Genomic DNA, 126,271 nt, shown 5'->3' with positions numbered 1-126,271 from the left:
AAGCCAGCTTTCATAGAAAGGCTGCTGTTGAAGCGATATGTAAAGAACAAAGAGACACTTTATTTAACAAATCTATACAATGTATAACTCTTACTGGCTGACTAAATAAGTAATCATTTATTGAGAACTAAAGAATTTATATTTCCAAATAAGAAAAATTGAGTCTTCTAGGACTTTACTTTTTAATGCTAGTTAATTTTTGGTTTTGATGCTGAATCTAAGTACTAGTATATGAATCAAAGGTCAGGTAGAAAGAGCAGGATAGGAAATAAACAGTATTCACATTATGCCTCACTGCTATGAATTATTCCTATCCTCACACTGCTCTTCTCCCCCTGGACTGCAGGTCAGCAGGACAGACAGGGTAGACAAGAGACGAGCTACCCAGCCTTCCTATCCCAACCATTTCATTTTTTTTTCTTCAGTTTAAGTCTGCTGTGAGGAAAGGATAGGAGGACACCTCTTAATTTCTTTGTCAAATGTCCCTTTTTCCCATGTCTACCTTGTGAGTCTTAACCCTCTGAATCCTTACATCTGTTAACCAGTTCTTATTGAAGTGCACAGCATTGTTTCAACAGATGTTACCCAGTGTTACTATGGGCCAAGACTTCCCTCTAGCAACTTAGATCTTACTGAATGAGAGGATGGCATAAATATGAAGGCCTGGCTCCTGCAAAGGTTAGATATTGTTCTCAGTGTCTAAATCGAAACAATTCATTTCTCATAGAAATGCTCCTGTGCATCATGGTCATTTCTGTCAGGTACCTCTCTGCCTGGAATGCCCTGTGCTTTTCACTTGATGGCCTCATCAGTATTCAGCTTGCTCATGTTTTCCTGAAAGTCATGTCTGTCAAGACCCATCGACCCATCTCTGCCTGCCGTTGTTTCTGGCACCGATAGCATTGTACTATTTTTTATTATATGTCTCTTCCACCAAACTTAATTCCCTGAAAGCAGAGATTCCTTTTTTCTTTGCATATCCAGCCCTCAAAACAGTGACTGGCATACAACAGCAGATGCTCAATGCGTGCTTGTTGAAAGAATGTAGTATTCTTTAAAGTCCATTTTGAGCTGACCAAGAAAAGTAAACGTGTGAATTGAAATTAGGGACAGCTGTGTAGAGCACAAAAACCAAATAACTTTAAAGCAGATTGTTTTTCTGTCATGTAAATGAGCATAAGTCAGTCCACAGTTGGCATTCCACCGCCAGCTCCCATCTTTCTTCATACTGAACAAGTAGTGTTCTTTCACCTTACGGTCCAGGATGGCTATCAGAGCTCTAGACAAATCCATAATCAAGACCCAGAGAAAGAGGAAGAGAAGAAGGACAGACTCCTTGCAACTGAGTCCTGGAAGTCCTATTCCGCAATATCTATATCTCTGGCATCCCTGCGGGGACAGAGTCTAGAAATGTAGTCCTTTACCCGCCACACGGCCATCCAGATCAAGCCTGTGCTTTGCCAATAAGGAAAAAGGAAAATAGGGACACTGAGTAGGCAGCTAGCTGTCTCTGTCCCAGTAAACAGTGTTTGGGAAAATGCCTCTGAATGCCAAATGATCAACTTGTAAAATAATTTGTATTAGTACATTGTTAACATTCCATGGATTATTAATTTGCAAAGAATTAGAATACAATAAAATAAATACTTTTCACTGACTACAATTTTCATGATTCAGAAGTTATTTCAGGATCCCGCAATATTCAGTTACCAGGAATATCTGTTCATCTGCATTTTTAATAACATTTATTGGCATGTAGTATGTATCAGGCAGCATTTTACGTGAATTCACTGATTTTATCCCCTTTTTGCAGATAATGAAAATTGCCTAAGGTCACACAACCAGTATCAAGGGGCTGGGATTCAGACAAGTGTCTGGCTCAAACTTAACCTGTAATCCACTTTATTGGTGTACCAGTGACGTTCTGCTTAATTTGTGAAGGTAATTTTTAACCAACTTTAGAAAAAAGCTGCCTAGACATTGAATAAAGTGTGTGTGTGTGTGTGTGTGTGTGTGTGTGTGTCTGTGTGTCTGTGTGTCTGTGTGTGTGTGTATCTTCAAGAATAAATGAGATGGTTACACAACTCAATGTACTAAAACCTACTGACTTGTACACTTTAAATGGGTAAATGTTTATAATATGTGAATATAGCACAAAAGCAGTGTTTTTAAAAAGGAGTGGAGTCAAATACCTCAACCTCACCAAGTATTATGAGATGTTGGATAAGTCAATGCACATGAAATTCCTCCTAAGAAAAAGAAATAAAGATGACTGATTTTATGGTTTTTTAATTTGCAATGATAGTGTATAAGCATTACCTAGTGCAATCCCAAGCACACAGAAAGTGATCAATAAAGGATCGATTTTTTAACGTCAAATTCTTAAACTAATTCTTTAGTTTTTTTCCCACCTATCATCCCTGAGGCACTTGCTCAGTGTAAGCCAATCTAAGATAAGACAACTTGGCCGAGTATCTTGCGGATTTTGCTAAAGCATTAATTCGTCAATTTGCTTACCAGTTTTAAAATCTCTGGTCCTCACATCTTTCAAGCTGTTGAAAAATGGACCATTGTATTTTTCTTCTTTTCTAAAGTATCAGTGACACTCCTTTGAAACAAAGTGGGGCCATCTTTGTCCCTGTTATCCCTTCTACAAAGTAGATGCCCTTTTCCAAGCATTTTCTTTCTATAATTCCCAAAAGCCTGCAGCACTGAGCATTCAGTAATACCTCAAATATTTATTTAGCACCTACTATGTGTCAGACACTGTGCTAGGCCCTGGAAATAACACTACTACATCTTTGCCTTCAGAGAGTTCACAATCCAGTAGTCTGTGAACAAATTTCTAAAATGGCATGTAAAGCATTCTTTGCAAGATTAACAGCCACTCAACATTCTTTGAAAGTAAATAAATAGCCCTAACCGGTTTGGCTCAGTGGATAGAGCGTTAGCCTGCGGACTGAAAGGTCCCAGGTTTAATTCCGGCCAAGGGCATGTACCTTGGTTGCAGGCACATCCCTGGTGGGGGGTGTGCAGGAGGCAGCTGATTGATGTTCCTCTCTCATCGATGTTTCTAACTCTCTATCCCTCTCCCTTCCTCTCTGTAAAAAAATCAATAAAATATATTTTTTAAAAAAATAAGAAAGTAAATAAATATAATAAGGTGCCATTTACTGAGTGTGTTCTGTGTTATGGGCTCTATACCAGACACTTGACAATAATCTTATTACCTCATGTTAATTTAGGAAAACCGGGGGGGGGGGGTAGGGGGGGAGACGGACACTAACCCACATGCTAACTAACATCTCAATTAGGCCATGGCTGGAGTGAATGAGAATCGTGCAATTTCATAGTTAGAGCACATAATCTGTCACCATGTTATGCTCTGGGTTTGATTTGACTGCCCTGACTAGACACTTGTTGGCCTTACCTCGCTCTTGCACATGCAACTTTCAAGAACAGACAAGAGATCCCAAATAAGAAAAGATCCATAAATTTTTCTTACTTAAATACTGGTTTTAAAACAAATAGAAATAATAGAACTGCAGGCAATATCAAAAGGCCATTTGTCTTTAGGTACAGTTATACCCAAAGCATCTAAGATGTTAAGTACTTTATGGAATTCTGTGGTTGTAAATCTCAAGTAGCTGCTGTCACAGTACGGTAAAAAAGTGACATAACTTCAAGAATGACATAATCATCCCTACATGACCTGATTTCCCAGTTTAAACTGCCCTATCTCCATGCAGATTCAGACCCATTGCACTGAGATTCTTAACAGTCATGTGAACATTCTCACTTTTACTTCCTGTTAAATATAGGTCCTCCATTGGCTCCACCCAGTCATTCCTGAAGCTAGTAAAGAGGCATGTTAGGTCTCCTGCTGGGGCAAAGCAGGGCAGTAGTAACGGAATAAATGGGAAGAACACCATGGCTAGCGCATCATTGAGAGCCCTGCTGAAAGTCCTTCCAGAATAGTTTCAAGGTGTGTTGGTAGGAAAGAATAAAACTCTTATAATCAGGTACATAAGTACATGTACATGTACGTCACACCAAAGGTTAATTACACAAGTAATTTGTTTATTGACAAGTAGTCAATTTAGAATTGTAAATTGTGTTAAAATTGTATAAGTGGTAAGTAGCCAAATTAGAGTTATTGTTAAGTACAGCTTTTTCTTTCTTTTTTTTTTTTTTTTAAATATATTTTATTGATTTTTTACAGAGAGGAAGGGAGAGAGATAGAGAGCTAGAAACATCGATCAGCTGCCTCCTGCACATCTCCCACTGGGGATGTGCCCGCAACCCAGGTACACGCCCCTGACCGGAATCGAACCTGGGACCTCTCAGTCCACAGACCGACGCTCTATCCACTGAGCCAAACCGGTCCCGGCTACAGCTTTTTCATTTATGTATTTTGCTAACATTTCACTTTATTTCTTCGAAAAAAATTAGATGTTACATGAACTTTAATATTACTCTAGCTTTGGCAGAGATGTTTAATGGATTAAAGCAGTGGTTCTTAACCTTCCTAATGCTGCCGCCCTTTAATACAGTTCCTCATGTTGTGGTGACCCCCAACCATAAAATCATTTTCATTGCTACTTCATAACTGTAATTTTGCTACTATTATGAATCGTAATGTAAATATCTGATATGCAGGATGTATTTTCATGGTTACAAATTGAACATAATTAAAGCATAGTGATTAATCACAAAAACAATATGTAATTATATATGTGTTTTCCGATGGTCTTAGGCGACCCCTGTGAAAGAGTTGTTTGACCCCTAAAAGGGCCGGGACCCACAGGTTGAGAACTGCTGGATTAAAGCATTTAGCTTTTTACCCCAGAGAGCAGTATTTCTTCTTTCTCTTCCTAATTAGATAATCTGCTCCTACCCATTACCAGGCCACTAAATTTCAAATTCTCCATACACCTGAGCAGGCTGCTACATATCTGGCCATCTTAATTTTAGTCTTGATTTATGGGAGCTGAATTACATTCCCAACTCTTCCTGGAGCTCTAGGTGAATTTTATTGCAAAAGCAATGGGGAGAAAGTTGCCATCATATATCTCTCTTGCCCGGGCAGAACTTTTAGATACACGAGGGGCTCTATATCCCACTGCTCCATGCCTTATATGCTGGATTTATAACACTGTGAAGCCCAGCTCTAGGGTTACATACGGGCATATCAGAGATGAGATGGGGAATTTGATTTTGCAATAATGATTACTTGTTGCTGGAGCCCACATTCCTGCAGGCTCTGCCTTTATTCCCCATACTGGTGGTGAATAAAATTCATTCCAACTGCTACCTAATCTAGTGAAACTCATCTTTCACTTCTGAGGTGGGGGCGGGGGGAAAGACAGGAAGTCAGGAGATTTTGAGATGTTGGCAATTTTTGCTATTGTGTCTCAAGGATTTCTGTTCCTATTAGCACTGTTCTTTTAGGAATGTTTTAATCTTTTAAATTTTCATTTCTTTGTGGGGAGAATAAAAGCTCTGCATTTTTCCAGCTTGGTGAGTTGATTTGATGGCTTATTCGTGCTGTCGCTTCCGCTTCAAAGAGGCTGGGCCCCTAGGGCTAGCCAATTGTATTATGGATTCTGCAGATTTGGCTTTCCGCTCCTGCTGGGTGTCATCTGTCCTCACAGTCTTGCAGTGGATAATTTTTGTCCTCTCTAATATCATCTGAGAAATTTGTGCCTGGCAGGCCTGTCCGTCCAAGTTAAGCTTGAAATAAAGTAGCCACACAACTAATTGGACAAGACATAGCTCTAAACAATAAGGCCACAGGCTTGCTCTGACCAGTACCACAAACTTAAAGCCATTTGATTACAAATTCCAATGTTTTATTGGTGCAGTCCATGAACTAGCCTCTTCGGGTAATATAAGTTATTCTTCCTCCACTGCCCCATTTTCCTGACCTGCAAAATACACACAAACACACACACCTTCATCTCCTTATTTTAATGGGCCTTAGAGGTTTTTAACCCTCTGGTTGGCTTCACCAGCCTTGCAGTTCCTGCCTGTTTTCAGCATTTGACTCAAGCCCTATTGCTTGGATGAAAGAACTCTAGAGTTAACTGTCATTGTCAGAAATTTGGGGAGTAGGTAACGAATGTAGCAGAATGCAGCACTTCTCAGACGTTAGCATGCATGGTAATCTCCCGGAGCTTCTCAAAACACAGATTGCTGGGCCCAGTTTGAGTTTCTGATTCGAGAGATCTGGTGCAGAGACCATACCATGGGAACTGCTGTACTGCATCTGTCTGAATCTTCAGTGCCATTCATCAAAGAACTCATGTTTTTGTCTTTTTGCACAGTTGAGTCAAATTTTCTGAAGGAATGATCAGTGTAGTGAAACACTCTGCATTCTATTGGTTGGTCCTGTCACGGAGCACAGTTTGTCTCCATGGTAGCTCTCTCAGTAAGACACCACATGTTCTCCAAGTGACGGAGCTGTACCTGAAGCATCTCCAGGAGGGCCTGCAGAATTCAGTGCAGGAAGGTTTCACACAGGACTTGAAAGTTGCTTTGGCCTAGAAAATCACTGATGAGCTGCACAGCCTCCACTTCACACCAAAAAACCTCTCCAGCCTAGAGTGCCAGATGCATTTCCAAAACTTCATGGGATTAATATGGAGTAATATTGACTATTTTACCCCCAAAGACCTTCTAATCTTCCCCCTCCTTTCGCTTTCATCAGTTTCTTCCATTTATAATTTTTAACCCACTTCAAAAATATGTTACAAAAAAGGATAAACGGTAATACAGAAAATGTTCTAGAAAAAATCTCATGAAATGCATTTAATAAAAATAAATAAATTTAGGAGTCCCCTCCCTCAATTATGCTTATCCTTGATGGGCTTATACTATAATGAATTCAAATTTAGTTTTCAATATGCATTAATTGAATACTCATTTTTATTTTTATTTTCTAATTTTCATAAGATTCAATAGAGAATTAGCAAATTATTTAACCCTGAAGTCAGAACTTCTACTAAATTCACATTATTTCCATGACTTAGGTGTCTTAATTCTCACAACTATAATAATTGAAAAAAAATCCCTTTACAATTTTATGGTTTATAGGGTCTGGTATTGAGAATCTCAGTAAAATGATGTTGTATAGAGTGCTATGAAGATGAGAACAGCTAATCTTAAAACCATAGAAGTACTTAGTGTGTGATTACATTTATGTAATATTTTTGAAATGACAATATTTTGGAAATAGAGGATACAAAATAGGTTGCTAGGGGTTGGGAGGGGGCAGAGAGGAAGGTAGGTGTGGTTACACAAAGGCACCATGGGGGAATCCTTGAAACTGTTCAATATCTTGACTGTGATGATGAACACATAAACCTACACGTGTGATTACATTGTTCAGCACTAAACACAAGTAAAACCGAAAATCTGAATAAGATTGGTAGATTGTATCAATATCCTGGTTGTGATACCGACATTTGCAAATTGTTACAATTGGAGGGAAACTAGGCAAAATGTACAAGAAATCTCTGTACACAACTGTGTGATCTCAAAGTTTTATTTAAAAAATGCAAAAAAGTCTCATTAATCCAGAAACAATAAGAGATAACATACAAGACCTTTTTAGCCTCGGAAACCAAGGAGACACTCAGAGCTGCCCCCACCCCAGCCGAGGTGCAGGCAGAATAGTGCTGCCAAAGTGGCTCTTCTCTGACTCTCCTCCCTATCTGAGCTACAGTTGAAAGATTTCTGGGAAGGGAGGGAATAAAATAGAGGCATACTGTACACTGGACCTGATCATCCCAGAAAACAACACAACCCAATAATGTACAGAGCAATGCAAACGGCTAAAACATGTATCTACAGGCTATCAGCAACAGAATTGCAGAAAAGTAATTGTGTAGTGAGTGATTTCATATTATCCCCTCCGGTGGACTGTACACTTCACCAGGAAGTAGAAGCATGAGCAGTCATGCTCACAATTATATCTCAGCCCCTAGCACTGCATTTGACACATAGAAAATGCTCAATATATGTTCACTGTGTTTGGATGAAAAAATGAAAAGCCCATATGGCTTGTTCTATAGTATGGCTTCTCTTTTCCCTCCCTACAAATCTCCTTCATTTTCTCCTCACGCATCACCTACACTTAAACACATACACAGGGATCAAGGCTGGGCAGTCCTTTAACCTGTCTGTGCCTCCGCCCTGCTCACCTGTGAGACAAGGATAACAATAATCACTGCTTCAGAGGACTGCCATAAGAATTTTAAAAATTAAAAATTCAGCACTTACACCGAAACCGGTTTGGCTCAGTGGATAGAGCATCGGCTTGCAGACTGAAGGGTCCCAGGTTCGATTCCGGTCAAGGGCGTGTACCTGGGTTGTGGGCACATCCCCAGTGGGAGATGTGCAGGAGGCAGCTGATCAATGTTCCTCTCTCATCGATGTTTCTAACTATCTCTCTCCCTTCCTCTCTGTAAAAAATCAATAAAATATATATATATATATAAAAAAATTCAGCACTTACAACAGTATTTGGCAGATTGTAAGTGCCATGTTGGTGTTTGTTCAACTGCCACATAATTCTGACACAGATTAAGAGTTAGCTCAGACCTGGCAGGTGAAGGGCACCATCCTCCACAAGCTCTGGGGTTCCCATGCCACCTGTGCTACCGACACACTATACAAATTTGGGGGGTTCCCACTCCCCCTTGGATTCAATTAGTCACTAGGTTGACTCATTGAACCCAGGAAAGCGATGTACTTAGGATTACAGATTTATTGTAAAGGATACAAATCAGGACCAAATAACTAGATGCACCGGGCGAGGTCTGGGAGGGCCCCAAACATGAAGCTTCTTTGTTCTCAGTACTCCTTACCTGGCAGCATATCAATACATGAGTACCAACCAGGAAGCTTACTGCAGCTTCAGTGTCCAGGAGGTTTTTATCAGGGTTTCAGTACACAGACATGGATGACTGAATCATTGGCTCCAGCCTCCCTCTCTTTCCTACTTGGGAAATTTCAAGGCTTTAGAGGTTATCTCCCAGGAGCCAGGGACAAAGATCAGCCAAATTCTTTACTATACAACATACGGAAATTTTAGTAAATTGAATAGGCAGGAGGGAGGACAAAATAAAAAAAGCATTTCAGGAAGGGAGGTGTCTGAAAATAAAGAGGCAGAAATAAGTGTGGTATAGTCATGGTACAGTAGAAAGACCTGTTAGGTGATTAGCTTTGCTATGTTGGAATGTGCCAGCCTTGAAGTTGAAAGACCATGGGTCTGCTATTCGATAACTATGGTGCCATCTTGTGGGAGTAGAGGGATCATTGTAAACCAGCTTAAATCCTTTCTCTGAGAGGGGGACATAATTTAAATAGGTATACACACAACTTAGTGGATTGAAACAACAAAACTATATTATCTCTCACAATACTGTGGGTTGATGGGGCAGTTTTCTGGCTTCATTGCAATTCATGTGTCTGCATCAGCTGGCTGATGGCTGGACGGAAACTCCAAAGAGGCCTCTTTCACACATGCAGTGAGTGCCTGGGTGCTGACAGCTAGGGTGCCTACAGAATGTTTCTCTACAGGCGATGTCTCAACTTCTAGTGCTTCTCTACACGATGGCCTCGCTACAGCAGGACAGTCTGGACTCCCTGACAAGAGAGCAAAAGCAGAAACTGCCAGTTGTGTTAGGCACACCACTTTTTCCACCATGTTCTTTTGGTCATAGCAAGTCACATGACCAGTCCAAATTCAAGGGGAGGGGGAGCAAATTCCATATCCTGATGGGAGGAGCAGCATGTTGCATGTGTGTACAGGGAGGGAAGGAATCATCACAGCTGTCTTCAGAGACTCTGCCATATTCTCTGATTCCCAGCTTACTCATCTGAAAATGTGTATTTTATTATCTACTTCAACTAGATTAATGAGATGAAAACACATGATATATAAGTGACAGCATTTTGTAAATTTTAAAGTGCTAAACAAGTACAATATATTATAGTGGTGGGTGGTAAAGGCAGATTGGAAGAACGAGAGCAGATTATAAAAGGAGATAGATTGTAATAACATTTATTGAGCATTTACTATATGTCAGGCATTGTACTAAGTGTCTTACAGGTATCTTCTTTAAATCACCACAACAAAACTTAAAAGATGGATATTTCATTTTATTTTACAGGAAAGGGATTGCAAGTGAGTGGCAGAGCCAAAATTGGAACCCAATTCTGTTTGGTTCCAAAGTCTTAACTACTGTACCCAGAGTTCTTCGATCACTTTTATCTAATCAATCTGCAATTGGGTTAAGGGAAGGTAGCAGCTACCCCGAAATACTGAAACAAATTTTTTGGAGGCAGAACCCATAATCTGCATTTTTAACAGCTGGTTAATGTGGGAGAAACATTCAACCTCACTGTATATAGTAAGCCTTCTAAGGTTTTTCACTAGTTCAAAGATACTGAGAAGACCAGCTTAGAGGAAATGTAAGATTGCAGGTGCAGAAGAAAACGAATTAGAAAAGTGCCTGGCTATTGGGAGAATAATTATGTTTTCTAGAGGTTGATGCTAAAGCTGGGAAATGAAAGTAAGGCTAGAAAAGTTAAAAGTCAGACCCAACAACTTGCAAATAACCAAATTTACATTTATTTGTTAATTCATCAATTTTTTTTACCTTTTTGCCTTTGGGCTTGTTATTTCCTGTGCTAGAAAACCCCAAGTTCCTTCACCCCACCCAACTTGGCTAACATTTATTCCTTTTGGGTCTGATGAAAGTTATGTGCCTTCTCTGGGAAGTTCTTTCTGGCCATCTCCCACCCCCAGGCGTTCCACATGTGTGCTGTGCCTTCCTCCATCCTATCAGTTAGGCCCTAAATATTGGTTTCTGTGCCTTCTTCAGCACTAAACAGGAGAACCTTGTGTAGGAAGGGGGAGGCAGGGGGGAGAAAAGGAGAGATTACTAGTAAGAGATGGGTCTTAGAAAGAGCCACTGCAAAGTTGCACCGTGTTTGTACTTTGAACAGGCTGAAGACCTGGCAGCGGTTCTCAACCTGTGGGTCGAGACCCCTTTGGGGGTCGAACAACCCTTTCACAGGGGTCGCCTAAGACCATCGGAAAACACATATATAATTACATATTGTTTTTGTGATTAATCACTATGCTTTAATTATGTTCAATTTGTAACCATGAAAATACATCCTGCATATCAGATATTTACATTACGATCCATAACAGTAGCAAAATTGCAGTTATGAAGTAGCAACGAAAATAACTTTATGGTTGGGGGTCACCACAACATGAGGAACTGTATTAAAGGGCCGCGGCATTAGGAAGGTTGAGAACCACTGCTTTATAGTTTACCAAACAGCAGCAGTTTGATACAGGGCAGCCCCATAGATGTCTCTTCATGACCAGGACAGTTAAAAGCAGCCTGGAAAACCCGTCCCTCCAATAATTACATGCATTTTAACTTAGCCCATATAACAGCTGGTTGAAATTTTGTAAATACAAGAACAGATTTCTTGTTTTCTTCACATGGGCTCGAATGAGCCTGATAAGTGATCCGAGCAAATTAAGGCACCTTCCCATCCGGGCAGCACCTGCCCCAAGCTAGCATGGCGGCATCGGCTTCTTCCCGGTCACACCCCCAGTTACCCGATGGGCCTTAGTGGAGCCAGGGCTGGTAGACTGCGCGGCCCGACGCGCTTTGATGACGGCGCACCCGCGCCTGGGAAGCGGGCCGAGCGAGTCTGCGCAGGCGCAGCGCGACCGCGGTGGGCGGAGCCGGCGGAATGAGTGGCGGCGGGCCGGAGGCCGCTGTCGGTGGTGAGGCCCCTGCGGCGGGCGGCAACAAGAAGAAGGACTCACTGGGCACCGCGGGCTCGCCGGCGCACCTCATTATCAAGGGTACGGAGTGCAAGGGACATCGCCCTGGTGGGAGCCAGGGCGGCCTCGCCTCCCAGGCGGCGTCCTCGGCCCCGGGGTGGCGAGGCGAGCAGGGTCGTGGCCGCGCTCCCTAGTTCTCTGCTCCCGGCGCCTCCTAGGAACGACCCGCCCAATCTCTCTTACTTCCTCCAGGGAAAAAGCCTAGACGTGGGCCTCCTCTCCTGTCCCCAAGGGGCCTCCGTGGGCGCGGCCACCTGGGATGCGGAACACGGAGTGGGAGTGGGCCGGGCTGCGCCTCCGGCGGCCGGACCTGAGGTCGTGGCTTCACCCACCCTGGCTCTGCGCCTGGTCAGGCTGGAGTCAGTGAGGTCACAGCTGAAAGCGTCTTCAAGCTCCAGACACGTGCACAGAGGTCCGTTCTGTCCCGGGTGCTTCGAGCTGGAGCTTACAGCCTAGTAACATGGATTCTCACAGACCCCGAATTTACTTAGGGTCCAGAGCTCGCCACCCTGTTTCCTGCAACAAGGTCTTTGCCAGTTTCTTTCTTTTTTTTAATTAAATCTTTATTGTTCAGATTATTACAGTTGTTCCTCTTTTTCCCCCCATAGCTCCCCTACACCCGGTTCCCACCCCACCCTCTGCCCTTACCCCCCCACACCCATCCATAGTTGTATGATTTTTATCCAGTCTCTTCCCCCACCTCCCACACCTCTTTCCCACCAAGAATTGTCAGTCCACTCCCTTTCTATGTCCCTGATTCTAATTATATTCTGTTCATCAGATTTTTTATTCACTTGATTTTTAGATTCACTTGTTGATAGATATGTACTTGTTCATAATTTGTATCTTTACCTTTTTCTTCTTCTTCCTCTTCTTAAAGGATACCTTTCAGAATTTCATATTATACTGGTTTGGTGGTGATGAACTCCTTTAGCTTTTTCTTATCTGTGAAGCTCTTTATCTGACCTTCAATTCTGAATGATAGCTTTTCTGGATAAAGTAATCTTGGTTGTAGGTTCTTGCTATTCATCACTTTGAATATTTCTTGCCACTCCCTTCTGGCCTGCATGGTTTCTGTTGAGAGATTTCTGACAGCCATATGGGTACTCCCTTGTAGGTAACTGACTTTCTTTCTCTTGCTGCTTTTAGGATTCTCTCTTTGTCTTTTGCTCTTGGCATTTTAATTATGATGTGTCTTGGTGTGGTCCTCTTTGGATTCCTTTTGTTTGGGGTTCTCTGCACTTCCTGGACTTGTAAGTCTATTTCTTTCACCAGGTAGGGGAAGTTTTCTGTCATTATTTCTTCAAATAGGTTTTCAATATCTTGCTCTCTTCTTCTGGCACCCCTATAATTCGGATGTTGGTACGCTTGAAGTTGTCCCAGAGGCTCCTTACACTATCTTCATATTTTTGGATTCTTTTTTCTTTTTTGTTTTTCTGGTTGGGTGTTTTTTGCTTCTTTTTATTTCAAATCTTTGATTTGATTCTTGCGATCCTCTAGTCTGCTATTGGAACTCTGTATAATATTCTTTATTTCAGTCAGTGTATATGCTTAATTTCTAGTTGGTCCTTTTTCATATCCTCGAGGGTCTCACTAAATTTATTGGCGGTCTCACTAAATTTATCAGCGGTTTCTAGAAAATTCCTGAAAAACCTTATAAGTGTGGTTTTGAACTCTATATCCTGTAGTTTGTTTTCCTCCATTTCTGTCATTTGTGACCTGTTTCTTTGTCTCTGCATTTTTTATGCTTCCCTGTGTTGATAGAGTGGCTTTCTGTGTTAGGTGTCCTATAGGGCCCAGTGGCTCAGCCTCCCCAATTACCTGAGGTGGACACTCTTGGTGCACCCCTTTGTGGGCTCTGTGCACAGTGTTGTTGTAGTTAAGCCTTGATTGTTGTAGGTATCACTGGGAGGAATCGACCTCCAGGCCAATTGTCTGTGAGAATCAGCTGTGTCTACAGTGGGAGAACTTTGTGCTGGAGACACCCTTATGAGGCAAGACTTGCTTCAGTGGGGCTTTAGTGCTCACTGAGTCTGCCCCCTGAGTGTGTCCTTTATGGATCCGAGAAGCTGCAATCTGGATGGTCCCCCTCTGACCACTGGGTATATTGGCTCTTGGATCTAAGGAGGTGCTAATTTAGCCTCTGCTTGAAGCTACCCAGCAGGAGCCACGGAGAGATCTACAGATTCCTCTTCTTTGGGGTTTGCAGGTGCCTAGATGAGGCCCAGCTGTGAAGCAGTGCAAGCTGCTGTCAGGCCTTGGGCCTTCTTTTGGAAGTTCTGGGTCTCTCTGACCCAGCTGCAGTTTGTTAGGTAATTTGCAGATTGCAAAGGGCCAGGCCTTTCATATGCAAAAGCTTGGGTGGAACTGGAGTTCAGAGCAGTCGGGAGCTTGAGACTCCCTCCCGATTGAAAAAGACAGCTGCGTCCTCAGTTGCCAGCATTTTCCACGTGCGCTTCTGTACCTCTGCACTTTACATCCGCACCTCCTCCTCAGTGTGCTTTTCTCTTTCCTTCTAGTTGTAGAATTTCCACTCAGCCAGCCTTCCCGTGGTTCCGGATGATGTCCGTTTTGTCTCTTAGTTGTATTTTTGAAGTGGTTGTGCGAGGCAGCCATTTCCCGTGTTTACCTATGCCGCCATCTTGGTTTCTCAGTTGTCTTCTTCAGTTTCTTATCGCCGGTCTGTCTTAACCCCCTCCACCCCGTCAGCCCCACCATGTTGCAGTGTGGAAGAAGCCCTGGTAGGACTCCCGAGCCCTTCAGTACCACCCGTGGCAGGCCCCTCGGATGCTGCCTGTTTTTTAACCTTAGGTGTTAGGATTGGAGAGCTGGGGAGTGGGGCACAGGTGTTCGGGCTACATTATAATTGTTTATAGGTGTAATCTTAGTGAACTACCACTTCATTTTTTTTTCGTTGTAGTCAAATACCTCGTAACAAGTTTTATCTTAACCATCTAAGTGTACAGTTCAGTGGTGTTAGTACATTCACATTGTGCAACTGTCACTGCCATCCATCTCCATAACATATCTTCCCAAAGTCTGTACTCATTCAACACCCACTCCCCGCGGCTTCTAGCAGCCACCATTCTATTCTGTCTCTGAGGACTACTCAAAGTACTTTATATAAATGTAATCAGACAGTGTTTGTCATTTTGTGATTGGCTTATTTGACTTAACCATCCTCAAGGTTCATCCATACATACTGTAGCATGTGTCGGAATTTCCTTTTTAAAGCTAAGTAATATTCTGTTGTATGTATGTATGTATATATACACCCCACGTTTTGTGAATCCATTTATCCGTGGGTGGACACCTATGGCTTCCACCTTTTGGTTATTGTGAATATGGGTATGCACATTATGTTTGAGTCCCTGCTTTCAAATTTTTTGAGTATATACCCAACACTGGAATTGCTGGGCCAAAGATAATTCTGTTTTTTAATTTTTGAGCAATCACCATATTGTTTTCCATAGAGGTTGTGTGATAGTACAGTCTCACTAACTGCACAAGCATTCCAGTTTCTTCACATCCTCACCCAGACTTGGCATTTTCTGTTTCCCTGCTGGACCCTCCTAATGGGTATGAGGTAGTATCTTGTAGTTCTCGTTTTCATTTCCCTAATAAATAGTGATGTTCATCATCTTTTTATGTGCTTAGTGGCTATTTGTATAGCTTCTTTGGAGAAATGTCCATTTGAGTCCTTTGCCCATTTTTCTATAAAATAATTTGGGGTTTTTGTTGTTTTAGTTGTAGGGGTTCTTTATTCTGGATATTAACCCCTTTTCAGATACATGATTTGCATATATTTTCTCCTATTCCATGGGTTACCTTTTCACTCTGTTGATTGCATCCTTTGTACAGAACTTTTTAATTTTAATTTACTTAAAAAAAAAAAAAGATAATTCAAGGGAAGTTTTTCAAGTTAATCCAAAATTGAGTTGCAATTGAAAATATGTCTGAACAGCCTGGGCTTTTTCAGTGGATCCATTCATTCTAAATAATCTATTTTTAGTTCATCTTATTTGAAGACTATCAATTGTGAACAGGTATTTGTTTAATTTTATTGCTAGAGTCTAGTGAAAGGGAAACATATAAATAAATGATTTCGATACTTATGCCTTGGGTCTTTGAGGGTTTCTGGCCCATGGGTGGGTGTTAGGGGTGGGGACTGGGAGACAGGAGCGTCTTCCTGGAGGATGGAGTGTCTGATCTGCATCTTGAGGAATAAAGTATTGGCAGTTAACAAAAAGGGCAAGGTATTTTGGACTTTTGAACACCATGAGCAAAGGCATGCGGGCCTATAGCAGCAGGAGTGTCTGGGAAATGAGGTGGAGTTTCATGGAAATCAGACCATAGAAGACTTTTTCTTCAATGGCAGGAAACTATCCAATAAGTATGAGAATCATGTGATTAGATTTGTATTTTAAGTAAAGCACTTGGGCAGATAGTAGTTGTTCCTCATCTTGTGGATTGCATATTTGTGAGTTTGCCTGTTTGGTAAGATAAATTCATAACTCCAAAATCAATGTTGGTGGTGCTTTCATAGTCATTCCCACATAGGCAGAGTAGAGAAAAAAATTTAGCTGCCCTACGTGCACATTCATAGCTGAGTTTGAACAACACACCACTGCTTTTTGTTTCAGCTCTCTTACAATAAACAAATGTCCTTTTTGCTCTCTATTTAGTGCCATGTTTTTCACTTATGTAATGTTTGTTGTTGGTTTTGCTGTTTAAAGTGGTTTCCAAGTATAGTGCTGAAGTGGCCCTAAACACAAGAAGGCTGTGATGTGCCTTAGAGAGACAATACATGTATTGGAGAAGTTTCTTTCAGGTATGAGCTGCAGTGCTGTTTGCTGTGAGTTCTGTGTTAATCAGCCATCCAGACAAAAAGAAGAAAATTCATCAATCTGTATGTGAGGCCACTTCAGAAAGTGCCAAGGTAACATTTATGGTGTTGTGATGAAGCAATGGAAAAACAGCTAAATTTGTGGGTTTATGACCCATAGAGAAAGTGTAGTGGACAGCACTGTGTAAAGTTGAAAGCCAAAGAAATCTATAGTTCAGTTACCGAGGATCAGGAAATGTTAAACCCTTCTGGGCTAGTGCTGGCTGGCATTCTCAGAGGTGGTACAGTGTGAAAAAATGTTAGACTTGCCGATGAAGCAGGTTCTGCAGGTCAAGAGGCTGTAGAACTTTAAAAATACCTGCTAAGAGTTATACAGGAAAAAGTGTTATTGGAAGAGCAGATCTTCAACACTGAGGCTGGTGTGTTTTACAAGGATCTTGTTAAATGACACTGATAGCATTTTGGTTAACAAAAATATGACAAGAGTTTTGTAGCAACCTAATCTCATATTTCTTTTAAGAGCAATAGTTCAGTATTCTATAGTTCAGTGTTCATGGCAACCTTACAAACATAACTACTGCAAATAATGAGAATTGACGCTGTATGGAGTGAGTTATAGAGAGGTGCGACCAACTGTTGATGTAGTCCAAGTGAGACAAGGAGGGATGGAAAAGGGGATGATTTGATAAGTTGTGAGGAAGAATAACATATAAATGTTGACACCAAAGGTATAAATAGGAAAAATTGCAATGCAGTAAATTGTTCCTTAGGATATACAAAGCTTCACATATTACATTGAAGGCCTCCAAATTTAAGACCAGAGTAAAAAACTTATTTAAAAGAGATCTGCAATTTACTACATTCCTCCTTGTTCCATAATTCCATAGCATATTGATCTTCCATTAAAGTGATTATCCTAACCTATGTGTGAAGGTATATTTGTCTAACTCCCACAGTAGAGTATGAACTTTTGGAGAACGGAAGATGGTATCTTTTATCTTGTATATCAAGAAACAAAAGGATGCTTCCCATGTAGCTGTGTGGAAATCTGTAGCTTATATTTGTTTACATTATTTATAGAGACTTTACGTATTTGTAATCCTTGGGACTCCAACAAACTCTGAATTATTATAATGCGCTTGTTTGATTATCCTATCTAATAAAAGAGAAACATGGTAATTAGCCATATGTCCGCTACCCTTCCCATTGGCTAATCAAGGCGATATGCAAATTAACTGCCAGCCAAGATGGCGGCCGGCAGCCAGGCAGCTTGAAGCGAAAATGAGGCTTGCTTGCTTCAGTGATGGAGGACTCCAACATTCCCCGCCTGCCTTGCCGGCCTCTGAGCTCGCAGTTTGAAACATTGTTACAAATATAGAAGCTAAACAAAACCCCAGAAACCTGCTTTCAGCCAGCCGGGATCTCAGAGCTGGAGTTGATACAGTGTTTCGATTATAGAACCCAAACAAACCAGATACCTGCTTTCAGCAGCAGAGGCCTCAGAGCTGGAACCAGAGCTAACGCTGGCCCAGAATAAAAAAAAGAAAAAGAAAAAGAGGAGCAGTTGGGAGCTTCAGTCACCAGCCAGACTGAAAACAGCCCTCAGCCCCTCACTCAGACTGGCCAGGCACCCCAGTGGGGACCCCCACCCTGAAGAGTGTGTGACCAGCTGCAAACAGCCATCATCCCCATCATCCCCTCATCCACGCTGGCCAGGCACCCCAGTGGGGACCCCCACCCTGATCCAGGACACCCTTCAGGGCAAGCCAGCCGGCCCCCACCCGTGCACCAGGCCTCTATCCTATATAGTAAAAGGGTAATATGCCTCCCAGCACCGGGATCAGCGGAGCTGCGAGGCCTCCCGGAATGGGGATCGGTGTGACAGGGGGAAGCGCCCAAACCCCCTGATCTCATGCGGCTGTGTGTGTGACGGGGCGGGGCCACCACCCCCTATCCACCCTGCTCTCTTCGTGACAGGGGAAGGCGCCCCAACCCCCTAATCGGCCCTGCTCTGTGTGTGACAGGGTGCGGCGCCCCAACCACCCCCCCCCCCCCCACGGCCCTGCTGTGTGTGACGGGGTAGAGCCATAACCTCCCCATCAGCCCTGCCCTGAGTGTGACAGTGGCAGCGCCCCAACCCCCTGATCAGCCCTGCTCTGTGGGTGATAGAGGAAGGCGCCCCCACCCCCCACCCCCACGGGCCCTGCTCTCTGTGTGATGGGGTAGAGCCATAACCCCCCAATCGGCCCTACCCTGAGTGTGACAGTGGCAGCGCCCCAACCCCCTGATCGGCCCTGCTCTGTGTGTGACAGGGAGCGGTGCCCCAAATCCCCTATTGGCCCTACTCTGTGAGTGACAGGGGGGAGCTCCTTAACCCCCTGATCGGCCCTACTCTGTGTGTGACGGGGGAGCTCCCCAACCCCCTGATTGACCCTTCTCTGCGTGACAGGGTACGGAGCCCCAACCCCTCTGATGGTCCCTGTTCTGTGCGTGACAGGGGGCAGCACCCCAACCCCCAGATCGACCCTGCTCTGTGTGTGACAGGGGGTGGCGCTTCAACCCCCTGATAGGCCCTGTTCTGTGCGTGACAGGGTGCGGAGCCCCAACCCCCCTGATGGGCCCTTCTCTGTGTGTGACGGGGTGGCGCCTCAACCCCCTGATCTGCCCTGCTCTGTGCGTGACAGGGTACGGAGCCCCAACCCCCCTGATTGGCCCTGCGCTGTGCGTGACAGGGTGTGGAGCCCCAACCCCCCTGATGGGCCCTGCTCTGTGCATGACAGGGTACGGAGCACCAACCCCCCTAATGGGCCCTGCTCTGTGCGTGACAGGGTACGGGGCCCCAACCCCCCTGATGGGCCCTGCTCTGTGTGTGACAGGGTAAGAGGCCCCAACTCCCCAATCGGCCCTGCTCTGAGCCCGACCAGGGTCTGCACCTAGGGATTGGGCCTGCCCTCTGCCACCCGGGAGCTGGCCTAAGCCAGCAGGTCGTTATCTCCCGAGAGGTCCCAGACTGCGAGAGGGCACAGGCCGGGCTGAGGGGCCCCCTCTCTCCCCCGAGTGCACAAATTTTTGTGCACCGGGCCTCTAGTTCTATATAATAAAAGCCTAATATGCTGTGTCTAATCATCCGTTCAACCAATCAAAGTGTAATATGCTAATGATATGCTAAGGCCGCTCAACTGCTTGCTATGACATGCACCTGACCACCAGGGGGCAGACAGTTGACCAGTCGCTGTGACATGCACTGACCACCAGGTGGCAGACTCTACAACTGGTAGGTTAGCTTGCTGCTGGGGTCCGGCCGATCTGGACTGAGCAAGATGGGCCCGACATGCCCTGGAGCCCTCCCGCGTTCCCTACCCAGCTGGCCAACCTCCCAGGCCCCGATTGTGCACTGGTGGGGTCCCTCGGCCTCGCCTGCGCCCTCTCACATTCTGGGACCCCTTGGGGAATGTCAGAGAGCCTTTCAGCCTGATCCCGCTCAATGCAGGAGCTGTCCCCTGGTGGTCAGTGTGCTCCCACAGGGTGAGCGCTGCTCAGCCAGAAGCCAGGCCCACGGCTGGCAAGCGCAGTGGAGGTGGTGGGAGCCTCCCGCCTCCGTGGCAGTGCTGAGATGTCTTACTGCTGGCTTAGGCCCGTTCCCTGTGGGGAGTGGACCTAAACCTTCAGTCAGACATCCCCCAAGGGCTCCCGGATTGCGAGAGAGCGCAGGCGGGCCTGAGGGCCCCCCACCCCAAGGGCACGAATTTCGTGGACCGGGCCTCTAGTAATGTTATAGCAAAACTAGTTAGTGGCTTAATTTCTACAGTAATGTGTGTTTCAGAATCTTCTCCCTCTGCACCCCCTCCCCCCCTCCAAATCTTTACTATCTTAAATTCGTGGTTTTAGAAGTGATCACTACATCCAAACAATTGAATCATCTCTCTAAAGGTTAACTAAATTCCCATTATATCAGGCCACAGAAATAGATGTCCCAAAATCAACAAAGCTTAATGACTTCTTAGTCACATAGAAAAATACATGTTAATTCATTTATGCACTCTGGACATGTAAATAATTTGGTCTCGAAGATGCTTGCTGGAGGAGAGAGAGGATTTTAGTAAGTGATATGATGGAAATACATGCACTGTACTTTGGGAACATACAATAGGGACATTCCTTGAGACCTAAAGGAAGCTAGATAGAATTAATGAAAATTTTAAAGAAGTTCGATGTCTGAGCAGTTTTGGGGAATGGTTCCAGGTGATGACAATAGTATGAACTGTGGCAAGGATGCATGAGGCAGCATGGTGTATTTGGAAAACTGCAGGTAGTTCAGAATTGCTGACAGGTGAGGAGATGAAGCTGGAGCCAGACCATGGAGGCCCTTATGTGGCTTCTAAGGAGCTTGGAATCTTGTCTCTTACCTGGACACTGGTGGTTATTTGAGATGTGAATAAGTTCAATTGTCAAATAAGATCCATAAACTTCTGCATAGCATAGTCCTCACTTGGGCATTCACAATTCATGTCTGTATGCTATAGACTCCCAGAAGACTGAAGGTAAAGGAATCTGCCTAACTTGATTTTCTCTGTTTCCCAAACTTAACTAAGTAGAATTTTTAAAAAAATTAATTCCTAGTATCTTCCCAGAGAACTGTTTTAGGTAATGAACCATTGAATGATCTGCAAAAGTAGTTCTTTTATTTATATATTTTTACTTAGCATACTTCCCACAATGTATCCCAATAAAACTCATTAAAATAGAGATTTGAATTTACCCTGTTGCATATCTGCAAAAATAAGAAACTTGAGGAACAGATGATACCAATGAGTGAATATGAATGGCACATGTTCTTATTTGGAGATTTAACTCCTCCAGGAATTTTGAGGTTTACTCCTTAAACTATGTAGTTGTTACTAAGTAGAATGAATAGAATGACTCACCCAAAACAGTTAAAATTCAGAACTTTTTTCTTTAATTATATCTTTTTCAGACCCATTAAAAAGTTCAGAGACTTATAATGAACACTAACCCACCATCTTAATAAGTAAACACTAAAAGACCACTGTGTGGGATGAATAGAGCACAGAGGTTTTTTTAGAGCATGAAACTATTCTATATACCACAATGTTGAATACATGTCATTATACATTTTTCAACAACAAGAGTGAATCCTAATGTAAACTATTTACTTTGAGTGATAATAATGTGTCAGTGTAGGTTAATTGATTGTAACAAATGTACCACTGTGGTTCAGGTATGTTGATAGAAGGGGGATTGTGGGTATGTGGGGACGAGAGGTATAATGGAACTCTGTGATTTCTGCTTAATTTTGCTACGAGCCCAAAACTGCTATAAAAAAAAAATTAAGTTTATTCATTAAATTTTTAAAAAGGGGGACCACTGTGTATCTTGCTCAAATCGCATTCTTCTCCCTCTAAAGGTAACCACTGCCTTGAACTTGGTATTTATTCTTCTCATACATTTCTTTGTAGTTTTATTTCTTCTGTATATATCCCAAAAGGAAGTATCATTTTGCATATTTTTAAAGTTTATATAAATAGCTTTATCCTACTGACCTTTTTTGTGTACATTATATTTGTAGAATTTATCCATGTTCATAAATGTAACTCTAGTGTATTCATTCATTTTCTTTTTTTTTTAAATAAAATTAAATCTTTATTGTTCAGATTATTACATTAGTTACTCTTTTTTCCCACCATAACTCCCCTCACCCAGTTCCCACCCCACCCTCCGCCCTCACTCCCCACCTACTGTCCTCATCCATAGGTGCATGATTATTGTCCAGTCTCTTCCCACACCCCCCACACCCCTTTCCCCCCCAAGAATAGTCAGACCATTCCCTTTCTATGTCCCTGATTCTATTATAATCACCAGTTTATACTGTTCATCAGATTATTTATTCACTTGATTTTTAGATTCACTTGTTGATAGATGTGTATTTGTTGTTCATAATTTGTATCTTTACCTTTTTCTTATTCATCTTCTTAAAGGATACCTTTCAGCATTTCATGTAATACTGGTTTTGTGGTGATGAACTCCTTTAGCTTTTCCTTATCTGTGAAGCTCTTTATCTGACCTTCACTTCTGAATGATAGCTTTGCTGGATAAAGTAATCTTGGTTGTAGGATCTTGCTATTCATCACTTTGAATATTTCTTGCCACTCGCTTCTGGCCTGCATAGTTTCTGTTGAGAACTCAGCTGACAATCTTATGGGTACTCCCTTGTAGGTAGCTGACTCTTTCTCTTGCTGCTTTTAGGATACTCTCTTTGTCTTTTGCTCTTGGCATTTTAATTATGATGTGTCTTGGTGTGGTCCTCTTTGGATTCCTTTTGTTTGGGGTTCTCTGCACTTCCTGGACTTGTAAGTCTATTTCTTTCACCAGGTAGGGGACGTTTTCTGTCATTATTTCTTCAAATAGGTTTTCAATATCTTGCTCTCTTCTTCTGGCACCCCTATAATTCGGATGTTGGTACGCTTGAAGCTGTCCCAGAGGCTCCTTACATAATCTTCGTATTTTTGGATTCTTTTTTCATTTTGCTTTTCCGGTTGGGTGTTTTTTTTGCTTCTTCGTATTTCAAATCTCTGACTTGATTCTTGCAATCCTCTGGTCTGCTGTTGGGAGTCTGTATAATATTCTTTATTTCAGTCAGTGTATGCTTAATTTCTAGTTGGTTCTTTATCACATCATCGAGGGTCTCATTAGATTTCTTGAGGATCTCAGTACATTTATTGGCGGTTTCTAGAAAATTCTTGAAAAACCTAAAAAGTGTGGTTTTGAACTCTATATCAGATAGTTTGCTTTCCTCCATTTCTGTCATTTGTGTCCTATTTCTTTGTCTTGGCATTTTTTATGCTTCGCTGAGTCGATAGAGTGGCTTTCTGTGCTAAGTGTCCCAATTACCTGAGGTAGACACTCTTGGTACACCCCCTTGTGGGCTTTGTGCACAGTCTTGGTGTAGTTAAGCCTTGATTGTTGTAGATAAAACTGGGAGGATTTGACCTCCAGGACAATTGGCTGTGAGAATCAGCTGTAAAGCAATGCAAGTTGCCCTGGGGCCTTGGGTCAGCTGCAGTTTGTTGTTATTTTCAGATTACAAAGGGCTGGGCCTTTCATATGCAAAATCCTCCTCCGTGCATGGCTTGGGCAGGGCAGGGTCCCAGGGGATCAACAGGGTGGGCTGAGTGAGCCAGCAGTATGGCTGCTCTCAGTCCTGCCTTCAGAGGTCCTGGCAATCGCCGAGAGTGCCTCCGAGAGAAAGCTGCCCTCGAGTTCCGACTGATGCCAGACCGTCCCGTTTCTCTCGTATGAGTCTGGGTCCCCAGAGACTCGCCCGGAACTGGAGCTCAGCGCCTGAGACTCCCTCCCGGTTGAAAAAGACAATCGTGTCCTCAGCCGCCAGCCCTCTCTGCATGCACCTCCGCACCTTTCTATTTACTTCAGCACCGCACCTCCTCTGAGTCTCGGTATGCTTTTCTCTTTCCTTCTAGTTGTAGAAATTCCACTCAGCCAGCCTTCCTGTGGTTCTGGATTATATCCGTTCCATCTTTTAGTTGTATTTTTGAAGTGGTTGTGCGAGGCAGCAATCTCCGGTGTTTACCTATGCCGCCATCTTGGTTCTCCTCATTTTCTGATGTATAGTATTTTGTCATGAGTATGGTTAGGTTGTTCCCTTTTTTCTTTTGACATCGCACTCATTTCTAAGAGTCTCTTTCATTTGGGTAAGCGTTTTTCTAGAGCACATAGGTAGGCATGAAATTGCTAGGTATACATGTCTTCAGCTTTATTAGATACTGCCAAATTGCTCTCAAAAGTACTTGTGTCAATTTACTGGCCGTGGATAAGATTTCCTCTTAATACATTGTCTAAACTAGATTTTAACCTTCATATATTTATGGGAAATAGAAAGAGTAAAAACAAGCTAGAGATTGTGCCACTTAACATGGATTAACCTTGGATTTTATTTTGTCTTTATAGATCTTGGAGAAATTCATTCAAGGCTATTAGATCACAGACCAGTTATTCAGGGTGAAACCCGTTATTTTGTGAAAGAATTTGAAGTGAGTATTTAAAATTTATTTTGTAAAAATACTGCCCTAATTATTAGTGATTTTCATATATGGAAGGGACATCCTCTAGTTTTAAAATTTCTGATTTCTGTTCATGGTTCATAAAATCTACAAAGTTTTAATAGTAATAGTAAAAACTCTAAGAGTTATTACTATTAATGTAAGGAGCACAAGAGTAGGTGGTAGGTGAGTTGGGCTCAAGTTCTGTGACCTACTCTGGCATATTTAATGTCTGTTGATCTCAGTTTTTTTCATCTATGCAGTGAGATATAGTGAAAAAAAAAGGTTTTAAAGACTGATTGGTCTAGATTTTCCAGGCCCGTTTTTCATATTTTTTTTCTCAGTTGGGGCATCAGCACCCACCCAAAGCACTCAAGTTAAGACATGAGAATTATCCTTAGCTATTCTCTCACCTTTAGGTCCTGTATTTAGTGAACACATCTTCTGGATGCTACCTCATAAATTTCTAACCCTTCTGACTTGTGTGCCTGCTTTATCAACCCAGTAAAATCCAATCTTTACCCTCTTGCCAGAGTGCTCTGACATAACCCTTTTATAACGTTTGTCATCTATAGGATAAAGTCAGGCATTATTCTGTGACCTGTTCCCTACTTTTCTGGCTTAACCATCTGCCACCCCACCTTGTGTGCTATGTTCCAGCAGTACTAATACATCAACCTGCCATCCTATTTCATATTACTACTAGGGTCCCGGTGCACAAAATTCGTGCAGGGGAGGAGGCAAGTCCCTCAGCCCAGTCTGTGCCCTCTCCAATCTGGGGCCCCTCCCCTCTCACAATTCAGGCTCCCAACAACTTGCCTGCCTGCTTGCCTGATTGCCCCTTACTGCTTCTGCCTGCCAGCCTGATCACCCCCTAACCACTCCCCTGCCAGCCTGATCGACGCCTAACTGCTCCCCTGCTGGCCCGATTGCCCCTCACTGCTCTCCCCTGCCGGCCCGATTGCCTCTAACTGCCCTCCCCTGCTGGCCTGGTCACCCCTAACTGCCCTCCCCGGCAGGCCTGATCACTCCCAACTGCCCTCCCCTGCCAGCCTGATTGCCCCTAACTGTCCTCCCATGCAGGCCTGGTTGTCCCCACCTGCCCTCCCCTGCAGGCCTTGTTCTCCCCAACTGCCCTCCCCTGCAGGCCTGGTCCCTCCCAACTGCCCTCCCCTACCAGCCATCTTGTATGTTGGAGTAATGGTCAATTTGCATATTACCTCTTTATTAGATAGGATTGGTTTGTACATATATAATTGGTTCATTGTGCATTAAATTAACATCTCAAGCTACTTTTAAATAGATGGTAAATAGTGTTACACAAACAATTTTGTGATTCTGGGTAAGTTGAGGTTTATTTTCAAATGAGACTCCAACCAAGCAGGAAGTCTAAACCTGCTAAAGGAGAAAACCTTTTCATAAACCATTTATCACTACAAAAAGCCTGTGGTACAGAGCAATAACAATTGAGAGACAGCCCTGCAGCATTAGATACCATTTCTGAGTTCAATAGACTCTATTACTCAAAATCTGCATATATCTACCTCAAAGAGTTGTTGTGAAGATTAAAGAGGTGTGTATGTGCAAGCACGCACATGTCTGTATGTGTGTGTTTTGGAATACTGTCCGGTATCTAGGCATAGCTGTTAGCTATCTTCATCATTATTGTTGTAGGATAACAATAATGTGGAAAACTCAGAAAATTACCCAGAAATTATTACCTTATCATCCTATCTAATAAAGAGGTAATATGCAAATTGACCATCACTCCAACACAAGATGGCCACCCCCATGTGGTCAAAGATGGCCAGCAGGGGAGGGCAGTTGGGGGGAACCAGCCCTGCAGGGGAGGGCAGTTGGGGGCGACCAGGCCTGCAGGGGAGGGCAGTTAGGGGCAATCGGGCTGGCAGGGGAGCAGTTAGGCGTCGATCAGGCTGGCAGGGGAGTAACTAGGGGGTGATCAGGCTGGCAGGCAGAAGCGGTTAGGGGCAATCAGGCCTGGATTGTGAGAGGGATCTCAGATTGGAGAGGGTGCAGGCTGGGCTGAGGGCCACCCTGCCCCCTCCATGCACAAATTTTGTTCAGTGGGCCTCTAGTAATATATAAAAATTATTACCAATTCTGTAGTGAGATTAAATAAGAATAAAGTAGTGAGAGTAAAGCATGCGTGTGTTCTCTACTCAGTCTCTCAAAGTTGTGATCAAGGTGTTGGCCAGACTTTGTTCTTATTTGGTGTTCTGGGTTCTCTTCCTAATTCACATGATTGTGGCAGGACTCACTTCTCTGCTATGGTGGAATGAGGTTTCCCTGCTTGCTCTCAGCCAGGGGCCCCTCTGAGCTACTAGAAGCCACTCACATTCCTTGCCACTTGGCCCCTTCCATCTTCAAAGCTGTCAATGGAATCTTCATCACATGGAATCCCTATTGTGCTTGCCAAGAGGAGTCCAGTCCCTATTAAAGACTCGCCTGATTTAAGTCAGGCCCATTGAGGATAACTTCCCAAGTCAACTGATTGGGACCTAAAATATATCTGCAGAGTATCTTCAACGCAGCACCTAGACTAGGTTTTGTGTGCATAACTGAGAGAAGGTGTGTGTACACTAGGGGTGGGGCCAGAGGGGCCATCTTAGAATTCTGCCTACCATAAACTCTCATAAATACGTGATAGTTTTCTTGTTATCTACTTGCTTATTACCTGTCTGCCTTCATTAGAGTATAGGCACGATGAGAATAAGGACCTATTGCTTTTATTTTCTGTTGTATTCAAAATGCCTAAAATAATGCCTGCTGCGTTGTAGATGCTGAATATGATTCAAAAGAACAGGTAGCAGAACTTGGACTAAAACTTGGTTTTCAACATTCAGCCTTTTTTTGGCAGTATGGTTAAATACTAAATAGTTATTTAAAAAATTTTAGGTATACCTCTAAAGATATACTTTATATGTATATTTTTAATATTTTTTGTTGATTTTAGAGAGAGGAAGGGAGAGAGAAAGAAATATCTATTTGTTGTTCCACTTATTTATGCATTCATTGGTTGCTTCTTGTATGTGCCCTGACTGATGATCAAACCTGAAACCTTAGTCTATTGGTAACTGGCTGAACTATCCAGCCAGAGAGATCTACTTTATACTAAAAGAAGCATAGAGTTTTGGCATAATGGTGAATTCTCTAATTCAGTTCCATCACTGGCTGAATTATCCCTAGACTACAGGTGTCATACTTTAAATAATATAGATGTTTTCTATGAAATGAGTCTTGGATGGAGACGAAAGAAGTATTACATTTATGCTGCTGAGTATGCTGTATTCAGGAGCTCACTTCCTGTTGAAGCCAATACCTCTTTTAACTAGGATGGAACATAGTTGCCAGGAGCATGTCTGAAAGGAGAGGAATTATAGTCGGTCCTCTGTATCCGTGGGTTCTGCATCTGCATATTGAAAGTATTCAGGAAAAAAGTTAAGTTGTTGGTGTGTATTATATAGTTAGGCCTATGATGGTTGTGTCTGTATTGAATATGTACAGACTTTTTTTCTTGTCATTATTCCCTAAACAATGCAGTATAACAACTATTTATAAAGCACTTACATTGTGTTATGTATTTATTATAAGTAATCCAGAGATGGTATAAAGTGTCTGGGAGGATGTCCTTAGGTTATTAGGTTATATGCAAATACTATGCCATTTCATGGAAGGGACTTGAACGTTCTTGGATTTTGGTATCTGCAGGGGTTCCTGGAACCAGTCCTTCACTATACCAAGGAACAGCTGTATCTACACTCTGCATTGTTAAGCCCTCTAAGATCTTTTTGGAGAAGAAGCTGTGTTAAAGAGTAGAAAAAACATGGGCCTTGGAGCTTAACATAGCTAAGATGTGGAAACAGCCCAAGTGCTCATCAGTAGATGAGTAGATAAAAAGCTGTGGTACATGTACACCATAGAATACTTTGTAGCTATTAAAAAGATGGATCTCTTACACTTTGAAACAGCATAGGGAGACCTGGAGAATTTTATGCTAAGCAAGATAATCCAGTCAGAGAAAGAAAGTATCACATGATCTCTCATTCATGTGGAATCTAATGAACAAAACAAACCAATCAACAAAATAGATCCAGAGACATAGAAGCATAGAACAGACTGATGAATCTCAGAGGGAAGGTGGGTAGGGAGAGATTAACCAAAGAACTTATATGTATACTAGAGGCCCGGTGCACAAAAATTTGTGCATTCGGGGGGGGGAGGGGGGGTCCCTCAGCCTGGCCTGTGCCCTCTCGTAGTCTGGGACCCCTCGGGAGATAACGACCTGCTGACTTAGGCTTGCTACCGGGTGGCAGAGGGCAGGCCCAATCCCTAGGTGCAGCCCCTGGTCGGGCTCAGAGCAGGGCCGATTGGGGAGTTGGGGTGCCACCCCCTGTCATGCACAGGGCAGGGCGGATTGGGAGGTTGCGATGCCACCCTCAGTCACGCTCAGGGTAGGGCCGATTGGGGGTTGGGGCACCGCCCCCTGTCACACTCAAGGCAGGGTCGATGGGCAGGTTGCGGCGTCACCCCCTGTCACGCACAGAGCAGGGCCAATCGGGGTTGGGGCTCCGTACCCTGTCACGCGCAGAGCATGGCCCGTCAGGGGGGTTGGGGCTGCATACCCTGTCAAGCACAGAGCAGGGCCCATCAGGGGGTTGAGGAGCTCCCCCCTGTCACTCACAGAGTAGGGCCGATAGGGGATTTGGGGCACCGCCCCGTCACACACAGAGCAGGGTGGATCAGGGGGTGAGGGCGCTGCCCTCTATCACCCACAGAGCAGGGCCGATCAGGGGATTGGGGCGCCGCCACTATCACACTCAGGGCAGGGCTGATGGGGAGGTTATGGCTCTACCCCATCACACACAGAGCAGGGCCAGTGGGGTGGGGGTTGGGGTGCCACCTTCTATCAACCACAGAGCAGGGCCGATCAGGGGGTTGGGGCACCACCATTCTCACACTCAGGGCAGGGCCGATGGGGAGGTTATGGCTCTACCCCGTCACACACAGAGCAGGGCCGATCAGGGGGTTGGGGCGCTGCCCTCTGTCACACACAGAGCGGGGCCAATCAGGGGGTTGGGGCGCCGCACCCTGTCACACACAGAGCCACAGGGCAATCATGGGGTTGGGGAGCTCCCCCTATCAAGCACAGAGCAGGGCTGATCAGGGGTTTGGGGCGCCTTCTCCTGTCACGAACAGAGCAGGGCGGATAGGGAGGTTGTGGCCCCGTCCCCTGTCACACACAGCCGCAGGGTGATTAGGGGGTTTGGGCGCTTCCCCCTGTCACACTGATCCCGGTGCCGGGAGGCCTCTTGGCTCCGCTGATCCTGGTGCTGGGAGGCATATTAGCCTTTTACTATATAGGATAGAGGCCTGGTGCACGGGTTGGGGCTTGCTGGTTTTTCCTGAACGGTGTCCTGGATCAGGGTGGGGGTCCCCACTGGGGTGCCTGGCCCGTCTGGGTGAGGGGCTCAGGGCTGTTTTCAGGCTGGCGAGTGACTGAAGCTCCCAACCGCTCCTTTTTTTCTTTTTTCTTTTTTTATTCTGGGCCAGCTTTAGCTTTGAGTCTTGGCTCCAGCTCTTAGGCCTCCGCTGCTGAAAGAAGGTTTCTGGCCTTTGCTTACAATGTTGCGATCCTGCTGGCTGAAGCCTGGGGGACTAAAGCAGGTTTCTGGGGTTTTGTTTAGCTTCTATATTTGTTACATAGTTGCTTAGAGTTGCAGCTCAGAGGCCTGCAGCGGCAGGCGGGGAACGTTGGAGACCTCCGTCACTGAAGCAAGCAAGTCTCATTTTAGTTTCAAGCTTCCTGGCTGCTGGCCGCCATCTTGGCTGGCAGTTAATTTGCATATTGCCCTGATTAGCCAATGGGAAGGGTAGCAGTCGTACGCTAATTACCATGTTTCTCTTTCATTAGATAGGAGGATATGCATAACCCATGGGCACAGACAATGGTGTAGTTAAGTCTGGGGAGGAGGGTGTAGATGTGAGGTGGAGGGGTCAATGGGGAAAGAAAAGGGGACATATGTAATACTTCAACAATAAAGATAATTTTTTTTAAAGAGTAGAAAAAAACATGGGCTTTGGAGCTTGACATATCTGAGTCCAAGTCCTGGCACTCTTCTTACTAGTTACGATTAGTTGCTTTACTGAGGCTTAGTTTCCTTATTTAAAAAATGGGAACAATAATGTATACTGCAGAAATTTTGTGAGGATTAAATGGAACATTATTTTAAAAAATTACTGGTATATAGGTATAAGACAAATGTTGGTAACTTATTAAGAGAAAATGGTAGCACGTACAATCAAATAAACATGTATTCAGAATTTATAATAATTTTTATGAATTTGAGTTCAATGTTTGATGTCTTAGGGAAAATAGGGATTTGCTAAGCAAGTGACATAAGCATTACCTGAGGAATTTGTTTACTAAAAAATAAAATTTCACCCTGGGTGTGATAGATACAAGGCTATAGAAATGTTTTAAAGCCCTTATTTTGTGTGAGACAGAATGTCAGAAACTAATACTATATTGGAAAATAAGACAGACACAGACCCATCCTTCATGAAGCAAGGCATTCTTTTTCTCTTTTTAAAATATTTTTATTGAATTTTAGAGAGAAGAAGGGAGAAGGAGAAAGAGAAACATTGACATGAGAGCAAAACATCAATCAGCTGCCTCCTTCATACACCCTACACCAGGGATTGAGCCTGCAACCCAGGCATGTGCCTTGACTGAGGAATCAAACCAGCAACCTTTCAGTGCATGCATGGGTCGACACCCAACCAACTGAGCCATACTGGTTAGGGAGCAAGGCATTCATATATTGTCCTTGAAGAATGGTCTCTGGAGGGCTCAAAAATATTTTGTCAGCTAAGTTTGAGCCATTATCTTCAACTAAATATATTTTCTTTTCTTGAAATGTATCTGATCCAATCTTTTCACCCAGTGACCTCCCCCGTTGGTCTTCCTGAGGTTTAGTGTAGCATGGAAACTTTACATATCAGGCTCTGCTACCTTTATTTATATTATATTCCTAACACTTTCCTTAAATTAGTAAAGAAAAGCTAAAAACACTGTAAAGACTTCAAAGTTAAAAAGATATCTACATTGTTTATAGTTCTCTTCTATCTTGGTTCAGACAATAACATCCTCTAATTAGTCCATGTGGTCTTCACCAGATTGCATGGCTGGTCAGAGAGGAATGGTGAAGCAGAGCTAGTTGTCAGTACTTCCTAGAAGTTTTATCTGCTTTTTTACCATTTAAATGTAGTTCACGTTAAGAAAAACTGCCTAGTACTTAAAACTGAAGTTGTTTATAGTTTATATAATTTTAAAAAGGTAATGCACATGGCAACAATCATCTTTTTCTTTATAAAATTTTATTTCTAAAAGAAGGGAATAAGTGCCACATGGTGGCAGCATTACTTAAATTATTGAAGTTCTAATGTAATATTTTATGCTTTCTTTTTGTGTTTGCTAGTATTTCTGAGCAATTGACTCTTTCTCCCAACTTTATACAAATCTTTTCTTCCCTTGATTCCAGTGAGTATTTTGAACAGAGATCCCAGTGGGGCCCTCTCAGTGAGCATTAGTTTGATAGTGTCTGTGGGTAGAGACATTCTCTTCTGCACCTTTGTCTTTCTAGCCACAAGGAGCGGTCATGGCCTCTCTCACATAGAACAGGGGAGATCCATTTAGTCAATACTTATGAATTGCTTGCTATGGGGTGTGTAGTCCTGTACAAGTTTCTTATTTTTAGCAAACTTTATTCTTTGAATGTTTTATTGAATAGTTATTGAATACCTAGGTATATCGGTAAGGGATGTATTTAGTTAACAGTAACAGGCACCTGAAAAATAGTAGCTTTAACAAGTGCTTATTTTTCTCTCACACTACCCAGAGCCTAGGCCAGCCGTGGGCAAACTACTGCCCGCGGGCCGGATCCGGCCCCTTTGAAATGAATAAAACTATTGAAAAAAAAGACCGTACCCTTTTATGTAATGATGTTTACTTTGAATTTATATTAGTTCACACAACCACTCCATCCATGCTTTTGTTCTGGCCCTCCGGTCCAGTTTAAGAACCCATTGTGGCCCTCGAGTCAAAAAGTTTGCCCACCCCTGGCCTAGGCTGTTATGGTGGCTCTATGATGTCAGCTCTCTTCCTGATTTTTTTCCTTCTATCTCCCTGAGGTGTTGCTCTTATGCTTATGTTTACAAGATGGCTGTAGAGCTCCAACCCTCACATCTGCATTTCATGTAGCAAAAAGAAAGGCAGGTGGGAAACATCTAGCAGTCTCTGTTATAGGTACATTTGCCACTCCAAATAATATTCAATGTTGCTAGAAAGAAAGGAGAGGAGAATGGACCCAGGACTATCTGTCACACTAGATATGTAAAAATAAGAAACAGTCTCTACCTGTAGAAGTTTACAATCTAGAAGGACATATAAACAAAGAGACTTGATGGTGGAAGTATGATGATAAAATAGGCACAAAGTACTTGAGATCACCAAGGAGGAAACAACTCCCAAGAGAGCTGGGTGGGAATTTTTCATAAAGGGGGTTATGTTTGAGCTGAGAAAGAAAAACAGATACTATCCCGATAGGAAAAAAATGGATGATTAAAATTAGAGGCAAAAATATTTTCAAATAAGTATAGTTATTATAGGAGTTGGGAGGGATTGTGTTGATGCTTTTGAATATGGGTTGAATTGATCAAGAGAAAATCCCTTAAAAGGCAGGACAGACTAGAATTTCACTTGACATCCTAACCTCTCATATTTAGTTAGATTATTAGAGTAACTGTCATATTATGAAATATCAGTATGAAGTCTGTCCCATATACCATGTAATATATATGTATACAATATGGTTTTGAATCTTGAAGATTAACCCATTTTGTAATTGAAAGAAAATTTAAAATTATTTCTCATTTCCTCTCTAATATTATCAAATTAAATTGTTAATATATATATTATAGTAACTGTACTAATCTATATATATAAAGGCCTAAGCGACCAAATGACCAAACGGTCACTATGAAGTGCACTGACCACCAGGGGGCAGTCAACTTGGACAGATGAAAAGAGAAATAGGCGATTAAGTCTATGAAAGATTGCAAGCAGGTGGGGCTGAGCTACAGTTCGCATTGGGAGGCTGGGTCATCAGCCCAAATTCTGCCGCTCACCAGGCACCGCTGTAGAGGTGCGGCACCCCTGACCCTTGTCAACCCCTCCGGCCATGTCCTCCCCAGGCAGCCGGGACTGAGGGATGGAGGGAGGGGAAAAAAAAGACCACAAACTCCGTCCTTAGCACCTGCCTCCTCCTACCAGACCAAAGCCACCCCAGGACTTGCAGGAGGGTGCACAAAGTAGGCGGTCTCGCCGTGCAGCTACCATGACTCCCCAGTCCGCCCTGGGAGCCCCTCAGGCACTCACCCCACTTTTCCGAGCCTCAGTCTGCACACCAAGTGAGGCCGTGGGAGCTCTGCCCTAGGGACTCACTTCTCCATAGCTGGGTGTGGCAGACCAGGAGCCGCGAGGGGCAGTGGTGGAAGATGGAGGCAGATGCTCAGCTGACTGGGATGAGTGGGGCTGGGATGAGCAGGAGTGGCTCCTCCCTGGCCACCTGTCACTTCTCTCACTACTACATCCCTTGGGGGATGTTGGATGCCCATTTCAGCTCGATCCCCGCAGGCCACACCAAGGGACCCCACCAGTGCACGAATCCATACGCCATGCCTCTAGTTTTATTAATAACTAGAGGCCTAGTGCATGAAATTTGTGCACTTGGTGGGGGGGAGGGGGTTCCCCTCAGCCCGGCCTGCGCCCTCTCACAGCCTGGGAGCCCTCGGGGGATGCCTTAGTGCTGCCGTTGGGGTGGGAGGGGGCTCCAGGGTGCTCAGTCCCGATCGGCCAGACCCCAGCAGCAAGCTAACTTACCATTTGGAGCGTCTGCCCCCTGGTGGTCAGTGCACGTCATAGCAATTGGTCAACCATTGACTGCCCCCTGGTGGTCAGTGCACATCATAGTGAGCAGTTGAGTGGCCTTAGCATATCATTAGCACATTACACTTTGATTGCTTGAACAGACGACCGGACACTTAGCATATTAGGCTTTTATTGTATAGGATTATAAACATTTTAAAGTGCTTAGTTGCCAGGCACTGTTTGAAGCATTATGTGAGCACTTGCTATTACTTTCAACCTAAGAAAAATAAACTGTATATGAAAAATTTCAGGGTATTTTACATTGGAAACCAGATGCTGAGCTTTGTTTTGAGAATTTTTGCCCCAGAAGTAAAATGAATATATAAATAAGATGATGTTATAGTTTTCCTTTTGTAATAGGTGTCAGTAGTATCAGTATAAAAAAGCACCTACCAGATGGTAAGTTTAAGGGCAGAGACTATTTCTGACACCCTGTTTCATGTAACATTATCATTGGGTCTATTTGTTGTATCATTTAATTATTATCATTAACAGGCTATTAGAGAGGTGAGACTACAAATTCACTTGCTACAATGTGTGACTGCCAAGTTGCCTGCTACCAGAAATAACTCTTTCAATAACTCTTTAAATAAAGTGGTTCTTAACTTTAGGAAGTCATGGACTCCTTGGAGAATTTTCCCTCCAAGAAAAATAGAGGACATGTACATTCAATTTGAGTGCAATTTCAAGGAGGTTCTAGAACCCCAACCCCAACCGTGGACCCCAGGATAAGACTTATACTCTGAATGGAGCTGAAGAGTTCCCCTCTCTGCTCATTGATACCTTTCTATTTGAATTGAGATACCATTCTTTTGTATAAACAAAATCATGAGAACAAAAATGCCAGCTTTTCTAAACACTAGAACAAATAGACCACATAAAGATTATATATATCATGTGTGTGTTTATGAATGACTCATAAAGTGAGATAAGAAAATTCTGTTATTCTTTTTAGGAAGGAAAGTATAAAAATATACATATGTACACATATATGTGTATATACATTTTATATATGCATGTGTGTATATATACACATATATATGTTGATGGATGTGTGTGGATGTATATCCTTATACTTAAAACAATGGTGGAATAAAAAAATTTAAAGAATTACCTAAAGAGAGAGTGATAGAGGGAATAGGATGTAAAGGATAGTGATAGAAGCTAGACTTTTTTGAAGAGAGAGAGAATTTTGGAGCCATGTAAATATTTTACATAATTAAAAGAAAGTTAAATTTTAATGAGTAATTCTCTCCATATCAACTAAAAAATGTAAAAAAGCAAACCTTTGTTTGTAGATTTTGGTATTGCCATGCAGAGAGAAATTATCCTAAGTAACTTTAAAACACAGTAATTTGATTACATTCCTAGAGTAATCTCCCTTCACAACAACAACAAAAATAACCCCAAAACAAAAAAACTGTTTTCAGTAATCATTTTGTTGATGCTAGTATTAGTATTATTTGTTTAAATTGGTAATAAAGCAAATGAGTAATTATATTGGTGACTTGAGAACTGGAAAGAGATGAGGCAGAGGAAGGTAATTAAAAACCCTGTAGTCCTGAATTTAAGTTTGACTAATGAGTGAGAACTTAAAAAGTTTCCTTTCTTTTTAAAAAATAGTTCTCTCCTAGCCTTGTCCACTGAAAGTTTTAGAAATAATGACCAAGCCAGTAGAGTGAACACCACTAGTGCTCAGTCTCCAAATACTATTTGTAAATACTATTGGTATTTAGAGACCTACTGATTCCAAGTCTGAGTCAGGAAATGTACAGATGAGCCTGGAGCATCAGGCCATACCAGAAGTAAAGAAACTACTAAAAAACATTCAAGTTTTGTCTAAAGCAGGGGTGGGGCACGTCCAGCCCATGGGCTGCATAAGGCCCATGAAATCATTTGGTCCAGCCCTGCCAAGGCACTAGGGGTGAGTTAATTAAATGTTTGATCAAATATAGCAGGCTAATTTTTAAGTTGATAATTTTGTATGGCCCGCAAATGATGTTATAAATATCCAAATAGCCTTTGGCAGAAAAAAGGTTCTCTACCCCTGGTCTAAAGCATTCCAGAACCAACTTGAATAGGCTCCCACTGGACAAAGGACAATTTAACCACCAATAAGGAGAAATACTGTAATGGATGAAAAAATTCATTTTAAAATTTTTGAGTTACAGGAATATGTAAAAACAAACAAAAACCTTTAGAGCATACTAGGGAACCAAATAATTGTTTTAGGGAAATGATCAGGTGTTTTATTTTGCCTTTCATATAATGAGTAATTTTCAGAGTAGCCAAATAGTCGGTGAGGGGAAATTTTTCATTTTGGAGGTATTCCTGCTGATAAATGAAGACAAAATGCTAGCAATGTTCTCTCGAAAGTACACAACCAACCTCTGAAATGTTCTTTATAAACAAAATATAAAACCCTGAATCTGATCAAGCCTCTAGTTCTAACTACTAATTTACAGGAAAGAGAAGAGACAAAGGAACATGTTCAATTATACCATGGGGATTCATTCAGCAGAAAAACAGACTGTGGGAAACTGCAGAATAAATGACTCACTTTTTTCCCCAACAAATTGCAAAGGGTAAAAAAGTGATGGAGGTCAAATCTATAGATTAAAAAAGATTTAAGAAACATATTAACCAATTGCAATGTAAGAATCTTCAATTTTGTTTTAAACTGGAGGATAAAAAGAACATTTATGGGTTAATTGAGGGAGCGCTACCTTGATTTGTGTGTTTTTTAAAAAATATATTTTTATTGTTTTCACATAGAAAGGGAGGGAGAGAGAAACACCAATGGTGAGAGAATCATTGATCAGTTGCTTCCTGCACATCCCCTACTGGGGATTGAGCCCCCAACCCCGGGCATATGCCCTGACTGAGAATCAAACATGACCTCCTGATTCATAGGTCAATGCTCAACCACTGAGCCATGCCGGCTGGGCACTACCTTGATTTTTAATAATATTAAAGATTTGTTGAGTGTGAGAGAGGTAGTCTTATTGTATTTGTTTTTTAAGAGGAGTTTTTGTCTTTTAAAGGTAGATGTTGACATATTTATAGTTGAAATGATACATTGTCCGGGATCTGCTTCAAAAGAATACAGGATTGAGTAGGGAGATGTATGGAATGCTATAGAAGGAACAAACGCAGCCATGAGTTGAGAATTTTTGAAGCTTGTTGATAGGAATATGAGGATTCATTGTTTTATTTTCCCAACTTTTGTATAAGTTTTAAATTTTTTACTATGGGAAAATTAAGAGTAAAAATCTGACCACAGCTCCTCCATAATAATGACTTAAAACAAAAACCCGGTAACATAACTTAACTTTTTATTTCCTTATGATCAAGTTTATCACCTTTCTTTTTTTAAATAAATGTTTATTTTGTATTGATTTTAGATTTAGAGTAAAATTGTTAAGATAGTACAGAGCGTTCTTGTTTACCCTTTCCTCATTTTCTCTCTATTAATGTCTTATATTACCATGCTACATTGGTAAAACCTAAGAAACCGACATTGGTACGTTACTACTAACTAAACACCAGACTGGATTTCACCAGTTTTTCCATTACAGTCCTCTTTCTGTCCAGGATCTAATCCAGGGCACCACATTAGCATTTAATTGTCCTGTCTCTCTAGTCTTCTTTGGTTTGTGACAGTCACTTAGTCTTTCTTGTTTTTCATAATCTTGATAGTCTTGAGTACTGGCCAGTATCCTGTAAAATGTCCCCCAATCTAGGTTTGTCTGATTGGTTTTTTTTTTAAGATTAGATTAGGGTTGTGAATTTTGGGAAGAGTACCACAGAAGTAAATAGCTCTTGTTATCACATTGCATCAGGGGATGCTATCACCATGACATCACTAATGATATCAACTGTCATTATTTCCACTGTCAAGTTACTGTTTTTCTCTTTCCCTGCTCTATTCTTTAGAAGCAAGTCACTAAGTCTAGCCCACCCTCAAGTGGGGGATATTAAGACCCTCCCCACTTCCCACAGTGCAGTGACTCACTAGAACTCAAGGACATAGCATATGGTTGTTGTGGGGGCTCAGTGTTATGGCAAAGGAATACAGAGCAAAGTCATCAAAGTGAACAAGTGCACGGGGAGGAGTCTGGGTGAAACTACGCAGAAGCTTCCAAGAGTCCTAGGGTTCACACGATATGTTATTCATTCCTTAGCAGTGAGCTGTGACAACACGTGTGGAATGTTATCCATCAGGAAAACTTGCTTTAGCCTAGGAGTCCAGGGTTTTTACTGGGGACTGGCAGGTAGGCAATCTCTGCCTAGTGTGTATCAAATTCCAGACTCACGGAAGGAAAGTGGTGTCTTATCATTTATAGAAAGTTTTATACCAGTGAAAGGAACTATTTACTGGTCAAGTTCCCAGCCCACAGCCAAAGGCCAATCTTGCAAGCAGGCCTTTCTAAGGATAGTAATCTTAGGCCTTCAGTGTTAGCTCTTTTCTGCACAGGGAAGTATCCTCATATTACCTTTACTTCATACTTTTACTTGAGAAAAATGGAACCAGGTAAAAAATAGTATAAATAAGATGGTAAGAATGAAAAAAAATTTAAAATCAAATCAAGGGCATCTAATATATTTTTTTGCTGTACAGAATGAAATATGTCACAGTTTAGGCCTCATTTTTTGTTCTTTATTTCTCATGCCCATTAAAAAATATATATATTTATTTCGGAGAGGGAGAAAAAGATAGAAACTTCAATGATGAGAGAGAATCATTAATCAGCTGCCTCCTGAACAACCCACACTGGGGATCAAGCCCACAACTCAGGCATATGCCCTGACCTGGAACCAAACCGTGACCTCCTGGTTCATTGGTCAATGCTCAACCACTGAGCCATGCCGGCCGGGCTCTCTTGTCCATTTTAAAATATTGCTATAAAAATTATTACTCATATTGCAACTTTTCAACTTTTGAAGCATTTCATAATAATAAAAAAATGTCTCCAGATTGTGTGTCATCTCATTTATTGCCAAGTAATTAGAAGAAGGCCTTGTAAATTTTAGTAATAAGTAATAACGTAACAACCAAAACCTGGGTGGAAATCCCAGAAAGTAATTACTAAGATTTAAACACAATATGTACTAGTCACTTATTTTCTTTTGATAGGAAAAACGTGGTCTTCGAGAAATGCGAGTTCTTGAGAATTTGAAGAATATGATCCTTGAAACAAATGAACATACTCTTCCCAAATGTAGAGAAACAATGCAAGACAACTTAAACCAAGTTCTCCAGAGATGTAAGCCAGCTATTTTCTTATGTTGCTTTATTTCACATGAGATCTATGCCAAAATGTATCTTTTTGGGTATTTGGTGGGAGTTAGAGAGGATAGAGATAGATGGCCTGTCTCAGAGGAAGTGCTTATCTAGTGACTAATGTGTATTGCCATTGATGTTGAGAGCCTTAATCTCCAAAGTGAGATGTGTGTGTCTGCAGTGCACAAGATTATTTATCCTTTTAGAATGTGAGAAAATTGAAACATTTTTTACCTTAAAAAATTTATCCATTAGAAAAAGGTTGATAACCAAGATTTAGGATCTGAAATAAAATGTTTTCAAATAGGATATTAGTGTGTTTTTTAACTTAAAAAAATAATCCTGTTATAATATTAGTATTTTATTATTTTCATTAAGCAAAATATTTTACTTTGAAGACATAGTTAATCAAAACGAATATTTATTAAACATGTCAAATCATAGCATAAAAGGAGTTTTATTAATAATTGATTTTAAAATTAGAAGTATATCAGAAATACAAGGCTGCTCCTTGCATCTATATTGACACTATTCAGCTTGTCCAAGGATAATGCTGGTAAATAATGATGGATTACTGAAGTGTCAAATAAAATGTCTTTCAGGCCCTAACCGGTTTGGCTCAGTGGATAGAGCGTCGGCCTGCGGACTCAAGGGTCCCAGGTTCGATTCCGGTCAAATGCATGTACCTTGGTTGCAGGCACATCCCCAGTAGGGAGTGTGCAGGAGGCAGTTGATCGATGCTTCTCTCTCATCGATGTTCCTAACTCTCTATCCCTCTCCCTTCCTCTCTGTAAAAAATCAATAAAATATATTATAAAATAAAATGTCTTTCAGGCAGGGAGGAGGGAGAGAAAACTGGTCAGTGACAGAAAGCAGCTAAGAGACCTTGGCTAGTAATTGAGTTAAGTCTTTATGTGCAAGTCCAAGTTAGTCTTGTGTACTCTGATGTTAAAAGGAGATTGGAGAGGAAAAATCCCCTAAGGTCACGTTTGGTTTCTTTGAGGGGAGCAACAAGAAATCTAAAATTAACCTCAGACTTTTGCATTTTACTACAAACTTGTCCTTGTTTGTTCACACTGTCACTTCCTTAACCTTGACAAACATTCTAGACATTATGCTAAAAATAAAACTAAAATTATTATTAATAAGAATGCTTATGTATGCATTTGAACTCTGCCTGTAACTTGCCTTTTCTACATTTTGAGAATATAAAAATAAATTAGGTAAAACTTGGTAAAAATCTATAAACAGTTATTTGGCTTGCTTCATTCTTGGGCTAAAGTTATTTCTGATGTGAGGACTGGCCTCTTAAAAGTAGAGTCTTCAGCCCAGTTGGTGTGGCTCAGTGGTTGAGCATCGACCTATGAACCAGGAGTCACGGTTCAATTCCCGGTTAGTAGCGGGCCTGCCGGAGGCAGCCAGTCAGTGATTCTCATCATTGACGTTTTTATCTTTCTCTCCCTCTCCCTTCCTCTCTGAAATGTGTGTGTGTATGTATGTATGTGTATATATATATATATATATATATATATATATATTTTAAAGTAGAGTCTTCACAGTGCATAAAAAAAGTATTATCCAAAATTTAAATGTATTCTCCTAAAAGGAAGAATTAAAACACAAAATGCAAAGTTAATAATTAAGGTTTTGACATATACAGACTTCTTTGGGTCTCATTGTTAGCTTTAGAAACAAGTCAATGATTTTTGGAACTCAGTAGGCTCCAATATAAGTATTTTCATGTAGTAATCATCCTGAACAGCACAGGTATAATGGAGATAATTACCTGCTTTTTAAGCTGATGTAGTTTAAAAATTCACCTGGGCCCAGCTGTTGTTCTTGGGGAATTTCATGTTTAAAAACTTGACATTTTAAGTCATAGTGCTGGCTTATTTATTTTCACTACTAACTGATCAGAGAGTTGTGCAAGATCATGCAAGTGAATTTATTATATATGGAATATATTCTGATCTAAGTTATACTTTACAAGACTAGTGATGAGTTGAGTTTTGTTCTGTGCCTGTTAGAACTGCCACATTAGTCTTTTCTATGCATGTTTGAGAGCTGTTCTGGCAGTGCCATCAGCTGCATCTCAGAACTATACTGGTGTGGATCGTGGTCTAACATAATGCACAAAACTAAATAGCTGTGCAACAATAAAGTGGGGACATCTTGAATTATTTGAATGAGACCTGTTACAGAATCTGCAGCTCATAATTGTTTCTGCTTTTGGCTGTGTAGCGCCACCTATCTTGCAAAGTGTGTTTGTGTGAGCAGAGCCTTTAAAACTAACACTCTCCTGTGGATTCTTAACACCATGAAAATAAACAAGAACTCTAGGACAGGAGAGAAACCAAGATGGCAGCATAGGTAAACACAGGAAATTGCTGCCTCGCACAGCCACTTCAAAAATACAACTAAAAGACAAAATGGACATCATCCAGAACCAAGGAAGGCTGGCTGAGTGGAAATTCTACAACTAGAAGGAAAGAGAAAAGCACACTGAGACTCAGAGGAGGTGCGGAGGCGCACATGGAAAGGGCTGGCAATTGAGGACAGGGTTGTCTTTTTCAATCGGGAGGGAGACACACGCTCCCGCTCTGAACTCCAGTTCCGGGCTAGTCTCTGGGGACCCAGACTCATACAGGGAGAAGCTGGACTGTCTGGCATTGGGCGGAACTCGAGGGCGGCTTTCTCTCAGAGGTGCTTGCGGCGCTTACCGCGGGACACTGAGACCTGGGGCCTCCTGGGGCAGGACTGAGGATCAGCCATGTCTGTTTGCTCCACCCTGTTGATTCCCTGGGACCCTGCCCCACCCAAGCTGTGCACAGAGGCTTTTGCATATGGATGACCTGGCCCTTTGCAATCTAAGATTACCTAACAAACTGCAGCTGGGTCAGAGAGACCCAGAACATCCAAAAGAAGGCCCTGGGGCCCCACAGCAGCTTGCATTGCTTCACAGCTGGGCCTCGTCTGGGCACCTCCAAATCCCAAACAAAGAAGAGGAATCTGCGGATCTCTCCGTGGCTCCTGCTGGGTAGCCTCAGGCAGGCAGAGGCTAAATTAGCACCTCCTTAGAGATCCAAGAGCCAGTGTACCCAGTGGTCAGAGTGGGACCATCCAGATTACAACTCCTCAGATCCATAAGGGACACACTCAGGGGGCAGACTCAGTGAGCACCAAAGCCCCACTGAAGCAAGTCTTGCCCCAGAAGGGTGTCTCCAGCACAGAAGTTCTCCGACCATAGACACAGCTGATTCTCACAGCCAATTGGCCTGGAGGTCGATTCCTCCCGGTGATACCAACTACAATCAACGCTTAACTACGGCAAGACCGTGCACGCAGCCCACGAGGGGCCCACCAAGAGTGTCCACCTCCGGTAATTGGGGAGGCTGAGCTACTGGGCCCTATAGGACACCTAGCACAGAAAGCCACCCTATCGACACAGCAGCCAAAATGCGGAGACAAAGAGACAGGTCACAAATGACAGAAATGGAGGAGGGCAAGCTTCTGGATATATAGAGTTCAAAACCACGGTTGTAAGGTTTTTCAAGAGTTTTCTAGAAACCGCTGATAAATTTAGTGAAACCCTCAATAAATCTAGTGAGACCCTCGAGGATATGAAAAAGGACCAAATAGAAATTAAGCATACACTGACTGAAGTAGAGAATGTTATGCAGAGATCCAACAGCAGACTAGAGGATCACAAGAATCAACTCAAAGTTTGAAATACCAAGAAGTAAAAAACACCCAACCAGAAAAGCAAAAAGAAAAAAAGAATCCAAGAATATGAGGATAGTGTAAGGAGCCTCTGGGAAAACTTCAAGCGAACCAACATCCAAATTACAGGGGTGCCAGGAGAAGAGAGAGAGCAAGATATTGAAAACCTATTTGAAGAAATAATGACAGAAAACTTCCCCTACTGGTGAAAGAAATAGACTTACAAGTCCAGGAAGCGCAGAGAACCCCAAACAAAAGGAATCCAAAGAGGACCACACCAAGACACATCATAATTAAAATGCCAAGAGCAAAAGACGAAGAGAGAGTCTTAAAAGCAACAAGATAAAAACAGTTAGTTGCCTACAAGGGAGTACCCATAAGATTGTCAGCTGATTTCTCAACAGAAACTATGCAGGCCAGAAGGGAGTGGCAAGAAGTATTCAAAGTGATAAATAGCAAGATCCTACAACCAAGATTACTTTACCCAGCAAAGCTATCATTCAGAATTGAAGGTCAGTTAAAGAGCCTCACAGATAAGAAAAAGCTAAAGGACTTCATCACCACCAAACCAGTATTACATAAAATGCTGAAAGGTATCCTTTAAGAAGAGGAAGAAGAACAAAAAGGTAAAGATACAAATTATGAACAAGTACATATCTATCAACAAGTGAATCTAAAACTCAAGTGAATAAAAAATCTGATGAACAGAATAAACTGGTGAATATAATAGAATCAGGGGCATAGAAAGGGAGTGGACTGACCATTCTCAGGGGGAAAGGGGTGTGGGGGGTTCAGGAAGAGACTGGACAAAAATCGTACACCTATGGATGAGGACAGTGGGGGAGGTAAGGGCAAAGGGTGGGGTGGGAACTGGGTGGAGGGGAGCTATGGGGGGAAAAAAGAGGAACAACTGTAATCTGAACAATCAAGATTTAATTTTAAAAAAGAAGAACTCCAGGACAGCAATTTTCAACCTTTTTCATCTTAGAGCACACATAAACCAATTACTAAAATTCTGTGGCACACCAAAAAATATATTTGACAAAAGAAATAGGTATAATTTTGATTCATTCACACCAGACAGCTGGGAATAATTTGGTGATCTAAGGGAAAAGAGGTCAGTATCCCTGACTAGTCAGGTATTGCATGTTTTAAAAATTCTTGCAGCACTCCAGTTGAAAATTGCTCCTCTAAGAAGATACGTAAAAACAACCCATAAAGTAACTTGTCATCAAGATGCAGCCTTTACTATTTTCTCATCCTGAACATACTAGTAGTGTCTGTGTTTGACTCATTAATTATTTAATACAATTCACCAAGTTTGTTATCTAGAATTCTTGTCCTTGATTTTAGAGAGTAAGGACAGAAAGCCTCTAGGTTATTCCTGATTCAACTTAACTAATACAGCCATAGTAAAATAAACTTTCTCTCTCTTCCTGCCTCTCTCTCTTTTTAAGAGCAGTGACTGTTTTTGTATTATTTAAACAAAAGATAAATGTAAAGCACTAAGAAAAAGAAGTTAAGAAATTAGGGAGGAGAAGGAAAAAGAAATAAATCACCTTAATAACTACATAAGGATAACCATTGCTTTTTAACTTTGAAGAACATCATTCCAGACAACTTTGTGTATATCCAAATGGAAGGATGGATAGCGGGATGACTGCTGAATGAACAGATGGGCAAATGTAAGGGGGGTGGGGTGGGGGGAGAGACCTGATAAGAATGGATCATATAACTTTTAAAAATACATTTTTTATTGTTTACACAAGTGTAGATGTCCCTCATTTTCACCCCCCTTGCCCACCTCCATCCAGTCCCCACCACCACCACCACCCCCGTCTTCACCACACTATTGTCTTTTTAAATTAAAGTATTAATTTTAAATTTTATTTGAATTTAACAGAACAAAAACTTAAAGCTGAAATAAATACATTAAAATATGTGTTTCTTTACTATTAAAGGTAGTAGTTGCTAAAAGATCATTCAAAGAAAAGTAATAAAAGACATTCTGAAGTTAGTATCATTATTTCTGCATTAGTTAATGCCTTGAGACGTGGAGGGGTTAAGACTTAACCTTTTCTCTTGCATCTCTTCCCCAACCTCTCACTTGTGAATTTTAGCTTTGGTAGGGTTTATAGTATTTGTTTCTGTTCTGCACTTATAATGCTGCCAATTGCTTATTTAGTTGTACACTATTCAACTTCTTTCTGTTTCTGGTTTGTTTATTAGATCTATAATGATGTTGTTATAGTTCTCAGTTTGTTTCCTTAGCTTTACAGTCACATTTTCATTTCATGCTGTATGTTTGATCGCTTTTAATAGATTCAGTTGAGGTGGGTTTTGTTCGTTTGTTTGTTTTTTGTATTACAAAGTACCAGTGGAGAATTTTATTAGGTTTTCTTTCAGAATTGGATACTTTGTCTTATCTGCCTCTCACATATTATGTTCCTTCTCCCTCCCCCACCCATATCTCTTTCTCTATAAATGATAAATGAAAGCGTATCAGAGTTCTAAGAGTTTTGTCTACTCATTTTCTTTCTCTGACTTTTGGGGGAGGAATAGTTATGGTGAGGTTAGGAGTCTCAGTTCTTTATTAGAATCTGTGTTCCTATTCTTGGCCATCACTTTTCAAAGTTTATAGTATGCAATTATAATATTTCCTTTTTCAGTAAAGGATGGAGATTTTTCCCCCTCTTACTCTTTTATAGTTTTTTATGTATTTTATGAGGTATTTAAGGGGCTAACCTTGTCTGTTTTTGCAGCACTCTGCCTCTTTACCTAGAAATCATTAAGAACTCATGATTTAAAATACTTTTATAGCACTTTATTAGTTAGAATTTTTACCTGTAGTTTCTTCATAAACTATCATAACTCTGTAAAATAAGTATTAATTATCCTCCCTACTTTATAGAAACTGAAATTTATAGTGGTTTAATATCCATGGTTCTCCAATAATAATCAGAGGAATTACCGTGCAGACCTAGTTCTGCTCCAAAGCTCAAGTTCTTTCAACTTCAGAATATTGCTTTTGTGCATCTTTGAGAAGGTAATAGGCAAAGTCCACCTTTTCTTCTGAGACATCACTTTCTCTTGGATTTTCTCCTACAACACAGGCGCCTCCTTCCATTCTACTTTGTTAGTTCACACCTTTTTCTTGACTTTTAACATTGTTGAGTCCTAAGGCTTGGGTCTGGGATATCTTTTCTGTCTCTACTACCTTGCTTGGTGGTCTCATGTAGAATCACAGTTTTAAATATTATCTGTGTGCCATTCATCAATTCTACATTCATATTTTAACCCTAGGCTCCTCTCTGGATTGCTAGACTTTTTACATCCAACTTCTTAGTCTACTTAGATGTCTAATAAGCATCTCAGTATAACATATCCAGAACCAGACTTGAATTCTTTCCTCAGTTCTGCTTTTACCTCATTTTATACCATTTCATGAATGACATTACCATTCCCTAGATGCTCAGGCTGAAAAATCTGAACTCCTATCTTTCTCTCCCTTCTTCATCTCTTTCTCTGGAGTGCTCTCTTTCCCCCACTTCATCTCCTTCACCTCCCTCCTTCCCTCCTTTACTTGTCCCTTCTCTCTTCCCCTTCCCTCCCTTCTCCTCCCTTTCTCTTCTCTTCCTTTTTTCCTCTCCATCTCCACTCCTTCCCTCTCTCCCTCTGTTCTTTTCTCTTCCCCTTTTTCATTCTTTCCTTCTTTCTCCCCTCATGTATATTTAATTAACAAATCCTTCTGGCTCAGTGACTCTTATTTTCTACCTCCCCCCCACCCCGCCCCCCCACCACCACTTGCTTTGTTCTAGCTACTCTGGCTACCTTATTCTTCCTCTAATGTGCCAAGCACACTCCCACCTCAGGGCCTTTGCACTTGCTACTCCCTCTGTAATACTCTTTTCTCAGATTTCTGTACATTCTCATTTCCTATTTGTCTCTGCTCAGATGTCAACAGTGAGACCTAACACAGCCACTCTAACATTCGTCTCCCCTCACTTTGGCATTCTCTGGCCTCCCTACCTTGCTTTGTTTTTCTCCATCATTTCCTGATATGCTAACTATTTATCTATATGCTCTGTCTCCCCAACTAAAATAAGTTTCATGAGCTCAGGGACTCTGTTCTCTGCAGTATCCCTGGCACCTAGAATAGCAGTGGCTGGCACATTGTAGCCACTAATTATTTATTTATTGAAATAAATGAATGAATGAGAATTCAGCCAACATCTGCTCCTAATACCAAACCAAAATTATTTTCTTATGTATGTATTTGAGGTTTACACATACCTACCATGACAGGATGAATTTGTTTCTTTTATGTGAAGACAGTTGGGATATTAACTACTATGTGCAGCACAGTTACTGTATGTTATACTAATTTCCTTGAATAAACTTTCAGTTGAGAGAAAATAATTTGATAAATTATTGACTTTTTAAAGTCAGTATAGTTTCCTAAAACACTGAGACAACAGGGGCAACTGCTTCCTATTGATCAGTAAGTCCTGTGGAAGTAATAGGAAGGTTTGGATAAATGGACCTTTTCCTCTTTGAGTCTCTAATTGTGAAGAAAGGGAATGTTTGCTGTAGTCAGGTGACTTTCCTAGACTTTAGAAAAGCAGATTTTATTATACTCAGAAAGTAAACCATTTTTTTTATTGTGTGGCTAAAGAATTAAAAAGTAAATTACTTCAAAGGAATTTTCTAGAAATACGTATTTTGTCTAAGCACCAAGACAATCCTGGTAAGGAACAAAAGTATGACTTTGTCAGATCTGTTCTAATTAAATTTTAAAGGATATAATAAATGACAAAATAAATGTCATAGTCCTATAACTCTTGTCAGATTAAACCAAGAAAGACCTGAAAATAATGAAACAAAGACCACAAAATGGATATTTTTAAGCCTTCCTTCCATCACCCTCCTCCAAAAAAGTAAAAAAATAAAAAACCAGGAAATTATAAAAACCACTGCTCAGGAAAGATGATGTAATATTAATACTACTATAGCACAGAAAGAAGGCAGATCTAATCAGCACCTATTTTGGTTTGTTTTCATCTTTTCTGTTAGAACAAACAATGAATGATAGGGAACCTAATTTTCAGTACTAAAATACTGTCTTTGATATAACTATAAAGCAAATGGTTACTGATGAAAACCTGACGTTTAAAAGCAGAATCCTCCTCTTAACCATATTTTCACAGGGTGGGTCCTAAAATTCTTCTGAAAGAGAATCACAGTCCCCGCCCTGTTGTGGAACTTGTGACCTAGTTGGGGCCAGATTGAGGTGAGATAGGAAGGCATAATTGTAAAACAGCTAGGTGAACCTCTCTTTAAGCAAATGCAAGCTAAACTGGTAGGGTGTTACATACCAAATAAGGGGACATTCTTATAGGGAAAGGATTAATCCGGGGGGATTTTATGAAGGCAGTAAACCTTGAACTGAGCTTTTGAAACAAGTAAAACATTTCAATTATAGGAAAGGAATAAGGAAAGCACTTTCAGTAGGGATAGTATAGTAAATAGAATAATAGTTCTAATAATAGAACAGTAGCATTTCTTGACTGCTTACATCTGTCAGTATTACACATGCCATTACTTCTACACATGCCTTATAGAGACAAATGAAAATATTTACTTGGGTAAGAAGTAAATAACAGCAGTCAGAAGTATTTTAAATAGAATATTATGTACTGATTTATTACTCTGCTTACTATGTGTGAAGAACTATGCTAAGTGACTTTTATTAGTATTTAAATATGTGCTATCTTATTTAATTCTTGTATCAATTCTGAAGTCCTCTTTGTTGTTTTACAAATGGAGAACTAAGATGCTACAAAATTAGCAACAGTAGCAATAACAGCACCTGGCAATAAATATTTGGCAAATGAATGAAAGAATAAGTAAACAAACATGCCAAAGATCAGTGAGACAACTAATAAGTGCTCACCTCTAGATTTAACAAAGTCTGGAGGAGAAACCAAAATTGCAGCATAGGTAAACACCGGAGTTTGCTGCCTCGAACAACCACTTCAAAAATACAACTAAAAGACGGAACGGACATCATCCAGATCCACAGGAAGGCTGACTGCGTGGAAGTTCTACAACTAGGAGGAAAGAGAAAAGCATACCGAGACTCAGAGGAGGTGCGGTGTGGAAGTAAAATACTAAGGTGCGGAGGTGCATGCGGAGCGGGCTGGCAGCTGAGGGCGCGGTTGTCTTTTTCAATTGGGAGGGAGTCTCAGGCTCTGAGCTCCAGTTCTGGGCGAGTCTCTGGGGACCCAGACTAAAACAGGAGAAACGGGACAGTCTGGCATCGGTCGGAACTCGAGGGCAGCTTTCTCCGAGGTACTTGCAGCAATTGCTGGGACACTGAGAAACAGAGCCTCTGAGGGCAAGACTGAGAGCAGCCATAATTGCTAACCCTGCCCTGTTGATCCCGTGGGACCCGCCCCACCCAAGCCCTGCAGGGAGACTTTTGCTGGATAGCCTCAGGCAAAGGCTCGATTAACACCTCCCTAGAGATCCAGGAGCCAGGAAGCCCAGAGGTCAGAGTGGGACCATCCAGTTTGCAGCTCCGTGGAACCATAATAGACACACTCAGGGGGCAGACTCAGTGAGCACCAAAGCCCCATCGAAGCAAGTCTAGCCCCAGAGGGGTGTCTCCAGCACAGAAGTTCTCCCACTGCAGACACAGCTGATTCTCACAGCCAATTGGCCTGGAGGTCAATTCCTCACAGTGATAACTACAACAATCAAGGTTTAATTACAATAAGACTGTGCACAAAGCCCACAAGGGGATGCACCAAGAGTGTCTACCTCAGGTAATTGGAACACTTAGCACAGAAAGGCACTCTATCTACACAGCGAAGCATAAAAAATGCCGAGACAAAGAAACAGGACACAAATGACAGAATAGGAGGAAAGCAAACTGCTGGATATAGCGTTCAAAACCACACTTTTAAGGTCTTTAAAGAACAGTCTAGAAGCCGCCGATAAATTTAATAAGGCCCTCAAAAAGACTGGTGAGACCACTGATAAATGTAGTGAGATCCTCAAGAAATCTAATGAGACCCTCGATGTTGTGATAAAGGACCAACTAGAAATTAAGCATACACTGACTGAAATAAAGAACATTATACAGCAGCCCAGAGGATCACAAGAATCAAGTCAAAGATTTGAAATACGAAGAAGCAAAAAACACCCAACCGGAAAAGCAAAATAAAAAAAGAATCCAAAAATATGAAGATAGTGTAAGGAGCCTCTGGGACAGCTTCAAGCGTACCAACATCCGAATTATAGAGGTGCCAGAAGAAGAGAGAGAGCAAGATATTGAAAACCTATTTGAAGAAATAATGACAGAAAACTTCCCCTACCTGGTGAAAGAAATAGACTTACAAGTCCAGGAAGCGCAGAGAGCCCCAAACAAAAGGAATCCAAAGAGGACCACACCAAGACACATCATAATTAAAATGCCAAGAGCAAAAGACAAAGAGAGAATCTTAAAAGCAGCAAGAGAAAGAAAATCAGTTACCTACAAGGGAGTACCCATACGACTGTCAGCTGATTTCTCAACAGAAACTTTGCAGGCCAGAAGGGAGTGGCAAGAAATATTCAAAGTGATGAATACCAGGAACCTACAACCAAGATTACTTTATCCAGCAAAGCTATCATTCAGAAGTGAAGGCCAGATAAAGAGCTTTACAGATAAGAAAAAGCTAAAGGAGTTCATCACCACCAAACCATTATTATATGAAATGCTGAAAGGTATCCTTTAAGAAGAGGAAGAAGAAGAAAAAGGTAAAGATACAAATTATGAGCAATAAATACACATCTATCAACAAGTGAATCTAAAAATCAAGTGAATAAATAATCTGATGAACAGTATGAACTGGTGATGGTAATAGAATCAGGGACATAGAAAAGGAATGGACTGACTATTCTTGGGTGGGGGAAAGGGGTGTGGGGTGAGGGAAGAGATTGGACAATAATCGTGCACCTATGGATGAGGACAGTAGGTGGGGAGTGAGGGCGGAGGGTGGGGTGGGAACTGGGTGGAGAGGAGTTGTGGGAAAAAAGAGGAACAACTGTAATAATCTGAACAATAAAGATTTCATTAAAAAAGAAATAAAGTCAAAAGCAAGGAAAAAAAACAAACAAAACAAAGTCTGACTCTTAGCCTGCACACTAAACAGTGAAGTAAGTGATGACATTTATCTATGTAAATACAATGGATCCAGTAAATGAAAAGGTTTAAATAACTGATGGATTAAAACCAGCTTCATTGATGAAATTATAAGAGGAATGGAGTATTGAGGATAAGAGTCAAGCCTTAGAGTCAGAGATCTGATTTTAATCCTACTTTTTGTATTTATCTTTTATATAATAAAAACCCAGTGGTCGTAAAGCTGTAACAACCAAAGACTAGTCACCAGGAGGCCTCGCTGCGCACAGGTGGGCGGGGCTGCGTGTGCAGCAAGGTGTGCGCGGGTGGATGGGGACTTGACTCTGGGTCCTGCCCCACGCTAGGACTGGGGGGGGGGGGGGGGCCGGTTCCCGGGTCTCGCACGATTTTACGTGCTGGGTCACTAGTTAGTCATATTACCTCCTTGAGTGACATCTACCTCTTTACCCCTGTTTTTTACAAATGCCAGTACTCTGTAAAGTGTGACTGTGATTCTCTTCTAAATAGAAAAGTGGGATTAAAAGGAATAATACATGGAAAGTACAGGTCTTGGCACCATAGTACTAATAAATAACTATAGTAATTATTACTAACAGTTTTGGTCCATTAGAAAGGAAAACAACTCAATGAAAACAATCTGGAGAAGTTTGAATGTGGCAGTGGCAGCCAGGATGAATTTGAAGACGAGAGCAGAGGCAAGAAGAATAGTAGAAAGTTGTTGAAGCATTCCAGTAATGTCTGCAAGAGAGCAGTAGTGTGCAAGAGACAAAGGGAGAGGGGCCTAGTGATTGGGAAAGACACTGTAAAGGCACAATCAAAATGTAATGCAAAGTTTATATCTTTTTAGACAATTCTAAGGTTATTGTTGACAATTTGTCATTGGAATTAGTACTTAAATGCCTTTGGCTTGCAACTCAAAGCTCAAGAATGATGGTAGTTCTGATTATGACATACTGAATATATTGGTAGAACTTCTTTTTTTGCTACCCCACCACAACCAAAATAGTATCGTGGTTTTTTGTTGTTGTTGTTGCTGTTTTTTGCATAGTTTTTTGAGATCTAAAACATTCCACATATTTGTTTTCCCAGGTCATTCTTTCATTGATCAAGGGCTGCTAATTGAAAACCCATTCTCTGTTTTATTTCAGTGCAAGCAGCTACTGACTCAGTCTGTAGACTCCAACAGAGGGAGCAGGAACGAAAAAAGGTAAAAGTGGATCATTTGGGTATTGGAGCCTCTAACTTCAGGGCTTTTATTATAATCATATTATTAGCTTTTGATAAAAAGAAGTTATCTGAATTTGGTTTTTTATGCAATGATTTTAAAAGATTTTAAAATGGCTAATTCGTTCATGATGTTTTGAAGAGGTATGGGCACATGATTGCACCATCCATATTTTTATAGTTTAAATTACAGACCTTGACCTTTTTTTTCCACCTTTTCAACATTTCCATCTTTTCCTTGAAAGTGGTATTTGTCTTATGGAGGAGAGAGAATAGGACTTTTACATGGAATAAAAAATACTTACCAGATTGGAAATATAAATCTTCCTTTGCGCCTGAAGCATTGAGTATAGAATGTATATTTCTTCTAGAAAAGGAAGCATTCATGCCTGTGGATGGGTTATTTAGTGAATAGTCATAAGTGCATGTGAATCACTTGCTGGGTAGTGCTTTGCTTATTTTAATTATATCTTAACTAAATTCAGATGTGGAAAAATAGCTTAAGGATTTAAGGTCCTGTTATAATTTGGTGTTTTCACATATAATTTTCATGAATTACTTATATAGCTTATTTATTGCTTTAAACCAATAAAGATACACTTATTAAGAAATGTTGAAAATGCTAAGTCATTCTGAAATACACACCTTTTTGCATGTGCATGTATCAACGAGTGTTACTATCTCCATTTCTCTGGAAGGTGTTGTGGTTCAGATTTGGCATTGTATAAAAATATAATGGAATGAACCTTGCCCCAGTTTGAATTTCTTCACCCTCTGCTCAACTTTAAATATTGATATAAAGTTTAAATATTGAACAGTTTGATGAATCAAGCCTACTGAAAGAACTTGACATTCAAGCCAGGGGGGAAGGCTGCCCAAGAAGAGTAGGATTGTTTCTAGCAGGCCAGGTCAGGAAACAGGCCATTGCGGAGCACCTTGATAAAAGGGCAAGGCAAAGCCATAGGCAGGAAAGTCTGGGTTGGGTGGAGTGTTTGCACTGTGTCTAGAGAGCACTGTAGAGGCAGGAACAGGGGCTTCAATGGGCTTTCCCTGGCTGGACAGATTTTTTTTTTAATCCTCTACTTTGCTAGGAGAAAAATTTTAGTTTGTTAAGTTTGAAGCAGTTTGTATACTCAGGAGGTAAAAGTCTAGGGGTCCCAAACCACTAGTCTATAATAATAAAAGCATAATATGCTAATTAGACCAGACATCCTTCCTGACAGCCTTCCAGATGAAGCCAGGGCTGGGAGGGGAGCCCGGGTCCTGGGTGCCTGCCGGTGGCTGGAGAAAAGCCCGGGTCCCGAGTGCCAGAGGAAAGCCAGTGCCAGCAGCCAAGGAAGAAAGGCCTACTCTTGCATGCATTTTGTGCATCGAGCCTCTAGTACTAATATAATGTAGGATAAAGTAAAAGCTGTGGTCCAGTCACAAGGAACTTTGTAGGATCTGGCAAAAAAGTAATTTATTAGGAGGATGCTAGCATTCGTTTCAACCTTGCTCAATGAGTTGGACTTCAATTGACAGGATATGGGACGAAAAATATGAGAGGGTGACGGATATCATGTGAGAAAAAAACAAAAGATGTTAGAATTCAGTAGTTTGTGGAGCTGGGAATGTGGACTATCTAAAGCATGGTGAGGAACTTTTTTTCTGCCAAGTGCCATTTGGGTATTTATAACATCATTTGCAGGCCATACAAAGTTATCAACTTAAAAATTAGCCTGCTTGCCCTAGTTGGTTTGGCTCAGTGGAGAGCGCGTCGGCCTGCAGACTGAAAGGTCCCCAGTTCAATTCCTGTCAAGGGCACATGCCCAGTTTGCAGGCTCGATCCCCAGTGGAGGATGTGCTGGAGGCAGCAGATCAATGATTCTCTTTCATCATTGACGTTTCTCTCCGTCAGGTTTCTCTCTGAAATTAATACAAATATATTTTTTTAAAATTAGCCTATTATATTTGGTCAAACGTTGAATTAACTCAAACCAAATGCCTTGGCAGGGCCAGACGAAATGATTTTGCAGGTCTCATATGGCCTGTGGGCCAGACATTCCCCACCCTGATCTAACGGGTTATATCTGAGGATGATTGTGGAGAACCTTGATTGCTATATTAAACAAATTGTTAGTGAAGGCACCAGGAGCATTTCTGTGTTTGAGAAGCAAAAAGACTTTTTCTGTAAGAACACTGGCTATTCCTGGCTGTAACATGTGCAATTCTCTTGGCTTTCACAATGAAAATTAAAAAGGGTGCCCTATGTATGTTGAACATGTTGCTGTGTGATTTAAGCAGATTTATGTGAATATGCTCTCACACATTATTGGTCTTTCGAAGACATCGTCAGAGTAGTTATGATTCTGATAAAATGGCAATTCTTTTCATCCTTGAGCAGAACTAACCTAAAATTAAATTGTAATTGGAATGGTTCTTCTTGGCACTTTGAACTTTTTTCACATTTGGTGTATTAACTATATGTAAGTAAGAAAATGACCAGATTTGGTAAAAAAAAAAGTACAGTGTCTTCTATTTCTAGCTGTTTTCTTTATTAGCTAGCTGTATGTTCTTGGACAATGCCTTGAGCTTCAAGCTCTTCATCTGCAAAATAAATACCTATTTTACTTAACCTTATGGATTAATATTTTACTTACCTGATAGATTGTATTACGTGGTTTGTGTGAAATGGTTTTGCAAATTGTATATCACTTTTCATATGTAAGGTGGCACATCTTCCCTGCCAGTTCAATCATTTGTTTAAGGTGCAGGCAGTCACTTTGTGCATAAGAGCTCTGTTGTGGTTTATTAGAGTTGGCAAAGCCCTTGAAAATCCTGCCCATTCATGATTTTCTGAATTAAAAGATGCTGTCCCTGGTTGTTTTTTCTTAAAGTAGCCTCAAGAAATAATAAAGCCCTTAGAATATTTTAGTCATAATTTTATTTCTATAGGTATTATGTTAGAGAACGTTAATGAACTGTCTATAGAGTACACATTAAAGTTACTATTTTAGAATGTACTGAAATGTTGTGTTTCACTAAGGACTGAAATGGAGTGAAACCTACTTGCATAATCAGCCACCCTGAGTATTTTCTTTTCTCAAAATAATGTAATAAAATTAACCAGCTATAAGTCACACAAAGATGTGCTTTTCCTAGAAGAATAAAAATTCTTTATACCAGTGGTTCTCAACCTTCCTAATGCCATGACCCTTTAATACAGTTCCTCATGTTGTGGTGACCCCCAACCATAAAATTATTTTCGTTGCTACTTCATAATTGTAATTTTGCTACTGTTATGAATCGTAATGTAAATATCTGATATGCAGGATGTGTTTTCATTGTTGCAAATTGAACATAATTAAAGCATAGTGATTAATCACAAAAACAATATGTAATTATATATGTGTTTTCCGATGGTCTTAGGCGACCCCTGTGAAAGGGTCGTTCGACCCCCAAAAGGGTCTCGACCCACAGGTTGAGAATCGCTGCTTTTATACTCTTCCAAGGCAATGAACCTTTAGTCTTTATTTCTTTTTCAGAGTTTATGTAGTTAGCAATAGATTTGAAATACGTATCTTTAAGAATTTTTTTTTCTGTCATCTGGCTTTTGCCAAAACTTTGACGTGGCAAAGGTTTCACACTACAAATATATAGAAGACATAGAGGTAAAGTTTAATTTCTCATCTAGCAAATATGTACAAAGCAAAATTGACGTCTAGCTGCATTTTGCAATCTAATGTTAATTGTTGTCCTTAGTTATACTGTTGGCTACATTTTGTGTATTTGAATGGCTCTCAGAACAAAGAAAGATGGGAGTAGTAATGGAATAAAATGGACTCTTTCCATTAATCATTAATTCTTTTATGTTAAGACAATTTGTGGAATTCTGTGGGAAGTAAATTATGATAAACGTCATTCATCCAAATCACATTTCCCACAATTGATATCTAAAAGTACATTCATAAGAACAATAAATGTCTTGAAAACGACTCACTAATACAAAGTTGTATTTTGGATGCTAGCAATAAGAGTAGTGCAATGAAAATACAAGTAGCATAAAAATAAAAGAAAATACAAGTAGCTTATAAAATTCACTGGCTCTTAAAAATATGCCATCAAGGGAAGTGAGCTTGTTAATATGTGCGAATAGTTTAAACTTGGTTTCCATACACAAATATCAACTTTTGAAGCCACATTCAACCAAACTAGAGATAGTAATGAAGTAAACATGAATCCTTTGATTCATCTTGTCCACAAATATTTATTAGATTTAGTTATATCCCAGTATGATTTTTATGAGATCAGTGAGATAACATAGATTATACATTGTTCTTGATAGAGTGTGAAAATGCAGAGTTAATAGATCAATAGGTAATATTCTATTTAAAATCATTACTGACAGTTGTTATTCTGACACTTCTTATCAAAGTAAATACTTTTTCATTTGTTTGTGTCGGGCATATGTACAATTAATGGCATATGTATTACTGACAGAAGTTCCATAGGGCCTTTTAGACTGAGTTTTCTCTGCGACCAGGGTTTCTCAACCTCTGCACTATTGACATTTTGGACCAGATAATTCTTTGGGGGGTGGGAGGGGCTGGCCTGTGCTTTGTAGGATGTTTGCAGCATCCTTGGCCTCTACCCCTTATATGCCAGGAGCACCTTCCCCTAACCTATACTATGACAACCAAAAATCTGGGAGACAGAAGCATCAAAATCCATTCCCAGTTGAGAACCACTGACTTAGACTAAAGCATGCAGAAATATATTATGTGTCCTAGAGTTCATTTCTAGACCTGGTCCTGGAATGGTTTGGCTTCAAGATTGGCTTCTCTTTAAATTTATGTCTAATGGGATATATGTAAGACAGTTTATTATTACTATTTTTCACTTTGTTGTAGAAAGAGACAAAACCATTAAAGCTAATTACTCCTAGTATACAGTTGTAGCTCATTAACAAATTTTCTCTTCAATTTTTTTATTTTGGCATTTTCTAAATGTATCTTCAGAAAATTAGTTGTGTCCATTTTATAAAGAATGTAGTTGGTTTCATTTAAAAGAATCCTCTGAAACCTGATTTGAATTTTTTTATTGTGATAAAATATACCTAACATAAAATTTACCGGTTTAAGCACTTTTAAGTATGCAGTTCAGTAGCATAAAATACATTCGCATTGTTCTGCAGCCATCACCACCATCCATCTCCAGAACTTTTTCATCTTTCCCAGCTGAGACTCTGTACCCATTAAACACTAATGCCCCATTCTCCCCTTCTCACCCCTGGTAACCACCATTCCACTTTCTGTTTCCAAAATTTGACTACTCTAGGTTTCTTTCTAAATGGAATCATGTAGCATTTATCTTTTTGTGATTGGCTTCTGTTATAGTGTCTTCATAGTTCATCTGTGTTGTAGCATGTATCTGAATTTCATTCCTTTTTAAATGTCAGGGCCAGCCTGACAGGGTTGAGCCGGGCTGAGGCAGGGAGGTGGGAATTGAGAAAAGAAAGAAAGACAGGAAAGCGGGGTCGGGAGGACCCCAGTTCTCTTGATGAACTGAAGCGAGTTTATTAGCTATACAATCCTATTTATACACAACACACTGAATAGGAGGTCTGTCAAGAGGAATGTATTCTTTGTCCCTCTTAATCTCTAAGGGAGAGACACAGCAGAAGGACAAGTTCTCAGTACAGCATATCTCAGTAAATAGTTACAGACTTCCTGGTAAGCTATGGAAAGGCTGTTCTCATTCTACAAATGTTGCTCTCATTCTACTGATAATCGCCATCCAAACAAGTCTGGGAAAACTGTGTGGGTAAGGGTCCCACCCTTGCTAGCCCCTTCAGGTGCAAGGACCTTGCCAGCTTACATCTGGCCCCCAACATTTAAAGATGATTATATTTTGTGTATCCGTTCATCTATCAATGGATACTGGGTTGCTTCTACCTTTTGACTATTGTGAATAATACTACTATTAATTTGGGTAAACAGATATTTGTTCAAATTCCTCCTTTTCATTCTTTTGGATCTATACCCGGAAGTGGACTTACTGTATCATATGGTATTTCTATTTTTAATTTTCTGAGGAACCACAGAAGTTGCACCATTTTTATCGCCCCACCAGCGCAGTGTGCAAAGCATTCCATTTTCTCCACATCCGTGTTATTTTCTGGTGGTTTTTTTTTCATAGTAGCCATTTTTTTAAAAATATATTTTATTGATTTTTTACAGAGAGGAAGGGAGAGGGATAGAGAGTTAGAAACATCAATGAGAGAGAAACATCCATCAGCTGCCTCCTGCACATCTCCTACTGGGGATATGCCCGCAACCCAGGTACATGCCCTTGACCGGAATCGAACCTGGGACCTTTCAGTCCGCAGGCCGACGCTCTATCCACTGAGCCAAACCGGTTTCGGCTCATAGTAGCCATTCTAATGGCTATCTCATTGTGGTTTTGGTTTGCATTTCCCTAATGATTAGTGATGTTGAACATCTTAAGCTTTTTGGACATTTGTATATCTTCTTTGTAGAAATGTCCATTGAGATTTTGATGAGAATTGTATTAAATCTTTATATGCCAAGACCATTCAATAGCGAAAGGACAATCTTTTCAACAAATAGTGCTGGGAAAACTGTATGTTCACATGCAAAAAAAAATGATACTGGACCCTTACCTTGTATCATATACAAAAGTTATTTCAAAATGGAACAAAGATCTAAATGTAAGGCCTAAAACTATAAAATTCTTAGAAGAAAACAGGGAAACCTCATGACATTGGATTTGGCAATGATTCCTTGCCTGTGACACCAAAAGCACAGGCAACAAAAGTAAAAATAAATTTTTGTTTTTACTTCACCAAAATTAAAAACGTTTGTGCCTTAAATGATATTATGAACAGAGTGAAAAGGCAATTCCCCAGAATATGAGAAATATTTGCAAATCATGTATTTAATAATGAGTTAATATTCAAAAAATATTTTTAAAAACTATATAGTTCAATCACAACAACAACAATAAAACAGTTTGATAAAAAATGGACAAAGGGCTTTTCCATTGGTCTAAATGTCTATCTTTATGCTAGTCCCACACTGATTACAGTAGCTTTGCAGTATGTTTTGAAATTAGGAAATATGTTGTTTTTTTGGTTTTGTTTTGTTTTTATTATTAGTTAAGGTATTACAAATGTGTCCTCATCCCCCCCATTAACCCTTAACCTCCCCCTCCCCCCCCCCCCCCCCCCCCCGCCCCGCACACTCATGCTCCCATCTCCCTGTTGCCCATGTCCATTGGTTTGGCTTATATACATGTATACAAGTCCTTCGGTTGATCTCTTCCCCTTACCCCCGCCCTCCCCTACTCATTTGTGGATTATAGAGAACAATATGGACTGATGAAAAGGGACAGACCCAAAGACTGAGAAACAGCGATCAGGCTATCAATCCCCAGAAGGAAAGTAGGGGAAATATGTTTTTTAATGTAGGTTTTATTATTTAGATTTGATGAAGCCAACAGATTGGAGATGATTGCCATCTCCAATAAAGATAATTTGGTACTCATAGTTCTCAAAAGGAGGGGGCATGCTATGTACACAGGACCATGTAGGAAGGCACTAGGGTTTGTCAGGCAGAGTGAAAGAGGGAAAACACGGGCAAGAGCTTTTATTGTGGTTTCCAAAGGAAGTTACATATGAAGCAGGGTAATCAGGCTTGTCTAGTTCGAATAATTTTATCAAGCTCTGGGGCATAAGAGCATAGTTGTCTGGTACCTGGCCCAGGGTAGGTAGGTAGTGGCCCAGAATGTGCGAGTACAATAAAGAAGGTAGTTAGGGTATGGGCTTTGTATTGGTTGGCTTGCATATAAAAGGTATTCTCACAGGGTGGTTGTTTACTATCTCTAGGAATAAGTTAGCTCTGGAAGGGACAGTCTCTCCAGGGTCAGCAAGGCCCCAGATGTAAAAACATCATGAACACATGGTTAACATAGTATGAGACATCAATTTTGCTCTTCTTTTTCAAGAATTGTTTTTGTTTTGACTATTTGGTGTCACTTCATATACATTTTGGGATGGATTTTTCTTTTTCTGTAAAAAACATCATTGGGATTTTAATAAGGATTTTATCAAATCTGTAGATCACTTTGGATAGTATTGACATCTTAACAAAATAAAATTTTCCAGTCCATGAGCATGAGATGCCTTTCCATTGATTTATATCTTTAATTTCTTTCAACAAAGTTTTGTAGTTTTTGGCATACAGGTCTTTTGCCTCCTTGATTAAATTTATTCTAAGTATTTTATTCTTTTTCAATGCTATTGTAAATGGAATGGTTTTCTTAATTTTTTTTTTATTCTTTGTTAGGGTATAGAGATGCAACTAACTTTGCATGTTGATTTTGTATTCTGTAGATTTGCTCAATTTGTTTAGTATTTCTAGCAGTTTTTTGTGGAATCTTACAATTTTTGACATATAATTCATGTTGTTTGTGAATACAGATAATTTTACTTCTTCCTTTCCATTTTGGATGCCTTTTATTTTCTTGCATAATAGCTCTGGTTAGGACTTCAAATACTATGTTGAATAGAAGTTGAAAAAGCAGAATACTTGTCTTATTCCTAATATTGGAGGGAAAGCTTTCAGTTTTTCACAATCAGATATGATAGCTGTGAGTTTTTCACATATTGCCTTTATTATGTTGAGATAGTTTCCTACTATTACTGGTTTTTAAGTTGTTTTTATCATGTCAGGGTGTTGAATTTTGTCAAATGTGTTTTCAGTATCAACTGAGATGATTGTTTTTTTTCTTCATTCTGTTGTTGTAGTGTATTTTGTCAGTTGATTCTCATGTGTTGAACCATCCTTGCATTCCAGGAACAAATCCTACTTGATTATAGCATCTGATCCTTTTGATATACTGTTGAATTTAGTTTGCTAGTTTTTTGTTGAGGTATATGTTGTATCAGTTAGTATTAGCACAGTGCTGGCCTCATAGAATGAGTTAAACCTTCCATCCTCTTTAATTTTTTTTGGAATAGTTTGAAAAGGATTTGTGTTAATTCTTGAAATGTTTGGTAGAATTCACTAATAAAGTCATCTGCTCCTTGTGTGACTTTGATTTTTAATACCACATGATTTTTTATGATCACTTGCTAGAAGAAACAAAGAAAAATGAGACCAAAGTTAGTTGTACTTTTATTTTTAACTAAAAAATATATGTATCTTAAGTGATTCACATTGTGTTTTTTAAAATCTCTTAATTATTTTTGATATTGGAATGTGAAATACATATTTGTTTTTGCCAATCCTCATGACTCATTATGTTTGGTTTGAACAGCATTATATAGCAAAAAAGAACAGAAAACTAGATTTTTACTATTGATTCTACCCCTTTCTCACTGTGTGACCTTGGAAAGAGATCCATCAGAACAGTGTACCTATCATATTTGACATTAGAATAGATCATCTTTAAACCCCTCCCCGACAAAATTATTTGTAATACATAATAATCCTGATGTTAAAGAATAATGATAAGAAAAAAATGCAGATAGTATTTTTTAACTTAATGTACATAATTATACCATTAAAAAAGTAAACAATTTAAAAAGTGCTATAACAGCAAAAGGAAAAAGTAAGAGAGTGATCATTTTATTTTATTTTTTTATATAGTTTATTGATTTTTTATAGAGAGGAAGGGAGAGAGATAGAGAGTTAGAAACATCGATGAGAGAGAAACATCGATCAGCTGCCTCCTGCACACTCCCCACTGGGGATGTGCCCGCAACCCAGGTACATGCCCTTGACCGGAATCGAACCTGGGACCTTTCAGTCCGCAAGCCGACGCTCTATCCACTGAGCCAAACCGGTTTCGGCTGAGAGTGATCATTTTAAGTACATTAATATCGTTTTTGAAAAAAGGAGGAAAAACATATCTACCTACATATTGGTCTGTTAACAGTAATGGTAATAATATTATAGTTTGCATTTGATTCTTAACTTATGCAAATTTATTAATGACTTCATCAAATTTGACCTTTGAATATTCAACTTAAAATAGTATATCAGATTTATCAATCTGTTTTGACTCATAGTTTATTGAAAGTACTTTTATTATACATTTCAAAAAGTTTTTCAAATGAAGTCTAGAAGAGATTTATAAAAATCACATTTTACAATAAATTCAGAAATTGCAATGCTGTCTTTGTTTCTTTGAAAACTATTCTAATGGCTCCTGATATTTCCGCATTATAAAAATTGTAAATACAAATAAAAACATACAAATTTACGTACAAAAAATGGTATGGTAATGTAGAATGATAGATTTGAAACTAATTCGGGTTTTATTTCAGCAGTTGCTCTGCCATCATTGGTTAAATGCAAGAATATTTAATTACCCAGAGGTTGGAGAAGCTGAACATCCAGAGAAAACTGAAATGATTCTTAGCTACTGGGAATTTACATTTGAAATGAACAGCTGATTTCAACTTTGTCCAGGACTGGCTATTTAAAGTGGGAGTCCTCTAAATTAACTCCAGTGTAGAATACAATGTTTATTAAAGATTAACTATAAAAATCTGTTAATTTGTAACATATATTGTTAAAATTCAACAACCTCAGCAATTGTTTAGGACTTAGACCAAAGGAAGATTTTTTTATTATTATTACTTAAAGTATTACAAAGAGTACTACATGTGTCTCCTTTTCCCCCTCCTTGACAATCCCCCCCCCCCCGTGTCTTATGTCCATTGGTTATGCTTATATGCATGCATACAAGTCCTTCGGTTGATCTCTTACCCCTCCCTCCTGCCCCCCAACCCTCCCCAGCCTTCCGGCTGTAGTTTGACAGTCTGTTCGAGGCTGCTCTGCCTCTGTATCAATTTTTGCTCATCAGTTTATAATGGTCTTTATTTTTCTTTCATTAACTGGCTTATTTCACTTAGCATAATGCTCTCCAGTTCCATCCATGCTGTTGCGAATGGTATGAATTCCTTCCTTTTTACAGCAGCATAGTATTCCAATGTGTAGATGTACCACAATTTTCTAATCCATTCATCTGCTAATGGGCACTTAGGCTGTCTCCAGATCTTCGCTATGGTAAATTGTGCTGCTATGAACATAGGTATGGATATATCCTTTCTGATTGGTGTTTCTAGTTTTTTGGGATATATTCCTACAAGTGGGATCACTGGGTCAAATGAGAGTTCCATTTTTAACTTTTTTTGAAAAAATATATTTTATTGATTTTTTTTTTACAGAGAGGAAGGGAGAGGGATAGAGAGTTAGAGACATCAATCAGCTGCCTCCTGCACACTCCCTACTGAGGATGTGCCTGCAACCAAGGTTTTGACCAGAATCGAACCTGGGACCCTTCAGTCTGCAGGCTGGCGCTCTATCCACTGAGCCAAATCGGTTAGGGCCATTTTTAACTTTTTGAGGAAACTCCATACTGTCTTCCATAGTGGCTGCACCAGTCTGCATTCCCACGAGCAGTACACGAGTGTTCCCTTTTCTCTGCATTCTCTCCAGCACTTGTCGTTTGTTGATTTGTTGATAGCCATTCTGACAGGTGTGAGATGATACCTCATTGTTGTTTTGATTTGCATCTCTCGGATGATTAGTGACTTTGAGCATGTTTTCATGTCTTTTGGCTTTCTGAATGTCCTCTTTTGAAAAGTGTCTATTTAGGTCCTTTGCCCATTTTTTGATTGGATTGTTTATCTTCCTTTTGTTAATATGTATGAGTTCCCTATAAATGTTGGCGATTAACCAAAGCAAGATTTTTGGTTTAGGAGTATTTTAGTAGTGACATTATTCAGTATTGCCATGCCTGGTGGTAATAAAAGATGGTCTTTCAGCTCTTTGTGTCATTGATTTAAATTCTGTACAGACATTGCACCCCCTGATTGCTTGTACCCAGGGAAGAGCTCACCCACCCTCCTGCTGTTGGTCTGCCACTAGTACCGATTATATCATTACTGAAAAAAAAGGAAGCTGCAAACCGTCATATGTAATGTGACTTCATTTTGTTGTTAAAAAATATATGGTTGTATAAATATAGGTAAAAATCTTCTGAATACCCATCAAACTATTAATAATACTAGGAAAAAAAGATAATACTTGGAAAAGATTTGGTGTGTATGTGTTGGGGAAGAGGAACTATCACTTTCTATAAGACTTAATGTGAATCTGTTTGAATGGCAACATAGCAAAATAGTATACAGTGGAATCATCAAAGGGGATTGAAGTGAATATGGGAATGAAAGAGGAAACTTATTTGAGCTACTTCTATTGTTCGAATTACTATAAGAAAGTATTACTAAAATTAAATCACTACAGTTAAAGAACAAAAAAACTTAAATTGGAGAGGATAAAAAGTAGTGTGACATGCCTTCCAGATTCTTTGCTTGTGATTTTATTTTAATTTATTGATTATTTGGGGCAGGGCAGGGGGGAGGAGAGGGAGAGAGAAAGAACATCGATGTGAGAGTGGAATGTCTATTAGGCTTACCTCCTACACACCCACTACTGGGGATTGAGCCTGCAACCCAGGCATGTGCCCTGACCTGGAATCAAACCAGCAACCTTTGGTGCATAGGACAACATCCAACCAACTGAATCACACCGGCCAGGGTACTTGTGATTTTGCATAATAATAATATTGATCTTTTATTAAGCACCACAGGCACTGAGCTAGGAACTTGACATGTATTACCTCTGATTTTTACAAATATTATTTATGAATAATATTTTAAAGTTAAAGAAACTTTTTAACTTGCTCAGCATCATACAACTGGTAATAAGTGAACCAGAATTTGAAGTAAGGTTTATTGCCTCCCAGATCTTCATCTTTCTCTGTTGAGCTGCCTGAGGGGAAGTGGAACCAGGTCCAAATCACAGCGTCAGCTGAGCCAGTTATGGTGTTTTGATTAAAAATAAAATAATAAATTTTTAAATAACATCTGAGCTTGGATGTTAATGTTCTCTGTATTTATTAAAAATTAATTTACAGCTAAAACGAGATACCATTTTGAGGAAGTTTATTTGCCGTTGTCTTTTCTTTTTAGTCTATTGGCTTTCTCATTTAATAGTGCAAAAGTTCTATGAAAATAATTTATTTTATGTATATTTTGGACAATTACAATCCATGAGGCTAAAAAGTTAAAAAGTAATGTTTTGGATTTTGCTTAACCTGCTTCCCAACTATATTGGATCTGTAAAACCCTCCTTAACCTTCTCTCCTCACTACTGTAATACCTATTAAATTCCAAAAGTCTATGGAACATATTTTAGGCTAATGTTTCACTATAACTCAAACTTCAGACCCTCACCCTCTTTTTACTTGAGAAGCCTCTGTGCTGAGGAACTTCACATAGGATTGGCAGAAAAAGCTCTTGCAATAGCCTTTTTTATTTTATTTTATTTATTTACTTACTTATTATTTTTTTAAAATATATTTTATTGATTTTTTACAGAGAGAAAGGGAGAGGGATAAAGAGTTAGAAACATCGATAAGAGAGAAACATCGACCAGCTGCCTCCTGCACACCCCCCACTGGGGATGTGCCTACAACCAAGGCTCATGCCCTTGACTGGAATCGAACCTGGGACCTTTCAGTCCGCAGGCCGATGCTCTATCCACTGAGCCAAACCGGTTAGGGCACAATAGCCTTTTTTATTTGGTCCTGTGAAAGAGACTTTAGCTACCTATGTAGAACTTCCTCTGGAAAGATCTGATTTACATTTTGTGATAGAAAAGGCATAGGTGTTAGAAAGACTTAAGTGAGACTCTGCAACTTCATAGCTGAGTGACCATAGAGAAGTAAATTAGTGTCCTTAAGCCTTTATTTCTTCGTCTGTAAAATGAGAATAATGTTACTGTGTAAGAGAGGTTTATAGAAGTAGATAAGATACACAAAACAGCTAACAGAAATATGCATTTCATAAATACTTAGAACGTGATGGCTTATCCAGCTCTTCCTCCTGCTTCTCATCATGTCCCAGATAAGAGAGAAAGTAAGGCAGCAAGGACTTTATGGGCCGCGTGAAAACCTGGTTTGCTCTTTTCCTATAGCTCTCTCCCAGCAGCTGAGCTGCCAGTACATAAGCACACCAGGTGCCTAGTGTGCTGGGATTAGTAATGGCTTTAGGTGTTTTGTAGGTTTCTATGGTTTATATCATCATATTTTGATTGTTTGTTGAATAGGACTTAGCTTGTCTCAAAACTTAACTTCTAAAGTTGCATGTAGAATATTTGAGGCAGAGATATAAAGTTATTTTTCATTGTTGTACATATTCAAAGATAATAATTAAAATTATACTAAATTCATGCCTTTTTTACTTATACATTGTTTCATCTCTATTGTTGTGGTCCTCAAAAGCAAAAATTTTATCCTCATATAGAAATATTAAGGAGCATCTCCAAATATTTGACAGCTATGCTTTTGGAGTTTGCTTGCTTTAAGGAATGGAACTGAACCAGAAGAGATTTCTTGAGTGACTAACAATGCATAATTATTTTTAATGCATTTAAAGAACTATTTTGTGTAAGATATACATTTTAATTTCTTATAATAATCATTTCTGGCATATATTCTTTAAGCTTGATTTAAAAGTTATATGCAGTTAAATGGTATTTGAGGAGAAATAGAGGTATGAAAATTTACTTGAATTGTATTTGATTTTGTCATTTAACAATATTAGACATTTTTGAAATTTCGACAATGTGGATACCCATGTTCAGTCATAGTAAGTTTCTAATATGTTGTGTTCTTGTTGGACATTAAAACTATAATGCAGTTTTATCATTGTGATTTTCAAGCTGTGATTGCTATAGTAACCAAATATCAAGAGTTAAAGTTATGTTTGTCTCTTCTGCATAGAAAAATAATTGTCTGAAAAATGTCACATGACTTTCAAATTTTCTTTTCTCAGATTTATAATGACCATTTAATAGCTAGTGAAAACCAGCATATAATCCAGTGGGAAGATTTCATGAAAGAACAACACAACAAACAGGCTGAAGTGGACGAAGAGCACAGAAAAGCTGTGGAGAGGCTTAAAGAACAATATGCTGAAATGAAGAAGGACCTAGGAAAATTTTCAACCTTTTGAGAACTTGAACCACGACAGTGTGAAAGCATTGACTTGCCCCAAAGAACTAACTATTCTCATCAAACCATTTAGCCTCTGCTTCAAGCTTAGCAATATAGTGACACTCATATCAGGAGAAAGAAACTTCTACTGGAGTACTGATTAAATGTTTAGTGGAAAAAGAGTGCTATATCTTTACTGTTTAAGTGCCTATGTATAATTATTTGGGCAAGAGTAGGAAGAAAAATTGGATAAATTTACTTTTCGTTAATCAGAATTGGTCTTCTTGTTACTGATTATCTCAGAGAACTGTAAGTATAGACCTCTTAGAAAAATAATTTCATTCTTATACGGGGTTAATATTAGCTTATTATTGTGGCTTAGAAAGCAGATATAATAGTTGCCTGCTTTAGCCTCCTTGGCTATTGGAAGAATGTGTAGAGTGTTATTCCATCAGTAATGTAGACAAAAACAATGGTCCTTGGAACATAGATCACCTTTATGAGAGGTGAGAGTAAAACACTCTCTACTGTAGCAAAGGTGGCCCTGTTGGTCATTGAACTGCTGAAAGGTTACAGAGTCTGCAGTGCAGCATAATGCCATGTGTTTCACTGATGACAAGACACACTTATTAAGTTTTGTGGCCTTCCAGCACTTCATACTTTCAGCTTTTAAAACATGCTTAGAAGGAAAAGCTTACCAAAAATATAGTTTGACTTTTAGCCTTTCCAAGAACCATAATCTTGCCCATAGTATTTACCTCATTTTTGTGTCTCTTTTGCTGTGGGTGAGCTTTGTAAGACAAATAATCTCTAAAATGTTTCAACTGTGTAATGAGTAATCAGCAAAATCTGCAAGGAGTTCCTCTGGAATCATACAATTATTCTGGCTCTGAATATGCCAGAAGTAATTGCCCATATGGCAAATAATCCATGTTAAATGTAAATCCTTTTTAGCGTTTAGCGTCTGTTCTCATAAGCAGGTGTACTATGATGAAACATGTACCAACTCAGTCATCACTGTGAGCTTTAAAAATCTGCATTTAACAGTGTAATTGAGGAACTAAGTTATTTTTTATTTGCCGTAAACAAAGCAAAATTAAATGCAATATTTTAAGCCCTAACCGGTTTGGCTCAGTGGATAGAGCGTCGTCCTGCGGACTCGAAGATCCTAGTTTCGATTCCGGTCAAGGGCATGTACCTTGGTTGCAGGCACATTCCCAGTAGGGAGTGTGCAGGAGGCAGCTGATCAATGTTTCTCTCTCATCGATGTTTCTAACTCTCTATCCCTCTCCCTTCCTCGCTGTAAAAAATCAATAAAAATATATTTAAAAAAATAATAACATGCAGTATTTCAAGAGGTTTATAGCAAATGAATTTGAGGTATGGATAAATCTTTCAAATGTTTTTTATTGCTCTTCAATAAAGAAAGGCACTGAAAGAACATATCCAACTCTCTCATGTATCTCAGTCTTATTAGAGCAGAAAGTGACAATGCTCGCTTGTGTAAATTTATGGCGTACTGTCAAAGCTGCATTCTTGGCTGCATGTTGAAAATGTGATTAAAGTTAATAGAGGAGATGAAATAAGTATTTGAGATTTCTTTCAATAACACTGAACTTCTGCCAACTTTCTCTGTCCGCTACTGTAGGCTTGACAGGTTCATCAATCATCCTCTGGTACCTGGACTCAAAAGGGCTCTTGCTGACACAGAGGCATGTTGGAATTTTCTTAATTCTCTTTCAGTGGATGGAAAAAAACACATACTTTCAAAAATATCCCACACATGAAAAGCAAGGGGAGCCTTAAATGAAAATTCCCTTTGTACTATAGGCAGTTTTTGGAATGCTATTAATTGCCAATGCACCATTGAATAGACTCTATAACCAAGAAATCAGGACTGTGTGAGCAGGAATGTATTCTTAACTGTGGTTACTCAACTGGTGCAACAAGGATTTCTGATAGTATTTGTCCATCTCATAGGAATAATAAGTACTTTACCATATGAGTTTGTATATACTATATAAGGATCTAAGGGACTTCTTAAACCAAAATGAAATAATTGGCTTTTTGACCTTTAAACATTTAATATACCAACTTCTCTCTTTAGCTATTCAGTATAACTTCTAAAAGAGATGGTTGGTTTGCCTCCCTTTTAATACTCTAGTAGTGAGCACTTTCATTTATATTTCTCAATCTACAAATCACTTTTTATATGTATTATACATGTATATTAGCTTTAATATGGTAATTACATAATTTACAACATTTTTGCTGTTTATGACATTGAGCAGAGATAAGGGGTTCTGTGTAGCTCACACGATGATTTTCTTTTGAATAATGCTTAAGTCCTATAGAAATATTTTGTTTTTTAAGTTCTAAGTGTTTTCTGTTTTTTATAATGATTCTTTTTTGACTTCCATATGTGCTACTTTTGTTTCGTTTCCTAACTTATAGATTTTTAAATTCTATTCTCACTATTGATATCTGCTTTAATTGGATTGTGGTCAGAGATGGGTCCATATAAAGTTGATATGACAAAATTTGTTATTTTCCTTATGACCTAAATTTGATCAGTTTTTGTAAATGTTTTCTTAGTGCTTGAAAGTCTAAATATTTCCCAGCTGTTGGGTGTCTGTTAGATCAAACTTCCTAATTGTGTTTTTCAAATTGTCTTCATTTCACTGTTGCTTTTCCTTCTATTTGATCACTCAGATTCTAAGATGTGTTGAAATTTTTTTTTTTTCTTCCTGTAATTTTGTTTTTGTTTTATATATTTTGAAGCTTTGTTATTAGGAACATACAAGTTTAGAATTATCTTCCAAGTTTAGAATTGAGTTTTGTATTCATAGTCATGACCTCTATTCCTAATAATGTTTTTATTTCATTCTACATTGCTTTAAAATCTATGCTTTAACAAATATATAGGCCATACCAGCTGGTTAATATTTGTATGATATGTATTTCTTTATCCTTCTGTTGGACCTTTCTGTTATGTTTTAGATGTGCCTCTTAAAAACTGTGACTTTTCTTTCTTTTTATCTGATTATCCTTTACCTGGAGAGTTTGATCAATCTATATTTATTGAACTTACTACTATATTAGGGTTTACTTATATCATCTTATTATAATTTTGTTACACTTTTTCTGTTATCTTACTGCCCTTGTGGGTTGTTTCGGGGTTTTTTGCCTTCTTTCAGATTAAGTTGTATGTTTTTTTTCCATTTATTTTTCCTCTACTATTTTAGAAGGTAAAAAAAACCTCAATTTTTATCTTTTAGTGCTTACCAATTTAATTTGCATAGTTAGCATAAAATCTTTATTTTTCTTTCTAAACATAAGAGACTTTTGAACAAAGTCTGATTTTCCCCCGCAACTTAAAATTAGCATCTAGAATTTATTTTATCTCAGTTTAACTCCAAAAATAATTATGCAGTCAGTATTTATTTAGATTTACCTACAAGTTTACCATTTCATTATCCCTGAAAATTAGCTAGGTGGGTTGACAGTCATTTGTTCTCAGTATTTGAAATTATCCTGTTCAGATTCATTGAGCTTTTTGAATCTACAAATTTGTATCTTTCATAAATTCCAAAAATTCTCAACTTTTTTAAAAAAATATATATTTTATTGATTTTTTTATAGAGAGGAAGGGAGAGGGATAAAGAGTCAGAAACATCGATGAGAGAGAAACATCTATCAGCTGCCTCATCCAAGGTACATGCCCTTGACCGGAATTGAACCCAGGACCCTTCTTCAGTCCGCAGGCCAGTGCTCTATCCACTGAGCCAAACAGGTTAGGGCTCAACTTTTATCTCTTTGAATATTGTACTTCCTTCATTCTGTCTATTCTCTCCTTTCAGGTATCAAATTAGACTTAGGTTTTACTGCCTCACTCTGTTCTCCTTATCTCTGATTCATATTTTCTATCTATGTCTCTGTGTGAAATTTTGACCATCCCTGTAAATTCTGGATAGTTTCTTTAACTCTGTTGCTCACTTCACTCATTCTTTCTTCTCACTGTTTCTAATCTACTTAACCTATAATTTATGTTTCTACAGAGAAGATTTCTCTTTCTAGAACCACCGGTTTGTTTCTTGTGACACTGCTAACCCTGGGCCACTTCAAAGTCAATGTTCACCTTGGATTCCCGCCTTTCCCTCCCCTGTTCTTCAGCACATGCACTCTCACACACACTTAGAAGTAGTGTGAATTTCATCCTTAAACATAGTGTTGGGCCGTGAATGGCATTCCTAGAGGAGACTGTTTCCCCCTTCCCAGCTCTCCTTCAAGGAAAGAAGAGAAAATTTGGATGGTTTCCTAGTTCACTCACTGAAAGTGGTTCCCTATGGAGATCCCCCAATCCTGTTGCTCATCCACCTCAGTCCCTGTTATGAACTGAATTCTGTCCCTCAAAATGTATATGTCAGAACACTAACCCCCAATGTGACTACATTTGGAGATAGGGCCTTTAAGGGGGTAATTAAGGTTAAATGAGGTAATAAGGGTGGGGCCCTAATCTGTTAGCACTGGTGTCCTTATAAGAAGAGGAAGAGACAACAGAGTGCACTCTACACACTCGGGAAAGGTCGTATGACACAGCAAAAAGGTGGCCATCTGCAAACCAGGAAGAGAGACCTCACCAGAAATGGAATTTTCTGACACCTTGATTGTTGGACTTCTTTCCTCCAGAACTATGAGAAAATAAATATTTGTTTATGCTATGCTCTCTGTGATATTTTACTGTGGCAGACAGAGGAGACTAATACTGCCCCAGACCATGATTCTTGTCCCTGATACAGGCATAGCTCCTTAAGACGGGTCCTTCTGGCTGCAAGGAGGCAGAGATGCCTTTAGGACAATTACAAGTTCCAGAGCTAAATTACCCTATAGAATTTCACTTTTTCCTTATCTTTATTTGGTTTTAAATTTTACTCTAGCTTTTTTTGGTATTCAGCAGCTAGTGAGATTTCTCTGTATAGAAATGGCATGTTAGACAAGTATATGTTGATTTTATTATATTAATATTTCCCCCAAGAATATGACCATATTGTAGTATAAAAGATGGTAGCTTTTCTTTCAAATATTGTGCTAGATATTTTCTATTTGGTGGTTTCTTATTGCTACCTGTGAACTAATTTGATTGTTTCTATATCTTCTGTGGATCCTTTCTTTTTACTACTTGTGAGCTAATGAAAGCAAATAAGATTGCCCAAGCTCTAGCCAGTTTGGTTCAGTGTTTGAACTGTCGGCCGATCGACTGAAGGATCCTGTGTTCAATTCCGGTCAAGGGCACATACCTCGGTTGCAGGCTCAGATCCCTGCCCTGGTCAGGGCGTGTACAGGAGGCAACCAATGGATGTGTCACCTCAGTGTTTCTCGCTCTCTGTCACTCCCCCTCCTTTCCACTCTAAAAAAAATCAATGGAAAAAATATATTTGTGTAAGGATTAACAACAACAAAAACCGTTGTGACTGGTGTGGCTCAGTGGTTGAATACTGACCCATGAACCAGGAGGTCACAGTTCAATTCCTGGTCAGGGCACATGCCTGGTTTGCGAGCTCAATCCCCAGTAGAGGTTGTGCAAGAGACAGTGAATTAATGATTCTTATCATTAATGTTTCTGTCCCTCTCCCTTTCTCTCTCTGAAATCAATTAAAAAACATTTTTTTAAAAGAAAGTAAGTAAGATTACTGTAGTCTTCTAAACCTGTATAACTCTTATCTGAATACTTTATTTTGGTTTCCTTTTGTTTTCTTCTTTTTAGAATATTATTGTGATTTATGAAAATGCCCAGATCTTTATTTTGGATGTGTAGGTAGAAGTAGTAGGTATTAAACCCAAAGTACATGAAAATATGGAGGAATCACAAATGCCTCCCAGCCTCATCGGGAATTCTCTACTTTGCTCCTTTAACACATAAACTATCTATCTGAACACTTCCTTTTACTTTTAAACAGTTTTCTAATATACAGGGTGGAGCAAAATTAGGTTTACAGTTATAAGTACAACATGGAGTTTATTTTTGTATTGTCTTAATTATCTATATGAATAACTGTAAGTCTACTTTTGCCACACCCTGTGTATGTGTTTTAATACATTGGACTCTGGTTGGCATTGCAAATTAAAAGGCAGAGGGTTTTATTGCTTTGGAATTTAGCATAATGACTGCTTTTTCTTAAATTATACCCTAGGGGCTCTTTTTTGCCATGTGAAACTGTAAGTCTTTATCTCAGGAAAAAAAAATAGCAGAAAAATATTTTAAACATTAATTCAGCCAAAATATTTGAAGTTACCAATATAGAAAATATATTTTCTAATATATTATTCTTAATATTCCCAAAAGGTTTTATAATTATTTCATTCATTTTTAACTCCAATAAATGTGAATCTTAATATTATATTGACTAGTGGTCATAAAGTAAAAAGAGGATCAAAATCAGTTATCTCACTTGCACCCTGATCTTGCTATTTTCATTTTTTAATTTTAATTGCAGAAAATAGTACCTTTTTGTGCCTTGCCTGCCAATATTAGCAAAGCAATATTTTCTCTGATATACTTATATTTTGTTCTATAAACAAGAAAAAAATAATGTAGATTTTCAAATGTGATACATTCCACAGAGCAGTCCTATATAATAAAAGCCTAATATGCAAATTGTCCCCTCGGGTGGTTCGACCGAGATTTCAACCAGGAGACCAGGAATTCCACTGGGAGTTTGACCGCTTGCTATGATGTGTGCTGACCACCAGGGGGCGGTGAGGACCATGGTGGGCATGGGTGACATGGTCCTGGCAGTAGAGGCACTGCCAAGCTCCATCCAGTGGGCCCTGACAAGAGCGGGACCATGGCAGGATGGTGGAGCAGGTGAGCGGGCAGCACCAGGCCAAGGTGGGTGCCATCGGGGGCCTGATCGCCCCGCAGACGGCGACCAGCAGTGGCGGTGGGGTGTGGGGCTGCCATCTGGCTTGATTGATCACTCTGCAGGCAGGATGGTGGAGCAAGTGAGGGGGTGGCACCAGGCCAAGGCGGGATGCCAGGCAGGGCTGCGAGGCTGGGGGTGTGAGCTGGAGCCGGATCTCCGCAGGCCACCCTGAGGGACTCCACCCGTGCACAAATTTATGCCCCAGTCCTCTAGTAAATAAATAAATACACTAACATTTGATCCTCACAAAAATTCAAGATTCAAATAATCTCTGAATAGTCAAAATCAATTTAAGGTAAGTACACACAGTACTTCTGTTTGCATAACACAGCTTACAGTTTATAGTATACTTGTAAGAGCTTTATATATAACTAGAGGCCAGGTGCACAAAAATTTGTGCACTAGGGGGGGTGGAGGGGGTTCCTCAGCCCAGCCTGTGACCTCTCGCAGTCTGGGACCCCTTGGGAGATAATGACCTGCTGGCTTAGGCCTGCTCCCGGGTGGCAGAGGGCAGGCCCAATCCCTAGGTGCAGCCCCTGGTTGGGCTCAGAGCAGGGCTGATTGGGGAGTTGGGGTGCCGCCCCCTGTCATGCACAGAGCAGGGCGGATTGGGAGGTTGCGATGCCACCCTCAGTCACGCTCAGGGTAGGGCCGATTGGGGGGTTGGGGCACCGCCCCCTGTCACACTCAAGGCAGGGTCGATGGGGAAGTTGCAGCGCCACCCCCTGTCACACACACAGCAGGGCCAATCAGGGGGTTGGGGCGCTGCCCCCTGTCACTCACAGAGGAGGACCCATCAAGGGGGTTGGGGATCCGTACCCTGTCACGTACAGAGCAGGGTCGATCAGGGGGTTGAGGAGCTCCCCCCTGTCACTCACAGAGTAGGGCCTATAGGGGATTTGGGGCACCGCCCCCTGTCACACAAAGAGCAGGGCAGATCAGGGGGTTGGGGCGCCGCACCCTGTCACACTCAGGGCAGGGCCGATGGGGAGGCTATGGCTCTACCCCCGTCACACACAGAGCAGGGCCCGTGTGTGTGTGTGGGGAGGGGATGGGGCACCACACCCTGTCACACACAGAGCAGGGCCGATCAGGGGGTTGGGGTGCTGCACCCTGTCACACACAGAGCCGCAGGGCGATCAGGGGATTGGGGAGCTCCCCCTATCAGGCACAGAGCAGGGCTGATCAGGGGTTTGGGGCGCCTTCCCCTGTCACGAACAGAGCAGGGCGGATAGGGAGGTTGTGGCCCCACCCCCTGTCACACACAGAGCCGTAGGGCGATCAGGGGGTTTGATGCTGCCCCCTGTTACTCTGATCCCGGTGCCGGGAGGCCTCGCGGCTCCGCTGATCCCGGTGCTGGGAGGCATATTACCCTTTTACTATATAGGATAGAGGCCTGGTGCACTGGTGGGGCCTGGCTGGTTTGCCCTGAAGGGTGCCCTGGATCAGGGTGGGGGTCCCCACTGGGGTGCCTGGCCAGTCTGGGTGAGGGGCTGAGGGCTGTTTTCAGGCTGGTGAGTGACTGAAGCTCCCAACCGCTCCTTTTTTTTCTTTTTTTCTTTTTTATTCTGGACCAGCTTTAGTTCTGAGGCTTGGCTCCAGCTCTTAGGCCTCCGCTGCTGAAAGCAGGTGTCTGGTTTGTTTGGGTTCTATAATCGAAACACTGTTTCAACTCCAGCTCTGAGATCCCGGCTGGCTGAAAGCAGGTTTCTGGGGTTTTGTTTAGCTTCTATATTTGTAACAATGTTTCAAACTGCAAGCTCAGAGGCCGGCAGCGGCAGGCGAGGAATGTTGGAGTCCTCTGTCACTGAAGCAAGCAAGCCTCCTATTCGCTTCAAGCTGCCTGGCTGCCAGCCACCATCTTGGCTGGCAGTTAATTTGCATATTGCCCTGATTGGCCAATGGGAAGGGTAGCGGACATATGGCTAATTACCATGTTTCTTTTTTATTAGATAGGACTAGAGACCTGGTGCACAAAATTTGTGCACTTGGGAGGGGGGTTTCCCAGCCTGGCCAGTGCCCTCTCACAGTGCAGGAGCCCCATGATCGATCTCCCCAAAGAGGTAAGCCCCGTCCACCCATCCGGGGCTCCTTGATGGATTGCCCCAAAGAGGTAGGCCTGAGCCGGGGGTCTTGCCCCCAGCGTCACCGTGCGGAGCCACCGGGACCTGCCTCCGCGCCGCGCACACAGCATCAAGTGTCCGTCCACCTGCGCATGCCCACTGCGCACGCAGCCTCCTGGTGATGGCTTGTTATGGCGTGAGGGCGTGAGGGCATCACGGCGTGAGGGCATGACTACCACATAGGCTTTTATTAGTATAGATTTAATCTTATTTTATCCTTAAAACCAAGATGTGCTCACTTTATTCTTTTAGAGAAAGAGTACAATGGTAGAAATACATGGACTTTAGTGTTCTGCTTACTTAATGTTGGGTCAGTAACAAAATATTAGATAAATAGAGTAAATGATACTTTTATGTTTTAAAAAAATTCCATCAATGATACCATGAAAATCTATGGTATAGATCAGTGATGGCGAACCTTTTGAGCTTGGTGTGTCAGCATTTTGAAAAACCCTAACTTAACTCTGGTGCCGTGTCACATACAGAAATTTTTTTATATTTGCAACCATAGTAAAACAAAGACTTATATTTTTGATAAAATTATTTTATATATTTAAATGCCATTTAACAAAGAAAAATCACCCAAAAAATTGAGTTCGTGTGTCACCTCTGACACTCATGTCATAGGCTCGCCATCACTGGTATAGGTGTATCCCCAAATTTTTCTTTGCAATTATATAGGGTTGTTGTTGTTTTTTTAATAAAGAATGCTTCATGTACTATAAACAGTAAGTCAATATGTGAAATTTCAGTCTTATTAAATATTATGAATTATTAAAGGTATCTACTGCTGTTTCACAATTTACTAGGTGGTCAGGCTGTGCCACAGGATAGAGACCAGTGCGGATCAATTTGAATATTACCCTTTTATTATATGGAATAATGAAAGGATAATATGTTAATTAGACCAGACATTCTTCCAGACAAAGCTGCAGTGGGCAAGGGCCGAGTCAGAGGTAGCAGAGGCCCCTGGCCGTGGCGGAGGCAGGCAGGGGCCAGGGCCAAGGCCCTTGCACAAATTTCATGCATTGGGCTTCTAGTAGTTAATAATACTGTATTGTGTACATGAATTTTGTTAAGACAGTAGATCTTAAAAGTCTTCATCACAAAAAACATATAACTGTGAGGTGATTGCTGCTAACTTATTGTGTGATCATTTCACTATATACACATATATCAAACCATCATGCTATACAACTGAAACTAATATACTGTTTATGTCAATTATATCTCAATAAAATGGGGAGAAAAAAGTCAGTGTATGAGGTCAGCTAGATTATGTTTAAGTTTCTCTATTACTACCTAGCTCATTCTTGACTTATATGGAATTACCCATATTGCTAAAATTACAATTCTTCTTTTTGAAAATGTTTTTGAAAATTTAATACAGTGCATTCCCTTAAAATAGTTATTTGTAAAGAATTTTAAAAGAAAACCACAAGATAAACCATTTTTTTTAAAAAAACTTCATGTACTCTGAAATCTTAAGCAGCTTTTTTGGAAATTATATTTTAGGGGAAAAAATCATAAAATTACATTGAGATCATTGTCACCAAAAAATGTTTTATGTGATCAGTTGTGTATTAAATTTGTTTTAAAATTAATTATACATCAAATAAATAATTTATTAAAGTATTTTAAAAATATTAAAGCATAAATATTTAATTTTACTAAGAAAAACTTTTGACACTAAATCTGTTCTTCACTTGGAATCTAAAATGTATAGTTAAAAACCAGCAGGTGTCACTGTGATAACAGATTTTTTTTTCCCCTCTAAGCAGTTCTGTATAGATGGCTACATAGCATCTATGAACAAAGATGTATTAAGAGACAACGAACTTAAGTTGTATCACTGAACAAAAATACCAAAATGTAGGAAAGCATATATAGTATGCCTAGAGGATTAAGAGTACTTAAGAGAATTGTATTTTTTCTTAAATTTCTTCATATCTCAAAGTTTTATTAACAGTAAAAGTACAGTAAAATCCCCCTGCTGATGTTTTGGACTTTATATTGAAGTAGAGAATAGTGTACAATTCACGGGTTACAACAATGTAACCAAAATTAAATTAAGAAACAGCATTTTCAGTAAATTTTAAAATGGATTTTTAAAAACTTTTGATCCTTTCCTTCAAATTAAGGCAGAGTTATAATTTATAAATTAACCTTTAGAGACAAAAATATGGTAACTTGTAGAAAATAATAATAGGAATTAAAGAGCTAGTTGTCAGAGTATTTTTTCCCTGCCTGGTATGGAAGCCAAAGTAAAACTTAATAAAACGTTCATACATTGGAACATTATGCTGTCTCTGGATTCTATTCTGAGAGAAACAATAGCACTCCACCTTAAAGAAATTTTTAATTGAGTTGTGTACATACAATAATAAAATAGAAAAACCAAGATTATGATATTAAATAAGATACTAAAAGCCATGATATACAAAGCAAGCAGATTATGATTAAGTGAATTCCAGTAGGAACTATCTTTGAATTATAATCAAAGATTATAATAAAAATAAAACTTTAATTGAGTAGGGTTTAGAACAGTGATGGCAAACCTTTTGAGCTTGGTGTGTTAGCATTTTGAAAAACCCTAACTTCACTCTGGTGCCGTGTCACATACAGAAATTTTTTGATATTTGCAACCATAATAAAACAAAGACTTATATTTTGATATTTATTTTATATATTTAAATGCCATTTAACAAAGAAAAATCAACTAAAAAAGTTTGCGTGTCACCTCTGACACGCGTGTCGTAGGTACGCCATCCCTGGTTTAGAGAATGAAAAAGAATGGCAAAATACCTGATTTAGTTTAGTTAAATAAGCATTTAAAAATTTTTATTGATTGATTTTAGAGAGAAAGAAACATCAATATTTATTATTCCACCCATCCATGCACTCATTGGTTAGTTTTTGTATGTGCCCTGACGGGCTTGAACCCGCAACATCGGTGTATTGGGGTGACAGTCTAACCAACTGAGCTGCCCAGCCAGGGGTTCAGTTTAGTTCAATAAGCATTTATGGGGGGCCTGTGTTCCATCCACTTTACTAGTATATTCCTGGACAGATACTAGGGATCCTAACAAACACAGATGGGAATACTGGGAAATTCAAATGCTAATAGACTTCTTTGATGTTGAAAATAGAGGTAGATAAGACTGGAAATTGTAACATGCATTGGTTTGAGAGTCAGAAGTCCTGGGTTTTAGTCATGCTTCTGTCGCTAAGTATTTTTTCCCTTGTGTGTGGATTATGTGTGCCCTCCTGTTGTAGTTCAGCCTTGACTTCTCTTGGCGTGTTCATGGGTGAGGTTGGCCCTCAGCCTGGTTGACTATGAAGATCTCCCCCCAACCACAGTTTAAGAGCTGCTGTATGGGGGTTGACCCCAGGACAGGTACCTGCTGAGATCTCCCTTTGTGTTGTGTCACCTGTGGAGCTAGCTAATTGGGTGGTACTCTGGTGGTCTGAAGACAGCCTCCAGATGTGTTGGTTCTATGACTTTGGGGAGGGAATCTGGTGCAGGTCAATGTCAGATGCTGCCTATGACTGGCCCTAGGCTACCTATTAGAAGCCACAAAGGGATCCACAGTTAGTAGCTGCCTCTGCTGGGCATCAGTGTGCGTGGGAGGGGCCAAGTTCTGAACCGTGGCCAGCTGCCATCAGTACTGAGTCTGAAGCAGGTCAGCAGAAGGTCCAAGGTATGCTGAGATCTGCCGCTGCCAGGGCAGACCCTCTTCCTTCCTCGGGTTAAACCAGAGCTGTTCTGAAAACACACCTATTATTGCCCATATACAAGAAGTTGTGCAGATATTTCATTAGCAAAGAAGGTTTTTTTCTTGGAGTCGCAGGGCATTGCAGTCTGCTAATTGCAGTTATGGTGGGTCACACAGGAGTCCTGAGAGCAAAAAGAAGTAAGTTCCAGCCCTGGCCGGGTAGCTCAGTTAGTCGGAGCATCGTCTTGATATGTCAAGGTTGCAAGTTTGATCCCTAGTCAACAAATCTCTCTCTCCCTTTCTCTCTCTCTCTCTCTAAAATTAATAAATAAATAATTGTATAAAAGGGAAAAAAGGAAGTTCCTTTTTAGATGGGAAAAGGAAGTGTATGGGATGGGCTGTTACATCCATAGAGCTATGTTTTCAACAGAGTTCTTTCTATAGGGCTTTCTGATGACATACCACATGCTCCTCCCATGGCCCTCCTGATTCTTGTCTTGGTTAAAGTATCATACATGTTGACAGTACTAAATCTTGCTTGACTTAAGATTCTCATTTCAAATGCAAGTAATTTTATCTATCATAGCCTTTGACCTGGTCGACAGTGATTCATTGTTTCAAAGACTTTACACATATTGTCTCATTACATCTTCACAACAATTCTATGAAGTTGATATCATTATCATCTCCATTTTGCAGTGAAAAACCTGTGACACACAGAGGCTGAACAACTCTCCAAAATCACACAGAATGTGGCACAGCAGAAGAGTCCAGCAGAACTTGACTCCAAAGCCAAATTTCTAACCAGCCCCATAAACTGGTCTAGTTTCCATCTGGTATGAAAACAGGTCTGGAGAGGTAGAGCAAGGGCCGGCTGGTGTGCCTCCGTGGTTGAGCATAGACCTATGAACCAGGAAGTCACGGTTTGATTCCCGGTCAGGGCACATGTCTGGGTTGTGGGCTCAATCCCCAGTAGGGCCGTGCAGGAGGCAGCCAATTGATGATTCTCTCTCATCATTGATGTTTCTGTAGAGTAGAGGAAGAGGGAGGAGTTTGGGCTTTTCCTTTGAAAACCTTGGGGCCAGTGCATCTGAGTGCCCAGCAGCTACCACTGTGTGCTGTAACAGACTGCCTGTTCCTGTCACTAAATTTACACAGGAACTTAAACACATCACTTAGACAATTTTCTCAGCATTTCCAGCTTTAATAAGTTGTCATTTTTCTGTAGGTAATGAATCTATTAGAGTAAGTGGCATGATGGAAATGATCCAGGAAGGTTACTCTATAGATCCAGCTGTGTGATTGATAGAGGAAATCACTACCCTACACATGGATTTCTTAGAATGTGGCTGAAAATAGCAATTCCTAGTCTAGACAGAATAGGGATAGAGATGAAGCTCTTACTTTGGAATTTAAGATAGTGGAAATTTTTTAACATCCATATATAGATATGTCTATGTACTGTTTACATTATGACAAATACTAGCACAGCTGCAGATTTAGGTAATTGGCTCTATTGTGTTTATTTATATATATGATATACATAAATATTCATAACTGTTATCCCAAGTGACTGAATTTTTTTTCTTTTGAGAACACTAAGCACTATAAACTAGGAAAATAAAAAAGATGTTAGATATCAAAAATGTATCTTTGTCTAGATAAATTTTTTTTATATAATTTGAAAATACTATGGGGTTTTATTAAGCAGCTACCCTTATATAAGGATTTCCCATTGCCTTTCCCAGAAGACTAAATTGTTCAAGAATAAAGAATGTGTTTTATGCTGTTTTATATCCCATGCTTAGAACATGTGCTATGTATCTAAAAAGGAAAGTGCTCTCCCTGTTGTAAGGCTGGTCCTGAGTTTAACTGAGGAAGATTTGAATTGTCCTTGCTGTTTACAGTTGTTTTATAGTGATTGAGTATGCAGGTAAATACTAGATGAAGGTGTTTAATTATTTTTAGTCTAAAGCATTAGGTTCGTCTATCACCAGCTAATTTATGATATTTGCTTGTTGTCTCGGGAAAACTTTTAAGGTAAACTATATATGGTGAAAGTAGAAACTTGAAATCTTATCTCTTTGGACAAAAAAACACAGTTATTCCCAGTCAACACACTTTTTTTGTTGTTCTTACACATGTAGGTTATATGGTTAGAACTTGCAGTGAATCTCCGGATAAGAACAGTGTTGTACATAGTGATCAGGCTCTTGGCCTGCAAAGATGGGATGGCCCAGCATAGGAACAGTAGTGTGTAATGCTCTAAGCTAGTAATCAGCCACTGTATTTAATGGTTTTTTTTTTTTTTTTTTTGAGGTGTGTGCCCACAGTTTAAGCTGTGGGACCTGGACTGTATGTACCCTTCCTGATGACGCTCCAGCAGTGTGTGGCCGGGTAGGAACAGGGGTCACAGAGTCGCTTAGTTCGGAAGGGAAGAGGCTTCTAGTTTAGGCTGAATCCTCTGTCCCCAGGCTACTTCCTTCCTTCCTGTTGTTACATCAACTGTCTCAAAGCGAAGTTCTCCATCTCACTTCCAAATGAAGTCTCGCTTCTCTCTTCTCTGGTGCTGAGGAGATGAGTGAGTTATGCACTCTAAACCAGATCATCTAGTTATACTAGTATTTTATTTTGTGGCTATTTCTATGATGTAACCCCTAAATCTTCAGTGAAACCTTGTTCAAATGCTCCAACCTGATCTCAGCTGTGTGGCGGGAATTAAGGAAGGAGCTGTTTATGTATTTCCATTTTTGCACAAGGATGAAAAGATAAAAATGTAGAGATTGTGCAAGACCATTAACTTATTCTACAAATGTGTTAAAACTGCCACCGAAACCCAAGATGCCCACCCAGGCTCCACATTTACCTGTTAGCTACTGCTCAGTTTACCCGCTCACGTTGATAGCCCAATGCCTGGAAGAGCTACAGATACTTGCTGCTGTCTCCACTCACCTTCCCTTGTATCTCCCTTGAGCCCTTTCCTCCACTGACAGCCCCCTGTTCAGTCACCAGCAGCCTCCACGGAGCCGAATCCATGACTGATCCTGAGTTCATGTTGGTCTGTCTCAGCAGCTGACACGGTGGAGTACTCCCTCCTTCTAGAAGTAGTTTCTTCATGTGACTTTCTGATTGGATATTCCTGATTTGCCTTTTACCTCCCTGGGTTTTCCTCTTCTTTCCAGCCTCTCATTTTGATGTGCTTCGGGGTCAGACCTCCAGTTTAGCCTCTTTCCTGCAGCCAGTCCCTGACGTTAACTGTCAGCTCCCCAGTCTGCACATTCAGCCCTGACTTTCCCCTCTCACTCTCCATTGTTTGATTAGCATCTCCACTTAGATAGGTTTAAAAAGGTAACTTCAGTGTCGAAACAGAACTCTTGATGCCCCTCCCAAACCTGCCCCTGCCTCAGGCTTCCCCACCTCAGCGTACAGCACTGCTACTAATTCAGCTGCTTGGGTCACATTCTAGGCACCCTGCTCATCTTCTGTCGCACCCACATCCAGCCCAGCAGTTGGCCAAGTGGATGCTGCCTTCCTAATATATCCTGAATCGAATCACTGCTTCAGCTTGTCTAATTACTGCTTCTTAACCAGTCTCCTTGCTTTCATTCTTGACATGACCCTGATCCACTTTCCATGCAGCAGCCATGTCTCTTTCAGAAAATATGCATCAGCGCATGTCATTCACCTGCTTAGAGCCCTCTAACGACCCCTCTCCCACTCAGTAAAATCCGTACTCCCTGGCATGGCCTGGGAGGTCCGTCTATGTCACATTTTACCTCCCACCCCTGTGGACCTTGCTTAGATTCATTAAGCTGATCTTCAACATATCCAGGCCCATTCCTACCCAGAGCCTCTGACGGACATGCTCCTCCCCCAGCTCCTCCAAGGACTCCGCCATCACTTTCTTTAGCTCTCAGTTCAGATGTCCCCTCGGAGAGTCCTTCCCTGACCTCTCAGTCTAAACAGCACTCTCGCATTTGTATCTAATGGTTCCCCAACTAGAATGTAAACTCCATGAGGGAAGGAACCTAGTCTGTCTTATCCATTCTGTATTCCTAATGCCTAGTATGTGAGAGTTATTGATTGACTGGATGGATGGAGGGACAAATGGATGGACAGATGGGTAGATGGGTAGATGTGCTATAGTCTAGCACTCTTTTCATCTGGATTTTGTCACATCTGACTTTTTGAAATTGTAATATGAAAAATTGAGGTATTTCTAAATAGCTATATTCTACATTTGGTAGTGGATTTTTAAAAGCATTTAAATCCTGGCTGGTATTACTCAGTGGTTAGAGTGGTGGCCCACATACAAAAGAGTTGCAGTTTGATTCCCAGGCAAGGGCACACACCAGGGTTATAGGTTTGATCACACTCTCACATCAGTCTCTCTCTCTCTCTCTCTCTCTCTCTCTCTCTCCCCCCCTCTTTTTCCCCCTTCCTTCCACTCTCTAAAAATCAATGGAAAAAAATATCCTCTCGTGAGGATTAACAAAAAAATAAAAATAAAATAAAAAGCATTTAAAGATAATACATCCTTAAATGTTTGAATGACAGTGCTAGGCATAGATATTCCATGGAAATGGTTTCCTCTTAATTAAAGTACTAGAGGCCCGGTGCATGACATTCTTGCACTCAGGGTGGACCCTCAGCCCGGCTTGTGCCCTCTCACAATCCGGGAGCCCTCAGGGGATGTCTGACTGATGGCTTAGGCCCGCTCCCTGCAGGCCTAAGCCATCAGTCGGACATCCTTAGTGCTGCCACCGAGGCGGGAGAGGCTCCCACCACCTCCGCTGTGCTCGCCAGCCGTGAGCCTGGCTCAGGGCTTCTGGCTAAGCAGCGCTCCCCTTGTGGGAGTGCACTGACCACCAGGGGCCAGCCCCTGCATTGAGTGTCTGCTCCCTGGTGGTCAGTGTGCATCATAGCAACCGGTCATTCCGCCGTTCGGTCGATTTGCATATTACCCTTTTATTATATAGGATCATATAGTAACAGCATACTCTCCAGGGAAAAATAAAACCTCCCTAAAGCAGCAACTATAGAAAATTAATTTTAAATCATGATAGAGACTCTATCATGATTTAAAAAAAAAATTTGGAACATTTCATTATATAGACAGACTATTCAAATAATAATCTATATTTATAAAAGCCCAGCAACCATTATGATGGAATAACTGGAACAACTGGTCGCTATGATGCACACTGACCACCAGGGAGCAGATGCTCAATGCAGGCACTGCCCCCTGGTGGTCAGTGCACTCCCACAGTGGGAATGCCATTCAGCCAGAAGCTGAGCTCATGGCTGGTGAGCGCAGCGGTGGTGGTGGGAGCCTCTCCTGCCTCCACAGCAGCACTAAAGAGCAGCGAGCCAAGCAGTAAGGAGCGAGCAGGTGGGCAGTACGGAGTGAGCAGGTGGGTGGTTAGGAGTGAGCAGGAGGGGTCCCAGATTGTGAGAGGGCGCATGCCAGGCTGAGGGACGCTCCCCTCCCCACGCCCCCCCCCCTCCAGTGCACAAATTTTGTGTACTGGGCCTATAGTCTCTAATAAGAAGAGATGTGACCACTGTATGCTCCTGGATTGTGAGAGGGCGCAAGCCAGGCTGAGGGTCCACCCTGAGTGCAAGAATGTCATGCACCGGGCCTCTAGTACTTAAATTAAGAGGAAACCATTTCCATGGAATATCTATGCCTAGCACTGTCATTCAAACATTTAAGGATGTATTATCTTTAAATGCTTTTTATTTTATTTTTATTTTTTTGTTAATCCTCACAAGGGGATATTTTTCCCATTGATTTTTAGAGAGAGTGGAAGGAAGGGGGAAAAAGAGGAGGGGAGAGGGAGAGAGAGAGAGAGAGAGAGAGAGAGAGAGAGAGAGAGAGAGAGAGAGAAAGAGAGAGGGAGAGAGAGAGAGAGACTGATGTGAGAGTGTGATCAAACCTATAACCCAGGTGTGTGCCCTTGCTTGGGAATCAAACTGCAACTCTTTTGTATGTGGGCCACCACTCTAACCACTGAATAATACCATCCAGGATTTAAATGCTTTTAAAAATCCACTACCAAATGTAGAGGAGTTCAAATTCCACCTCTTGTGCCAGTAAACTAGGTGACTATGGGCAAGTTACTTACCTCTCTGTGCCTCAGCTTCCTCATCTGTAAAACAAAGGTGGTAAAAGTAACAAAACATACCTTATAAGTTTGTTTTGAGGATTAAATGAGTTACCTTATATAATATTTTAAAACATAGCCTGATATATGCGCTATACTTAATGTTTGCTTTTATGAGAATTTTATCACCATCATCATTGATTCTAGGTGCCCATTTGGGAATTCACTCTTTATAAGCCATCCGTAAAAGGTTGACAGGTCATGACCATAAGTAGTTTAAACTTCTTGAAATGAAGTCCAAAGTGGTTCCCCTTGGAGCACGTAGGTGGGTTAGACTGCTTTCTATGGTCTTAAAATACACATTAAAGCCAAGGAAGCACTAGTTTTGTAAATCCTTAGCTGGCACACCCATCCAGCTGGTACCACAAATGATGTCACGGTTCAGGAAGATCAGCTAATATATTCCATGGAACCAAAGGCACTTCTCAGGATAGAATGTGTCTTACTTCTAGTTCCCAGGCTGGCCTTTGATTCAGACCCAAATTGGAGGAAAATCTAGCCTCGCAAATAGGTCTCTGCTGAACCCAACTTGATAATTTACCAAAGTTATTTATTACCACATTTAGTAATTTGGGTGAAATTTCTCATTTTTCAAAACATGTTTTCCTTACACCCTTTTGAAAGAATGTTATTGGTATGTGGGTTGGTTGTCTGGAGCCAGCCTCTTATCTAGAGACCAGATGCAAAAGTCTGAGTTCAGCGAAGTGGCTTAGACTGCGTGCTTCTGTTTTGTTTTGTTTAATAAGCATGCACGAGTCTCGTTAAAACACAGTGCTACCCCCATCCAGGAACAATGCTGCACATATCATTTCCTGAAATAATGGAGTTGGAAGGCAATTATCTACTCACAAAACAGGCTGAAACAACAGTTCCTGATATTCTTCTCAAATACTTTAACTTCCCAAGGAATCCGGAAAAAATAATTCCATGAGACAGTGTTGTGAATGAAGGTATGACATTTCAGTTTCCTTCGCTGGAATCCAGGAACCAGCAGTCATGAATTAATTACTGCCCACTCGTGTTCCTGAGAGGCTCTGGCCCGGGGGTTGTTTGTCTGCTTAGGGAACACCGTCCTGCCTTCTAGCCTCTTGTGACACGATGCCTGGCGTTCCTTTGTGTGCACTTCTGGGAACCATTCCAGAGATTACCTGCAGCTCTGGAACTATGCTTATTTGTGGCCTTGTTTTCCATTTACTCCTAAAGAGAACTTGGGACTTCTGCTTCAGACTTTGCAGATAAGAAATGTACGTTCATTCTAGAAAAAAACGAATACCTATTTCACCAAAACATGTTTTCAAGTAGGAAAGAAAGAGCGAGCTGTTTTGTGGGTTGGGAGGGATTCCTAATAAGAGCTGTCTGCTCTGTGATCGTGAACAATCTGGACATTGCCAAGATGGCTTACTGATGTTCATGGCAAGAAATAGCAATTAGGAAGATTTCTAATGCCTTCTGGAATTCTCATCTGGAGGAAAGCTGGCACAAAGGATTCTTATATCAGGGATGCATACACAGGCTTTCTTTTTCATGTGCTGAGAAAAAATTGGGGATAGTCATCTGGATATTGAGTCTATACAATGCCAATTATAAAGCTATTTAGAAACTTCCAGAAGACTGCTTATCTCGAATTTCATCTTATTACTTGACTTTGTGTTGACATATCGTCTCTATGAAGTAGAAGGTATAATACATGGTGTTTAAGTGTCACAGGAGTGACATTTAGCAGAATGAGGAGAAACTTGAGGCACTGTAACATTACTTAGGGAGGTTGTATAAGCTGTCTGCAGAATTTTTTCACAGAAAGACACTTTTCCATCTGGCTTGGTTGGGTATTCATAAATCTTTCCCCTGTCTGACAGCTTTAGTGTCTTTTCATTCTGTAACATCACAATCAAATTGCTTGGCATTTTCTCTAATGAAATATATGACTTTTAGAAGTGTACTTGAAATTTCCATTTAAAATTGTCTATTTCTGATAGCTAAGATTTGGAAACAGCCTTAGTGCCCATCAGCAGATGAGTGGATTAAAAAACTGTGGTACATCTACACAATGGAATACTACGCTGCTATAAAAAAGAACTTTTACCATTTGCAACAACATGGATGGAACTAGAGAGCATTATACTAAGTGAAATAAGCCAGCCGGAGAAAGATAAATATCACATGATCTCACTCATATGTGGTATATAATGACCAACATAATTTGATGAACAAGAATAGATCAATCTAGAGACAATTAGTGGGGTGGCAGGGAGGGATTAGAGAGCAACCAAAGGACTGTATGCATGCATATTAGCATAATCAATGGACATAGACACTGGGGCGGTGGGGGCTTGCCCAGGGTGGGAATGCCTGAGGGGGGGGGGGGTCAATTGGGGAAAAAGGAGACATATGTAAAACTTTAGACAATAAAAATAATAACAATTTAAAAAATTGTCTATTTCTGGTTGTTAGAATTGACCAATTCTTTGGAAATAGTGGGAAAAGCTATATTGAGGTTTTCTTCTTCAAGTTGTCTTTCCATTTAGCCTGACCCTTACTTAGCTGAGCAGTGTGGTTGGCACCCTTCATCTGGCGCCTAATGACCACATGTCCACATCAAAGAATTTCTTACCACATGACACTGTCTCCCTTTGACTCCCACTGACTTTTTAAGTCTATACATTCAGAATGTATAGTTGGGAATGATCAATTTGTTTCATTAAAAAGATATCTCTTCTTGGACTTTTGGCTAAGATTATGTGTGAAAGGATAACAGGTAAAATTAACAACATTTAAAGAAGAGTCCCTGTCAAAAGCTAAAAGTCAAAATAGGGCTTGTGCCCCTACAATTAATGGACAGGAAGTAGGCCAGCCAGTTCTGGGGTGAGGTCTTTCGGGATGGAAGAGGGCCACACCTAAGGCCCTGGCTCTTTATTCCTCCTGGGGAGCCTGCTGCCTGGGGCTCAGTGGTCTTAGGGCTACTTTAAGAACTTAGAATGAACTGGAACCTTACATCAGCTGTCATTACATGTTGGCTCTAGTTTGTATCAGTGGAATCATTTTTGGCTTCTTATCTTGGCTTGCTCCCAGGATCGGCTTAATGCAATAGTTAGCCAGTTCTATAAATTCCAGTTACCTTAATAGTCTTTATGACTCCCTCAGGGGGAAATCATCTGCTCTGAGTAATCGACACATGTGTGAAGCACTTAGATCGTAATGGCTGCCATTGATATTTAAGGATGGGTACTATTATCGTTCTCTAGTATCAACATTATTTCCTTGGTAATGTAGCAGTTCAGTAAGACTTCTACCTTTTTAAACACCAAGAGTTTGTTAGCCTTCAACAACGAGGTGCATCACAAGCACGAGGTACCTAAACATGCTAAGCACATAAAGTAGGAAAGTTCAAGTTTGTTCCTCATTTTCAATTCGTTGTTACCCGGGCTGGATACATGATACATCATGAATCTGTATTTACCTTAATACCTGTTTATGAGCATTTTAAAATACAGTATGAAATTTTTTCTAAAGCAAGATCTATCCTAGACTGCACCCAGGGGGCTACATCGTTAATCCAGTCAGCATTTATCTGATTCTTATGATGTAAATGAGAGGGATGTAAATGAGGTATAATGTGTGGATACTGCCTGTGAGAACCTTTAGTCAGTGGTTCTCAACCTTCCTAATGCCGTGACCCTTTAATACAGTTCCTCATGTTGTGGTGACCCCCAACCATAAAATTACTTTTGTTGCTACTTCATAACTGTAATTTTGCTACTGTTATGAATCGTAATGTAAATATCTGATATGCAGGATGTATTTTCATTGTTACAAATTGAACATAATTAAAGCATAGTGATTAATCACAAAAACAATATGTAATTATATATGTGTTTTCTGATGGTCTTAGGCGACCCCTGTGAAAGGGTCGTTTGACCCCCAAAGGGGTCGCGACCCACAGGTTGAGAACCCCTGCTTTAGGTGAAGAAGCAAAGGCTAATTTAAATGACATAGTAAACAATCTAACACTAAAGTTCAGAACCCTAGGATTGCACAGGAGGAGAAATCACGGAGGCTGAAACAGTTTATTCCCTCTCCCAGGAGGCTTCATGGAAGAGGCAGGTGGGAGAGATGAGTGGAATGTAATGGGACAGGAAAGAGGCAGAAACATTTATGGAGCCTCTTTTGAATGCCATACTCTCTGACAGTAGCTCCACGTGCATAGTCTCATTAATCCTGCAGAACAGACATTTGCATCCCGGTTTAAATATGAGAATAAGAAGGATTGGGGACATTAAGTAGCTTGCTCAGGTTTGTACAACTAGCCAGTTGCTATTAAGTAGTTAAGACTACTGACTCTGAATTCCAGGCCGTTTTGGATTTGAATCCCATCTCCTGTGCTGACTGGTGTGATTCATTTCTTTGTGATTCAGTTTTTTCACATGTAAACTGGGGGAAATCATAACAGCTACCTCATAGGTGTAGTGTGATGAAGAAACTACTTACTGAGACAAAGAACCTAACATTCTTTCTGATATACTGTAGCTATTCAATAAATGTATATATAATATGTGTGTGTGTGCACAGAAATTGAGAGAGAGAATTTGACTGAGATTCACACCTACATTTTGTCTGACTCCAAAATTTATACTTTTTTTTTTGCTTGTATTACCCTGCAGAGAGTGCAGGTAGAAAATTCCAGACAGAATTAAGAACAAACATTTTGTCTGTTAAAGAAAGGTAAAGCCTTCTTCGTGCTGAAGTAGGGTTGGGTTGGTGAAGTAATGAAAAAGTGATTGGATAAAATCAGAGGGAAGTCAATTATTTGGGGCCTTAGCAGCCAGGCAGAGGACTTGAGACTAGATGCCATAGGGGCCCGGAGAGCCAGCTGGTTTGTGGAGGGGCGGAGGGGGGGGGCGGGTGTTGGGAAGATGAAAGTGCTGCCCTAAGCATGTATGGGATAAGGGTGGGGTGTGGGAAGCCAGCTTGGGAAGCTGCCAGTGAAGAGTGAGGTAATGTCCTGCACTGGGGGGAATAATGAAGAGTCAAAGAAAGGACACATGGGGGGAGGCTGGTACTGGCGGCTCCACCTCCTGGGGGGTCAGAGCTGCCTTAGCTGCTCGCAGACCCTGCCCGTGACTGATGCCCCAGTGCCCTGGTTTCTCCACTGTAGGCCTTAAACTACAATTCAGGTGACACTGGTTAGCAAAATTATACAGGTTTCAGGTGCACAATTCTACAACACATCATCTGTACACTGTATTGTGTGTTCACCAACCCGAGACAAGTCTCCATCACCGTTTATACCCCCAAACCTTCTCCACCTCTTGCCACCCTCTCCCCTCGGCTATCGCCACACTGTTGTCCGTGTCCGTGAGATTTTCTCTTTTTACAGTAAACTTTAACTAAAAATGATTATGTCTTCATGAAAAGAAGAACTTAATAATGTTTTATTCTAGATAAATCGCAAAATAAAATGAGTGGGAAAATATAGTGAACCAGAGAGTCTCTTACAGCGTAATATTTTGGCTTAAGCAAGCCTCACATACTTTTTATTTTATTTTATTTTATTTTATTTTATTTTATTTTATTTTATTTTATTTTATTTTATTTTATTTTATTTTATTTTATTTTATTTTAATGGTGTGGGGTGGGGTGGTGGTGGTGGTGGCAGAAGCCTCACATACTTTTTAAATGCCTACCTGTAATTTACTAAAGACAGGAAATTGACTACTCTAAAGACTTGACATTTCTGATTGTATATCCCATTTTCTAACACAGTAATACCCCACCTTCTTTGCAATGTAGACTGCTGGTTATATATACAGATTGTTCTTATATTCAACCAGTCACTGGAATAAAGGAATTGTAATAACAATAGTAATAGTTATATCAAGTTAGGAAAGAGTATATCATAATTAAGAATATGGGATGTGAGGGCGATCTGGCTGCGACATCTGTCACCCCATTGATCGCCAGGGTTGATTCGGCTGATCTGGCTGGCTAGGCGGGTGTCCCCCTCCTCCCTCACCGATCCATGTGCGTCCCTCCCGAAGCTGCGCGCTCGGTCGAAGAGGACGACCTTCCCCCCCCCCCGAGGAGAGGACCGGTCTTCGGTCAAGGGTATACGAGTAGCTGCGCTCCCCTGCTAGAACCTCCAAACAAGCTCTCAAGAATATGGAATTGGAACCAAATTTGGTAGTACCCACAAACCTCGAGTGGTTCCAGTTGGTTTGTTCATGTAACTCATATTGTTTTTTTCATCTTGTTTGTTTTGCTCTGTTAGGTGTTAGGGGTTGAGTCCTGACCTTACTCCTCACTAGCTAAATAAACTTAGCATTTTACTTTAACTTCTCTAACTCTCAGCTTTCTCATTTGGTTGCCACAAGGGCTAGACTGGATAATATTTGTATCATACAGTATTGGTACATTTAAAATGATCAGGCTTGGCTGGTGTGGCTCAGTAATTAAGTATTGTCCTATGAACCAGGAGGTCACAGTTCAATTCCCGGTCAGGGCATATGCCCGGGTTCGGGCCCGGTCCCCAGTGTGGGGGGGTTTAGGAGACAACTGATCAATGATTCTCTCTCATCATTGGTATTTCTATCTCTCGCTCCCTTTCCCTTCTGCTCTGTAAAATAAAAATTAAAAATATTTTAAAAAAATACTCAGTAAATATTAGTACTTAAAGTTGTATCATACATTATCCTATATAATAAAGTGGTGACATACAAATTGACCATCATGCCCTCACACAAGATGGCCACCCCCATGTGGTCAAAGATGGCCACCACAAGATGGCCAGCAGGGGAGGGCAGTTGGGGGCAACCAGGCCCACAGGGGAGGACAGTTGTGGGGGGACCACACCTGCAGGGGAGAGCAGTTAGGGGCAACCAGGCCCGCAAGGGAGGACAGTTGGGGACCACACCTGCAGAGGAGGGCAGTTAGGGGCGACCAGGCTGGCAGGGGAGCTGTTAGGCATTGATCAGGCTGGCAGGCAGAAGCAATTAGGGGCGATCAGGCAGGCAGACAGGCAGGCGAGCGGTTAGGAGCCAGCAGTCCCAGATTGGAGAGGGTGCAGGCTGGGCTGAGGAACACCCCCCAGTGCACAAATTTCATGGACCGGGCCTCTAGTAGTTTATAAAAAATAAACTTGCTCACATATTTATTTCATTTGAACCTGTCAGTTCTGTGAAGTAGGCAGGAAAGGTGTTCTCATCTGACTTTAAAAGTTGAAAGAGGTGGTAAGTAACAACCAAAGTTAACAAATGACAAATCAAGGACTCAAAGTCTGGTGCTCTTTCCTTGAGATTTTTCAGCTGCACATATTAAAACCAAGACGGTGGTAAGGAGCTCTGGCTTTTGTGAATTTGAGAGCAGGTCCCTGATGGCAGTGTTTCTTAGTGCCAGCCCAGACATGATAACACAGTTTTCCAGTCTGTGTTATTCAGATTGTCAGGCTAGATGGGGAAATGAGAAATGAGGGCCCGTTCAGTGAGTTTTAATAGAGTTAAATTTATTCAACTTAAAGGACTGCCTTTTACTCTAAGGTTATAGTTTTCTTACTCTTTGGTGTTAACATATTCTTATGAAATGACGACAGAACAGTTATTTTTTTGTTGTTAACACCCTTAGTTGATGTAATAGAACTTTGACAAATCACAACTCTAGTGTGATTTCATTATTTTATGTATTAAAGTTTAAGTTTACAGTGTTATTTAGTTTATCTCTTTAAAGCCGTAAAACCAGGCCCTTGGATTTTTGCACAATTTTGGTTTTATCTCTATTTTTTACTATCCAGGTCACTGATTTTTAGGTCTTGGCAGAAGTCACCGCCATTTTGAGAATCTGATAACTATGGATTCCTCTCACTATCTCAAACCCCCAGAAAGCACATACACAAACAATGATTGCTACAAGTTGAGTAATTCACAAACTGGACGGCACCTAAAGACCTCAGGTGGTTCTGTTGGCAGCAGCAAGAACATCCCCAGGTGTGTTCGACTGGCGGGCTCAGACCACAACCTCAGTACCTGAGTTCTGACTAGGAGAGAATTCAGAGCCAAGACTCAAACTCTTTAGAAAGTCACAGAGGTAGAAGTAATTTGTAAAAGAAATGGGCTTAGAAAACAAGTTACAGAGGCAAAGGAAGGGCCGTTGGAGCTTAGAAGTGAGAAAGGTCAAGGTGAAGTGCCTGGCAGGAAGGAGGGAAGGAGGGGAAAGGCCCAGCGTGCTTCCTGGGGGAGAGTGCGCTGGGTCCTCCTCCCTCCTAAGGGTGGTTAGGGTGGAAATCTTAGGGGAGGTCCCGGGGGAGGATCTCAATAGAATATTCATCCGCTTTCTAGGGGTGTCCTTTCAGGGTCTAGGTCTCCACTGATTGATTGTTGGCACCAGGGCAGGGGGTCATTATTCAGTGCAACTGGTCTTAAGGTCAGCTGTGGTGTCGATTCTCTGGTTTGCTGGGCCTGGAGCTGAAATGCAACTGAGACCTAGATGTTATCTCTAGGGAGGAAAGGTCAGGGGATCCAAACCAAGAGATCAGTGATAAGCTAGGGGAGAAAAGGTCACCCTGGGGATGAGGTCCCGCCCTACAATTGTCCATTGCTGAGCATCTGGGGCTTTTCACCCTGGTGATCTTCTATTCCCGGCCAGTTGACCTTGCTCTGCCTACCACAGTTCTAGTTGTTTGTTCATGTAACCCATTTTGTTTGTTTTTTTCATCTTGTTTTGCTCTGTTAGGTATTGGGGCTTATCCAGGGGAGATTGGTTTTACAGGAGACTATGTGGAAGGGCCAGTGTCAGAACCCAATGTTTGTTTGGAGGGTCCTACACCTTGTCAGGCTTTTCAGCTAAAACTAGCATTTGATGGACGATTGTAAAATATTTTTAGAATACGTTATCTTGGCAAGGGATGGAGAATGAGGACTCATACAATTGGTGGTGAAAGTATAAATTGATGTAACTTTTTCAGAGGGCAACTGGAAATATCTATCAACATTTAAAATGCACATACTTGTATGTTGAGACATGTATACAGATATCTTTGTTGGAGCTTTTCATATATGGGCAAACTACTAGAATCACATAAATATCTATCAATATGGAACTGATTAAATAAATTATGGTATAGTCAAGATGGGATACTATGAAGCCATGAGAAAGGATGGAGTGGCACTATTTATGACCAAATGGAATGATCTCCAAGACAGATCATTATGTGGAAATTCATTTGTAAAGGAGGCAGTGCACACAAACGTGGGCGTGGGTACTTCTGGAGCACACACCAGCAGCTGGTAGTAATGGCTGGCTCGGAGGTAGGGACTGGGGAGACAAGGGTATGCAGTAGGAGAGATACTTACTTTTTCTATTTATTATGATGCCTAAATAATTTTAATCAGGTCCTTGTACTACGTGTTTGATTTCTTTAAAAGCTAGTTTAAAAAAAAAGAATTTATTATAAAAATTACTATGCAATATGAGAAAAAGAGGTTAGATGGCAGTTAGATTAAACTGCCTAACTGAAAGGGGATGATACAAAATGAACAGACTTTTCTTTTTGCCTGTTCCCTAATGTGAGAACAAGGGGCACCTGATGGAGTTAAGAACTGGTAAGTGAATAAATCAAAGGAAATAGTTTTTCACACAGTATGTGGCCAGTCTAAGGAATTTACCGCCACAGGCAGTCCTAGAGTCAAATATTGTGGCTGGAATTTTTTTCTTTTTTGGAAGTCTGGTCACTTATGCCCAGTCATAACATTTGTAGTTACGCAAGAAAAGATAAGGATAATCAAATCTGATGTACAGGATGTAAGCTGATCATTGCAAAGGAAGGAATTTCTGCCCAACTCCTTTCTTTTTTGGCTTCTTCCAATGCCTCAGAATAACATTACACAATGAGCTAGGTCCGCTTTGAAGCATGGACAGTACTTCCTCTGAATCATTAGGTATTATTCATGGCCCAGGGAAGAATTCCAGAGCTGCCTGGGCAGCAAAGCTCTTACATCTTTTTTTGCACCCAGAGTGATGGCCCCTTCAGTTCCAACTTAAGCATTTTGGCAGGTCGGCCCTCCTGCTGAGGCACCACTCCCGCCATTACCAGGAAAGAACAGGTTCAAAGGGAAATAATGGGTTTCAGTTCTTCCCCCGTGGAGCCTGTGATCTTGTATAAGCAACAAACCCTAGATGATTGAGGGAGGGACTGACTAGATATTCAGGAAACAATTCATACTTTTTTCTCTCTCCTTCTTTGGCTCCAACTAGTAATGAATCCCTCCACTAGGGGGTAGACTGAAGACATAAGCCAGTGCTTACCCATCTCATTGAGCCCCATGTACAGGCTTAACATTATTTATTTTTTAAAATATATTTTATTGATTTTTTACAGAAAGGAGGGGAGAGGGATAGAGAGTTAGAAACATCGATGAGAGAGAAACATCGATCAGCTGCCTGCACGCCCCCCACTGGGGATGTGCAGCAACCAAGGTACATGCCCTTGACCGGAATCGAACCTGGGACCCTTGAGTCCGCAGGCTGACGCTCTATCCGCTGAGCCAAACCAGGGCCAGGCTTAACACTATTATTGGTCATGTTTACCCACATGAGAAATACCTCACTCATGCTCTTCTTATGTTTAAAGATCAAGAGTAGAATGTATCAAATTGAACTGGATTCGAGCAAGTAAATGAGCATAGAATAGTATACTATGTCACTATGAGCAAGGTAAGTCACACTAAACAAAATCCACTGAGAAATGACTCCATTCTGCCCTTCCTGTGGGATCAGATCAAGGCAACCTTAGTGTCCAGCCACAGGAATGAGAGCACCCTCCATTAAAGGGATTTCTCCCACATTATGGAATCCAGTAGCAGGCAGCTGGGTTTGTTAAAGGTGCAGGACAAATGTGCTTCCCTTTTTCAGTGTTTTGCTTTGTAGGGCCTTTTCTATCAGCCAGCAGCTGGACGGCATGCAGAAAGCACAGTGACCCAGGCCATTCTGGTGCCAGACACAGGGACGTGCAGCTAGCGTTCCCCACAGACAGGATTCAAAACAGTGGGTCCTCCAAACTCTCTAAGGAAGGAGAAAGTTTGTTTCTATCATTGTTATTTGGCTGAATTACATGCTAGAAAGTTCCAGCTGAACTTTTGAAAAACATCCCTCATTACATTTCTTACAAGGTTATGTGCCACCTAACAACCAGGATACGTTCTGAGAAATTCATCATTAGGTGATTTCTTCGTTGCGTGAACATCATGGAGTGCGCTTGCACACACTGAGATGGAACAACCCACTGCACACCGAGGCTACATGGTATAGCCTATTGCCCTGTAGGAGAAGACAGGTAAGTTTTCCTCTGCCCTCTGGGTTGTTGGCTGAAACATCCTTGTAATAAATGACAGACTAACACCAGAGAAACAGACCAAATAACATATTGACCTCCTGTATACCAGGAAAACTGAGTAACTTGTTAAAATGACAGAAGCCACCATCTTAAATACCATCTTCAGCTGAAAAACAGATGACATGGGGGTGGGGACAATCAGTTGTGAGAGGCTGCCAGAAAAGAAAAGGCACACTATAACAAAGGTTCATTTGTTGCGCAGGTTTAAATCCTTGTCTTCTGCTTTGATGAGTTCCTAGAGATAAGGTCATCCGCTTCTTCCTGGTAGAGTGAGAGACTCCCTTACAAAGGAGATTCCCTGACAAGCATAAGTGTCTTTTACAAGGGTAATCTTGATTTTCAGAGCTTCTCCTGTGTCTTCTGTTTCTTAAAATTAACCAGACTCAAATAATCCTCATACCACATAGACAAATTTTATTCCCTACAGCTCCTAGACAGGAGACCTGTAGAGCATGTTACTATATTGAATACTGTAGGCAATTATAACACAATGGTATTTATGTGATGCATTGTACTACCATGTCATGAGGACTATGGCATCACTAGGCAATAGGAATTTTTTAGCTCCATTATAATCTTAGGGATCACTGTCTCATATGTGGTCCTTTGTTGATTGAAATGCCATTATATGGCACATGAATATTATTCCTTTTGTTGCTATAGAAACCCACTGGCACCGTGTGCAATCTCAACTTCCAACACTGTTAGGGGACCCATTCCATGTCCAGTGTTGTCCAGTAGAACTTTCTGTGGTGATGGAAAAGTTCTGTATCTGTGCTGCCCGATAGGGTAGCCACATGTGACCATGGAGCACTTAGAATGCAGATGGTGCAACTGAGGAACTGAATGTACAATAGGATTTGATTTTAATTCACTATAAACAACAATGCCATCTGAGCTTTAGCATTTCCTTTGTCCTCAGCCCATTTTGACATTAGCATCCCAGCAAATATACAGAAGTGATGTAGCCATTTTCTCCCTTCCTAGGCAGAGCACTAGCTTTATGTTTTCTCATTGAGATTTGAAAGCAAGGCCCTAGCCAGGTAGCTCAGTTGGTTAGAGCACCATCCAGATATGCCAAGATTGTGGGTTCAATCCCCAGTCAGGGCACATACAAGAATCAACCAATGAGTACATGAATGAGTGGAACAACAAATCGATGTTCCTATCTGTCTGTCTCTCTCTCTTAAAAATCAATGAATTTAAAGATTTAAAAGCAATAAGATATCACTTTGCTGTTTCCAAATAGTTTTAGGAAAAATAGTAAGTCTTGTCACCATGCAAAGGCTATAGTTTTCACTCATATCCTGACATGAGGCCTGCACTCATACCTAATACCTGAATGGCAACCTCAACAAAAACAATCGTGAAGCCTCTTTTGCTAAATGGAATAACCTTGAGTAAAAATCTGAAAATCTAATGCTTGCATAGCCAAGATCAACATGGGGTACTGGGAAATTCCATCAGTATGCCAAGCAACTTCTTGGCAGCAGGGACCATATCTTTTATCTGTTTTCTTAGTTCCTAGCATAAATGTTGATAAGTGCTTCTGAAATGAGTGACTTAGTATGTGAATGGACAAATTAATATGGCTCAGAAGCGATGCTAACAACATAGCAAAGAAGTCTATTAAAGCACTGAGTATGTATCTTTATTAGCAGGTGTGTTATAGAAACACACAATACAAGTAATAATGTTTTGGACTTTTGGAACAACTAATATAAAGACTGCAAACTCATCTACAACTAGACAAAGAACTCTAAAGAATAAAAGGTATCCTACATTTATAAAATCTATGAGTCCAGAAAAAAAATTTCCACTTTCCACAGAATTTTTACTTCTACTTGACTTTATTTTTTTACAATGGCCTTCACCTCTTCCTGGCATTCCCTTTCATCTTGACCTGCTTTTTACCACTGCACCGACAGACATGGCTGCCTCCCTCCCATTACTCCTGCCCGATTTTTCCATTACTGTGGTCAGGTGTGTGAAGTTACTTTGTCAACTAAATCACAGGGTCATTCCTTTTGCAGATAGAACAAGAGCCTGACTTTTCTGCTTTCACAGGATAACCTCAACTTTCCCTCGTCCCTGTCTGCTTTCTTCCTCGTTCTCATCCAGAGAGGTCATCAGTTTCTCCCCTGGTCAGCCCATCTCTGCCTTCAAGCCTTTGCTTTCAAGTTGTACCTGATATCCTATCATCTCAAGTGCTCCAGCCTCATTTCCTTCTTTCTTATTTTATTTTTTAAATGAATTAAAAAAATATTTTAATTGATTTTAGAGAGCAGGGAAAGGAGAGAGAAAGAGAGAGAGAGAGAGAGAGAGAGAGAGAGAGAGAGAGAGAGAGAGAGAGAGAGAACATCAGTGTAAAAGAGAAACATCAATCGGCTGCTTCCTGCACACACCTACTGGGGATCCAGCCCAAAACCCAGGCCTGTCCCCTGACTGGGAATTGAACCAGCAACATTTTGGTGCATTGGATGACACTCATCCAACTGAGCCACACCAGCCAGGGACAGCTTTATTTTCTTCTTAGGAACAAAACATACTTGAAATCCTAACTCATGTACAAGCTTTCTCAATCAACAAAATCAGTGTGTTAAGGAAGAAAACTCAGAGCTCTAGGAAGTATGATAACTGATTTAAAATGTACTTGTGCCACTAGCTGGCTACATGATGTTGGGTAAGTTACTCACCCTGCCTAGGGTCACTACTACCTCTGTAAAATGAAGAGATGACCCAAGTGATCCCTCCACATACTAAAATCTGTGGGGTTAGGTGCACCATTTGCTTCCTACTTCCTGTCAGAGCCCACAATAATGATATGCTCTCTATCAATTAATACTGCAAATATATTCTGTAATGAATTAGAAATAATTGTGTACTTAATTTATATGAAATGTATGATCTCCACTGCTATACTCTCAGCATATTACCATGAATGTATGTGTATTTAATTTGTGATGGTAATTAAACTTTTGTGGGCAGATTTGCTTCTGTTAATGGCAGACTTAGTCAATTCAGATCAACCCTCCTCAGAGAACAATTTTTTTAATTGGTTGAATACATGAGGCGCTAACAGGTTAGTGAATAATTATAGTGCCAAGAGCTGGGAAAATAAAGAATTACAGAGAAGGAAGCATTTGGGCACTTTTCATTAGAAAGTGGTAGCTGAGAGACTGAAAGCTGAGCAGAGCGTTTGACAAGCTCATAGGCATAGGGCACCAGAAACTGAGCTTGGGGTGAGGTACTCAGGCTGGCGTACCTCAACAACATGGATCTGAAAGGCTACCACAGGAGTAAGAGTGGACAGAAATAGACCATCCTTCACATACATTGTAATTCATCCGTGAATTGACTCAGTCTCCGCTTGGATGAAGGTCACTGAGATTGCTAGTGTCCCTGGATGTCTGTACAGAGCAAACATATATTCCACTTTGGAGGATTATAGCATCATCCTAGGCCTTAACTCTCTGCAGATTTTTTTTATACAATGTCTATAACTCAATCTAATATAATCATGCCCAGGGAGTTAAGATAATGTGATTAATTCCTAAGAGAAACAATAACAGAATGGACTCTCTGGGGATCTAGATAATAGCATTATTTTACACAGACTTTAAAATAATTGATTAGTATAGTATTTAAAGAAATAAGATAGGGTTTATAGCACATTAGATACAGCTGAAGCAAGAACTAGTGAAGTGAAAGAAAAATCTTAAAATAATATCCAGAATAAAGCATGGAAAAATAAAGGTTTAGAACATACAGAGGAGAGCAGGGAATATCATAAAAAATATAACATGTGAGTCTGAAATCCTGGAAGGAAAGGAAAAAGAAAAGAAGACAGAGGAAATATATGAAGAGATAATGGCTGAGCATTTTTCAAAACTAATAAAAGACATGCCCAGCCAGTGTTGCTCAGTGGTTGAGCATCGACCTGTGAACCAGGAAGTCGTACATGCCCAGGTTCAGGCTCAATCCCCAGTAGGGGGTGGGCGTACAGGAGGCAGCTGATGGATGATTCTCATCATTTTTTCTGTCTTTCCCTCTTCCTTCCTCTCTGAAATCAATACAAATATATATTTTTTTAAATTGATAAAAGACATAAAGCCATAGATTGCAAAATCATAAACCTCAGGTTAGATAAATATAAAGAAAAATTATAGTACAATTTTACTGAAAAATGAAGAGAAAGAGAAAAATCTTTATAGCAACCCAAAGGAGGAGCTGATTATCCTCAAAGGATCTACAATAAGACTAATAACTAACTTCTTTACAGAAATAAAAGACAGAAGAATTACCCCGTGTCAGTGTGGCTCAGTTGGTTGGAGCATTTGTCCTGTTTTGTTTTGTGTTTTTTTTTTAAAGAAGAATAAAATCTCCAACTTTGGAATTCCATGCCCAACAAAAGGAAATAAGACATTTTCAAATGAACAACTTAGAGAATTCATCACAAACAGACCCCAAATAAAGGAAACACCAAATTTTTACTGACCCTCTTGATCCCTTCTAGGTTTCAAGCCCACAACCCGGGCATGTGGCCTTACCGGGCATGTGCCTTGACCAGAAATGCTCAACCACCGAGCCACACTGGCTGGGAAATGTTCTCTCTCTTTTCTTTTTTTCACAACGAGTGTTTTTCAAGCAAAAGAAAATGATTCCAATTCCATAGAGATGGAGGAAGAAATGAAGAGCAAAGAAATGGAGTAAATAAATGTGTAAATGAATAAATGTTCTTTATAAAGTGATATTAATGCTATTATTTTGGGGAGTTAAAAACACATAGAAAGATTTTTGAACATCTCAACAACCAAGAAGGGTATAAATGAAATTATTCCAAGGTCTCTTGAATTTAAAGCAAAGGTATTAATGATAATAGCTTTTGAAAATCAGCACTACATGTTGTAATCCCTGCTGCTAAAAGAATAGTGAAAGAATTAGAAACTTCCAGATTAACGGGAAAAAAGTATTTTAAAATATTGAGTCAATTCCCAAGAAGGCAAAAAAGAAAGGGGTGAGTCCCTACATTTGGCCCACACTAACGGGGAGGGAATTACACCAGGGCATAAATACCCTTGACAGAACCTTGGGGGCCCCTTAGAGGCTGCCTACCACAGTGATTAATCTTTCACAATCTCTCCCAAGATAATTACAAGAAGGAGCACATCACAATGTGTTTTAGGGATCAGCATAAATTTGACACCAAATTCTGACAAGGATGTTACTAGAAAGAAAATTGTAAGCGAGGTCTTCATGAGCACAGATACAAAAACTAAATAAAATATTAACAAATCGCATGTAGCAATATAGTAAGAGAATAATACATCACAACTAAGTGGGTTACCCCAGCAATTCAAGGTTAGATTAACATTTGAATGTCATTACTGTAACAGGATAAAGATTCCAGAAATAGACCCATGTTTATTTATACAATTGATTACTGAACAGGGTTATATAGACAATTGATCACAGAGCAGTGGGAAAAGGACAGTGGTTCTGGGTGAGTTGAATATCAATATGAAAAAATAGAAGTTGGCCTCTACCCCCATACCATGAAAAAAATTAATTCTAGGTGGACGCAGATTCAAATGTGAAAGGTAAAACGACAAAGCCTCTAGAACAGTGGTTCTCAACCTGTGGGTCTCAACCCCTTTGGGGGTCGAACAACCCTTTCACAGGGGTCGCCTAAGACCATCGGAAAACACATATAATTACATATTGTTTTTGTGATTAATCACTATGCTTTAATTATGTTTAATTTGTAGCAATGAAATTGGGGGTCACCACAACATGAGGAACTGTATTAAAGGGTCGCAGCATTAGGAAGGTTGAGAACCACTGCTCTAGAAAATAACTTCAGAGCATATCTTTGCACAGAGAAAGATTTCTCACACAGGACACTAAAAGCTTTGACCACAAATGACAAAATTAACATCTTGATCTTCTTTAAAATTTGGAATTGTTGCCCTAGCCCAGTAGTCGGCAAACTGCGGCTCCTTGAGTGTGGCTCTTCCACAAAATACCATGTGCGGGCACGCACGTACAGTGCGATTGAAACTTCGTGGCCACACTCAAGGGGTCAAAGGGCCGCATGTGGCTCTCGAGCCGCAGTTTGTCGACCACTGCCCTAGCTAGTTTGGCTCAGTGGGTAGAGTGTCAGCCTGCAGACTGAAAGGTCCCAGGTTCGATTCTGGTCAAGGGCATGTACCTCCGTTGCAGGCTCGATCCCTGGCCCTGGTCAGGGTACGTGTGGGAGACAACCAATTGATGTGTCTCTCACATCGATGTTTCTCTCACTCTCTCTCTCTAAAAGTCAATGGGAAAATATCTTTGGATGAGGATTAACTAGAAAAAAATTTGGAAATTAAGAAAGTGGAAAGGTAAGCCACAGAATGGGAGAATGTGCTTATAACATCTATAACAGTGGTTCTCAACCTTCCTAATGCTGTGACCCTTTAATACAGTTCCTCATGTTGTGGTGACCCCCAATTTCATTGTTACAAATTGAACATAATTAAAGCATAGTGATTAATCACAAAAACAATATGTAATTATATATGTGTTTTCCGATGATCTTAGGCAACCCTCAAAGGGGTTGCGACCCACAGGTTGAGAACTGCTGATCTATAACAAAAGATTTATAGCTAAACAAATTATTAAGAAAAGCCATAAAGCCCAACAGAAAACTTGGGCAACCAATTTGACTAGTCAGTTCATAAAAGAGAATATTCACTTGTCCAGTAAATATATGAAAAGGTGCTCAATCACATTAGTCATGAGGAAATGCAGATTAAACCACAATGCAATGCTATGATACACACACCAGAATGGCTGCAATTTTAAAGATTGACAATACCAAGTGTTGGTCAGATGTGAAGCAATGGAAATTTATATAGTGTGAGTGGGAATATAAACTGGCACATTTTGGGAAAAGTTGGGCATTATCTACAAAAGCTGAACATGATTTTTCAAAGACCTAGTGAGCCTACTCCCAGCAGAAATGTGTGCCCATGTGTACCATGAGACATATACAAGACTATTTATAAGAGCCCCAAATTGGAAAGAACCATATCCATCAGCAGCCAGAATGGATAAATTGTGGTATGTCCATATACTGGAATATTTTACAGACCCCTCTCCCCAGTGAACTAACTCAGCTACATACAATAATATGGATGAATCTCACAAATATAATGTTGAGCAAAACAAGCTAGATAAAAATAATTATATATTCTATGTGATTCCACTTATATAATGTTCAAAACAGTAAAACTAATATCTGGTGGTGATAGAAGTCAAAATAGTGGTTATTTTTGAAGTGATTGGGAGAAGACTTAAGGTGGGATTTCTAGGGTGTTAGTTATTTTCTAATTCTTGACCCCTGATATTTATCCTATATAATAAAACCCTAATATGCAAATAGACTGAACGGTGGAACGACCGGTCGCTATGACACACACTGACCACCAGGGGGCAGATGCTCAATTCAGGAGCTGCCCCCAGCCCACAGGTCCCAGCCAAGGTGGGTGCCAGTGGGGGGCCCCCCCAATTGCCCCACCGGTCACCCCACACATTGGCCCTGATTGCCGGTCAGGCCTAGGGACCCTACCCATGCACGAATTCCGTGCACCAGGCCTCTAGTATAGGAATATTCTCCCTGGATGATTCATTGGGTTGTACACTTTTTTTGAAAGATAAAGATTATGTGTATTTAAATGAGGACTTTATCATGTACTGAACTCTAGGCTAAAGACTAGAAATAGAAAGGTGAATTGGAGATAGTGCCTGGCTTCCAGGAATTTGGAGTCTAACTGTTGACAATGACTTATAGACAAATTGCTGTAACACAGTAATCTGCTAAGTGCCATCAAGGATCAATATACAGAATAAGATTAGGACCAGTTTTGCCTCATAAGATTAGGATTGATTTCTCTTAAAGAGTCAATATGCAAATTAGGTCTTAAAGTATAACTGGCCTTTGACAAACGAGGAAGATGGTTTGGGTTCTAGGTAGAAAGTGCATGAACATGAGGGAAGTTTAAAAGTACAGATATGTTCACTCAGCCACTAAAAAGATAAGAAAAAAAACAATCCTTACTCAATAGTGTTGCATTAACGCTGAAGCTGATGACAAAGCGGCCCCAGGCATGAGTGAAAATAGAATCGAGGGAGAAATTTTACTTGTTAATCTTCAGCTCCATGCTTGGATCTTAGATATTCTTTAGAGTGCACTTCTTTTATATATCTGGTAGTAGCCAAGCACCAATAGAGTATATGTTGATATTAAACCTTGTGCCTGTCTTTAGGGCTGTCCGCGCCTGCTGTCCAGATGCTCATGCTTCCCAGCGCGCAGCACAAACACACATCTCCATGGTTTCCTCTCTGCTCACACCACCACTGCTCACCCACGTGCAAACCGGCACGTACCCTACCAGTTCTCCAGTGGACAAGCAACTCCACTGAACTGACATTTCAGAGAACCCCTAGGTCCCCTGCTGTGGCCTCTGCTGTGCACGGGACACAGGCCTGTCTCTGTTGATGCGTCGTCTCATGTGCATGTCGTCGTCCCCTTTGCCTACCACAGTGGCTGACACCCCATGAGTGCTGAACAAATGCTTGTTGAAACCACATTAAATAAAACCCAGGTGGTAAGTGGCCCCAGTAGAGCAGCTGTGGATCAAGAGAGCTTATCTTCAGCCCGTTAGGGTGTGGACTGCCCAGGGGACCATTCATCATCCAAGTGAAGACACTTGGAACATGAAAAAGGTGTTATTAGCACATGTGCCAGGGCAAACCCAGGTCTTCTGGAGGAAGCTTGGAAATATGGCCACTCTCGTATAACTCTGTCAACACAGGATTATTGCAAGTTGCCCCTGAGTTACCTAAGCAGTCCCATCCCTCCTGTGATCCCAATCCCATGTGACCTGGGAGTGTCTGGTATACATAGCACCACTCTGAGAGGGAGGAGCTTCCGGATGAGAGCAGGCTTCCACCCCCCATTTCCTCAAGAATCCCCATGTGATATAGCAGTATTCATGGCTGAGCTCTCATGTGGGCCCTCCGGTTCCTGTGCAATCACCCAAGCCTGGTGTCTGGCCAGGTGTGACCCATGCAGATGTGAGGGTCACTAGGTTCCTGTGGCCAGCATTTAGTTTTCAGCATTCTGCTGTTTGCAGGGATACACGTGTGGGAGGTACAGCACGCTCTCACTCTCCCTGTGCTTCTGCCTCAGATACACAACCTCCCAGCACAAGGTTTCCATGCTGCTCCTCTGACTAAGGGGAAAGCTCACCATTTGTGTCTCACGGCAGGCACTTCCAGGCCCCAGCCAGGAGGGGTTCCCTGATGGCCCGGAGATAAGTTCAGGAGACAAATGTCTTGGTAGACTGGAGACTTCCTACAATATGGAGTCTGACAAAGGGGGAGATGAATGACAAAGATATAAATTTGCAATTAAAGAAAACAGTACCCCCAGCACCAAAAAATACTTTCCATGCTATGTAAGTAATACGTAAACATTGCAGCTGATTACCACTTGATAAACTATTAACTTCCCCCTTCTTTGATAGGAAGGCTGTGCAGTGAGATAAAGCAGGGGCGCGCTACGGAGGACAAACATCTCGGCATCCAACAAACCGCAAATTGTTTCTTTTTTGTTTTGTTTTCAAGACTGGTTGCTATTTCCTCCGTGACTCCTGTTTATTAACGCGTTGACTCATCTAGAGTCCAGCGCCCTGTTTGCACACCAGAGAGATGGACTTGCACATCTGCCAAGTGGAGTCCGAGGGGGAGATAACAGCCAGCGACAACAATGGTCTTCCTCAGTCTGTCGGCCAAAAACTCTTGGCAGAGTGGGCTGAGCATAACTTATCATCACTGCCCCGAAAGATCTGAGGTTCTGGAAGCAGAGTGGGTGTTTGCCAGACAGAGATAACGGGCAGGATGCGACGGAGAGCCAGACGCGCACTCTGGAAGTCAGGGCTACACCTGGCAGGCGCTGAAAAGGAAAATGGGATGAAGCAGCCAATTAGCACATGGTTTCCTGGTTGCCCAGTCCTTGCTGTCAACACAAGCAAATGTTCTTAAGTGAGAGGAGTGAGTTTGTCCTGGGTCGTGTAAAGAATACTTAATGGCCGAAACCGGTTTGGCTCAGTGGATAGAGCGTCGGCTTGCGGACTGAAAGGTCCCAGGTTCGATTCCGGTCAAGGGCATGTACCTGGGTTGCGGGCATATCCCCAGTGGGAGATGTGCAGGAGGCAGCTGATCGATGTTTCTCTCTCATCGATGTTTCTAACTCTCTATCTCTCTCTCCCTTCCTCTCTGTAAAAAATCAATAAAATATATTTAAAAAAAAAAAAAAAAAAAGAATACTTAATGGTTTGTGCCACAGGCAAGAATTCCTATAGCTATGGTTTTCTTTTTAATCCTCACCCAAGGCCATGTTTTTATTAAATTTTAGAGAGAGAGGAAGGGGTGAGGTAGAAAGAGAGAGAGAGAGAGAGAGAGGGAGAGAGAGAGAGAGAGAGAGAGAAAGAGAGAAAGAGAGAGAGAGAAACATCGATCAGTTGCCTCCCAGGGATTGAACCTACAACCTAGGCATGTACCCTGACTGGAAATTGAACCCACAACCTTTTGTTGTACAGGACGATGCTCCAACCAACTGAACCACCTGGCCTGGACCCATAGCTGTAATTTTTTAAAGAATGTTTTAAATTGTAGTTGACATCAGGTGTATGTTAATGCCCTCTTGGTCCATCATGTTGTAGCAAATGGGAAGATTCCATTTTTTTAATATGTACCACATCTTCTTTATCCTCTTGTCTATTGATGGATACTTAGGTTGCTTCCATGTATTGGGTATTGTAAATAATTATTGTAAATAATATTGCAATGAATATGGGTGTGCATATCTCTTTTTGAATTAGTGTTTTCAATGTCTTTGGGTAAATACCCAGAAGTGGGATTGCTGGGTGATATGGTAGTTCTATATTTAATTATTTGAAGAATCTTCATAAGTGTGATTTTAATCTTTTTGATTTATTTTTAAATTTTTATGTATTTTAGAGTAAGGTGGGGGAAGGAGAGAGAGAGAGAGAGAGAAATTTGTTGTTCCACTTATTTATACATTCATTAGTTGATTCTTGTATGTGCCCTGACTAGGGATCAAACATACAACCTTGGCATTCCAGGCCTATACTCTACCAACTGAACTACTCTGCTAGGGCTAGGTGTGATTTTTATTTATTTATTTTTATTAATGCAAGCAACTCTTCTTGAAGAAAGGATCTGTTCGTTTTCAGTTGTTCTTGTTAAAAACCACACGACTGTGTGCTGAGGTGTGGGTTTCATAGTCTTATAAATCATGTTCTCAATTGTTGACACATCCTTCGTTCTCAAAGGATGGCTCTCTAACCAAGAGGCGGTTGAATATATCTGAGATTTGATCTGCTTGTTCTGAGCCATCTGAACAGCATCTGAAACAAGTATTAACTGCTCTCCTCGCCAAACATGTCTGTAGATGCATGGATGACGCACAGGGCTTTGTGGGCTTCTTCAACTCCAGCCATTCGATGCATGAGACAGTTTCCGCTGTAAATTTGTGATGCAAATGTCCTTCATTGTCTCATAGAATGCTTTAGAATAATGGCTGAAACAACAACAAAGGAAGGAGTGTTTTTGCAGTAAGTTCAGTCAATACTACACTATAAATTACTTAAACTATAAAGCCTCACACAAGTCCTGTACAGCATGTTGGTGTTAACAACCACCGTCAACTTGAGGGCCATGGAGGAAAAGGAAGCTGAGTTCTGTTTCATAATTTTTCAAAGTCACAGAATTTGTTCTTCAACAGTGACTCAGAGCAGATGGCAAGGCTTGCTGAGTATTGGAATTTTGATACATAATAGATATTTACATAGTGATTTAAGATTCTGTCATGAATGCTCCCATGTCAAAGCTAAGTAAGTTAATTGTGTGTCAATACAGTACATTCCCCCCTCACCTTATACATACTCCCACTCTGACAGTTATAAACTAATCAGTATCATCTCCAGAAGAATTTATCAGGCATCTATCATATTATTGTGCTAAGTCACCTAAAAAAAAAAAATCCCTCCAGATTTTACTTTTTCTTACTATGTGGATGGGCTTGTTTTTATATGTTGATCATTCCAATTCTCTGAAGGGAGAGGTCTTAGCAGAATGTCTTACCTCAATAGAAGCCAGGTTTACTGCCCGTCATACACATATTTTCAGTGAGGTTTTGGCAAGTGAAGGCAAGGCTTAGCTCTGGATTGCTCAGGCTTGGGTGGAGGCCACAGCCTTCTGTCATTAGTCTCTTGTGATGAGCCATCTGATCTCAATTGTTGCCAGTTCCTTGCACTGCGCAGTTCACTAATTTAATATCGAGAACTCAAAGAAATTTCAAGGTCAGAGAGGCATAAAATGACTTACTTGTTATGGGGGATCTTCAGGCACAGAGCCCTAAACACAGAATTCTGAATTGTGTGGCTCTGCCTCCCATGGGTCGGCCATCTGGAAGGCAGGTGGGCAGCCCACAGTGTCCGGGAGCCTGAGGGCTGTCTCCTGAGCCTCCTCCACAGAGCAGGACAGACCTAGTGGAGACAATACCTGCTCGCTCCATGGGAAGCCTGCAGTTTATGTGTATACATGTGAGACAAAGCTGATTTCTGTCTATGTACACTGTATTAATGTATGATTAGTGAAGAATTATTTTCCAAAATTCAGTTAATGTGGGAAAATTAGTCTTTTTTAATTTTTCAGAATGCTTACTGTGGAATAATATAGGCCCCTGTCTTATCTCAACCACTTTACCCCCAATCTAGACATTTTATTACAAACAGTTATGTTTTGAGACAGTAATATTCTAGAACAGATAGCTGATTAAAGAAAAAGTGATTTTATTGAACACATTTAGAAAAAATCATCTGAAATTTAAAGAGAAGCAAAGACAATCTTAATTACTACAATATCACCATATTTTTTCAGTTCTAAGATGCATATTATTTTTTACATGTTACATTTTCTGAACTGGATAGTATGTTACAAAACATATCTATATTTAATGTGGTCGTATTAATTTCCTTCCCCGACTTCCCCCCAAATCAGTGGCATCTTAGAATTATAGAAATGAAGAGGTCAGGAAATAGCAGAGGTAAATTTTCCCACATTTCCTCAATCTGTAATTTTCCATATTAAAGTTTAAAGATCCAGTGTTTTTCTCTTTGATTAAATGATTGTCCTTAAAGCAGTAGCCCATAGGATGGTGGTCATCCTACTCTATATTTCTTGGGTAAAATGTAAGCAAAATTATTACCCATTAGAGGCCCAGTGCATGAAATTTGTGAAAGGGGGGGGGGGGTTCCCGCAGCCTGGCCTGCACCCTCTCCAATTTGGGACCTCTTGGGGGATGTCTGACTGCCAGTTTAGGCCCGTTCCCACAGCAATCCGGGACCGCTGGCTCCTAACTGCTCACCTGCCTGCCTGCCTGATCACCCCTAACCACTCTTCCTGCCTGCCTGATCGCCCCTAACCGCCTCTGCCTCAGCCCTGCTGCCACAACTCTGTCCAGAAGGACATCCGGAATGACATCCGGAAGGTTGTTTGGCTGTCCAGTCTAATTAGCATATTATGCTTTTATTATTGTAGATTATGATATTTAGAATTCCTTATTTACTCAGAATGGTGAGAAATAAAATATAAAATGTGTGTAATCATGTGTCCATACTGCAGGCAATGTGTAAATGCTACATTTCCACCCCAAGCGGGTGTCCTGCAACTCAGTTCTGACACCAGCCACCTGGAGTTGGGGTCACACTCCGCAGGTGTCAGGGCTCAGTCTCACAGACTGCTGGTGTTTCAGACACCAGCTGAAAGTCTCAGGGCACCCCCATTTCTGCCTGAATGGTTATACGTTTAAGGTTCCCATGCCCCTCTCAAGTTTGATAACTTGTAAGAGTAACTCATAGAACTCAGGAAAGCACCATACTTATGATTGCAATTTTATTATAATGGATACAAATCATGAGCAGCCAAATAGGAGAGACGTACAGGGCCAGGTCTGAAGGGTGTGGAGACAGTGCTTCCATGCCTTACTTTGTGGAAGCAGGGGGTGCCTCCTGGCACATCATGTGTTCACCAACCAGGAAGCTCCACTGGGCCTCAGCGTCCAGAGTGTTTCCTGAGGTTTCATTGCTCCTTAGGGTTGAATAAATCATTGGCCCCGGGATTGAACTCAGTCTTCAGTGCCCCTCCCTGGAGCTTGGGCTGGTCCAAAATTCCAACCCTCTAGTCACAAGACTGGCCTTTTTGCTGACCATCCCCCATCCTGGAGCATCTGGGTCTACCCTGAGTCATCTTATTAGCATAACACAGACACCTGTCACTCTGGAAATTCCAAAGGTTTTTGAAGCTCTGTGCCAGAAACAGGGAACCAAGACCAGATACAGTGTCCGTCATGCCAGGGGCCATAATGCAGATTTTATGTGAGGTTTTTATTGGTGTCTGATGCTTACCTTTCTGCTGGCTTGCTCACAGACTGCTGAGCCTCTGCAGGATGTCTTGCTGCCATCTGCAGTTCAGAAAAGTCAAAATTATGCTCGGCTTCATTCACCCAAATTAGCTTGCCCTAAATTTTCCATAATGATTCATAGAAACCACTGTCCTCCTGGACTTTAAAGCTCCACCTCTCAGATCCATCCTTGACTTTCTCCTGTTACCAAAATTTCCTGTAAATCTTGTCTGACCACATTATTTAGATCACTTTCCAGCCTTTTTCAACCTAGGCCTTTTGATAACGTGTTGAAAAAAACCCAAAAGCAAACAAGGTGGTTAAAATCCAGATGACATTAAACTCTATACCAGCGGTTCTCAACCTGTGGGTCGCGACCCTTTTGGGGGTCGAACGACCCTTTCACAGGGGTCGCCTAAGACCAACAGAAAACACATATATAATTACTTATTGTTTTGTGATTAATCACTATGCTTTAATTATGTTCAATTTGTAACAATGAAAATACATCCTGCATATCAGATATTTACATTATGATTCATAACAGTAGCAAAATTACAGTTATGAAGTAGCAACGAAAATAATTTTATGGTTGGGGGTCACCACAACATGAGGAACTGTATTAAAGGGTCGCGGCATTAGGAAGGTTGAGAACCACTGCTCTACACACTTCTTAACTTTGTTCGTCCTCCCAGAGATTCTCATATGTTCCCGCTGGTTGAGAATTTCTGGGCTGATTTATAGTTGAATCACAAATATGATTTGGTCATCCTCAGCCTTTCTGGAACAAAGATCATCAATATTTCCAGAGAGCCTGTTCCCTGTGTCCTTGAAGGCATTTCACCTGATACCTTGCAATGCCGGTCTTGGGATTTAAACCTAAGCTAGGACTGGGTATCCTGGGCATGGCGGGGAGAGCTGGCAGACAATAGGTGATTACAGGTTGCAAACAAGCTAATATTCTTTTTCCTTTTCTCTTCTTTTCCTTGCTATCCTATTCTATAGACCCCACAAATCAAAATTCCCTGACCCACTTCTTTAGTGCATCCATTCACTCATTTGACCCTTCACGTAGTCATTCATTCAATAGCCTCTTGAGCGCCTCCTCTAGGCCGGCATTGTGGCAGCGCCAGGATAGAGCAGTGGTTACGAAAGCACAGGCCCTGTCTCTGGAATCCCAGTCTAGTGGCAGGAACAACAGGCAAGTAAACATATACAAGATCACTTCAGATTGTGTACGCGCTGTGAAAATAATATTAAAATAAGCTAAGGTGACAGGCTGGGTGTTCAGAGAAGCCCTTTCTGAGGAAGCAGCATTTCCGCCAAACCCTGAATGACTGAGGTTTTGTCCCTCTCCTGCTTCCCAGAGGCAGCCAGGGGTTTCACCTTTATTCCCACCTACAGGGGAGGGAGAAGGGAGAATTCTAGGGTCACCCTGCATGGAAGCCAGGGGTATGTAGGCCTTGAGAACATGGGGTTTAGAGACAAATAGGACCACAAAGGACCACTTGATCTTAACTCTGAAATGAGAGAAATGGAACTAAAGTTTGTTCAGCTTGAGTTTGCTCTTAGTTCACACCAGGGAAACCCTCTTTCTGGAGAAAACCCTCGCATCCTTTTCTGAAAGTTCAGTGCGAGAAAACCGCATGGTCAAGTCACTGTGTCCTCCTGCCTTGCTGCCCATAGTGTCCCCCAAAAGGCCTCGAGGGGCCCATATTGGTTTCTTGCTGCAGTGAGAGCTCAGGAATGAACCTCTCTTCCTCTGCTCTTTTAGATTCCGTGGCTCGCTTTCTCCCTCTCCTCCCTCCACTGGCTCCATAAATAAACCTTCCTTCTGTGTATTTAGGGTCGTGAGCGAGTCTATTTTCACAGCACACAAGGTCACAGTCAGCCTGAGGGCCCCCCTTGCGGAGTCCTGCATTCAGGAGTCTTGGTGGGGAGCGCACCTCTAGGGACTAATGCCAACAGGCACGGCAGTGACAGTGAAATGTGCAGAATGTTTGTGGGTAGGGAGCACTCAGCAGGCATATGCTGCCTTTTCAGAGGCAGGCAACCCCTGGATGACTGAATGCCTTGTTATGAAGTCATGCAAGGAGGAAAAAATCACTTTTGGACTGAAACCAACTGTGGGAACTTTCAACACTAAAGGCAACTTTCTCAGCTATTTTATAAGTAGCTCTGCTTTATATCCAGCTTAAAGATAGCTTTTGTTATAGTTCTTAATTGTAACTCATTTGAAATACAGCTATATCAATTTCTAGTCATCTACTTGGATTCATTGGAACAATGATATGTTTAATCCAAATGAATGTAATAGATTATAAAATACTTTGTGTACACACTTGTGTCTGAAAGGTCTGGAAACTCATCTTGGCTTCCTATGCCTTTTCCTCCACCTAGCTCACGCTCACTGTGCTCCCCACCACACTGGGCCATCACCTTGTATGGCCTGGTCAGAATATCCCTCCCTGCCTCCCTATCTCATTCGTTCTCTGAGAAATAAAAGTGGAAAGAAACAAATTAAAAGTGTTCTCACTGGTGTTTCCTAGGGATAAGTTGGGGTTCTTTACAGATGTTTCACCTGCTAACTGCTGCTACGCCGATGGCTCCACCCAGTGTGAACCACAGGGGAAGAGAAAGTCAACAGAACACTGAGCTATACTACAGCCGATTTTGCAAAGACTTCTTTAACGATCAGGAATAGCCGGCTCGTGGATAATTAAATTAAAAGTGGCCCAGAGAGAGCAATACTGCATTCAAGAGGATAACTAGTATCAGTGCAGGGAGTGGAAACAAACAAGCCAGCAATTCCCAAAGCCTCTCTATCCACAGGGCCTTAAGCCTCCGAAAACCCAGAGGCCTCTGGGATTCATTAGCTCCCGAAACTCTGTTCCGGTATTGAACAGCTCTAGCAGACGCTTCTTTCCTTTATGGAGCTGAAATTTCTCTCTGTCCCCTGGGGGAATAGTTGTGTCTGTTAGAGGGCATACAGAATAGGCCCAATTTTTCTTTGGCTTGAGAACACCATTCTGCTTATCGCTAGGTTAAACGCATTGATCTAATAGTAGTTTTCATACTAAGTTTTTTCAGTCCCCTCACCAGCCTCCTTTTCCCCTTCTGAATTCTTCCCAATTTCTCTCTGTCTCTCTTGTGCTGTTATGCTCTAAACCTCTTCTTTCAGTGCCCTCTCGCTTCTTGCTTTAATCTCGCCCTTCCCTTCTACCATGAACTCTTCTGGCCCCTTTTCCTCTGATGAAACTCTGGGGTATCCATTAGATGTTATGGCTCTCTTCCTTTTATAAAAACCACCACTTGTATTCCTAAAAGCATTAATGACATGTATGTGCAAATTGGAATACATATTCTTGGTGTAATTGGTAATTCATATGTATTTTTATATGTTTTTATTGATTTGATAGAGAGAGAGAGAAACATCGATGAGAATCATTGATCAACCTCCTACTGGGGATTGAGCCCCAAACCTGGCCATGTGCTCTGACCAGAAGTCCAACTGTGACCTGGTTCCTGGATCAATGCTCAACCACTGAGCCACACCGACTGGGCAATAATTCATATGTGTTATTCTCTGTGTTTTCATACCCAGGAAAAGCAGTCTATAGCGTAGTTGTCCTTCCAGACAGAACTTGCATAAATGCCCTATGATACAATAATGGTATTCTATGTTTATATTCAGTGCTCTTTGATTTGTTTTATATTCACTGCTCTGAAAGCTTTACATGGATATCCTCATGTAATTCAACCCTCACAAATGTACCAGATAGATGAAGCTAAGGCTTAGACCCAACATCTAGCTTTCCCAAGGCTCCGCAGCTGCTATGGGAGAGCCAGGATTCAAATCCGCCTTCACAACCACTGTGATATCCTGCAACCACCTCTGTGCTCTTTGACATGGTGTCTAATATAAATGCTTGTTGAATTACTAATAATAAAATTAATCAAAACCTACCTGGTTTCCAACTTTGCCCATTTTGAGTGTTCATCGGAATAGTTTTAAGCCAGGGATGGGGAATATCTGCCGAGGGCCATTTGGGTATTTGTAACATCCTTTGAGGACCATACAAAACTATCAACTTCAAAATTATCCTGCTATATTTGGTCAAACATTGAATTAACTCACCCCTAATGCCTCGGCAGGGCCAGACCAAATGATTTGGGGGCCTTATTCAGCCCTCAGGCCAGACGTTTCCCACCCCTGTCAAACACTCCCAAGTGTTTTTTAAGTCAATTCCCTGGGTAAAGATCTAATGATTTGGCTACATTGGTCCACACATTTATTTTTTCATGCTTATTCTTTTTTTTTAATTGTTTTATTGCTTAAAGTATTACAAAGAGTATTACATATGTCTCCTTTTTTTCCCCACCCTTGACAATCCCCTGGCCTCCCCTATCCTCCAGTGTCTTATGTCCATTGTCATGCTTATTCTTTTAACAAGGTTTGCAGTGTAATTATCACAAACACATCAAAATTGTATAAATGTGTTTTCTACTAGATGAACTGTAACAGCATGCCTGCTTTTTGTGTTTTTTGAAATAATAAAGTTTATTGAGGTATAATTTACATACAATAAAATGTGTACATGTAATCATTTGATGACTATGACAAAAATATAAATCCATGTTAACCCCATACCAATCAAGGTATAGAACATTTCCATTAAATCATAGAGTTGCCTTGTGCCTCTTTTTACAACTGGTCTCCTCTTTCCCCCACCCAAAGGCGACCAATAATCTAATTTTCTCATTAGATCTGTCTTCTATCCCTAGAACATCACATAAATAGAATCATATACACATAAATGGTATCTTTTATAACTGGCTTCTTTCACTCAGCCCACTGATTTGAGAACCATTTATGTTGTCCTGTTCATTCCTTTTTATTGTTGAGTAGCATTTTATTGTATGAATGTGCCACACTGTTTATCCATTCACTCACTGATAGACATTTGAGTTGTTTCTACTTTTTGGCTAATATGAATAAAGTTGTAAAAATATTCATAGACAAGTTTTTTTGCGGGCATATAATTTAATTTCCTTTTTGTGAAAACCTAGCTCAAGTGTGAAATGTCTGCTTAACTGCCAAACTGTTTTCCAAAGTGGTTGTATCATTTCATAATCCCGCCAGTAGTATATGAGAGTTTCAGTTGCTCCACATCTTTGTCAACACTTGGTATTGGTAGATGTTTTATTTTTAGTCCTTGTAGGGAGTGGATAATGTTTCTCTTTGTGGTTTTAAGTTGCATTTTCCAGATGACTAACGATGTTGAGTATCTTTTCATGTTATTTTTGGTCATTTTGGGGGGAGGAAGTATCTCTCCTTTTAGTCTTGTGTGTGTGTGTGTGTTGTTTGACTCATTAGTGAGTAGTAAGAGTTCTTTATATTCTAGATATGTCCTTTGTCAGATTTATTTGCTATAAGTATTTTCTCCTGGTTTGTGGTTTGCCTTTTTTATTTTCAAAACAGTGTATTTTGTTTCATTTTATTTTTGCATTAACATGTTTTTATTTGAATTGAAAAACAATCATACCTTTTAAAGTAAAAGAAGTCTCATTTGACATTGATTTTATTTTGTTTTTTTATGAATAGGATTGACTCTGCCAATTAGATTATCTGATAGGCATTTTCTGAAAACGGACTAAACCTAAATCAACAGTTCAAAAGGTCTTTTCTCCCCAGTTTTATTGAGATATAATGGGCACATAAGTTTGAAGTTTGCAAAGTGTTTATTTGATATATTTATAAATTATGAAATGATTATCACTGTAGTATTAGCTACCACCTCCATCCTGTCACCTAGTAACCACTTTCTTTTTTCTGATATTACATTTAAGATGTTAGCAACACCCAAGTATATGATGTAGTATTATTAGCTACTAGAGGCCCATTGCACGAAATTCATGCACGAGGTGGGGGAGGGGTGTACCTCAGCCCGGCCTGCACCCTCTCTAATCTGGAACATCCCTCTCACAATCCAGGACCGCTGGCTCCTAACCGCTCGCCTGCCTGCCTGCCTGATTGCCCCTACCTGCCTCTGCCTGCCTGCCTAATCTTCCCTAACTGCCTCTGCCTCCCCTGCTAGCCTGATCGCCCCAACTGCCTTCCCCTGCCAGCCTGATTGCCCCCTAACTGCTTGCTCCCCCACACTGGCCTGATCTCACCCCTAACTGCTGGCTCCCTTGCCAGCCTGATTGCCCCTAACCACCTCTGCCTTGGCCCCTGCCACCGTGGTTTTGTCTGGAAGGAAGTCAGATGTCTGGATGATGTCCAGTCCACCCGGTCTAATTAGCATATTACCTTTTTATTAGTATAGATTATCACCATGCTGTACATTAGACCTTTAAACTTATAACTAGAAATCTGTGCTCTTTAAAACAATATCTCCCTATTGCCCCTATTGCACAACACTTGGTAATCACCACTCTGCTCTGTTTGTCTGAGTTTGTCTTTTTTAGATTTCATATGCAACTGATATTATGCACTGTCTTTCTCTGTCTGATTTATTTCATTTAGCATAATGCCCTCAAGGTCCATTCAAGTTGTTGCAAGTGGCAGGATTTTCTTCTTTGATGTGGCTGAATAATATTCCATTGTACATCCAGTCTCCATATCTTGGCTATTGTGAGTAATGGTGCAATGGACATGGGAGTGCAGGGAGTGCAGATATCTCTATGAGATCCTGGTTTCAATTCCTTTGGACATATATAGCCAGAAGTGGGATTCCTGGATCATATTGTAGTTCTATTTTTAATTTTTTGAGGATCCCTCTTACTGCGTTCTATAGCAGCTATACCAATTAGCATTCCCATCAACAATGTATTAGGATTTCCTTTTTTCCACATCCGTTCCAACATTTGTTATTTCATGTCTTTTTGATGATAGCTATTCTAAAATGTTTAAACAGTTAAATCCCTGGAGTTTTGATTTATGTTTTACTGATGATTAGTGATGTTAAGCATCTTTTCATATACTAGTTCACCATTTATATGTCTTCTTTAGGAAACTCTATTTAGTTCTGCCCATTTTTAAATTGAGTTATTAGATTTTTTGCTATTGAGTTGTATGATTTCTTTATGTATTTTGGACATTCACCTCTTATCAAGTATGTGATCTATCATCATTTCTCCCTTTGTTAGGCAACCTTCTCATTCAGATGATTGTTCCCTTTGCTGTACAGACGTTTTTTAGTTTGAGGTAGTCTCGCTTGCTTATTTTTACTTTTATTGCTTGTGCTTTTGCTATCATATCCAGGAATTGCTGCCAAGACTAATGTCAAGGAGATTTTACTCTATGTTTTCTTCTAGGAGTTTTCTGTTTTCAGATCTTAATTGTAAGTCTTTAGTCCATTTTGAGTTCATTTTTGTGTGGGACATATGATAGGGGCTGAAGTATAACTGGTATTAAATAAACTGCATATGTTTAAAGTATACAGTTTGATGAGTTTTGACATATATAAACCATTGAAACCATAATTACAGTAAAAAAAAAAATAAACATTTTCATCAGCCCCAAAAGAACGGTTACTTTTGAAAAACAAAAAATTATTTAAATTACATTAATTGTGGTGGCATTGGTTAATAAAATTACATAGGTTTCAATGATACATCATCTGTATATTGCATCGTTGCCCACCACCCAAAGTCATATTTTTCTATCACCATATATTTGGCCTCCTTTACCCTTTACTACTCCCCCACCCTCTTCCCTCTGGTAACCATCATACTGTTTTCTATATCTATGAGTTTTTGTGTGTTCGTTTTCTTGTTTGCTCATTTGTTGCTTTCAGTTTTATAAATGGTGCAGGAAAATTGAAGGCCACATGCAAAAGAGTGAAACTAGACTACTGTTTTTTTCCACATACAGAAATTAACTGAAAATAGTCAAAGACCTAAATATAAGACCTAAAACAATAAATTACATCAAAGAAAACATAAGTACTAAGCTTATGGGCCTTCATTTTAGAAAGGTTTTTAGGAATTTGACCCCCAAAGACAAGGGAAGTAAAGGCAAAAATCAATTAATGGGACTCTATCAAATTAAAAAGCTTCTGCACAGCAAAAGAAACTGCCAACAGATCAAAAAGGCAACCAACTGAATGGGAGACTGTATTTTCAAACGTTTTTAATTTTGAAATTTAATTTATCAAATTTTTCTTTTATGATGAGTTATTTTTATGTTCTTTTTAGAAATCTGTGAAAATTTTTGCCTAAGAAAACAAAACTTTTCTCCTATATTTTCTTCTAGAAATTTTGCATTCTTAGCCTGTACACTTAGGTCACAGAATAACCTTAAATTAATTTTTGTTTTTACCCTACATGGATATCTAGTTGTTCAAACACCATTTGTTGAAAATGCTGTTTTTGCCCTATTGAACTCCTTTGTGATTTTGTCAAAAATTGACCATATATATGTGAATTAATTTCTGGACTCTATTTTATTCCACTGATCTACCTGTCTATCCTTACAGTAATACCACACAGTCTTAATTACGGTAGCTTCATATTGAGTCTTCAAATCAGAGTATAAAGGTCTCTAACCTTTTCAAAATTATCTTAGCTCTTCTCTGTTCTTTCATTTCTATCTAAATTTTTTAAAATATATTTTTTATTGATTTCAGAGAGAAAGGGAGAGGGAGAGAGATATAGAAATATCAATGAGAATTATTGATTGGCTGCCTTCTGCACACCCCCTACTAGGGATCAAACCTGCAACCTGGGCATGTGCCCTAACCAAGAATTGAACTGTTATCTCCTGGTTCATAGATAGGTGCCCAACCACTGAGCAACAATGGCCAGGCATTTCTATTTAAATTTTAGAATGAGCTCATTAGTTTCTCAGAAGAAAGTCAGCTGAAATTATATTGGGGATTGTGTTGACTCTATAGATCAATTTGGGAACGATTGCTATCTTAAAATATTCTATGGGCATGGTATATCTCTTTTACTTAAACCATCTCATTTATTTATTTAAATCTTTAAGTTTTTTCTAGTAGTATTTTGTGAATTTCAGTGAAGGGGTCTTGCATATCTTCTGTTAAATTTATTTCTATTTTTATAGTTTTTTATCTTATTTTACTTTTTATTTAGTGCTTTTTAGATAAAGCTAGATTTATTTCTTCTTTTTAAAAAATGTTTCAGTTGCCATTGACATTAAGTATTATTTTATATTAGTTTCAGGTGTACAGCATAGTGGTTAGACATTCACATAATTTATGAACTCATCTCCCTGTAATTCTAGTACCTACCTGGCATCATACAGTTATTATAATATTAATGACTACTAGTAACTAGAAGCCCAGTGCACATATTCATGCACTGGTGGGATCCCTCGGCCTGGCCTGCACCCTTTTATAATCTGGGACCCCTTGGGGGATGTCAGACTGCCACTTTTGGCCTGGTCCCCACAGGCCAGGCTGAGGGACCCCTGCCCCCCCCCCCCCCCCCAGTGCACAAATTTCGTGCACCGGGCCTCTAGTTGATTTATAAAATGAAATGAAACTGATTTCTGGATATTTATTTTGTATTCTACTATTTTGCTGAATTCATTTATCAGTTCTAGTAATGTTTTGGTAGAGTCTTTAGGGTTTTCTATATATAGTATCACATCATCTGCAAATAATGAGTTTCACTTCTTCCTTCCCAATTTGGATGCCTTTTATTTATTTTTTCTTGTCTGATTGCTGTGGCTGGAACTTCCAGTACTATACTGAATAAGAGTGGCAAAAGTAGAGATCCCTGTCTTGTTCCTGATCTTAAAGGAAAGGCTTTTAGTTTGTTGCCTGTTGAGTGTGATGTTGGCTATGGGTTTATCATATATAGCCTTTATTATGTTGAGGTATGTTTCCTTAATTCCCACTTTGCTGAGAGTGTTTATCAAAAATGGGTGTTGTATTTTATCAAGTGCATTTTTGCTTCTATTGATATGATAATGTGATTTTTAATTTTATTTTCTTAATGTTCAGCTGAGGACATGGAGAGAGAGAGAGAGGGAGAGAAAGAGAGAGAGAGAGAGAGAGAGAGAGAGAGAGAGAGAGAGAGAGACTTTGATGTAAGAGCGAAACATCAATTGGCTGCCTGTCATACAATTCCCAATAGGGAATCGAACTGGCAACCTTTTGGTACAACAAAACATTCAACATATAAAAGGCTTATGATCTAACCTAATTATTCTGCCTTATTTATTAAAAGTTTTATATAATGGGTTGGCTAAAATAGAATTAGTGTTTTTCCTTACGTTATATACCTAATACACTCTCTTACACAATTGTTTCAATTGCTAGGCTTGTTCTCTATGTAATTAACTATTTGAGAGTTTTTTTAATCCTTATACATAAATTAATAGTTTTCACAGACATTATTAATTACAGTATTTTATTCTTGCATAACAAACATACATTTATATATTAGCTGACTGATAGAATTTTAACCCAGAAAAAAAAAGTTTTACTTTCATTAAATGAGTATTCAAATTTTACTAATAAAAGCCTAGGTCAGTATGGCGAACCTTTTGAGCTCGGCGTGTCAGCATTTTGAAAAACCCTAACTTAACTCTAATGCCATGTCACATATAGAAAGTTTTTGATATTTGCAACCATAGTAAAACAAAGACTTATATTTTTGATATTTGTTTTACATATTTAAATGCCATTTAACAAAGAAAAATCAACCAAAAAAATGAGTTCGCATGTCACCTCTGACATGTGTGTCATAGGTTCGCCATCACTGGCCTAGGTGGTCCTCATGCCATCTTGTCGTGATGCCGTCACGCTGTCATAAGATGGCTGTGGGCACAGCAGAGTTGGGCCCAGCAGAGGCTGCTCCATGTGGCTTCTGCCAGGGTTCCCGCGGCCCTGCACCTGCCGCGGAGGCGGGACCCCCGTCTCCGGCCTACCTCTTTGGGACAATCCATCGTGGAGCCCCTGATGGATGGGTGGGGCCTACCTCTTTGGGGTGATCAATCGCGGGGCTCCTGTACTGTGAGAGGGCACAGGCCAAGCTGGGGGACCTTCCCCCGCAAGTGCATGAATTTCATGCACTGTGCCAGAACAGCCAAGGTTTCGGTGAGCCTGAGGAGGGGCGGTGAAGGATTAAAGAAAAGACAGACAAAGAGAATATAGCTGGGGCTTGATAGATCTCCTGTGCCTGGATGAGGACACAGAGAAGGATCCAGCCAGCAAGCTGAGGCTTTATTTTATAGTCAGAGAAAAACAAGGTAGTGGTCAACATAGTTACAATGTTCTTGTGAGTTTCACTTCTTTTGGCAGCACTTGCTGCATCTCCCACAGCCCATTAGCTACCCAGGAAGGATCTAGGGGGCGGCCATAAGGTCAAGCTTAATTATGCTAAGAGGGCTCTGCCCACTAAGCTGGGACTTGTTTGTGGCTCTGCCACAGGTCATCTGAGGCTAACTCTAGAGCCACTCCCTACACCAGGCCTCTAGTATTAACAATAAATTGGACTGGCATGTCTTAGCATAAATTGATGTTTAGAAATTGGAGTCACGTGGTCATTGATCATTCTCAAGGTAAGGTAAGGAAGACTGGAAATGAAGTATAATTCAGCCAACTGGACTTCCCTTTGCCCAAGGGCAAAGCTGAAGTAGAACAGCAGATCTGTGCCATTTTGAAAGCTGCAGCTGAAATTTGGCACATCATAATATTTACTTACATTTTTTTCTAAATAATTATTTACAGTGTTATATTCTGCTTTACCACTTGTTATTTTGAAGAATGTTCTTTTGAAGAATTTCTAAATAGTTTTTTTTATTTTATTTTAATTTTTAAAAAATATATTTTTATTGATTTCAGAGAGGAAGGGAAAGAGATAAAAACATCAATGATAAAAGAAAATAGTTGATCGGCTGCCTCCTGCACACTCCCTGCTGGGGATTGAGCCTACAACCCAGGCATGTGCCCTTGACAGGAATTGAAATGGGGGCCTTTCAGTCCACAGGCCAAAGTTCTATCCACTGAGCCAAACTGACTAGGGCAGTGGTGGCGAACCTATGACACGCGTGTCAGAGGTGACACGCGAACTCATTTTTTTGGTTGATTTTTCTTTGTTAAATGGCATTTAAATATGTAAAATAAATATCAAAAATATAAGTCTTTGTTTTACTATAGTTGCAAATATCAAAAAATTTCTATATGTGACACGGCACCAGAATTAAGTTAGGGTTTTTCAAAATGCTGACACGCCGAGCTCAAAAGGTTCGCCATCACTTGGCTAGGGCAATAGTTCTTTTTTAACCAAAAGTTTTTTTACTTTGTAATTTTATCATATCATGATAAAATATGCATACTTTTACCTATGATTCATTTTTATATTTTATATATTTCTTATGGACTTGATCTGTTTTCATTTTATAAATTGAGCTGTCAAGGCTAATATAAGTAGGTTAAAATGTTTTACAATAATAGGTTTTGTAAAATTTCTGTGTATTTAAAAAAATATATTTCTATTGATTTTTAGAGAGAAAGAGTAAGGGAGAAAGAGGAGGGAAAAAAAGAGAAAATTGATGCGAGAACGGAATATCGAACAACTGCCTCCTGCACACACCCCCCAGCAGGCATTGGGCCAGCATCCTGGGCAATCAGCAGCCTTTTGGTGTATGGGACGATGCTCAAGCAACTGAGCCACACTGGCCAGGGCTTCTGTGTATTTTTTAAAACAAATTTTTCTATGTACGTTTTGATACTGTTATTCATGTATAAAAAGTTCATTCCACTGTTTTCTACCTATGTTACATGCAAGTTGCTTGAATTCTCTGAGCTTTAGTTCCCTCTTTTGTAACCTAGGGTGGGAAGGCTCACTTTTATGTAGTATTTGTTGGAGAATTAAATAAAATAATTTGTGTAATGGGAAAGTGCACATTTAATACATCTTCTTTGTGTATTATGCATTTTATCAATGGCATTGTTTCTTGGTTGGTGCATTTTGAGTTTTACCTGAGATCAAATTAATATCATTATCCCTGTTTTCTTTTGGTTTTAGTACACCTGCAATATCATTCCCTATTGTTTTGTTTTATTTTTCTAATGTGGTAAGATATTCAAAATATAAAATGTACCATTTTAACCTTTTTGAAGAGTATAAATCACTGGTTTAAGTACATTCACATT

At 40.6% G+C, this 126,271-nt stretch overlaps 1 protein-coding gene across 2 annotated transcripts; it reads left to right on the top strand.

Moving 5' to 3' along the window:
- Positions 1–11,707: 11,707 nt before the first annotated feature.
- BLOC1S5 (biogenesis of lysosomal organelles complex 1 subunit 5) lies at positions 11,708–126,030 on the top strand. Of its 2 annotated transcripts, none has more exons than XM_081087242.1 (5): positions 11,708–11,899; positions 24,708–24,790; positions 39,946–40,075; positions 53,149–53,207; positions 125,622–126,030. In XM_081087242.1, exons 1-5 carry the CDS (start codon positions 11,785–11,787, stop codon positions 125,925–125,927), a joined length of 693 nt encoding a protein of 230 aa, XP_080943368.1. In that variant the 5' UTR covers positions 11,708–11,784; the 3' UTR covers positions 125,928–126,030. The 2 variants fall into 2 exon arrangements, with proteins under 2 accessions (XP_080943368.1, XP_080943369.1); XM_081087243.1 differs by lacking the exon at positions 125,622–126,030 and adding an exon at positions 68,136–69,876.
- Positions 126,031–126,271: the final 241 nt, after the last annotated feature.

This window comes from Myotis nattereri (genome assembly GCF_964212035.1).
Source record: "Myotis nattereri genome assembly, chromosome: 3".
In the NCBI taxonomy this organism is placed as follows: Eukaryota; Metazoa; Chordata; class Mammalia; order Chiroptera; family Vespertilionidae; genus Myotis; species Myotis nattereri.
Note: the sequence above shows the minus strand (reverse complement) of the source record. Positions and strands in the feature narration are given on the sequence as shown.

Bases quoted from the DNA above. Each gene is read 5' to 3' on its own strand.
- BLOC1S5 (XM_081087242.1), top strand. From the start codon at position 11,785: ATGAGTGGCGGCGGGCCGGAGGCCGCTGTCGGTGGTGAGGCCCCTGCG. The intron at 11,900-24,707 runs GTACGGAGTGCA...TTGTCTTTATAG, and splicing joins GGCGCACCTCATTATCAAGG to ATCTTGGAGAAATTCATTCA. The intron at 53,208-125,621 runs GTAAAAGTGGAT...ATTGATTTTTAG, and splicing joins GGGAGCAGGAACGAAAAAAG to AGAGAAAGAGTAAGGGAGAA.